Source organism: Copadichromis virginalis, linkage group LG7 (assembly GCF_057382275.1).
Source record: "Copadichromis virginalis isolate Kocher_CV1m ecotype Utaka linkage group LG7, C_Virginalis_male_GT1.1, whole genome shotgun sequence".
Taxonomy (NCBI): Eukaryota; Metazoa; Chordata; class Actinopteri; order Cichliformes; family Cichlidae; genus Copadichromis; species Copadichromis virginalis.
Genome location: NC_140624.1, coordinates 20033406 through 20169036, shown reverse-complemented (window position 1 = coordinate 20169036; position 135631 = coordinate 20033406). Strand labels below are relative to the sequence as shown.

General features: G+C 40.4%; 2 protein-coding genes, 1 long non-coding RNA gene and 1 pseudogene across 3 annotated transcripts; 2 read left to right on the top strand and 2 right to left on the bottom strand.

Annotated features, from left to right (window-relative positions):
- Positions 1-65097: 65097 nt before the first annotated feature.
- LOC146704930 (uncharacterized) lies at positions 65098-72843 on the bottom strand. The gene is made up of 5 exons (XM_085465308.1): positions 72154-72843; positions 71199-71946; positions 66071-70917; positions 65906-65986; positions 65098-65417 (listed from the first exon to the last, which is right to left on the bottom strand). The coding sequence occupies exons 1-3, from the start codon at positions 72841-72843 to the stop codon at positions 66482-66484; spliced, it is 5874 nt and encodes a 1957-aa protein (XP_085321434.1). The 3' UTR covers positions 65098-65417; positions 65906-65986; positions 66071-66481.
- Positions 72844-73035: 192 nt separating this feature from the next.
- Positions 73036-74307, bottom strand: LOC146704929 (uncharacterized). The gene is made up of 2 exons (XR_014921239.1): positions 73844-74307; positions 73036-73355 (listed from the first exon to the last, which is right to left on the bottom strand). It is a non-coding gene; the product is annotated as an uncharacterized LOC146704929 (long non-coding RNA).
- Positions 74308-75171: 864 nt separating this feature from the next.
- On the top strand, positions 75172-80214 carry LOC146704928 (arg8-vasotocin receptor-like; annotated as a pseudogene).
- A 16642-nt stretch (positions 80215-96856) lies between these two features.
- Positions 96857-134244, top strand: ppm1h (protein phosphatase, Mg2+/Mn2+ dependent, 1H). Its single transcript, XM_085462408.1, has 10 exons — positions 96857-97450; positions 107611-107776; positions 109565-109921; positions 118534-118646; positions 119546-119630; positions 119854-119972; positions 126078-126141; positions 127961-128068; positions 133239-133390; positions 133731-134244. The coding sequence occupies exons 1-10, from the start codon at positions 97218-97220 to the stop codon at positions 133876-133878; spliced, it is 1545 nt and encodes a 514-aa protein (XP_085318534.1). The 5' UTR covers positions 96857-97217; the 3' UTR covers positions 133879-134244.
- The last annotated feature ends 1387 nt before the right edge of the window (positions 134245-135631 follow it).

Below are 135631 nucleotides of genomic sequence, written 5' to 3'. Positions count from 1 at the left end.
CTGCCTGCCACTGTACCAAGATTCATCTTAAGCACTTCTCTTTCAACTGTTGCTGTGTCCACAGTGTTACAGCCATCATTTTACCCTCAAATTGTCGCCATTATTGTTCTCTTTCCAACACCGTATCTTTCAAAGCTCAGGCATTTAAACTTTTTAAACTGTGTGGATCAAAGTGGAGGGATCACATTTGAGTCATTCAGTGATTCAAAGAATATGACCTTTTAATATTCATTCAGATGTTTTCTGACTCTAAATGTTCTTTTCTCATTTCTTAGGGTTTTCTAATTTACATTTAAAACATTTTCAGTTTTTTTCCAACTCCTTCTTCTGTGTAACTTTCAGCTTTTAGCAGTTCAGCACCTTTGTTTTCAGGTTTAATTCGGGTTTTTTTTTTTTTTTTTTTTAAATCTCATTCAATATTTTTAACTCAAAATTCAGCAATTAATTCATTTCAGTGCATACATTCAGATTCAAGCATTCACACTGCAGTTTCTTCAGAAAATGCACTTTCTAGTTATATTTTATCTATTCCGTACGTTTTTTGTAATCCTACTCCTTCAAAACCGTTCAACTTAGAAAAACCATTCAAACACCGTTAGATTCCTATTCTTTTGGACAACACTGCTTCTATTTTTCTCATTTTTAACATTTATATTTTTAATTTTATTCAACTTTATTCAACAAAAATTTATAATGTATTTCAATGGGGAGACCCTTCAAATCCTCATTCAACTTACTCATTTTTAAACTCTTACTACTTCCACATACGTTGACATAGAGCCACCATTCAAACTTTAAAACGAAGACAAGACATTCAACTATTCAACTTGTATTTATCTTTTCAATATCTATTATACTTTTTCTTCAGTTCCAGTTTAAGTTTCATGATGTTTTTTCACCCGTTTCAGAGTTTATAATGGGTGTGTATGGGACGGAATGTTGGGGCTAGAGTGAGGCAGCTCAACTGCTAGAGTGAGAGGAGCAAAAAAATTAATCTTAAAATCTTTTTTAAAACTGCTGCTGTGTCCGCAGCGTTTGCTCTACAGGTATGATTTTACCCTCAAAACGTAGCCATCGCTGTCCTCTTTCATCCAATGTGTTTACTATTGTACTAGGTGTTATGGTTCTTTCATAAATGTCACCAATGCACAGCCTCCTCCCTCCAACTCTTCCATAGACTCTAATGTTAAAATCGCTCAGAAGGTTGGTTTGAAAATCAGAAGAGCATGGTGTCTTTCCACTGTCACCACGTCCATATAATAAACTCCACAGGCATGAAAACTGAGAATTCAGTAGACTAGAAGCTGCTGTCGCTCACGGTGAAAGAATTTTGTCAATACGACTTTTACTTTTCATTTGGGAACGATTTGTTTCGGCCTGACTTTTCTGTTCATTTTAAGCAGCAAAAGTGAGGCGCATGTCTGTGTCCGTGTGTATGGAGCCATTGGGTGCGGTCACTATAGCAACCAGGCTCACACCTGCCTGCTTAACGAGCTCTGCCTGCCACTGTACCAAGATTCATCTTAAGCACTTCTCTTTCAACTGTTGCTGTGTCCACAGTGTTACAGCCATCATTTTACCCTCAAATTGTCCCCATTATTGTTCTCTTTCCAACACCGTGTCTTTCAAAGCTCAGGCATTTAAACTTTTTAAACTGTGTGGATCCAAGTGGAGGGATCACATTTTCTTCATTCAGTGATTCAAAGAATATGACCTTTTAATATTCATTCAGATGTTTTCTGACTCTAAATGTTCTTTTCTCATTTCTTAGGGTTTTCTAATTTACATTTAAAGCATTTTCAGCTTTTTTCCAACTTCTTCTTCTGTGTAACCTTCAGCTTTTAGCAGTTCAGCACCTTTGTTTTCAGGTTAAATTTGATTTTTTGATTTTTTTTTATTTCATTCAATATTTTTAACTCAAAATTCAGCAATTAATTCATTTCAGTGCATACATTCAGATTCAAGCATTCACACTGCAGTTTCTTCAGAAAATGCACTTTCTAGTTGTATTCTATCTCTCTTTCTATTCTCTAAACCTTTTCCGGCTCCGCTTTACCTCTTATTTTGCGACACCACCCTCTAGTGGTGCAATATGATATAAACATTACGGAACACAACATCTCCTCTCTCTTTATAAAACGAGTTCACCAAATAGCATAGTACAGAAATAAAGTAATTCACTGTTTAGCAAACCAAACATACACTGGTGAACTTAAATGTCGCAATAGTTATAACATCAGAATACTACAGCTAGAAAAGCTAAATAAGCCTGACATTGTAAAATGAAAAGAAATTATTCCAGTTTTTCCATTACAATATTTTTCTCTAGTGCATTGGTGACAGGAAATCAGTTCTTCTTAAACCCAAAATAGAACAAGTAATGACATTTCTCTAATGTCCTTTTCAAGCAACCTATTATGGTACAATATAGTCTTTGTGCCAACGAGGCTTGTACTTGACGCATGGCAGTCTTCTGGCAGTAGGTGAGCCAGTCTGGGTGTGGTGCAACCTAGCAGCGTCAGTGTTCTTTTCAGTCACTGGGCGACAGCGTGCTAGATGAGTGGCATTCCAAATCTTTCCATTACTCAGCAAGAAGGCATTCGAGCCTTTGGCTTTTGTTACTGTTACAGGAGGGGTAAATCTGGGATGTCCTTTGGGAACATGTTGGGGTTTCCTTATCCTCACACTCTCTCCTGGTAGAAAAGAAGGTTTCCGTGCGTGACGCCTACCATCAGTGTAACGTTGCATTTTCAACTGATATTTCTGAACTGAGTGACGTGCAACGTCATCCAGTGGAGACACAGCAGGAGGCAAAGGGAGGACATCCAGTTTAGTACGCATCTTCCTGCCATACAGGAGTTCATAGGGAGAGAGGGAAGTAGTTGCATGCTGCGTTGCACGGTAAACTTGAAGCCAATCCAGCACAGTCGCCTTCCATGGTTTTGACTGCTGGATTGCTGTCTGGATACAGGTGCGGAGGGCACGATGAAACCGTTCGATTGCTCCGTTTGCAGCTGGGTAGTAGACAGATGTTCTGCTGTGGGAGATGCCTCTATTCTGGAGGAATGAGGTGAACATTGCAGAGGTGAACTGTGTACCATTGTCAGTCACGATGTTCTCTGGGTTGCCATGACGACTAAAGACAGATGAGAGAAACTGAATGACATCATCAGTAGTAGCAGAAGGTGAAAAGGCAAGCTCAGGCCATTTGGAGTAGTAGTCAGTCAATGTTATGACATATCTACAAGCAGGTATAGCAGTATCAAAAGGCCCAACAATGTCAAGACCAAGTTTTTTCCACGGTCCATCAGGCAGTGGGACGGGTTGGAGAGGAGCAGGGTTAGTATGTGCAGTTTTGTCATTGGACTGACAGAGGAGGCATGAGGTTATGGCAGACTGAACTTGTGAGTCCATTTTTGGCCACCAGTAGAGGTCTCGTAGTCTTTGTTTTGTGCGCACAATCCCTTGATGACTTTCATGTGCCAGTGCAATGAGTTTAGGTCTCACTGAAAGTGGTGCAATGAGCCTTGAGCCTCTGAGAACATAATCACTTAGGGTTGAAAGTTCATCACGGATTTTGTAGTAAGGTGCAAGCGTGACATCAAGTGCTTTGATTGAGGCAGGCCAGCCGCTTTGTATTTGTGAACGCAAAGCAACCAGTTCAGGGCAAGTTGAACAGGCAGAGTCAAAGTCCGCAACTGGAAGAGAGGACATGGCAGCAGAAACTTGGGCTACCATTTCATGATCTGCATCCGATGTAGGATGGGAAGAAACAGGCAGGGGCAGGCGAGAGAGACAGTCAGCTGTATAGTTCTGAGAACCTGGGCGGTAAATAACATCATAGTCAAAACACAGGAGGCGGGCAGACCAGCGGGCGATGCGCATTCCAGCCCTATTAATCCCTTTGGTGCTCATCAGTGTTGTCAGAGCTTGGTGGTCTGTCCGCAGAGTAAAACGTCGGCCCCACAAATATGTTCTCCATTTCTCTGCAGCCCACACACAAGCATAAGCTTCTTTTTCAACAGTTGAGTACTTTTGTTCTGTTGCAGACAGTGTGCGGGAAGCAAACGCCACAGGTTTTTCTGTGCCATCAGGTTGCACTTGAGCAAATACAGCACCAAGCCCATAGTCACTTGCATCAGTAGAGATCACGACACGCAAGGCAGGGTCAAACAGTGCCAGTGCAGGACTATTCACCAGGAGTTTTTTTACTTCTTCAAAGCTCGCTTGTGCATATAAAGTCCATGTGAAGGTGTTCTTGTCGTTAGCACAGGCACGCATAGGGGCTACAACAGTTGCAAAGTTTGGCAAGAACTTGGAGTACCATGACACCAAGCCCAGGAAGGATCTCAGAGCAACAGCATCAGATGGGGGAGGGGCTCTCAAAACAGCATCAATATGCTCCTCATCAGGAAGAATGCCATCAGCAGTGACAACATGACCTAGGAAGTGTAGCGATGTCTTCCTAAAATGGCATTTGTTTTCGTTAAGTACAAGTCCAGCATCTTTGAGCTTCTGCAGGTTTTGGTCATGCTCAGCTGCACTTTTACTGTAGACAATAAGGTCATCCAGGTAGTTTTGGACACCTGGGAGGTCTTTAAGGATTTCAGCCATCATTTTCTGAAAAGCTGAGGGGGCAGAGGCCAGTCCATAAGGTACTCTACAGAATCTGAAGAGTCCATCATGTGTAATGAATGCTGTCAAATCTCTGCTATCTTCATGCAGGGGCAGCTGGTAGTATGCATTTGCAAGATCAATTGTAGAAAACACTTTTGCACCCTGTAAGCTGGCAAACAATTCATCCACATGTGGTAAGGGGTAGCAATCAGTGATCACAGCTTTGTTTGGTTCACGGAGGTCTGCACACAGCCTTATTCCACCAGTTTTCCGTCCTGTCACAACAATTGGGGATACCCATGGTGATGCATCAATCCGTTCAATGACACCAGCTTTGAGTAAACGATCCAGTTCTGCTGAAACTGAAGCCCTCACAGCAAACGGGAGACGTCACAGCTTCTGACGCACAGGTTTGACTGTTGGGTCAACTTTCACTTTATGCACAAAGGCATGCACACAGCCAATATCTGGGGCAGCAGGGATGCAAGAAGCAGGTGATGGATTTGTAGACATCACAGAAGCAGTAGGATCAGTACATGGAGGTAGAACAGTATTGCCTGCAATGCTGACATTCAGCGCTTCCATCAGATCTCTTCCAAGAAGAGGAGTTCCTTTCCTTACAACAAAGAACACAGCTGAGGCAGATGCATTTCCTCTGCTCACTGTGACTTGCAGGCAGCCTAACACAGGGATTGTTTTCTTTGTGTATGTAACTAGTTGAAGGTCAGGTGGTTTTAGTGGCGTACCACTGAAGTGCTCTTCATAGATGTGGTTAGGCAGGATAGAAACTGCAGAACCTGTGTCCACAATCAGTTCAATATCCTTAGCTGATGACGTAGGTGTGCTCACATTTATGCTGCATTGCAATCCTTTTGATGCATGAGAAGGATCTGTTAAGTAAAGGACTGTGAGTTTTGGTAAATGGACTTCCCGTACATCTCTTGTCTTGGATGAGCAGCAGACACGAGCAAAATGTCCAATTTTATGACACAGTTTACAAGTAGCTTTGGCAGCAGGATACTGACGAAAGTTGGCTAAATGACTGTTTGAACCACATCTAAAACAGTTCTTAGATGTTTTTGTTGCATGAGATGGCTTTGCAGGGTGAGCATTGTACTTATGTTTCCTCTGCATGGAGTGCGAGTGAGACTGCACAGCTTGGACTGGGGTACTACTGTCTGCAGCTATGGATTTAGCTTGTTGAACTGCAGATTCCATTTGTGTTGCCAGTGTAACAGCTTTATCTAGTGTCAAATCAGGTTCCAGCAAGAGTCTTTCTCTTATGCTGGGGCTAGACACATGTTCAACTAGCTGATCACGGATCATTTCTTCTGTCCTGTCATCAAACTCACATTTAGAAGCAAGGTTACGCAAGCTGGCCACATACTGGATAACAGTCTCATGTGAAGTTTGTGTTCGCTGTCTGAAAGCATGTCTTTCCACAACAACATTTACCTTGGGTGAAAAGTATTGTTCTAGGGCAGTAACAGCAGAGGCGAAAGTGTCACCTGTATTTGGCAGTGAGTAGAAAATCCTTTGTCCCTCAGTTCCTAAGCAGTGAAGTAAAGTACAGTGGGGCAAAAAAGTATTTAGTCAGCCACCGATTGTGCAAGTTCCCCCACCTAAAATGATGACAGAGGTCAGTAATTTGCACCAGAGGTACACTTCAACTGTGAGAGACAGAATGTGAAAAAAAAATCCATGAAGCCACATGGTAGGATTTGTAAAGAATTTATTCGTAAATCAGGGTGGAAAATAAGTATTTGGTCACCTCAAACAAGGAAAATCTCTGGCTCTCACAGACCTGTAACGTCTTCTGTAAGAAGCTTTTCTGTCCCCCACTCGTTACCTGTATGAATGGCACCTGTTTGAACTCATCATCTGTATAAAAGACACCTGTTCACAGCCTCAAACAGTCAGACTCCAAACTCCGCCATGGCCAAGACCAAAGAGCGTTCGAAGGACACCAGGAAAAGTATTGTAGACCTGCACCAGACTGGGAAGAGTGAATCTTCAATAGGCAAGCAGCTTGGTGTGAAAAAATCAACTGTGGGAGCAATCATCAGAAAATGGAAGACATACAAGACCACTGATAATCTCCCACGATCTGGGGCTCCACGCAAGATCTCATCCCGTGGGGTCAAAATGATCATGAGAACGGTGAGCAAAGATCCCAGAACCACACGGGGGGACCTGGTGAATGACCTGCAGAGAGCTGGGACCAAAGTAACAAAGGTCACCATCAGTAACACACTACAACGGCAGGGAATCAAATCCCGCAGTGCCAGACGTGTTCCGCTGCTGAAGCCAGTGCAGGTCCAGGCCCGTCTGAAGTTTGCCAGAGAGCACATGGATGATACAGCAGAGGATTGGGAGAATGTCATGTGGTCAGATGAAACCAAAGTAGAACTTTTTGGTATAAACTCAACTCGTCGTGTTTGGAGGAAGAAGAATACTGAGTTGCATCCCAAGAACACCATACCTACTGTGAAGCATGGGGGTGGAAACATCATGCTATGGGGCTGTTTTTCTGCCAAGAGGACAGGACGACTGATCCGTGTTAAGGACAGAATGAATGGGGCCATGTATCGTGAGATTTTGAGCCAAAACCTCCTTCCATCAGTGAGAACTTTGAAGATGAAACGAGGCTGGGTCTTCCAACATGACAATGATCCAAAACACACCGCCCGGGCAACAAAGGAGTGGCTCCGTAAGAAGCATTTGAAAGTCCTGGAGTGGCCTAGCCAGTCTCCAGACCTCAACCCCATAGAAATTCTGTGGCGGGAGTTGAAAGTCCGTGTTGCTCGGCGACAGCCCCAAAACATCACTGCTAGAGCTGGGCGATATATCGAGTTTTTAAAAAATATCGATATATTTTTATACGAGATATAAGATGTGACAATATCCTTTATATCGATATAGTCTATGTTACGTTATAATTATACTTGTGGAGCCGCAGGTTTGCCTCTCTTTCGTCCACTTTCGTCTTTACGCAATGTTACTCGGCCTCGCCTCTCCTTCACTGAACACAACTCCTCGTCCCCCATCGCTTCACCTGCAGGAAGCGACAAGATGGACACGGCAAATCTCCGTTAACGAGTTACTGCGCATCGCCCCGTGCGTGGGGCTGGACGGCGTCAACGTGTTAGCTAGCTAACCACGCTAACGAGCTAACCACGCTAACGCCATGCAGCCCAGAGGGGCTGCACGGACTAAAATCCTTTCATTTTCTCAAAAGTTGACAGCGCGCCTTATGTATGAATTCTGGTTGTGCTTGATGGCCGCGAACCGATTTTATGTGGAACACGGCGCTCAGCAATCTGTCAAAAAATGTTTTAGTACGACTTTAGTAAGCTACGGAGCTGCACCGCTTGATGGATTGTCGGAGCATTACGGCTGAGCCTCGCGGAGTGATACGTACTGTGCTTCAACGTAATATTACCCAACTGTGTATAAGGACTATAAATGGCACCTGTTAAGAGACGCGGTTGCGAAGCGGATTTCAAACTCCAGGCTGTCAGTCACTCAGTACAAGTTGGGAACAGAGCAGCTGTGAAATCTGTCTTTGTTATTGTGCTCAGCGTCTTTTAGTTTACATTTTGACTGCACAATTGTGAGCTTTTTGTTATGCACAAAAACAACATTGTTTTCTTTTATTTATGGAGCATTATTATTTAATAAATGCTCATAATTTATTTTTGAGTAAATTTTATGTACATCTGCTCTATGTTAATAAAAGTGCCTGTGTGACATCTGGGACACAGCTTTGACTAAGAACTCTCTTTTTGTTCTTACTTTATGGCTTTAAAAAAATATATCGAGATATATATCTTATATCGCCATCCAGCTAAAAAATATCGAGATATGAATTTTGGGTCATATCGCCCAGCCCTAATCACTGCTCTCGAGAAGATCTGCATGGAGGAATGGGCCAAAATACCAGCTACTGTGTGTGCAAACCTGGTAAAGACCTATAGTAAACGTTTGAGCTCTGTTATTGCCAACAAAGGTTATGTTACAAAGTATTGAGTTGTATTTTTGTTATTGACCAAATACTTATTTTCCACCCTGATTTACGAATAAATTCTTTACAAATCCTACCATGTGGATTCATGGATTTTTTTTTCACATTCTGTCTCTCACAGTTGAAGTGTACCTCTGGTGCAAATTACTGACCTCTGTCATCATTTTAAGTGGGGGAACTTGCACAATCGGTGGCTGACTAAATACTTTTTTGCCCCACTGTAGCTCTTCTTCGTGCTTCAGGCCAAGCATTCCCTGTTGCATTGATCACAAGCAAATAATTGTTGAACATACGCATCCACATGTTGAATGGCAAAGGAGGGTCTCCAGGGCAAGGCAAAAACATCGGTGGCGGATGGACATTTGCAGTCATGATGACTCGGCAAAAAACTCAAAGCAGAGAAAAAAAACACGCAGGGTTACTCGTCGCCAAAATGTAATGGTGGGCGGTAATAAACCAATCCTCATGAAGAACAGTGCTCTTTAATGAATTCAGCACAGACTAACATCGAAGAGGTAGCAGTGACACACATCAGTTATCAGCTAGCCATCTATCTGTATTCTATCTCTCTTTCTATTCTCTAAACCTTTTCCGGCTCCGCTTTATCTCTTATTTTGCGACACCACCCTCTAGTGGTGCAATATGATATAAACATTACGGAACACAACACTCTTGACTTGGGTATAAAGTAACCACAATAATAGAGGCAACATGATCTTTTTCTTTATGAGAAAATGTTATGCACACATGCCTGACCGGGGCATGTCAGCCAGAATGAAGAAATGGCTGGAAACAACATGTTTGCTGACACTGATGTCTGGCACTATATGTTCACTACTCACAAAATATAGGGTTTAATTTGGTGTAAAATAGTATAAGAATTCCTATCATACACTGAAAAGTCTCCATCTGAACCAGTGGCCAGAAGTGCACACAGTCGTTGGAGGCGGCATAAATTTAAAAGTCATGCACTGACAAGGTAGTGTTATTTCAATTTATGGGGCATCAACGGGGTCAGTGAGTAAAGCCACAAACATAGCTGTATATTTTCACCACCAGGGACAAGTCCTGCTGCTGCAGAAGGAAAGGAAATCACCCCTGTTTTTTGGACTCCTCGGTCGATTAATGAGGGCTATTGGTTGGAACATCTGGAAAGGATTTAACTGTTTCTCACCATCTGCTTGGCTGGGAAGCTTGGTTTGTATTCAGAAAAGCACGGCAATACCCACATCACATCAGCTGAGAATCAAAGAGGTTTGGGGAGGGGGGCTTTAACAACATGCAATTACTCAATAGAGCTATTAATGTTTAATGAGTCAACACTGACCATGAGAAAACACATTATACATACAATGGGGAGCACAATCTCCCAGTCGTCAACTAGAGACCATTCTTCAACAGAACAAAACAGGCAGCTTTGAATTTTGACCACAACACTCCAAGCTTTGCATTTAGACAGCAGCTTATTGACTAATTCATTTTGATGGCTTTAATTTGTAGTTTTCTGGAACTTTCTTTTGTCAATAAGCAGGAATAGACTGAATAATACAAACACTTTTTCCCCCTGCAATTATATTTCAAAATGATGGTTTCAAAATAAACCATTGTATGGTTTAAATACTTGATTACTAGAAACAAAATAAGAAAAACACAGCAAAGCCCTGGGAATCAAAATGCACTTAAAATTCTCCTAACATAAACACATCTGTCGAAGTCCAGCTGTTTTCACCTGTTGTGAAGAGTGCCCAGGGACACATTCACAACTGGAAACGCTGCTCCGCAGTGAAGCTGTTCACCCTCACATTTCCTCGCTGGGGGCCAGTTGGTTAATTTGCGTGTCTGCTGAAATCTAGGCTAAATCGGAACATATGGAAGGAGACAGTAACAAAAAAAAATAAAAATAAAAATCCCATGGAACTTTACAATGTGCAAACCAAATTACCAACAGGGGAGAGCAGAAGATAAACACTCTCTCATTCTTGGAACATTCTTTCTAATCTTCACTGAAAACATTCACGACTATCTTGAATTAGATCTAAACGAGTTCGTTTCAGCAGATAAGCTTTCATGTCGGTTGCAACATGTTTTCAGGCTACTTCAGACCATACCCAAATACACCTGACTTTGATTAAAGGTTAAAGCTAAGCCTTGCACACTTCCATGCAACAACAGATCAAGTTGTTTGTGACTGGGAAAATCTGTGATGTAATGCTGTTGTAAAATGAAGGTGGTGATAATGTGCCAACAACAAACAGACCTTGCTCCCGACATTTTAGAGAAATCAGGTCCCAGTGAGTCTGCATGCTTCAATTAACCTGAGTAATGTCTCATCCAGCTCACAAAGTCATGACTTTTTTGTATGTTTATTTAGGACCACTTGCATTTATTTTGGTATGCATGCCTCTCTTCTTGTTGCTGATACTCCATTTCCTGCCCTTCTGCTTTTCCTGCCCTTGCATCTGCTCACTCGTCCTGATATGCTTCTCATGTGTCATTACCGTTCCCCTTCTAATGTAAGCAGGTTTGCTCAGACTCCAGTCAGATCAGATTATTAATTTCCCTGAAAACACACCTTTAGGACAGAGTGGTTATTTGCAAGTGATCAGATTGGATTTCTGTGTCCAGACCTCACAAACCTAATTACAGAGACTTCAGTAAATATGTCTGTGGCCTTGACTGTGAAACAAAATCCCAGTTGCCAGATCCTGCTTTGGCTGATGTTAACAAACTAAATTGTAAGTTATTTAGAAGGCTTGCATCTGATTTTCTTAACTTGAGGCAGGTTTGTGACATCATAGTCACTGTTGGTTTGTGTTTATGCTATTGTTTTGGTCTTTATGCTTTTTATAGGACTCATCTAATAAATAGATTTGCCATATTCACTATTGATTCCATCTGCTGTTATCCAAACACAACAAAACCTTACTATTTATTTATTTTTAAAGATTCCTGTGGTTTGTAGCAGACACACATTGTTGTGCTGCTTCCCTTTCTTTCTTCCCTGCATGTGGTGGCTGGGTGTGATAGCTATGTTGATGTTCTAATGTAGCTAGATGATGGCACATGTGTCTGTGCAGGATGGTAACACCCAAGTAAGTCTTCTGTCTTTTATTTTTTTCTAATGGCATGTGTGAAATCAGGATTTTTTTTTTTTCATTCAGTGATTGTATTTGCTTTTATGATGATGTGATGAACAGAGATGGGCAGTAACGCGTTACTTGTAACTTTCCCGTAGGAACGCTGCATTACTGCGTTACTAAAACCGTGATTTTTTGCGAGAATGTCTCACGACAGTGACATAAGCAGTGCGCCGTTAGTGACAACAGCTGTGTGCAGATCAACAATGGATCACATATCGATTGTGGGAGAGAGTATGAGCGTGCAGCGTTTAAAGCGTGGAAGTACTGACCTTACTTTGAGTTTGATTCCATAAAAAGTGACAAAAACATTAGCGTCCATCGTGCGTGGGAAGAAAACTTCTTTTTACACCGAAGAAAAACCCCTAAACTTCCAAGCAAGCACCGAGTGCGCAACGACGTAATGGGAAACTCACAGAGAAAGTCGCGGATTCTTCAACTGACCGCGGCACACCTGCACCAGGGTAAACCTCCGCCTACCGCGGTCCTGCTTTACAGGTGAAAATAGAGCAACAGGACCGCTGAGTCTTTGACTTTATTTATTTTCTGCTGTGTTTTACTTGCATCTATTTGAAAGAGTGAGTGTAAACACAAAAAATATTTTATTTTATGTGCTGGAATGTGTAGAAAATAGCTTTAAATGTTAAACTAATTTATTCAAGTCAGAGAATGTTGCATATAATTAAATTTTTGCTTGATGGATAAAGTTAAAAGATTAAAACTGATAAAACAAGTTAAAAAATAGACTTTTCCATTTGATTACATTTTGTATGATGGATTATGTAGAAAAAGTAGAATTGGGCTGAAAGATCTATCGCTTTATCACCTCTTCAGGTTGTAAATCGTGTTTTTAAAAAGTAACTAAGTAACTAAGTAATTAATTACTTTTGAAAATAAGTAATCAGTAAAGTAACGGGATTACTTTTTGGGGAAGTAATCAGTAATTAGTTACTGATTACTTTTTTCAAGTAAGTTGACCAACACTGGTGATGAATAAATCGACCTAACCTGACTGCTGTCATATATATCTGTGCTATAATACAGCTTCAGGATCAGGATATTTTTATAAAGTCAAAATCCATTTGACTGAGATGTCCTGCCTTGATGTGCACCACTTTCATTACTTCCCCTTGGTTACATAATTGTAAGTTCTGCTATTCCATGGTGACGGCTGCCATTGCCCTTCACCGAGCATGCTGCAGTAAGAACTTCTCAGTTCTCATCAGATAATCAAAAAATAGCCTCAGGGGTTAAAATGGGATTTAGCCTTTGAGGATTCCTAGGATTGCAGCATGGGTAAAAGAATTATGTAAAAGTAAGTCACGTAGTAAATTGTTCTGTGATTAGCTGACCTTTGTTGTTACTCTGATATTCACCTCTCTTTGTGGATTTGTCCAACTGAATTCATCAGATTTGCTTATTATCTGAAGCAGTCAGAATGTTGTTCAGGACTAGTCTTTAACTAGTCTTGGAAAAATGTCTCTGGTAACATTTTTGTTCTGGTGTCTGCATACAATACTATTTCCTGTTGTTTAACTAAATGCTTCCAGTGAACACAGATCGCTGTGCTAATTAAGTGCATATGAATGTTCCTTGAGACAATATGGCAAATATTTGCTGTGGTTTTATTTTCAAAGTAAAACTGCTACATTTCTGTGTTAGATTTATTATATTACAGTTTTTCTCAAATGCTTAAACACAAAAGCCAATCCTCTTAACCAAATGACCAGTTGTCTAAACACATTTACTAAATGTAGCCATCATTTACCAAAATCATAAACACATGTCACATGAAGACACAATTCGCAAAACACAATCCTCCGTTGTCATAAATCTAAAAACATCATATTCTCAAATGAAAGCTCATGTGATGCAACATGCTTGCCACAGTAAGCAATATTTGAACACAATGAACACACCTGGCATCATTCATTACACACAACGACTCAAAATTGAAGACACCTGTTGCTAATGCTGTGACCACATGTATAAAAGCAAGTTCAGAGTGCACAGTATGCTGAAGATTCCAAACAAACACAATGGAGTCAGGGGAAGAGGAATTCGATGCAGAGGAGGGAGAAGAGCTGGCCCTGGAAGAAGAGGAGCAGGCCAACGAGGAAGAGAAGTTCAAATGAGAGGAGGAAGAGGAGCAGGCCAACGAGGAAGAGGAGTTCAAATGAGAGGAGGAAGAGGAGGAGGCCAACATGGGAGAGGAGAAGGTCCAGGAGGGAGAGCAAGACAACCTCGCACCATCATTATGGACGAGATGCGAGCAACAGTCATTGACCATGCATGGCATGACAATGGCTGAAGCAGGACAAAGAGTCCGTCCAAACCTGAGTAGGTTCACCGTGGCCACCATTATCAGGGCATTCAGACAACACAACAGGTATTGTACTCGATTTCTTTCTTTGTCACAATACAGTTAAGTAGTTTATAGGTTTCAGATCAGTTGTGACTGTATTGTAACACATGTCAATTGACAACACGTTTCTTTCTTTAGAGTTGAAAGACTGCCACATAGAGGTGGGAGGGTTGCTATATTTACAGCGGCACAAGAAACCCTCATTGTGGATATGGTTCGTGGGAACAACCTCATCAGACTCCGGGAGATCAGAGACAAAGTCATTGCCAATAATGTCAACTTTGAGAGCATTGATGACGTCAGCTTGGCCACAATAGACCGAGTTCTCCGGTGCAAAAAGACGCGGATGAAACAGGTCTATAGGGTTCCCTTTGAGCGCAACTCTGCACGGCACAAAGACCTACGTTACGAATATGTGCGAGTAAGTATACATCCATGTTCACAGTACAGTTAGTGGACATACTGTGTTGCTCAGTGGCCTACATTACTTCTGGACAATACTGTGCTACCTGATTAATTGTTGTTCTGAACACCTGTGCAATTTCACATTTTTACAGAGGATATTACAGTTAGACGCGATGGCCAGACCTCATGAGTAACTCTTCCTGGATGAGGCTGGTTTCAACCTGCAGAAACGAAGGCAAAGAGGCTGTAACATCATTGGCCAAAGAGCCATCACTGAGATCCCTGGCCAACGGGAGGGAGGGGGGGTAATATTACCCTTTGTGCGGCCATGGGTTCGGAGGGGCTTGTCCACCGGCATGCTGTCCTTGGGTCTTACAACACCCAACGTCTCTTCACCTTCCTAGAGGAGCTAAAAGACATCCTCCTGGGCCGCCAACAACACCATCCTGGGCCCGCACATCGCATTTATGTGATCATTTGGGGCAATGTCCGCTTCCACAGAAAAAACCAAATCAGAGAGTGGTTCACCACGAACAGTGAGCACTTTTTAAACGTCTGTCTGCCACCCTACTCCCCTTTCCTAAACCCTATAGAGGAGTTCTTCTCATCGTGGCAATGGAAGGTTTATGACAGACAACCATACACAAGAGAGAACCTCCTAAGGGCAATGGAGCTGGCCTGTGTTGACATCCCAGCGGAGGCCTTCTAAGGATGGATTCGCCATTCCAGGGAGTTTTTCCCACAGTTTTTTCCAATATAGCCTGCGATGTGGATGAGGTGATGTGGCCCGATGCAGCTCAGCGACATGATGCCGCACAGTGATTGTGGCGTGTGTGTGGTGTGAATAACGTAAATAAAAAAACTTCACACCCTGATCATGTTTCCGAGAGTACTGTTGTGTGCAGTAGATTCTGTTTTTGCATTGAGTTGTGTTACAGTAGTGTACGTACATGCAGGATTTTCTATAGATTTATACTCTTCATATGAAACTCACAAATCTAAATGCCTAATCCTCTGCAGAGATCTACGACGATCCATTACTGTATCTGAAAATATGCACTGGCAGTTATGAAACAAAGAACCTTCTCACAAATTGAGCATTGTGTTTTCAATTGTTTTGCTGTAGTGTGTAATGATGTGTATAGTGTTTACATTTTTTAAAGCTTCGAGCTGCTCTTTTGGTGTGAAAGTTTGAGTTTTGCAGTGGGAAGGTGTGGTTGTGTTTATGTAGCTTTAGAAAAGGGTGTTGTGTTTAGACATTGGGGAACATGGTGGAAACGTTTGTGAAATGTGTTTTAGCATTTGAGAAAAACTGTAAATAGCTTTTGTCTCCCCTGTTTGAATGGAACATTAGCTTTAGACCCCAACAGCAACTGTTTTGAAATTATTAAAGCTCAACTTTTAATTATTTCCCCCACGACTGTTCAGTTTCACTACTTAAAATACCTTCATATATCAAAGCTGCTTACAAGTAATCACTAGTATTTAATGGTGCCCTGCCTTTCCTTGTAAAACATATTAGTTATTAAGATTTGATCAATTTCACTGGACAACAAATGGATCAAAATTGCTTAAGACTCCATACTATTTGCTTACTTGTCTGGTTTTCAGTGTGGATGAAAGAAATCAAAACAGTGGGCTCATATATTTAAGGGCATGTGTTTAGCAAAGATTTCCCGATGTGTATATACATGAGGCTGTTGGCTTGGACTTCTCTTGCAGCCGTTTTTACTCGTGCACTGACAGCTTGGTTAATACCGCCAGGCACAGAAAGCAACAGCGAGGCAAATGCATTCACATACATATCTTAGACTGAAATCGTCAAAAAACTTTAGTACCAAGATGAGGTTTTCGTTCTCATTCCATAGAAATTTTATATGTTGAGTGAATGGGGATAATTGTAAGATATGCAGTTTTCCATACATAAAGTGTCCCCCACTACTTGAAAAAAATGTGGATGATTATAACCATTACAGCCATATGTGCTGACATCTAATGTCAACACAAAAGGTATAATATGCCATTAATGTGGTATAACAACCTCTGCTCTTTTGGGAAAGTCTTTTAGATTTTGGAAACTGGATGGAAGAATTTGCTCCCCAGGTAATGCTCCTTACGGGACAAATGCCAAACTCCACCACTTGTTACAGCTTCATGCAAGGCAGTGATACTAGTAACAGTGGCACCAACTAAAAATAATAAAATGCACCATTCATATCCTCTTTGGCAGTAAAACACAAGCTGTGTGTTACCTTATATTAAATGGTTCAGCAGAGCACTGTTAATAAAAGGAATATGATCTGAGCACAGAGCTGGTAAGGCATGAAAAATGGCATAGGCAGGGGCACAAACTTAAAGTAAAGGTGCTAGTGTGGTAAGCTTTATATAAAAGCTGAAAAACATTCTTTTATCAGCCACTTAATTGGGTATAACCTCTGTTGACATCCCTGAACTCATAGTTCAGCACTAAGCTTCTCCCCTGCTTGTATTCTTTTGCCAAGAAGTCATACAAGAATCAATATTACCTGAGTGAGAATTTGACCTGCTCTCTCAAACTAACCTGGCAGAGAGAGCCACAACATTTAACCCGAAAGAATACAATTGAATAAATCCAAGTAAGGTTGTGACCAGCAATGAATAGCCTTGCTTCTCTCCATTCTTAAAAGGAAAACGCTTGTTGTCAATCCAGCCACAGGGTTTGAATCAGTGCAAACAAATCAATTTGAACTTGATCTGATTAAATTTTATGTTGAGTGGGTTAAGGTCAGGGCTCTACACAAGCCAACTCGGTTCTTTCACATCCAAGCAGGAGGACACAGCAGTAATTTGGAGGGGAAAGTTGGTTTTATTTACCAAAAAATGAAAAAGGCAAAAAAGTTCAGTATTAAATATATAAATTATACTGATGATGATTTAACTCTGCTGTCCTCTACATAAGGTGCCATTATAAACGTATCGGTATTGCCAATACTGGCTCTGTAATTACTTGGTATCAGATCAGTACCAACGTTTGCAGCATTGAACAGCCCTACCTAACACACCAGAAAACAAAACAGTTCAACACACAAGAAGAAACAAATATTAAAAAATTATCAAACAACACAGAAACAAAATCAACAGTTTGTTTAATAGTTATTAAAAGAAAAATGAAAAAAAAAACATCAAATTCAGGATTCCAAAAACAAAATAACATGCTCAAAATAAATGACTCAGACATAAACCCCAATAATGAAGTAATGTTTGGTATGGCCCAATGTGCACACATACTTGTGTGGTGACTATGGTATAAGGCAGGGCTGCCCAATCCCAGTCCTCGAGAGCTACTATCCTGCAGCTTTTAGATGCATCCCTACTCCAACACAGCTGAATCAAATGGTTTGATTACCTCTTCAGCATGCCATCACGTTTGGCAAAGGCCTGATAACAAGCCATTCATTTGATTCGGGTGTGTGAGAACAAGGATGCATCTAAAAGCTGCAGGACGGTAGCTCTCGAGGACCGGGATTGGGCACCCCTGGTATAAGGTATGAAAATTAACTCAAAAACCTTGGTTCATTGGGCATGATGATTAGCACTGGTGCCTCACAGCAAGGTGCCTTCAACAATGTGGCACAAAAACAAACCAATGGAGGTCCAGTAGAGTGCAATCAGATGAAGAGTTTATTAAGAACACACGCGTGGGAAGAAGCACACAGCATCACATCTGCGGACTTCTTCTCCCAAAATACACAGAGTTGTTTTCATAACGTCAGGGTTTGACGCCCCTTCTTGCGTTCTAAGAACATAATTTGTATTTCTAAGAACATCATTTGCATCTTGTACAGACAATGAGCAATTTTTAGAGCTAAAGTCAGACACAGAAGTTCCTCTGTCTAACATCTTTTTCCAAGTATGGCGACGATTTCAGGCCCTGGAGGTCCCCGTGGACTTGTCCTCCTGTTGGCCCATCTTCTGTCATCAGTTACTAAGCAAACTCAAATGCAACAGGTTGCAACAAGAAGCTGAATACATTCAGGCCTTCACTCAAGCCTCTTTCTAGATTGTATGTATTATTGTTTTTTGTAAGCGTGTATGCAGTTTTAACCTTCTATGCTCCAAGTCACCTACACAATAGATCGCCCGGACATCGCGCCGAACGAGGCTTATGACCTTTCCTTAATTGACTGAGCCTTAACTCTTTAATAAGCACAAAATGCAATGAGTGTATACAATTATTATGGCTGCCCCTGTAATAAAAAGGTTAATATAAAGCCAGCAGGTTTTAATAAACATCTTAATGCAGTATTAATACTATAGATTATATTATTAATGATGCAGGATATATTGTAGCCATAAAATAATTTCTTTAATTCCACAAAGGTCCTCAGCTCCACTCCACCATCTGACCACTGATGATTTCAAATTGCCCATAGGTGTGAGTGCTAATGGTTGTCTCTATGTGTTAGCCATGCAATAGACTGGCGACCTGTCAAGACTGTACCCTGCTTCTTCCCTATAACAGCTGGGACAGGCTCCAGAAGAACATGGATGGTTTTCATAGTTATGTGACCACAGGTGCAGGCATCATACTCTATCTTGGTCATCATTTTGCTCATTCAGGCAGTGTCACATTGAATCAGGGAAATCTTTTGCCTCTGGGAATACTACAGTGCAATATAAAAGCATGTGTATGTGTTTGTGCAATAGTCTGGAGTATGGCAGTAAAATTTTCCCAGATGTGAGTGCAAACACTGAGTTTTGTGCCAGCTGCTGCTAAGTTCAAAAAACTATTTTGTCTGTTTGTAATTACAAATAATTAAAGGAAGTCCTTATGCCAGCAAAGCAATGTAGGTTTATGAGGTTTGCTACTTTCACTGAAGGCCAACACAAAGGTGTAGACGTCATTGCAGGCAGATATAAAGCTCCTCAGAGGGCAGTGAATTACAAAAGTTTCCTGTCTGTGTTGTATTAATTTTATTCTTGAGCAGATAAAAGCATATAGGCAAAGAGGAATTTTTAAAAGAACACTACCGGTACCTTATTATACACTAATTACTTACGTATATACTGTAGTGGCTAAAGTATATATAGGCTAACAGGGACAGAGGAGTTCACATATTTTTCACACAGCAACATCTTACAACAGATGCTCTCTGCAGTGTACTGTTGGAATTTTGGAGAAATGCACAGGACCGCTGTTGTGTTTTTTTTTTTTTTTGAAAACCCCTCTCTGTAGGGCAAACATATGGGCAAACATGTGTAAAACAACACAATTCCAGTACCATTAATTAAGCATAATGAAACAGCCAGTGTGTCATCTGTGTAGTTATTGTTGAATTGGTCACAACAGCAGGACAAAAGTCAGAGACATAATGACGACACTTGAGGAGATATGGTAGCAAATAAGTTCAGTGGCAGCAGGCATATGAAATCACTCCAGTGATCCACTTCCTCCCTGCAGAAGCACTGAAGCTGCAGGATACCCAGAGATCACACTGGTGTTTTCTGACCCTGTTAAAGTTTTATTTTTTCCACATTCCTCTTGCCTCCTCAGCTGCTCCAGCAGCCGGTGAAATATAAATTCCAAGCATATTTATATTATCCATTTATGGCAACTATTTACAGATGATACTGTGGAAATTAGGTCACATTCAGGGAATAGTTTGTTTAAACTATATATTTCATGTTGTGTATATTATATCATTACTATTTATATTAACTTAATTTTGAGATATTTCCTGATATTAATTGAAATAATTTGTATATGCAGTGTATTGCATTTTTTTTTATGTTAGATTTCGTTCCAAGTGTATATGAATTTTCCAGTTTTTGTAGCCTATTGTTTTGCAACTTACAAATCTTACTATAAACAATGGTATCATATGTATGCACATATAATACCATGTATGTATACTGTCTCTTCTTTAATAGGTCGGTCCATCTAAATGAAACTATTAATTGTCATACATACAGCATTTATTCACTCTGATTAAAAATAAACCCAAATCCAAAAGACCCCCCAGTTCTTTTTGATTTTCTATATCTTATGTTCGTTTCATCATTACCCTGTGTATGCCATGGTATGTTCTCAATTTGCGTTTCTTTCAGTCACCAGGAAATATGGAATAAAGAACTTTAAAAAGTGTTGCAAGCTTGGCAAACACCATGCATAGGGCAGGTTTTTGCTATTATCACCCAATTAGGTAATTATTATCACTCAGTTTCCACCTAATTGGATAATTACTATCACTACCTTATTTGTCTCTGTGATGATTTACCGGGCATATACAGCTCCATCCTTTCTTTACTTGAGGTTATTTTTTTTTCAGAGTTTTCTCTTTAAGGTTAAACACAGGTTTAAATAAGGTTTAATAGCATGGATATTTTAGGGGGGTTGCTGCTTTGAGTGACACTTTGTGGTGATGCATGCAACTATAACCAACAACCTTCTGACATGCTATAGCTTAGTAAGAACTTTAATCCATGTTTGTAATTTTGTGCCTTTTTGGAGATTTCTTTTTGTGCAGTTGTTTAGAAATGTTAATTTGAAATCATTGATTGTGCATTTGCTATGGTTAGCTGGTTTAATTATTTTTTTATTTCACTATTGTATGCAGTATGTTGGCTTTTGTAAAGCATTTTCTTGCTTTTTGTGTGGTTAATAGCACAGACTGTCCAGGAAGTAAACACCCAAGTTCCTTGGTGAAGGAAATGCCTATTTTACTTTACTTATGTGTTACATCTAATTAGGATATGTTTTTGTCTGAGTGATGCCCCTGGATGTATCTTATTGACGTGAATTAGCTGATAATATCATTGTTCATGATCCTGTCTGGCTCCTTCAAAGTGATTGTTAAGATATCTAGAGCCGAGTCTTGGTTCTGGGTATCAGTGGGGGGCTGCTGCACTAGTCAAACAAAAACAGAATAAATAATAGTAATTTTTTGCAGCCCTAACTGGTACCCTTTCCTTGTGCAAACATTATACATTTATTTAAATTTTTTATTTAGCTTAAATAACCTGGCCAGGACAGTGCACTGTGGGTCAAGTTGTCTGTAGCGTCTCAGGCAGACGTTCCTATTCTCAGATGTCAACAACATGTCACATTTGTCATATTGATACTGTCCTCGTCAAAGCTGTCCAAGTCCTCTGCTGTGGCTTTCAGAAAGCAGAGATAAGGGAGGTGGAAATTATGCTGCTTGGCTTTTTATTTGTACTAGCTAGAGGCTAACTAAGTTGAATAAAGCAAAGCGTCTTAATAATATACATACTGTAGAGACTGTGTCACTATATAATTGTAGGGCAACCTATTTTATATTAGTAATGCATAATTACAAATGGATCATTATTAATTTGAACACATCAAGAAGTAGTCTGGCTCCACCAACATATTTATCTATTCTACATCTGTTCTGGACAGGTACACTGAGAAAACAGTCAGAAGGGCGTTCGCTCACATCTTCACCACTTATTAAAGAATGTAGGTTTATTACATTTAAATGAAAAAAGAAAAACACACTGAACTACACTTGCATAAAGTTAACAATTAAATGTACTTACTAAATTGTTCTATTGACTAATTCATATATAAGAGGTGTTGGTAAAAAGGCTATTTAAAATAGAATTCATTCCATTATATCTCAATAGAGATCATTGTCAAGTGTGATAAAGAGATGAAAACTTGGTATGCAGACAAAAATAACATATAATCGTTCGGTCTCTTGCCTAACATTGACAAATACGGAAGATCGGAGAATGATACCAAAAAACTTGGCAAGAAAGTTATTTATTGCAGCTGTGAATGAGAGAGACTCCCTTTTTTTCTGGTATCGGTTCATAGCTTACCAACTGAAAATTAAAAATGTGAAAATCGGACCATAAATATGAGTTTGAAAGCAGCGAGCACACATATTCTTTGTTCTTAGTGCTCAGTTTAAGAAAAGGCCAGACCCTAAATTCAAAACAGCACATCAGGTAACTCACTTCACATGTCATTGTCTCCCGCTAAACTGCTTTATTATCAGTTCTAACGCTGTATTCAACAATTTTACTTGGCTCACTCATCATGCATTGCCTATGAGGCAATTTAGAGGAAGAAAAGCATACGGACAGCTCAGTGTAAATCCCACTTTAACCATATTAAATATATCATTTGCTCTTTTCTCCAGAGCATTTGGCAAAACGATTGCTCAGCTGTTGTATAAATGAGAGTAAGCTGACACTATGTGGTCTACACGGGAAGTTAAGGGGTATGAAATTTTCCAAATGAAAATACATTAAAAGCTAAACTGCATTTTGCGCCTTGTTGTCACTCTGTTGCATTACAGACAGCTTGCTACTTCCCCCAGAGACCTCCTCAGGAATAGTGCTTGACCTAAGGAGGCTGGGATTAAGAAGGGTTATGGTTGAGGGGCATGACACGCCAGGCTGAGAACATGGAAACATGCTTCATCATCTGAAGCATGTTTTCACTTAGACCAGTCTTTCAAGTGACAGTTAAAGAGCTGCACTGCAGATCATCTGTCCACTTGCAAAAAGTGCATTCAGATGTGTGCAAGTGTAACATCATGTGTTGACAGATCTGCATTAGAGAAATTTGCAAAAAATATCTAACTCCTAAAAATGATCTCCAAATCGAATGCAACACAAAACAGCTTTGAGACCAGGATCAAATAACATTTAGAAAAGTGTATATACATAGTAGGAAGCTTTAAGTAGGTACCTCCAATTTGTGTATCTCTTGAAATGTCTACTTGGCTTTGAAAAATGAAAACCTTTTCAGGCCCCATTAATTGAAATCATTAATGCAGACAGAACTTTGTATCTGACAATTTTAATAAGGCTGTTGAAGGTAAATTAAAAATGTGGTGATATTCAAGCTCACTAACTGCTTCAGGAAACAGTCCAGCTCTTTGATTGCCATTTCTGGCAGGTGTTACTCTCTGCTGAATTACTAATTACTATGATTTTGAAGAACTACGACTGTCCTTACAGTTTGTCATTAAAATCAGATAATTCTAGAAAACAAACTTTTCTAGCTCAGTCTTATCTTTCTTGGTGCTTTTGCTCCTGATTGGTGAGATAACTTTGGTGAAGATTAATGACAAAACAGAAATCTTTGGCATAAATGAAAATCTGTTTTTTGTTAAAGCCTCTCATTTATCAGCAGTTTGGTAGCTGTTATTCTCCAACTCTGCCTGTTGAATGTTCCATGGGTGCATAGTAAATCTGTCAAAGGCAATATGAATTATTGTTATTATTTACAGAAGTTTGCCAAACAATCTGGAGTCATTTTGTGTTCATTTTTGAGGAAAAAAACAGAATGCATGGAATTCAATATCCAACTTACTTTTTAAGGACCTCTGACTGTATAAATAGGCAGCTGCAAAGAATTATCCTTGTAATTGTCCCATAAGAGTAAACCATAATACACCAGTGAAGGTTTAATAGCGTTGTTTGTCATTGATCAGCAACAGTGAATCAGTGGAGGATTTGCCAGATGCTCATAGTTGTCTGGTTCAAGTCACTGCACAGCTTGCATTCATTGTCTGAAAGAAGAAAAATATCAGGTGTTGACTTACTTTAAGTCTTTGTTCATCAGTATTGTGTAATTGTAACTTTACTGTTTAAATCAAATACAGCTTGTGTCAGGCATTTTTTGATTTTATTTCCATTCAGAGGTCAATAAAAATTATGGATTACTTAAATCTTTTCAACCCGCTTTATCTTGGGTTTCTTTAGAAGAATGATTTGAGGGTTTATTGTAGACCAAAAGGTATTTTAGATGGAGACAGTTACATAAGACTGACTGAAGGTAAACAAGATTGGGAACATTTACTGCAATAAAAGTTGAATTCTTTAATAGGGAGGGTTTTTTTTCCTGATTGTTAAAAAAAACATCCAAAAAGTTTACTACAATTTCCAGGTGGCAAATTAGCTACAAATATAAATTTCCCATAGTATCTTTTTAATACTATTCCAAGCTTTTTCCACTGTAAAATAATTTTTTCTCAAAAAATGGCCATCAAAACACAAGATGTATTAGTCTTTTCTACATCCAATATCCAACTCTGAATTAAAATTTCTCATGTGACGTTTTGTTTTTTAATTTTTATTCTTACATTCATCCCTTTGCTCTGTAACATGTGACAATTATGAGACAAACTATCTAGCCAGGGTCAAGTAGCACTTAGCCACAACTTTTAACACACAACAAAATGGCTTTTTTCTTCCTCAGCTCTTAAAATTGGAACCGTAATGAAAACTGACTGGATCAATTACAGCACCAGCAGTGACACAGGGGAAGATGAGTGTCTCCTCTGGGTTGTAGCTGTTATCGCAAGGCCTACATTTTTAATAAAGACAGAAATGTAGCAGGGGACAAATGAATGCTTGCTCTGTAATAACACAGCTGCAATGAGAACAAATGAGACACTATAAAAACCTGATTGTGTGTGTAACCCGTATCATTAGCTAGCAGATGCATTGCATAACAAAGACAAATGAAAATTACAAAAAAAAGAGGACATCTCGAGTCTGAAAAAGGCGACTATCCTCGTGAGATTGTAAAGCACGTTGTTACGTCTTGATGATTAACACTTTCAATAAATATGGGAGAGGACGTGCTGAACAAAAACATTTTACTTCAAAAGGCCGTGTTTTTAAATTTTTTTTGTCAAAGACAGGTAACTTCAAAGACTTCAAAGAAGCTTTTATAGTGTATATTATCTGTCAGATATTATTCCAGCTAAGATGAACAGGCACGTGATTCAATACATGAGCGGTAGTTGGCAGAAACACCAGAGGAGCAAAACACCAGCTACTTGTACACAGTGCAGTTACTACAGATTGTAAGACCAGAATGACCAACTTGTGCACTGCCTGGATTGACTACAGGAAAACTTATGACTTATGGGGGCGATAGTGGTTCAAGAGTTGGGAGTTCGCCTTGTAATCGGAACTTCACCCGTTGCCTACTGGTGGTGGTCAGAGGGCCCGGTGGCGCTAGTGTCCGGCAGCCTCACCTCTGTCAGTGCGCCCCAGGGTGGCTGTGGCTACAATGTAGCTTGCCATGATGACTAACCAACCGGACATAGTAGTGATAGACAAGCAGAGGACGAAGGTCATATGATATATGTAGCTACACCGAGTGATAACAATATCATGAACACAAGAAGCTCAAGAAATACTGAGGGCTAAGAGAGGACTTAGAAAAGATGTGGAAGGTGAAAGTAACGGTCGTCCCTGTGATAATCAGAACACAGGAGGCAGTGACCCCCAAACTGGGTGAGTGGCTCAGTTTGGCTACTTTTGTCTGTTTCAGCCTTTGTAAAGGTTTCTTAAGAGATGTTGTCGCTTCCAGGAACCGCTCTTCTCAATGTTGCTGTTTATCGAGTACCAAAGCCAAAGCTGACCCTTATGCTTACCTACATATAAGCTCACAGTCTATCTACTAGCCAGCCTTAGTGTTATCTTTTGGGGAAATGATAAGGTCAGGCCCTGTACACTACATGCACTGCATATTCTACATTCAAACAATAATATATTCCATGTGAGTTGGCTTGCAGAACTATCATCGTGGTAATCTTTTCATGTAAGCTGGTTACAGATGAGCCAGAGAGGGAAACATTAGCATGTGTGCATTTTTCCACGATTTTGATGCAGAATTTCAAAGAAAATAAGGGAGAATGATGGTACTGGTTCAAATGTACTGAAATATATATATTTGATTAATGCAGAGCTCTACAGAGTATTATATCATAGGTTTGGCTATTGTCTCTCCAGTCTTGGTTAAAAACAAGTTTCCAAGTAACTGATTTAATGCTGGCTTTTATTGTTTTGACCACAAGAGCTCCAGTAAAAGCTCAGAGGCAACAGTGTTTGTGGGTAGAATCACCAGCTCCAATATGATGGAGTAAATTTTTCTATAATAGTATTTTTCTTTGTTTTGGATATATTTAATTATAGACCTTTCTAGCAATTTCTAGATACCCAGAGTGCTGTGAAAAAGTATTTCCCCTTTGCTATTTCCTAAGGTTTTTGTATATTTGTCACACCTGCCATGTTTTAAAGCATTACATTTTTAAACAAAGATAAATTAAGTATAAGTTCTGTTTTAAAATGATAATGTAATTTATTAAAGTAAAAACCTACCTACCTCTGTGTGAAAAAATAATTGTACTCCTCTTATTAAATTATGAATTAACTGTGACTAACCACATTTTTGAGTTTGATTTCCAGACTTAATTACTACCAAACCTAATCTAATAATCAAGAATCAAGAAATCACTTAAATACAATCTATCTGATGAATTGGAGTATGATAAATGATCTCAAAAAGCACCACATCATGCCACAATCTAAAGCAACAGCTGAGAATCAGAGTCAGTAACATCTATCAGTCTGGAAAGGTTTACAGAGCCATTTCTAAGGCTTTGAAACTCCAGTGAAACACAATGGGAGTAATTATCCACAAGCGGAGAAAACTTAGACCACTGGTGAACCTTCCCAGAGGTTGGCCTGCCAAAATTAGTCCAAAAATGCATCAGTGACTCATCAGAAAAGAACCCAAAACAGCATCTAAAGTGTTGCAGGCCATACTTGCTTCAGGGTCAGTGTTCATGATTTAGCTACAAGAAAGGGGCTGGGCAAAAATGGCATCCATGGGAGAGAGTTCCAAGGAGAAAACCACAGCTGACCAAAATTAACCCAAAGGCTCGTCTCACATTTGCCAAAAAAAACAACAACAACATTTTGACAATCCCTGAGAGTTTTGGAAAAATATTCTGTGGACTGATGAGACAAAAGTTAATCATCACCCTATGGTAGAGTGATGATTTGGGGCTGTTTTGTTGCTTTTGGACCTGAAAAAATCAGAAAAATCTAGAACGTGAATGTATGGCCATCAGTTCATACCCTCGAGCACAACTGCACTTGAATTATGTAGCAGGACAATAATTTAAAACACAGCAAATCCACCTGTCAATGGCTCAAAAGAAGAAAAAAAAAATGAGACGGGAAGTTCGTGAACAAAAACCCTCCAATGTGGCTGAATTAAAACATTTCCAAAGAATAGTGGGCCATATATTCTCCACAGCACAGTCAAAGACTCACTGCCAGCTCTCACAAACACTTTCTATCACAAACAAATTCTATTAATTTCTAATTTAGATCAGTCTGTTCCGGCAACCCAAGTCTGGCTTTTAAGAGCTTGAGGTCTGCACAACATCCAAATTTATATAGCTCATAATCACGTCACCTTACCATTCAAGTGACAAAAATAAACTGCAGTCTGTCATATTGAGTTCACCCAGACTGAGTTTACATATCTGAAATTTTACGGGCTGCTGGATTTTACCACATGACAAGCTAAGAGTAAACACTTGTAATCACGGATTAACACTTTAACACAGCAACACTCGAGTTGCATAAAATACTTTCCAGGTACAATGCATTGTTGTTTTTTGGTATCTTTTGTCTTTTTTTTATGTGTGTGTGCTTGAATGCCAGTACAGTCTCTGCACTATATTGAAATAATATTCTCACATTTTGTATGTTTATTTTTTTTAATTAATATTCACCATACTCTTAAACTTTAAGTTATATCATAATCAGAATATATTTTTAGAAAGAAAAAAGAAATACTGTTAAAATTTCTGGTGATGTTGCATGAGTTTGAAGTATAATATTTATTACACACGAAGCTGAGACATGTCAACCAAACAATCAGATTGAGCCACTGAGAGTTACACAGCCATCAAGTTATGAGTACTACTGCTACTACTACTGGTTGTCTTAAAAGTTATACTATTTAATTTGCATGAAACTGCAAGCTACTTTGATACCCACCCACACCTCAGTACTTTCTTGTTAAGGTTTCTCTGACATTGTAATGACCTGATGTTCTGCTTAGATCTGTAGAGAGGATCATGCTTTTGCATGCTTTGTTTCCAGTTGTCTGTGTATGAACAAGGAAGAATGTTATGTCATATTGTTATACAGTCCCGATCAAAAGTTTAAGACCATTTGAAAAGACAGACTTGAATGGTAACGTGGCGTGATTATGAGCTATATAAATTTGGATGCTGTACAGACCTCAAGCTCTTAAAAGCCAGACTCGGGTTGTCAGAACAGACTGAAAGATCTAAATTAGAAAATTAATAGAATTTGTTTGTGATAGAAAGTGTTTATGAGAGCTGGCAATGAGTCTTTGTGCTGTGGAGGAATTTTGGCCCACTCTTCTTTGGCGTGAAAAAGCATCAAAAATAAATTAGAGCACATGTTATCACTAATCATATTTTGATAATGATGGTCCTAACTGATGTATTCTACAGACAGAGCAACAAGAAGTATCCCAAAGTTTAATTTCAGTTATCCAGCTTGAAAGGTGCATTTAAAATGTGATCTATTTAGTTCACGTCATGTCTTGAAGGTACTTAGAAATGCATTTCTTGATTAAATGAGCCATACCAATACAGTTTATTGTAATTCCGATTAAAATACTTTTGGTTACACATCAGTTTGCGATGAGAATTTATCTCAGTTTCACTTATAATGCTAATTGCAACATAGCTTCCAGATTATGCCACAAATCAAGCTTTCTCAGAAGAAATCGGGAAAATCTTCCTAAAAATGTTAGATGTGAAGTAAGTGGTGGAAACATCTGAAGGTTAATAGGTTGACACAGTGGTGTTTAGTGGTTTTCCTGAGATAAAATTTATCCAGAGTTTCTCATATGAAGAGATGCAGTTCACAGAAAATATTCCTCCGTGGACTCATAAACCATGCATGTGCATTTTTTATATTTTTTTTAAAAAAAAAACTAAGAAAAGAAACCCAACACCAACAAAAAGTATGTGTAAAAGTATGTATATTGAAATTGTGCACTTTTTTTACTTTTGTATTTACGTTATTTATATAGTTATTTAAAAAAAAATACAGAGTAGATCCAAAGCAGACAGTATTATATTCGGCTGTAACTGTTGCCACTCGGACAAAATGCCCCTTGTTTAATCCAGCTATCCAATCACTCGGATTGTGAATGCTATATCAACTACAAAAAAACTGCAAAGTAATGCTTTTGAGATTACATCTCAGCTGAGCTGATGCTAAGTGAGTGGATATAAATAAAACATCTGTGATCGTTTCTGACTCTGGAAGACTTATAATTTCTTATTCACATCTTCGGAAGAATTCGAAATTTTCTCCTACCATAAATTTAGCAAAATTTAAAAACTAGGCTTATATTTGGCTTATCTGTGACAGTGAACTTATAGAGATTTCTTTTTTGCGTATGTTTACCTTAAGCCTTTTTGGAAATTTAAGGACTGCTAAAAAAATTTTTTTGTATGATATGTATTTTTCAGACTTCACCCTGGTGAGAAATATGCCTGCAGACATGTAAGAGATCCAGACATGTAAGTAGATAAATATCCAGAGGTCTAACAAAAAGCCTTTCTTCGCTCTTGTGAAATGCCTTTCTGAGGTTACTTTTCCCATTTGCTGTTGCTTTTTGAAAAGTTAAAAATTTCTAAAATTCTTGGAGAATTTCCCCCAGGGATCAATAAAGTATTCTGATTCTGATTAACCTAGCTGGGTCTTCCAACTTATATATGAAATTAATTAAGACAAATCAGCAGCAAGAGGAATTTACTGCTAAGTAATTATGTGTAATCAGACTTCACAGAATTATTCAATTCATCATATATGCATATACAGCATAGTTACTGACCCAATTAGAGTATAAACTCTTTTTTATAAGCTGGAAATTAAAGGCATAAAGCCCCAGCTCGGACAGTCTCGGTCGTTGTGTCCTTGGGCGAGACACTTCACCTACCGCCTACTGGTGATGGCGCGATATGGCAGCCTCACTTCTGTCAGTCTGCCCCAGGGCAGCTGTGGCTACAACTGTAGCTGCCTCCACCAGTGTGTGAATGAATAGTGGAATTGTAAAGTGCTTTGAGGGGTCCCGAAAAGCGCTGTATAAATGCAATCCATTATTATTTCTGTAGGCATTGGTTGCATAAATTTAAATTTTGACCTATATTATGGTGGATTAAAAGGGATCATTTACATTTTTATAATTCATTAAGATGGAAATTGAATACCATCCAACTACTCTAAAAATATAATAATTCAGAAGTTCCAATCAACAGGCTTACTGCAGCCATTTCAGGTGGGTAGCAAAGTCTGCAGAATTTTTACTGCGGCAGCCATGAATGTTTGTCCAAAAATGGTAATATAGCCACTCTACTAGTGGAAAATACCAGCACAATATCTCTATGCAAAGAGCCCATTCAAGGGATATGTATGAAAATCAGTGAGCAGACCGTTGTTGCATTTGTAGAGAGATTTTTTTGTATATACACCAAGCCTATTAATCACGGCAACGTGCAGAGTGACAACAGTGATCCCAAAACATCAGAAAAATATGCCGACAAAATAAGAAGTGAAAAGTTTATATTCAGCTGGTAGACATGGAGAAGAATTTGGGTCAAACCAAATGTTTCATTCTCTCCTCTTTGTAATACATTACTCCTAAAATTAACCTGGAGATGCAGACACAAACAAAAGATGTGCGCACATCCAGCGCCTATAAAGCTCCAGCGCCTCTTTCATTCTCTCATTACCCATCCACCTGTCCTCAAACTGTCACAACTAGTAAATTGTTTTAATGGCTTTGTCACAGCCAGAGTTAAAAGCGCATGAATAATGTTCTGTACACTGTGGGATCTAAGATTTATATGCTTATACAAATGGAAACTATTGCCTAAGAGTACAATATGACACAGGGGAGGCGGCAGGTTGTAGGTTTAGTTCACCGAAAATGTAAACCGAGACTGCATTTACGTAGAAACTTCATATGTGATTACTTCTGGAATATATTAACTATCTTGAGAGAAATCAGTTTTTCAGTTGTGATTTATGGCTCCCTATTTTAAAGTTGGCATGCCATTTTACAGGACGAGACAAAAAACAAAGTGTGAGTTGTGCCTCAGGGATTTTTCAGACTTGGCAATCACAAAGTTTTGTACTTGACTACAAAACTAACCTCTGAAGCCAGATCAGAACTAATAAACTAAATCTCTAAGAGGCAGTTAAGTTGTCTTCATCTTTGATTTTCTCAGAGTTCACAGGCTGGAAACTCAAAGTTTCCACATCACACTGGTTGCACTGTTATTGAAAACTTTTGTGATATTACTGAGTCCTACTGCAACACGGACGTTTAAAAATCCAACTTGAGGGGCTAATGCTTTTTAAAGAAAAGTTGCTATTTGTGAATTTGGATTCTATAATTATCAATGGAAATATTTATAGTAACAGTTACAAAGTAATTCACTACTTAATGTTTCAACAAGAAATAAATCGAATTAACCTCCTAAGACCTGAACTTTTTCATGCCATGCATTTTTAATTTCACTTTGCTATTTGGGCTGATTGGGACTTGATGGATGTAAAAACAGAGAATTAAATGATTTTTTTTTTTTTACCTGATTTTTCTTTCTGAAAAAAATGAGATCCACATATGAGGACATTTATTTTAGATTTTGATAGAACAGTGGCAGTATAGTGTCCTCATGAGTGGATATCAGGCCCCTGTAGAGCTAAATTTTGTATTTTGGTCTAGACAAATGTGATGTCCACATATGTGGATGCCAGGTCCTATGAGATAAAATATTAATCCTTCAACAAATCATGAATTTGGAATTCATAAGTACGCAATGTGTTTCTAAAATCTAGTTTTAAAATGCAGTTTAAAAAGACCAATCGATAACTGGATTCTCACATTTATCAACAATACATTTTTAGTTTGGCATGTAAAAGATCATTCATCTATACATATTGCCTTGCCATTTTAGATATTGCAGCTGTTTTTCCTATTAGCTATTTGCTTTGCTTCGTTGTTAGCTTGCACTTATGGCACTTCGAGCCCAGTTCTAGTAAAACAAAAAGAAAAATGCAAAATTGAGAAACTTTGGATTGCGACACTCACACTGGTTAACTGTGCAGTTTAAGATAATATGCACAGGTTCTCTTCTGTCTTTATACATACAAGTTAACTTAACTGCACTCTGTGCATTCTTTACCTTTAAGGTATAGAAATATGTCCAGTGTGATTGTCTTAATGAGACAAATGATACATATGTCTACATTATCTTCTAAATGAGATATTTGGTTACTCCCGCGTGTGTCCGTATTCGTGCCAAGATAAAACCCTGTGTGCTGACTTTACACAATAAATGAAGTGTCTTTTACTCTGTAACCTTTTATAACCTATTTCCCATCTGAGCTTAGGATGAATGAAGGCTGTTTAAAGCATCAAGGATTCTGTCCACTCAGTGCTCCTCCAGCTTGGCTGCATCAGAAGAGCAGATGTTGCTTTATATTACAAATACATTACATTGTTAGAGCTGCTTTCCTCTTCGCCCTGAGGCACTTGTTCGGTCCTGTCACAAAACGATTAGAAGTGGTCCCCAGTTTGTATGAAAGCAGTTAAGCTGAAGAGGGAAGGGGAGAACATGGTTTTCAACCCTTGAGGTCAAGAACCTTCATATTTTCTGTTTTTGTGCCAGTTTAATGATTCAGACAACCTAATTTCTGAACAACACTCACAGCAAAGATTGCACACTTTGATTTTCTATCCTCTAAATTGCGTTTTAATGTCAGCTGGGACAGGAAAGTGGTTTTGATGAATGAAATTCCCCATGGTTTTCAATATCTCTGATATTAAAATGGCCCTAGGTCAGTAGCAGAGACAAGCCTTGCTTACTGATCTTTACTGGGCCACTTTTCTTAAGAAGGGATGATTCAAGAGCCACTCTTGGGATTTAAGAGTGTGAATCATGTGAAAGTCATGTGAGTCACTGTTGAATCTTATAAGTTAAACTTAAAAAAAAAGAAATGTCCATATTAACATGCAGAATCTGTCAATAGCTTTTGGGTTTTGGAAGCTTTTAGATTTCCATTTGTAGGCTGTTTTTTCTTTTCTTTTCTTTTTGCACTTTGGTTCCAAGCAGAAGGATTTTCTTGGCAGGTTAATACTGATGATGTTTCAGAGAGCACTGGTCTTCTTCACGTTAATTTACGCATGCTAACTTACAAAAGGATATTTTAGTTTCCCCAGCTCAACTCCAGAGGTCACATGGAGAGAGGAATATTTTTTCTGTCCAGAATTTCTCAACCACTGAGAACAAAATGATTACTATAGCAGTTGCATTAAGGATCTTGAACTGAACAGACTGCAATTTACCGGTAAGTCGTCATTCAGTCATGATGAAAGAGATTTTCTATGATCACAGCATTTTTGTTAAGAACATTTTCTATTCACTTGTGGTAAATAATTTGCAAAGCATCCAAGCTTAGTTGCCCTGAATCAAAATGCAGAACATTCCTAAACTCTTTCCCAGTGGGCACGGGACTGTATATTATCACAAATGTGTTGATAAGTTTTATGGACTATTTCTAGGTGCAGCCAAGCAGTGAAGAGTGTCAGAATTGGTTACTTCCAGCGCCACACTTGGAGGATTTCAGCCAAGTGCAAAAAAAAGCTCAGATAAGAATTAGCATCTTGAACTCTGGTTCTAGGATGAAAAAGTGTGAAGTGCTTACTCTGGGTTGGTGATGGTTTGTACCTCTAGGTTTGATTTAGGGATGGGAGAAGAATAGTTCTGGGACAAATTCATTGGTTTCATGTCTGTGAATGCTGTAATAAGCTGCTGACGTGAAAAAAGAGCCAATGACTTCACCACAAGCTGCGGGTAGTGAATGACAGCATAAGATCCCAGTTTTAGAGGGGTGCAGACTATTGATGCTGTTCATCCCCATCAAACTGATGACTCCTAGATGCTGCCTAGGTTGAGCTGTTGCAGGCATGTCCAGCTGGGATGACACCTGAGGGATTAAGCCTTCTAGCATAAAGGCTAATATACCCAGCAAAAAAATAAAAAAGGATGGATGATAGGGTGAATGTATGGTGGAAGAAATCACTATTAAGACTACTAATTAAGTGCAATTTTGAAATGGTGGTATACATGGACATCATGTGATTCATATCAGAAGAACACAGGAGAAGTTTAGAATTACGCCGGTGTCCATGGACATAAAGAAACTACCTTCATGCAAAGATACCAGTTGCATAATATGTGTTTATCAGTGAAACCACACCAGCACCATTAGCCATGAGAACACTGACATGGAACTCCCTCTTTGTCTTCTTTTATGATTAATGTTCATGTCCAGACCTCACTAACGTTAGTTTACACATTTTTTTTTTTTTTTAACCTCAAAGACAACTTCGGCTAAGCTGCATTGTCCTCTTGTGTTTGGGAATACAGCAAACACTGAAAGGAGAAAAGAATAGTTAAAGGAAGCTCTCTTATCTTTGTGAACATGTGCTCCACTTTTGTTTTCTCTTCCAGGACGGGAAAAAAAGGTATATGTTTACATGTACATTTTTTTAATGAAACACAAAATACCAGTTAATTTGTCATTGGGCACTCACTAAATCAGATTAATAAATCAACAATTCATTAATTTATTTTGTATTAAAGAAACCATTTTAAGGTTTGGATTTATTGAGAATGTTTCATTTCCCTGTCTGATAAGGCATGTTTCATGTAACTAATTAATATATTTGAAATCATCAAGTTCAGTTACAAACCGTTCGAACTGAACTCTTGCAGGGGAGTTTATTTTAGAGAATACAGTACAATACAAAAGTCTTGACTTTCTTGTAGTTTTTAAGTTGGTATTGAGCAATAGTTCTCCAGGCTTTTTGGGGTCTTCCAAAGCTTTCTTTGGGCATTGCGTGCTTTTTATTCATTTGAGTGATTGAACGTGACCATTTTCAGATGATCGGTGGGTAAAATAGTGTTTTGTCTGCAATAACAGACAACTTAGCAAAGATTCAGTTTGAGATTGTATCATTAGGCACTTCGTTGCTAACAAAATGCCACAAAACATGGAATTTGTTCCAATTTCTTAATCTGGAATGACAAAAAAATACTAATGATAACTTAGTTTGAAATAGAATCGTAGTTTTGCTCCTACAAATTTACTCCTGAGCTATTAGCTAAAAACTTACCACATCTCAGTGTTTCCTTGGCAGTTTTTAAGGAAACTGGACAAGTGAAGGACAAAAGAAGAAATGGCAGGCCTAAAAAAAACTTTAGCAGATGAACAGTATCTGACATTCATGTCCTTAACAAATAGGGAAAAAAATTCACCCAAGGCCTGAAAAATGCATTTGGCCCTTCAGATGATCTCCTGTTTGCAAAAACCTCATCAGAAAAGGTCTCAATGGATGAGGGGTTGTTAAGAAGCCATTCTTAGAGAAGGGAAACAGGGAGTAAAGGCTAAGGTATGCCAAATTACACATGGAGTGGACTGAAAATCTTTGGCAATAGGTCTTATGAGAGAGTGTCTACAGCTATCTGTAACACACACAGTGGCAGCTCTGTCATGGAACAAAAGGGAGCCAACATCCAAAGAAGAGCTTTGGAATGTCCATCAGGAGGTCTGGAGAATTATTCCTGAAGACCACTTAGAGAAATTATGCAAGAAAGTTTGGGCTGCATTGAAGACTAAAGGTGGTCAAAACAAATATTGAGTTTCAAGGATCTGTTTCTGCCTGATATATTGTTTGTACATTTTAATAAATCGCCTGCATTTCCCATTTCCAAACAAAATTTGCATTCAAGATTATGCAGTCAAGGACTTTTGCACAATATGATTGATGATTTTTGTAAGCATGATTAAGCCCCGAGTCCTCATTAAATTGTTTTGGTTTGGTTTTTTCCAAGCAGCACAAACTGTATAGGGAACCTGAAGCTAACTAATCTGGTTCAAGGCTTAAGATTATGTAAGGTATAAGATTATCTTATCTAAATACTCTTTGGAAGTTTTGCTGATCTTTCTCACTGATGCTGCCTTATCGAAAAACTGAGATAAAAGCTGCTACAAAACACATAAACCACAGAAGAAGAATCAATATTTGATGTTCTTTACAGCGTTCAGTAATGGGATTCAGGATATGAAATGAAGTCATGACACTGTTGCCTGAGGTGTCTGTAGCAACAAATCTTGGCAAACACTAAGAAGACATTGCCGTTAACCAGACCAGGGCTGCATGTCATTGGGTTCATTCCTTGCCTGGATCGCTTTATGTATGAAATTGTCTTTGTGCTCAATGAGAAGTGGAAATGTGCTCTGTAGCTCAATTAGGATGGATTAAGAATAAATGCTCTAGGTAAAAATAAAAACGCACTTTGCTGACATAAAACCACAGCGTGCGCGCAAACGGTCAAAGTGTGAAGGAAAAAGAAAAGACTAATCTTCTTAATCCTCAGCAGTGACTTGCATGCTGATTTAGTTCAAACACCTCTGTTCCTGTTACATCTGTTCATTCTTTATTTTCACCAAATTAGAGCATGTGTATATATGCATATACAGCTGGGCTTGAAATACTCCTAAATGGTTTTCAACAGGCATTCCTTTGTTCACATAATAACACTGAAAGAACACTGAGTATTGAGAATGATAGGAAGTATCAAACAATGCTTTTTTTCCCGTTGCAGACAGTAAATTACTCATCAAAATGACACATGCAAATTTGTTTGGTGTTTTTTTTCCATTTGTTGTTTTTTTTTTTTTTAACTCTAAATGTTATCTGAAAAGGTGGTTAGAAAAAGTTTGCAGTTTCTGCTTTGAATCGTCCTACAATCTACATGTTTGGTTAATTGGTGATTCTAAATTCACCACATAGGTATATAACATTTAAAACAAATACAATATCCCATACCAACATGTGTAAAATATACAATAACAGATCAAATTAAGAGTACATTAAAAACAATCACACTGAGTAAAAGAGCTGTTCTCTCGTTCCTTTAAGACAGACTTAAACTCTCCCAAGGTAACCAATTCTGATCATTTCAAATTCAAATTCAAATTCAAATTTTATTTGTCACGTACACAGTCATACACAGTACGATATGTAGTGAAATGCTTGGACAACTGCTCGTGACCTAAAGAAAACAAAAAAGGAAAGGCTATGAATAAGATAGGAAATAAATATGAAAAATTAAAAAGGGTAAATTTAACTAGGAAGGAATAAAATATAAATTAAGGTTAAAAATGAAATAACTGTACAACACAAATTAGAATGAAGGGTAAATTTAACTGGGAAAGAATAAGATAAAATATATAAATTAAAGTTGAAAATAAAATAACTGTACAACAAAATACACAATACACAATATAGAACTATATAAGAATGTATGAAGAAATCTAAATATAAATAAATATATACACAATAACAGCAGCTGCACAAGTATTAACCGGAAATGAAGAATATAGTGACCAGTGTTGTGCAAAAACAAAGTCCAGAAAGTCCAGTGTGTGTGTAAGAACCATATGTGTGGGTCAGTTCAGTTCCTTCTGCAGATTATTCCAGGAAGCAGGGGCAGCGTATTTAAAAGCCTTTTTCCCCAATTCTGTTCTGATTTTTGGGACAATCAATTGTATGATATTGTGCGAACGAAGGCTGTATTGGTTGTGGTTTTTACACATATAAACACATAATTAAGATGGAACCAGCCCAAGGAGAGATTTATACATAAAGATCAACCAATGGGAGAGTCTGCGAATATGCAAAGATGGACATTTAGCAGCAGCATACAAAGAACAATGATGTACACGATTTCCATAGCCAGTAATAAAACATATGTTCGTCGTAACATGTTCATGAAAATGGATGGGTATTTCAGCTGTAACTAAAAAGTGGCACCTAATTATCAGGTTTATCTTTCACAGTGAGCAGAAGCTGTTTGATGAGCTTGAAATCACTGCTGTTTCCTGCTAGAAGCCTTTTAAATCCCCTTTTCTAGCTGCTTTGGCTTGCTCTTTAGGAGAAGCTTGCCTGTTCCACATACTCACTCACAACTGGTTGCTGCATTATTTTCTATGATATGTAAAAATGCGGAGATTCCAGATTTATTCCCCTAAAAAATGTTAACATCTAAAAACAGCTGTGTTGCCTTTTGCTAAATTAAAACAATGCAGAGAACTGCTGAGAGCTTTCCTAAAGTTATATGGCTCTTTGAGAGCAGGGTGCACGAAGATTTATACTCTGCACGTTATGCAGATAGTCACGCCTGTTGAAAGCAATTTTGCTGAGTAGTAGGCTCAGTCAAATCAATTTTGGTTGTGAGAAAAAGCATGTTAAGTGATACACTTCAAATGTACTCATACTGTTTAAAGAAAGGAAAAACACTTTTATTCATTTCCAGTCTCTAAACCAAACTAAGCTAAGAGTTTTATATTGAACCCTGTAAAGCCAAGTGTATGCTAGAGGGGGGCAGATCCATATATTAATAGTATGGACACCAACATTGGTATTGGATCGATACTAACGTGATAGGACTGATACTTTGTTTCTAGCTTTTAAGTTCAGTATGTTACTCACTGAATTATGTCAAATAAATTGATTTGTTGTGAAATGAAAACAAAATACCTCAAACATTGACTATGAAATGTGCCATGTCCGCTCTGTTTATAGCCTATAGCACATTTAAAATCACAGAAGTTGACCCAAAGTGTTAGAGAAGGGCACATTTATGTTCAAGGTCTTCAAAAAACAAGTTTCAAAATACATGAAAAACTGAAAGGTGTGGGGATTTTCTTTTTTTCTTTTTTCTTTATTAATTTTTTTGCATTAACTGATTATTGCCGAAAGCAACAATTGCAGTGATTTAGTGGTCAATAATATGTATTCAGGATTTGCAATCTGTAAATGCAAATCTCATAAATCTTATAAATCATTAACATTGCTCTGCCCTATGATCTGCCTTTATTCAGTAAAAAATACTGGTACTGGTATCGGAAATACTGGACCTGTATTTCCTTGTTATCCGATCAATAAGAAAATGTGCAGTATTGGACAGAGCTAGTGTATGCCATCTGAAACATGGGCTTTTGTATCATTTTGAGACTTATCACTGTGATTTTTTTCCCCTGAAATCCTAAATAAATGTAACAAAAATAATAGCAAAAATTATGCAAATTAAGACACAAATTGTTATTGCATTTCTTTTTTTTTTTTTTAAATGCCACATGGTTCAATAACTCCAGTTTTGAAAATCTAGAAAAAAAAACTAGAATTTTCTTGCAATTATTTCATAGTTCAGCCCAGATTAATAAGCAAACTTTTTATTTAACTCTTCTAATGTGTCTAACAAAGACTTTAATGCAAACTCCAAATCCTATTTAACACCTAATTCCAAAAGCATCAGGCACATCAGCTTACCGGCTTTCACCAAAGTGGTACACGGCAAGCATATTAAAACATTTTTAACAACAACACAGAATAATTTAAAAGACATATGACAGCAAAGTTATGAACAACATTTAAAAAATAAGGACATGAAATAAATCCAATTAAAAAACTAAAATCCACTCAGATGCACATGCAGACTGTATATAGAATATGCTGCATGACATTGTTATGGCTCTCCCAAGAGTCTTGTTTGTTCTCTGTCCTTCCCTCTCCATATAGGTTTCCTTATAATAGCCTTATATATCCTTGTTCACAACACAGTTTGTGTTGCTACTAACCTACCACGTCCCAGTTTCTGCAGCTGGTATTTCTACAGTTCATCTTTTCATGAGCAACAATATATCAACCTTTGTTTTCACAAAATCTTGCTTCACCTCCAGTGAAAGCTACGCTCTATAGCCACCTAACGATGTGCTAATGATGATCCTCTCTGTGCTTCAGGCCCTGTTTCTCAGTCCCTTGCCAGCTGTTATGCTCCAATCCTGTTTGAGTTTTTAAATAAATCTTGTAACTGACATAGTACTGCAAATTCTATGACAAAGTAAATCAAGTGAACAATAAAAGTCAAAGTCAGGTACAAGTCAAAGTATGTATGTGGAGGAATCGAATTACTTAGCGATCTTGCTTTGATGTCTATAGAAAATTATTCTTTACATTTAGTGCCTCCTGAGGATTAGCAGAATTGAAAACTGCACACAGCACCCAGGGACTGACCCCAGCTCTGAGCCAGCGCCTCAGTCAAAGGCACTTTAAAAGACATTATTAAACACAAATATCAGGAAATTGATCGCACACCTCCGCTTTAAGTTATTTGGCCAAATATGGAAGAATCTCTAGCATTAATTATATCTGTCATTCATATATTTCAAGGGAGAATTCAGTAGCACATTATTTGATATAGTGCTACGGCTACTCCATATCTGCTGGTGTGATTGAAATGAAAATTGTCTTCTTCAGGTAACATGAACAGCCAGAGCCATACAGTGGGGCAAAAAAGTATTTAGTCAGCCACCGATTGTGCAAGTTCCCCCACTTAAAATGATGACAGAGGTCAGTAATTTGCACCAGAGGTACACTTCAACTGTGAGAGACAGAATGTGAAAAAAAAAATCCATGAATCCACATGGTAGGATTTGTAAAGAATTTATTCGTAAATCAGGGTGGAAAATAAGTATTTGGTCAATAACAAAAATACGACTCAATACTTTGAAACATAACCTTTGTTGGCAATAACAGAGGTCAAACGTTTACTATAGGTCTTTACCAGGTTTGCACACACAGTAGCTGGTATTTTGGCCCATTCCTCCATGCAGATCTTCTCGAGAGCAGTGATGTTTTGGGGCTGTCGCCGAGCAACACGGACTTTCAACTCCCGCCACAGATTTTTTATGGGGTTGAGGTCTGGAGACTGGCTAGGCCACTCCAGGACTTTCAAATGCTTCTTACGGAGCCACTCCTTTGTTGCCCGGGCGGTGTGTTTTGGATCATTGTCATGTTGGAAGACCCAGCCTCGTTTCATCTTCAAAGTTCTCACTGATGGAAGGAGGTTTTGGCTCAAAATCTCACGATACATGGCCCCATTCATTCTGTCCTTAACACGGATCAGTCGTCCTGTCCCCTTGGCAGAAAAACAGCCCCATAGCATGATGTTTCCACCCCCATGCTTCACAGTAGGTATGGTGTTCTTGGGATGCAACTCAGTATTCTTCTTCCTCCAAACACGACGAGTTGAGTTTATACCAAAAAGTTCTACTTTGGTTTCATCTGACCACATGACATTCTCCCAATCCTCTGCTGTATCATCCATGTGCTCTCTGGCAAACTTCAGACGGGCCTGGACATGCACTGGCTTCAGCAGCGGAACACGTCTGGCACTGCGGGATTTGATTCCCTGCCGTTGTAGTGTGTTCCTGATGGTGACCTTTGTTACTTTGGTCCCAGCTCTCTGCAGGTCATTCACCAGGTCCCCCCGTGTGGTTCTGGGATCTTTGCTCACCGTTCTCATGATCATTTTGACCCCACGGGATGAGATCTTGCGTGGAGCCCCAGATCGAGGGAGATTATCAGTGGTCTTGTATGTCTTCCATTTTCTGATGATTGCTCCCACAGTTGATTTTTTCACACCAAGCTGCTTGCCTATTGTAGATTCACTCTTCCCAGTCTGGTGCAGGTCTACAATACTTTTCCTGGTGTCCTTCGAACGCTCTTTGGTCTTGGCCATGGCGGAGTTTGGAGTCTGACTGTTTGAGGCTGTGGACAGGTGTCTTTTATACAGATGATGAGTTCAAACAGGTGCCATTCATACAGGTAACGAGTGGGGGACAGAAAAGCTTCTTACAGAAGACGTTACAGGTCTGTGAGAGCCAGAGATTTTCCTTGTTTGAGGTGACCAAATACTTATTTTCCACCCTAATTTACGAATAAATTCTTTACAAATCCTACCATGTGAATTCATGGATTTTTTTTTCACATTCTGTCTCTCACAGTTGAAGTGTACCTCTGGTGCAAATTACTGACCTCTGTCATCATTTTAAGTGGGGGAACTTGCACAATCGGTGGCTGACTAAATACTTTTTTGCCCCACTGTATGTGCTACAACCATGAAGGTGTTTTTTTCCCCTTTTTGCTGGATATCAGTAACTTTTGACTAAACTTTGAATAAGTCAGTTTCATGTTGCTATCCATTAACATACAACCTCAATTCCACAAAGTTTGTGCTCTCTATAAAATATAAATAAAAACAGAATGCAATGATTTGCAAACCTAATAAACACACACTTTATTCACAATAGAACACAGAAAAGCACAACAGTCGTTTGAAGTGATAAAATCGACTATTTTAAGAAACAAAAGTAAGTTTGAAAATGATGGCATCAACACATTTGAAAAAAGTTTGATACAGGGTTATGATTAGGCTGATGTAGGCTGATCATAAGTCGAGGGAACCATAGTTTCTTTGGGAAGCTATGGTTCCCTCAACTTAAGAATTTGAAACTACCAAGTGGTCCTATTAAAACTTTTGTGAACAACATGGCTAAGTGTACATAATAATCCGATTTAACTAGGAAATGCTTACTCTTTCATGAAAATAAATCATCTGCTGCTTTGATTCTGTCATTCTGCTTTTCCTTAATATTTCCTTAAAATTCTTGTGTCTTTAACAATAAGGAAAAGGGCTTAATATGTCTTAACATAAATACTCTGTAAAACAGTCACATGGCTCTGAAACAGGTTTAAAAATCCATATCCTGCCAATAGAAATACAGGTGCAGCTATACAGCCTTAGGACATGCTTTCTTCTGCCTTTTTATTACTTACTGTGGGTCTGGAGTCTCAACACAGACATGATAAGTGGCCTCTTGAGGAAACATGGCTCATCAGCTTAGACAAAAATGAGGGCCTCTCCATTTCAGCTCCATTGTCCTGAGGTGCCTGTGTCAGCATGATAGGCAAAAGAAGAGATTAGCAGCAGCAGTGATGTTTTCTGAATGCATAAATTTTAATTTGGCATGCTTGCACTGAACCACAGAATAAGAATAAGAACAGCAGAATAGATAAACAGCAGTTAACATTAAAAGGAACAATTTGCATGCTGACAACGCTGATATGCCCGATTGTAAAAAGGCCACAGTGGGTTATATATTGACTTTGTATGTGCATCCGTGTGCAGAAGTTCTCAGCTCAGGTTGTGTGCTTCGTAAGCTTTGCTTTAGCGGAGCTTGATTACGTATATCTTTAGTGTAATACACTTTAAGACGCTTGCCTCAGCAATCTGAAGTTAAAGCAACACTGTATATCTAACCTTATTCCATTAAAAATAAATAAATAAAAATACAAATTTCTTTCAGAAGACAGCCTTATGATATCATGTGCACAATCCTGAAAAAAGATTCTCAAAGAAGGAGAAGGACAGCAGCGCTGGCGTCCAGTCCAGAGCTTTCAGTCAACGCTGAGGTTTTGTTCCATGTGGTGACAGATGCGTTCCACACTGGCAGCCACCTCATGCAGCAGTTCACTCTGTAACACTCAGTAAATTATGACTTTAATCTTAAAGAATGGGCATCTTTTAGCACATGCGAGTTATCGACACTGCGCGTGACAGACAAAAAAGAGAATAAAAAAATAAATAAAAAATCAAATCTGGCCAGTTCAGTTGGCATAACAAAACAAATTCCTCACGTCTGATGTGCAAACGTATTGTAGGCGAAACAGAGCTGGTGATAGATTTGCTGGAAGACGACAGCATAAACTGCATATATTTTTATATATGTGAAGAGTTTTTTTAAATACTTCAGAATGACATTGACATAGATTAATTAGCTTTCAGTATATTTGATGTGCAGCTTTGAGCTCCCCATGGATTTACAGTACTGTCCTGTCCTGTCCCTGGCAAAATCCTTAATGCACTGCTAAGATTTATTTTACAGACGTTGATATATGGAGGCCAACATTTTTGTGTCTCTTAAAGCCCTCACAGGTTATGTAACTTTTGCACAGATAAAGACAATCTATCAGAAACAGCCCGAGTTTAATCACGCAGATTTATCCGCGTGCAATTAAAAATTCAGATTTAATAGAATCTCAGATTTCATGTCAGGTTTTACTTCCAGTGGTTACAGGTCTGGTGAATATTCCTTAGAGAAAAGCATTAAGGAGGCTTTGTCACAAATTAGCATCTGGTGCTGAAAACAAAAGCAGGACAAAAAGCAGCCACGATGTCAGAATGAGGTCCAGTAATCATTTGAATATTTCGTAGACACAGTAGTCAAAATTTTACTCGAGGCTTCAGGAACTAACTCACGAGGCCCTGGCGCAACTTCTATGACTTGGCATGACACACAACTCATCGGCTTTTCATTATCATTTTTGGGGGGATCTACAGGCACACAGTGTCAAAGGGCCATTTGTCTGCTGTGACTCACATGCAGCTTTCTGTGGGAATCTTTCTGGCAAAGATCAGAGTCCAGCTCAGTGTAGTGAGAAGAGCAAAAGGGAGCATTTCAAGCCTCCCAGTATTCAGTGAAAATGTCTGCAGATCCAGAAATAAGACAGACTGCTGCAGATGTAAATGGCAGAAGGCAAATGGAACAGCTTGATCAGAGATCCCAAAGATTATATTTGTGACAGAAGACTCCGGTAGCGTGAAGCAAAGCAATAACGGTAAAGCTGCCGGGCTGAGGTAATGTTGTGCTTTCTCGAGATGGCTTAGAGTGCTTTCATGTGGTTACCCTGAAAATCACCTGTCTTTGTCTAGACTCAGAGTGCAAAAATGTGTTTTGTATTTTGCGCCTTCAGTCCCAAGAGCTCTCACACTTTACCGTCTACAGATAATTGTAGAGAGCATAATGCCCAGACTGCGTTGGGAAAACAAAACTGGTTGAGAATGAGCAAAGAGACATTTTTGCTTTTTGTTGTTATCTGAGTTTTTTCTTCACATTGTTTCTGTGTAACGTCTACACTGTGGCATTCTGATCTATGTCCTCATTATTTCATATATTTCATTATTTGAAAGATATCTATCTCCACAAGTAAAAAGAGTAAGTGATCCAAGTCTATTTAAAATGAATAAATAAATAATGACCCCAAAACTGGCTAATTCAGGTATTTTAATCCATAAGAGTCATTAAGATCTCCTAAAAAGGTCTTAGAGTGATTTTGGTTTTCTGGATTATTGTATGTTACCACTTTGCCTTTCTGTCAACATATTTTTGCTCCATCTCAATAGGTTTTACATCCCTAAAACAATAGATGGTCTGTTGATGAGTGCAGCTGTAACACTTTGCACATACTATAGAAGAGAGAGACAACGTGACCCTTTACTTGATCCATTTAGTGTTCATTTTTCATTTTTAAAGGCTAATCGGCAACAGTATCCAGCTGCTGGTTACGAAAACAGCTGCAGCTGCTCTGCCTGGCTGTGATGGTTGAAGCCGTCGCTAGGTATGGTTATTGTTTCGGCTGCTGCTATGGTTCAGTCTGTGTTGCTCCAGATGTTTCCATTTGAGCCTGAGATGTTTCTATGACAGATGTATTACCAATGCTACACAGGAGCTCGGGGAAACCATATCATATTAGCAAACTGTTCGGATATGGTCAACAGCTTATTTACTTGGAAGAAATTGTGTGTGTGTGTGTGTGTGTGTGTGTGTGTGTGTGTGTGTGTGTGTGTGTGTGTGTGTGTGTGTGTGTGTGTGTGTTGTCAATACCCGTCAATTTTACTCTGCTTCACCCTTGACAGTAGGCAGATCAGTCGAGGCACCTCCAGGCATTCTCTCACTAACATATTAATTTCTCACAGATCTCTGCTTTCTGTTTCATACCGGAGATCATTTCTGTGCACAAATCAGTAGAAACAGGTAATGTTATTAATGTCTGTGAACCGGGATGTGATCTAAATATCAGATGATACAGGGCAGTAAATCGAGAAGAGTCTCGTGATATTTAAAATCTAATGATATGAAATTTTAAATGTGGTTGACAGCTGTGCCAGTTAATACAGCCATCAAAGGCCATCAAAACAGCTCACATGCTGCTGAAATATGACTCACGAGTTTCATGTGCTGAACAGATGTATTAAGAAAATATCGCTCTAGTTTTTCCTTTGCCTTAGAAGGATACTGCAAAAAAACATGGTGTCATTCTCAACACCAAAGATGACATTTAGGAACTATTTTGTGTGAATAGTCAGTCATGCTAAAGCTTAGCTATGATAAGCTAAGCTAAGATTTCTCATCTCATTCTTAGAAACTCTACCGAGTACTTTATATGAATTCATTTATTTATTAATTATTGAAGTAGTTATTAAGAGATCTTAAAATGAATGTTTAGTGTGAATCTAGATGGTATTATATAACTAATTAAAAACAAACCATGATGAGCCAGAAATCCGTCTGGGTTTCATTGCAGGGGACTGGAGTGCTGAGACAGAACCTCAAGCAACGCTCACCCTTATATTAATTTCCGATAACATCTCTCCCATGCCTTACTGGAAGCTGCATCCACAAATGGGTAAAAGGCTTTCTCACTTGTTCATATCAACATTCTTGTGTGTATATATATGTTATATATATGTGTGTGTGTGTGTATATATATATATATATATATATATATATATATATAGATAGATAGATAGATAGATAGATAGATATAGATATAGATATGGTCTCCAGCTTTGGACAATACTCTTTGCTAAAACCTGTAAATATAAATTGAATGTAAATTAAATGTTAATTGAAAATGCTGATTTACATGATGGGAGTAGTTTACAGTGCCGTTCAAATACTTATGTACTGTAGGAATAAACACTCAGGAACAAAAAGCCTCAGCTTGCATGGATGACATTCAGTAGAAAACGCGGAGAGTCAATTACACACAATATGAGCATGACCGAAAGAGGAAGAGGACTGTAATTAGGTAAAAAGCCAAGCTGGAGTACTCTTACTCATACTCATTATCAGCATGCTGACTCCAAACTCAGATAAATCTATTTCTGTTTGCCAATCAGATTTCTCTAAAGGGCATCATAGCTAGGACCCAATCTGTCACAAGCAGATTTCAGCTGTCTCTAATGTGCAGTCAAAAATGCTCATTCAGAACAAGAAAAATCTTGTACCTGATTTTTGTGGAATTCCTCTTTTTGGCATCTATAACACACTGAATTTAGTAATAGTGGGAACTTTTTCTGCCTACTGTTTTAGTGCTGTGTTTAATTAAAGCACACGCTCAATGTAGTAAGCCGTGATTTCAGTTACTAGCTCGTGGTTACATTTGCCAAGCAACCTAAATAAAGATACATTCATCACATCATCAGTCCATTAAACCCTGCTCTTTGGAGTTTGCATTGTCCTGCCTGTGACCCCATATTTTCATTGTGTTTCTCTGAGCTGCTGCAGACCGAAGTAAGAGAGCTATTATGTGTCTCCAGAGAGACATGGGACTCAATCCACCCTCTTAACCATTGTGCAAATGCACTTAATGGCAATATCTGCTGAATCTTTTCAAGCAAGCCAAAAAGAAAAGGGATAACTTTTATCTTATTCAATTATCTTATGTAATTTCTATTTTCTAATTTAAAAATAATCATCCAGCAATTAAAGTAAAGTAGAAGTGCACTGGAACTATTACCAGTCATTAGTAACAGCACACAAAAAAGCATTGTCTGTCTGGTACTGACTCATCTATATCCTTAAGTGTGTAAGTCCGAGATTTTAAACAAAGCCAGAATGTTAACTGAAAAACATGTGGGTGTATGTTTTACTCATGCTCTTTCTTAATAAATCTTTTATTCATAACTTAATCCCTTTTCAATCCCTCAGGCATTACACCGGAATTTAAAAACAGCAAATAAATAAGTGGGTGGAAGGAGAAAGAGGAAGAAAAAGGACAAAAATAATTATTCAATGAAACAAAGCAGTTAGGGATGTAGGAAAAAAATGTAGATCTGTTTCATCAGTCCAGTGGTTTGCCTTATTAAGGGAGGCAGTGATTCTCCCCGAGAGGGTTGGTGTTGTTTATGGGTCACTGTGTGTGGATTCAAAGGAACAGCAGTGAGAACATTGCTGTCTGCTCTCCTGATAGATGATAAGTTGTTTCATTGCCTCAGAGTTTCCCATAAGCTCTGGCTGCGGGGCACATATTTGCACACAAAGACCACCAGTTGCATACATGTCACACACGCACCCAAAGCTCACCCGCTTGCCTTTAGCATTTCCACTCGGCTAATCGGTCCTTGTACAAATAACCCCACGGTGCGCTGCTGTTTATGTCGGACGTGACTTTCTCACCAGCCTTTTCAAAAATCTCCCAAACTGAATGCGCTGTTTAACAATTTCTATGATGGTGGGAAAAGTACCTTGATACAGCAGCCAGATACAAGTAAGTACATTCAAACGTACAAGATTGCCACTGTGAAACATAATGGAGTGAAAATACTGTGTCTTGGAATTGTGCTGATTTTCTTTCTGTGTTCATAAAAATGACAGACGAAACGATAAGACCAGGAAGGTGTTATCGAAATGACTTTTTAAATATTACATACAGCTCAAAAGATCAAGGTTCAGGTTCTTCTTCTTTGGGTGATGTAAGAGTTTCTGTGTTTTGTGAAAAGCTTTCAGTCTTCAAACAGCCTTGGCTTTTTGAGTTATACAGAATGTGGCAGCGGTTTCAAAGCATTTTCTGCAGAAATATTGCCGGAGTTTTATTCACGCAGAAAACAACGTGATCATACCTCAGAACAGATGTTTTTGTAGATAAAGGGGCCAATAAGTTGACCGCCCGGCTACAAAGAAAAGAATACTGTTGTCTTATAGTGTGCACCGTATTATTAGCTGTAGAAGGCAGTCAAGTACAATTTAGCAGGCCATTAATCACGCATACTTCAAAGTGCAGTCACTTTAAATTACCGATTCTTTCTTGTACTTGTAAATCAGTTTAAGCGCGTTCCTTGGCATGTGGGTGATAACCTTGTAAACTCCATCTAACATTAAATAAACCTTTCAGAAAGATGGCTACAGATAGCGTATGTAGAATCTGACTTTGACTACCAAAGCTGAAACTGTTGTCTTCTTTTTTTCTTATTAGTAATTTTCATTTTATATTCCAGGTGTGTTTCATCTATTCAGGGGTAATGTCAGTCTCATGACTGGCAGGAGCTTTTTAGCTGTTGACAGTGTTGAGTTTTAGCTCTAAAGATGACACTGTCCTCATCAGCCTTTCTTGGCATCACCGATACACAGCATGCTCATTAGAAACACTGTCAGTATTGAATACCCTGTTTTCTGAATGATATGTTGGACATTGATGAGCTTAGGCTCATTTGCCCCATCACTTCTGTGCCAGCGTCTTAACCATAAAGGTTAAGATATTTTAATTACTTGTGAAGGTTAAAGATGAGATCCACTGATTAAATCCCAGCTATGGGTGGTTTGTCAGTCCTAGTAAACAAGCAGAGGAAAATGAAAACAACACCACACTTTGATATACACAGGAGCTGCTTTTATTCCAACTAAAATGCCTTGAACTTTTAATCCCAGTACTTTTTTTTCTTAAGGATCTAACAGACTGTCAGACCGTGAATGTCTATATTTCTGCTGTGGTCTAAAGAGCCACAAAGTTTAGACAAATTTGTGCGCCGACATAGAGACCGCTCTTATGAGACGTGGAAATTTACAAAACCGTAGCAGGCAGGTTACATCTCAACTGTTTCCTTCTCTCTTCTCGGTTGTCTGTTTTTATCAGAGCTGCAGGTCTGTGTGTCTGCATGATGGGTGGTAGATACACACACGCATGCTGTGCAGCCACAACAGACGGGATAAAGCTCTTCGGTTGCATGAAAAATGAAATTTGCAGAGGTGTGTGGAAATTATTTCTGCTTCAGAGCGTAACTGCCTTGAAAACATTAGAAAATATAGTTTTTTTTCTGTGATTTACTGTGTTTTAACCCCCCCGGCATCCACTTTTGTGTCACGTTAAAATGAGTAAGAGGCCCAACGTCTACATAACAGATTTTTAAAAATTAATGAGCAATTTTCACATGAATTTTTACCAATCTTTGGTAAAAACTGCTAGCCAAAACAGCACAAACAGGCTACTCTTTTGATTCAGGAAGTATCACCTACTGAGCAAAGACTTCTTTTTTTTTCGTGGGAGGGGGTGGGGCAGGGTCAAAAATAAATTCCCAGTATCTTAATTTAGATCATGTTGTGGAAAGAGTCCACCCAGAAGTTTTTAGTCCATGGGAAAAGTTCCTGTGGCTGTTGGTGACAAATGATAAACCAAGATAATTTGCCCCAGTACGCTGTTGGATGATGCCACAATAAGCTTATATGTGCCTATTTGGGATTTTGATGATGATGGTGTTTGTTTAACACAAAATCCACTACAAGTCTTCCACTGGGTATATGTCTGGTGAATGTGACAGCCAAAAAAGGGCCTCTGTTTTGGTCTCTGTACCACGGAGGAGGCTAAGTGATAACTCTTACTGAATGAGTCCGACTCTGTGAAGAAACTGACTTGAATAAAATACAAAATTCTGAAAGTGAACATTGTGTACTGTAAATGATTAAACACTAATTTTGGATTTGAATTGTGATTGCGAATGGACTGTACAACAAAAATGCAATGACATGTGAAGAGGGATCTGAAAAATGCAATGGCCCAAGTATCTTACGTAAGATGGGATCAGACTCCCATGACTGTGTGAGAGCAGAACAGCAGGTCATTACACAGGATGGCTGTAAGCGAAGTTCACATTCAGCTGAGGAAATGATCTTGAACGTCACAGTGACTCGTTGAATGTGTAGAAACATTTAGGTGCAGCTCGGCTGTTGTTTGAGCAATTAACCTACGGTATAAGTGCAGCTCTAATAAAACACGTTTTATTTTTGTTTTGGTCTGTTTTTAATGTCATTTTTTAAAGATACAATTAAGAAAAAACAATATTATAATAATGTGATAAAACCTGCTTAAATCCACACATTACACAGTCATTTCATCACTGTTGTTAGTGTAGTGCAACGATGCTAATGTCGAAAGCAACTAAAGGAGAGATATTTATATCTATGATAACAGAGGAATGTTCTACATACATTTTGATTTATGTATGTTATGTTTTGTTTTACTTCATATGTTTATATGTTTCATATGTTGTTTGTTTAATTTAAGACAAAAAAAATTAAATGAATGAGAGGTAAAACTTGAGGGGGTAGGGACAAATAAGTAAATACTTCAGCCTACTCCTTTTCAAACAAATAATGGAATGATATTTTGTAATGATTGTGAAGGCACATGTTTGAAATGTTTGAAATAAAAATGAACTGAACTGAACTGAACTGAAGGACAGTTATCATAGTAGGATTTTTACACTTGTATGCTTTATTCTGATGACTCTTTTTTTTAAAGTTCATTATGTGTTTAAATGTTTAAAAATGTATATTAATGGTTCCAATACAAAAAGTGAGTGGTTTAAAATGTATTGAAATAAGTTTAAATGAGTTTAAATGAGAACGTGGAAGCCATACAAATGTATGTGATGTGTGCTGCTGGTACTAATGACTCTCTGCCAGACAACAGCTGGTATCAGCACCGCCCCTCCCAAGAAATCCTCAATGTCTACATGCAATTTAAAAATGAGAAGTGGGCACTGGCACCAGAGATGAGGCTGAATAAACATACCCCCTCTGGACATCGTTCAGTGTGCCCACCCCCAAGGCCCTATTTGTATGTGTCAAGAGAATAAAAGTAATGAGATTGTCTAAGTTGTGGAAAAAAATTGAGTCACACGTTACCATGCGGGGACAGAGAAGGAGTACCTCCCCTGCCCCTTAGTGCATCCAAAAGGACATCCAGCTAAGGGTCCAGTAGCACCACCAAGTGTCACCAAGACCGGGGCAGTCCACCCAACCCCACAATAGAGGAAAAACTACACCTGCCCTAACATTCAGTCAACTTCCAAACTACATAAGACAATAGACACCCAGGTTGAGTCTGTCCTCCACCTCTGGTAGATCCTCCACCGCCTGCAGAGTGGTCTTCTCAAAATCAGGCACCACCTGCAAAAAGATGGTAAAAACCTTCCTGCCAGCTAAAGAGGCCCCTAGTTCAAGGCCCCAGTGTCAGGGCCGGGCCCCAGTGCATGCACCAGCCCACAATACCGGCAACACACAAACAGGACTCAAATTCCCCAGGCACAGCCAGAGCTTCAGCCTGGAGGCGGAGAGCCCCCAGAACCCCAAGTCCCCAAGCCTGCCCCGGACCCACTCAGGAGCAGCATGGCTGGTAACCTATGGCCAGGTCAGTAACCAACTGGTCATAATCTACTAGTTATGACCAGCTACTTTATGCGTAGAGCTATAATAATCTACCAAGAAATAATGACAGTCTGTGAGTTTTTTCCAAACTCCCGCAATTTAAAACAGGTTGGCATCACTAACTGTGATTAGCCGATAGCCTATTGGGGGGGGTTTTCGGCTTAGCTCATACTCTACTTTGCATTGATGCATTCAGCTACTGCTAGCTATTGCTGAAACGACATGAAACACCATATGGGTTCATATTCAGCTGGTTAATTTAATCCAGAAAGAAGGGACAGATGTTTTGTCAGCGTGACAGAGGCGAGCCACGCGGTCCCTTCTGCTGGTATGAGCTGTAGATTTTGTGTGACCCGGTGGACTATGTGTGCTGCTGCCGTGCCCTGATGGCAGTCTTGACCCATTACCCCCACCCATTCCCTTCTATTTGGAGCCCTGAGTACTGATATTTGCACGTGCCTTGTGAAGTGAAGTGACCATTTGTTTTTACGCAGCAATGCACGCCAGCCATGACCCAGGTCTGCAACTAAGGTTGTGTTTTTCAGAACTTATGAGACTGTTGCAATTAAAGGGCTGTTTCAGTTTGGTATCAGGAACCTTAGTGAATATGTAACGGAGCCGAAAAGGCTGATTTTATTCCCACAGTGTCGTTTTTAAAGGAAGGAAACCTTCCTAAAAACGGGCAGAGCAGTGGAGCCGCCAAGGGAAACACACAATTTAAACTGTAAGATTAAAAATATAATTTATTATGTTTAAATAGTTAAAAATATAAAATGAATTAAAACAACCTTGGCCAAGGGGTAACACAATAAAAAGCAATAAAACACAACATTAAAAGTCCAGTGGCATCCGCCACGATATAAAAGTCACAAAGAACTAAAAAAGTCCAGCGAAGTGATGTAAAAGGGAAACCCAGCGGAGTCCTCGCCTTCCTCCCCGCATTCCGCGTCCTGGTACGCTGAAGAAAGGGAGGGAGCGGCAGTCACTATTCTTTTCGGCAATTTTCATTCAATAAAAGGGGCTAAGTCGAAGACTTACCCCGGGTGGGCAGAGCTCTCAACTCCGCCCGCCGCTTCTTTAAAACTGCAAATCGGCACCAGCTGTCTCGCCGCCTCTGCTCTCCCGCAGTGCACAAGCTGGGCTCTCGTTACTACTGCCGTCCGCCTGTTCGCTCCGCGTCCCTAGTCGCTGGTGCTGTCCGTTCTCTCTCGAACGCCAAGCTCCAACCCTCTTATGTGTCACTCAGCACTCTGTAAATTACACTGCCTTTCCTCTCAGGTGTGTCCAATTAGTAAAAATGGGGAAAGGCGGAGTCTCTCCAGGACAATTTGCCGACAACTAAAACATGCAAACTAAATAAAACACTGCACAAAAATATAACCAATGCATGCAATATAAAAAATAAATATGTACACTTCACATTAAAATACAGCACAGCAAAACAACATCCGTCCTTCCCTGGATGACATCCCCCCACACTGAAATATTAGCAGTCCCTGCTAATGCTCCATCTCCCTATAACGCTCTGGTGGAATCCCACGCGTGGCCCTAATGGACCGTCTAAGGGACATACCTGAATCACTCTGGTGAGGTGACATACAGTCAGTAAGGGGTAAAAATCCATAAAACACTGGCGCTGGGAAATCCGAAGGGCCTGTGGTTGGCTCCTCCGTAGGAGGGGTGAAGTCTGTTTGAGGAGCAATGCACACTTTTAAGGCATTCCTATGTAAAGTTTGTATATTACCCCCCTTTTCTGGTTTGACCTTATACACTAAGCCCGTATCTCCCACCTGTTCCAACACCACATATGGCTCAGGAGACCACCAGGAGCACAGTTTTCCTTTGCCCTGTCTGTTTCGGTCACGTACCCAGACTCTCTCTCCGGGCAACAATGGGAGGGTACAGCCTCTTTTCTCATACTGGCTTTTGTGTTGGGAGGCCGCACTATACATCCTCTGCCCAGCCAAACGGTAAGCTAGGGAGAGTTTCTGTTGATGAGAATACACCCACTCACTTACATCCTGCCTCGCCTGCTGGGGGGCCACGCCTAACACCACGTCCACAGGAAGTCGCAAGTGTCGACCAAACATCAAATAGGCAGGCGCATAACCTGTGGAACTATGGATAGTATTATTATAAGCATGAACGAGTTCCGGCAGATTTCCTACCCACTGGCTCTGCCTAACTGATTCTAGGGAGCGGAGCATGTTCAATAGGGTCTGATTGAAACGTTCTACACTACCATTCCCTGCAGGGTGGTAAGGTGTCGTACGGCTTTTGGCTATACCATAGGTATCACAAAGCTGTTTCATTAATGCAGATTCGAAATTAGACCCACGGTCGGAGTGGAGTCGGCCTGGGCAACCAAACGGCTGTATCACATACTTCCACAAAGCCTTTACTGTAGTCTCTGCTGTTTGGTTTATTGTAGGGATAGCCCAAGCGAACCGCGTAAACAGATCAGTCACCACAAGTATGTTTTGATAAGTGTCAGTTGGTCGGCCTAAGGACAGAAAATCCATGCCTACAACCTCCAAAGGGTATGAGACTAAAATAGGGTGCAGTGGAGCCCTAGGTTCTACCCTCTCCTTTTGTAGACTACAGGGGACACAACCCAGATGAAACTGACGTACCTGCGCTTCCATGTTAACCCAGTAGAACCGCTGCCGTATCCGAGAGAGGGTTCGATCTACCCCCGCATGGGCAGCAGCCTCATGGATCTTCCGCCACACCTCATGGCACCTAGAACTAGGACACACAACTTGATGACGAGTCTCCTGGGTATATTCGTCCGACACTTTACGGCACAATACTCCGTCTTTAATGAAAAGTCTTTTTTGCTGCTGTAGGAGTCGCCGCACACCATGCGACAATGCCTGACGTTCTGACTTTGTAGGTGCGACCTGAGCTTCCAGAAGTTGTTTTACCACTTGAATATCCGGATCGTGAACTTGTGCTTCTGCCTTATTTACAAAGTGGACGTCTGCAGTTCCTTTACTGCGACCAGACCGATCATAGTGTATAGATGCCTTCTTCAACGCTCCGAACTCAGCAAACAGCTCCCTGATATCAGAATCAGAGACACCAAAGTCCAGATTGGAAATCAGCAGCTTGCTGCCGTTTCCTCCGCCATTTCCACCACTGTTTCCGCCGCCGTTTCCACCACTGTTGCCAGCACGTCCACCAACATGCTCCTCAAACATATCGTGCTGCCATTTATCAGGCAACTCTCTGGGCCTCGTGTACGGCGTGGATCTGTTGTTTCGGTTGAAGTTGCTCTGTCGGCCCCGCGCCGGCCTCGACGGCCCGCCGCCTCGACCTGAGCCTCCAGCCCGGGCGAACGTTCCTCTCCCGCGGCCTCTACCTCCGCCTCCTTTCTTGCTCATCTTGATAATGTCGTCCAGAGACATGTCCATCTTATCACCCATGGCGCTGTTTAAACTTCACCGACAAAGAAGACGGACAAAGACTTATTTACAGACAGGCAGGTTACCTCAGACTGGGGCTGTACATGTTCTGAGTCTAGGAGCAGTGCCTCCTGGCGTATGGCAGCAAAATCTTGGTCTGGATTACGCCGCACATAAACCTTCAGTGCCTGACTTACAGGGCCCTCCCGCAATCCTAGCAACAATTGATCTCGCAGGGCTGCATCAGAGGGGACATTATCTGGATCATGCTTTCGCAACCTACAGTATAATTCTCTTAACCGCAAGATAAATGAAGATACGGTTTCACTTGAGTTCTGAGTGCAACTAAAAAACTGTGACCTAAGAACTGGGGTGGGGACACGATCACCATATAAGGAGTCTAAAAAAGAAAAGATTTTTTGTACTTGGTCTCTTTCACTGGTTTCAAGAACACTGACCTGACGTTTAGCCTCACCTGCTAGCGCTCCCAACACAATAGCAACTTTCCTCACTTCAGGCAAGTCCTGAGATCCCAGCAGCCCCCGCATCTGCTCCTTCCACTCCTGATATTGCACATCCTGATCAGGCCCTTTAAACTTCGGCAGCCACGGGGCTCCGGGATACACAGGCATCATCATATTTGCTATTCCCCTGGCTAACCCAACTGCTCTTGGCTCCGTATCCTATGTCGACAACGCCAATTATGTAACGGAGCCGAAAAGGCTGATTTTATTCCCACAGTGTCGTTTTTAAAGGAAGGAAACCTTCCTAAAAACGGGCAGAGCAGTGGAGCCGCCAAGGGAAACACACAATTTAAACTGTAAGATTAAAAATATAATTTATTATGTTTAAATAGTTAAAAATATAAAATGAATTAAAACAACCTTGGCCAAGGGGTAACACAATAAAAAGCAATAAAACACAACATTAAAAGTCCAGTGGCATCCGCCACGATATAAAAGTCACAAAGAACTAAAAAAGTCCAGCGAAGTGATGTAAAAGGGAAACCCAGCGGAGTCCTCGCCTTCCTCCCCGCATTCCGCGTCCTGGTACGCTGAAGAAAGGGAGGGAGCGGCAGTCACTATTCTTTTCGGCAATTTTCATTCAATAAAAGGGGCTAAGTCGAAGACTTACCCCGGGTGGGCAGAGCTCTCAACTCCGCCCGCCGCTTCTTTAAAACTGCAAATCGGCACCAGCTGTCTCGCCGCCTCTGCTCTCCCGCAGTGCACAAGCTGGGCTCTCGTTACTACTGCCGTCCGCCTGTTCGCTCCGCGTCCCTAGTCGCTGGTGCTGTCCGTTCTCTCTCGAACGCCAAGCTCCAACCCTCTTATGTGTCACTCAGCACTCTGTAAATTACACTGCCTTTCCTCTCAGGTGTGTCCAATTAGTAAAAATGGGGAAAGGCGGAGTCTCTCCAGGACAATTTGCCGACAACTAAAACATGCAAACTAAATAAAACACTGCACAAAAATATAACCAATGCATGCAATATAAAAAATAAATATGTACACTTCACATTAAAATACAGCACAGCAAAACAACATCCGTCCTTCCCTGGATGACAAATAAACACTATTCAACATCACTTTTACCAGTATAACATGTTATTCTCCCCTATACCCAAGAGGCTTTACTTGCTTTCTTTTATTTGTTTGTTCTTTTGAACTGAAATCACTAAATTGAGACTGCTACATTGGAAAATGAAACTCTTGTGTTGTGGCTTATTTCTATAATTCATATTTTAATTCACATTCTGGGTTATAATCATTAACAACAGAGAACCAGGCCCTGCTCATTGGTACATGGGACGGGTGCTACACGATTGTTGTAGAAGGAACACAACAACTCTATCAAGTCTCTGGTCACCATTACCCCACAACCACCAGCCTGAACTGCTGGCACAAGGCAGGATGGATCCATGCTTTTGTGTTGTTAACATCAAATTATGACATTTGAATATTGCTGTAGAAATGGAGACTCATAAGGCAACTGGACTTTTTTCCCGTCATCTGTTGTTCAGTTTTGGTCATCCTGTGCCAGTCTCCTGTTTTAGCTCATAGTAGTGTTCTTCTTATGTTTTAGCCCATCTGCTAAAAGGTTGTTTGTATTGCATGCTCAGATGCAGTTTCTAAAATACTCAGTCACTTAAATCCTCTTTTTTATCTGCAATTTGAGCTTTAGCAGGGCATTTTGGCTCTATTTGTGTACATTAATTCAATGAATTGCTGCCAAGTGATTGTCTCATTAGATGTTTGCATTAACAATCAGTTGAAGTGTCTGATGAGTGTAAAGCAGACAAAGCTAATAAGCCATCCTCAGATTATATAGCCTGTATTTGCCTTGCTCATACCCTGGAGGTCCACCAGTTTGAAGACGATCACTGCATCCATTAATTTCTAGGGCACCAACACAACAGGCAAATAAGGAAATGCCTGAGTTGAATGACCGCGATATGTGCCGAATTAAAACAAAAACTGTTTCATATGTCTGTTGACTCAATCATCTCTCATCATCATCTCTCTAATCATCGTGTGAGCAATTGTTTACTAAATTACACTTTGGTTAAATTTCGATTATGTCATTAATGTAGGTCATGATTAGAAACCTGAATGTCCTGCTTACTAAAGAACTGATTTATCATAACTTATGTAATGAACCTATTATAAGTGACCTTTCTGGAGATGCTGTTCTTTGCCATCAATTCAGTCATAAAGTAAACAGAGTTAATTTAATGTTTTGTTTAATGTGATCTTTGTTTGACTGAGGTCGCCCAGGAGACAATCTGAGTCGTGAGTTTATAAGAGAAGCAGAAGTCTAAATAAGAAGGTACAGGCTCTTGGCTTTTAAAGTTTCTCTTTAGACCCTTTAGTTTCACGTTTGCAGGTGCTCCTTCTTGGCGCCGTGCCGTGTCAGATTCACAGAATATGTCAAATGATGAACTTGGGGTTATTGTATTGTGTGAGGTATTGAAGACTTAAGCCAGACAGAACAAACAGCATCAAAGCAATTTATCAAAGCAATTTATCAAAGCGGAAATTCTTCTACTGCGTGAAACTGCATATGTCTGTCACATAAATAACATATGCAATCTCAAGGTAAGATTTACAGGTGTGAGAAAATCCTTTGAAATCTGTTGGAATTACAAGAATTTCTGCTCCGATTGCTTGCTTAATGTGTTCTGAGCTTCACATAAGTTAGCTCACTGACTTCTCACTTACTGAGCAGGTTGGACGTTGGTGAAAACGATGATTCACTTTCACAGAACCTTAGATAAAGCCTTTTAGAAATGCAAACCAAAAAAGGCTACAAACACATTTCTAGGTCTGGGTGCTCATCAATCAATCAATCCATCCATTTTCTTCTGTTTATCCAGTTCAGGGTTCGGTTTGGAGCCGAGGCAGGAGGCAGAGTACAGCTAATTTAGAATTATCAATGAAGTGACATGTGTTAGGAAGAAGCATAGACAAGTAAACTCCACACATAAAGGCACCACTCTGACTTGTGGATTCAAGCCCACACTGAAAAAAAGGGATTGGCCATCTCTTGGATTTACGTAAGCATCTTGCGTGTATTTAACACAATTGCCTCATTCTTTAAAGTTAATGACTATATAGTGTTGAAATTACATGATATGCAGAGAGGGCAGATTAAACTGTTCATATCGTGTTCGAGTGAAGTGAGTCAATAGTATAGCAATGTTGAATCTCGCGACACCGCATGGGATTTTAGTCTTGCACGCGTTGGATCGTGGTTTGAGGAAGGCATCCATCTCAGTCAAGTCGAGCAGCTGCCTCTACTTTTTTCGGTATACCCAAAAAAGTAAATTGTGTGGTTGTTATATTAAAAAAGTCTACCTTGTAATTTGAACACAAAAATTTCATGTTTCTATCTTGAACGTAATTAAATCATGTAGGATCTGTATGAAATTCTACAACTTAATTTGTTCTTGTTGAGATGACATGATACAGTCTAGTAAGAGTGGTTAGTTGCTGGACTCATTAAATTCACAAGATCACACGAGATTTCAAACTGCAGGAAAATCACTGGAGTTATAAGAGGCAGACAACTGCACACACCACGTGTATGCTATTTATTGTAGTTTAACCTGTCAAGGACAAAAATGTACAGAAAATTCTGCATCAAGCCTTGAAATCATATCAATTTCTACTTTTGTTAAGCCTGGATTGGTGCCATGGTGGTTAGTGCTGTTGCCTCACAGCAAGAAGACCCTGGGTTCAAATCCACAATCTGGCTAGTTTGCACTGGTTTCTCTCTGGGTATTCTGGCTTCCTCTCATAGTTAAAAGTCATGCAGTTGTTAAAGTTGGGTTAATTTGTGATTCTGAATTACCTGTGAATGTGAGCACAAATGCTGTCCAGGGTGTACCCTGCCTCTTACCCTATCATTTCTGGATTATGCCCCAGCCTCCCTGCAACATGGATAAAGAGAGGAGGACGGTCGTTGTAGATCCATTCAATTCTTATGTTAACCAGACTCTAGACTTTGTTGAACATTATGTAATATAAAGACAACATGTAGTATTTAAGTGACCGAGTAGTATTGGGGTAAAAGTTATTGAATAGTGTTGAAATAAAATGACAAAATTGCAAAGGATAAAAATATACCAAGAGCTCACTTTACTTCATCTAAACATGTTTCAATCGTGTTTTATCAACACAAAATGCACAGGTTTATTGAATATGAATAAGTTGTGTTGATTTATCTCAGTTGTTTAAGTGTCTGCCAAAGCAAAATGGTTGTGTGCAACTAATGTCCACTACTGAATTAAGTAAATCCAACATGGCCTTTTTTTCAGTGCAGGATCTTCTTGCTATGAAACAAGAAACAAATGTTTTTTAATGTATTTTTTAATTACTAGTCTTTTTTTTAGCAACTGTAATCAAGATTGCTGACCTGTAATTAAAAACACTCTCAACAGCAAAATCCACCATCCATCCCCCCATTGCCTGATGCTTGTCTGACCCCAAGGCAGCAGTTTAAGCAGAGATGTCCCTCTCCAACTCCTCTGAAGGGAGACACAAGGGGGTTCTTAAAGTAGCTGAGAGATGTAATCTCTCCAGCGTGTCTTCGGTCTGTCCTAAAGGGCTGCCATGGGGCCTATGCCCTATGGCAGCCCTATGGTAGCTGGGATAGGCTCCAGCCCCCGTAAATCTTAATTGGATGAGCATGGATGGCAAAGCTAAACATTTCAGAGAAAGTACAAACAACAGAATGAAAGGGATTTTTAAAATCCACTCTGAGTCCCAAACCACTAATAGTATAAGCTACACACCTCAAGAAGATGGTTTGGACAACGCATTGTAGCATCCATTGTTTGAATTCCTTGACAAATTTCTTTATCCCTCATTAAAACAAACCAAACAAAAGAAAATCCAAAATGCTCAAAGAGTCTGAGCAGCTCTTATTGAAACATACTGATGATGCCATAGCCCTGACACTACACACTGCCCTGTCACACCTGGAAAACAGAGACACATATGTGAGAATGCTGTTTGTAGATTACAGCTCAGCATTCAATACCATCATTCCCTCGAAGCTGGACAGGAAACTGCAGGATCTAGGACTGAGCAGCTCCCTCTGCAGCTGGATCCTTAGCTTCCTGTCTGACAGACGCCAAGTGGTCAGACTGGGCAGCATCACCTCATCCCCCATCACACTAAACACTGGTGCTCCACAGGGGTGTGTACTGAGCCCTCTCCTGTACTCACTCTACACCTACGACTGCACGGCCACTAACAACTCCAACATCATTGTGAAGTTTGCGGACGACACTACAGTGGTGGGTCTTATCACCAACAGTGATGAGACAGCTTACAGGGAGGAGGTCAGCGCCCTGACCCACTGGTGTCAAGACAACCATCTCACCCTCAACGTCGCAAAGACAAAGGAGTTGATAGTGGACTTCCGGAGGTGCAGAGAAGTACACACCCCCATCACCATCAACGGCGCTGCTGTGGAGAGAGTGAGCAGCTTCCGGTTCCTTGGCGTACACCTGGCTGAGGATCTTACGTGGTCAGTACACACAAACAAAACAGTGAAGAAGGCGCAGCAGCGCCTCTTCTTTCTCAGGAGACTGAAAAGATTCGGCATGAGCCCCCGCATCCTCAGGACCTTCTATCACTGTGCCATTGAGAGCATCCTCACTGGATGCATCACCACCTGGTATGGCAACAGCACCGCCTACAACTGCAAAGCTCTCCAGCGAGTAGTGCGGTGCTCTGAACGGATAATTGGAGGTGAGCTTCCCTCCCTCCAAGACATCTACAGGAAGCGCTGCCTGAGGAAAGCGGGGAGGATCATCAAGGACTCCAGTCACCCCAGCCATAAACTGTTCAGACTGCTTCCATCAGGAAGGAGGTTCTGCAGCATCCGGTCCCGTACCAGCAGACTGAGAGACAGCTTTTTCCATCAGGCCATCAGACTGCTGAACACGTCATAGACACCTCACCTCCACTACTGGAACTTCAACATTATGCACTCCATACTGTACAGTAATGCCACTGTTTTGCACATGTCTCACTCTGTATATTTGATTTTATATATTTTATTTATTGTTTACTCTATTTAATTTGTAAAATATGTGTACACACACACACACACACACACACACACACGTAGGAAAATATTTAGTATACACATCCAGAAATGCATACACTATTATATATTGTACATATATTTATTAGTTTCAGATGTAGCCATTCTTGTATTTTGCTTGTTTACATTATTGTATGCTGCACAACTCTGTTGCTTGTGGGGCTCGCACACAAGAATTTCACTCACATGTGCTGTACCAATGTACCTGCACATGTGATGTGACAATAAAAGTGATTTGATTTGATTTGATACTCCTGAGAGGGAAGCATCACAGACGTTGTTAGGTTTTCTATTGTTGATTGTCATTTATGCTTAGAAATATTTAACCATATATGCTTAGAGGTGTATAATCGATTGTGTAGTGATAGGATGTGTGATCTTTAGCAGGCTGCAAAGGCTTGGTGTGTATTCCACACTGGATGGGAGCATGGGAAGAGGTCGTACCTTGTTTTATTGTTTTATGGCAGGATAAACGTAGCTGTATCTGTTTTAGGCTAAGTGCCTTTTGTTTAGATGAACCGCTGGACTTCCAGACCAGCAGGTTTAGGGAAGTCATTTATGGGGTCACACTCTGACCACACACACACACACACACACACACACACACACACACACACACACGGTACTCTTTGTTTGTATGTAGACGTCATATGTTAATGAACCTATGCATATTCATGTAACCTCGATAAAAGAGCAGTGTTACGGGGGAGTGGACGAGAGCAACTGGGGTCAAGCGAAGGAACGGCGTTTGTCCGGTTCTCTCCCGTGCACGAGAAACATGAAGAACTTTGCCTACTTCGTGTCTTGCTTGCTGTGTAATTATATTGTCTTCAACGTTCCAGCGAATAGGTTCAAGCTACAAACCTATCAGACGTGATTCAGACTGACTGCTTTGGTTACTGCAGACACAACGTGCATTCCCATGATTCCTGAGCCCAGACACACAACACGCAGTTTAGGTTGGTGAACGGAGCTGTCATGCTTTGTAACCAACGGGACAAATCAAGCCTGGAGCTGTAATAACAGCACAAAAGGTTTCTGGTGAACATATTTAAAAACAGAAGATGAGAAAAATGTGTCTGTCCAGCATGAAGGGAGGCATCCACTATACTGTCCTTGAACCCCTCAAGATCCGCTAAGGCTGCTGTAGAGCATGTGGATGGATAATAATCAGGGCTCCCAGAGAGGAAGCAGTTTTGCTGGACAACAGAAATTACCCTTGCTTATGATTCTGATGGAAAGATTGTCAAAAAATTGACTTTGGGTCGCTGAGAAAACTTAATTATAACAGTGAACCAGTTTAACCAGTGCACAGGAAATTTTAGGATAAGAGTTCCAGTTTGCAGTGCTCATAATTGGAGCTCAACCGGAAATGAAAGTGCAGAGCTGGATGATAGGTGCAATGTAAACACAATAAAGATAACCATCCTCAGTATCAGCACATGGATCAGATAAGATGAATTGCTGCCAGACATCCGCAACCAGTTTGCAATCATGTGCTTTTTTTAATAGAAATTGGGATACTCAAGTTACATTATGGGTCACCTGGAAACGTCACCAACAACAGAAATAAGAAAGCAACAGTAGAGGTTAAACTGTGGAGGACAAGAGAGCCAGAGGTGATGCAGTGAAAAGGTTGCAGGCAGGGCAGAATACCGCGGTGATGTCAAGCAAAAAAATCAAATCCTTTTGATAAATGTGCTTTTCCTTTGTTATTTAATAATGTTTGATCCCCATCGAGCTGCACTAGGCCGTCTTCACCTCCATCTTTTGTTCCCACTCATGCGCTGAAAGTTTCTTTATAATCATATCCTACAAAGTGTATTTGGAAATATATGCACCTGTTGCTCAAAGCACTGAAAACTTACAATATTTAGGATGTTTTGGCATCTTCAAACAAAACTTTGAACACTTTTGTGTAGCAGCTCGGAAAGCTAAAACAGGATAGCTTCCTGAAAACATTAGCAAACCTCTTCACAAGTTTGAACAGTAAATTCCTTCAAATATTTCTTTCAGAAATGAATTCAGTGCATTTTGATTGTTTAAACTAAAACCACTTTGTGCTAAGAGTATGTCATTTGCTGGAAACCTGACTGAAACTGGAGCTAAAAGTGCAGAGAAGGCAGATTCACAAGAACAATCGACTGCAGCAAATAAGTTAATTTTAATGTTATTAATCATTAGTAAGAGAATTTCTTTCAGCTAGGAATGAATTAATCACAGAATAAACCAAGTCACAGTTCAGTTTAAACAGTTTTTTTTAAGTGTGTGTAACCAACTTTAAGGTATGAAGGTGAATTACAGCGCAATAATTACTTGGGCTCGTAATAAGACCCTGGCCAGAATCAGAAGACACCAAATTCGTATGGAGCCAAAGTATTGAGCAGCAATAATGACCTGGACACAATGTTAACTTTTGAGTAGCCACTCTTGTATTGTTACAAAGTATAACAGGTATTTGTCCAATTTGTACAGATAAAGTATAAAATAAAATAAATAGTGTGCACACTCAACAAAATAAAAGTACTCGTTGGGGCCCTTTAAGAATTTAGAGTTAAGCTGGCGATAGCCAACTTCAAAGGTCCTTGTGAATGTAACTGGGATGTATGAGTGTGTGGTGTGTATCTTCTTTGGGGTAGATCGTCCTCAAAGTGGTTGGCTCGCCATCTATCACAACCAGAATATCGTCCTGGTCCTTGGACTTTTCCGTCCTCTCCAAAAAACCTGACCTATAATCCAGGTCATAAAATGTACATTCTAATCAGTCTGTTTCAGATGCATTGTTTAAGGTTAAAATACAAAATCAAAATATTGCATCACCTCATATTCATTGCATCAACATCTTAAATCTTATCAAATCTCACAGTTCTGTTGTACAACATTCAATTTTCAAGCATATCAAATATGAGAACTAAACATCTAAGTTGCTCAAATATTTCTCTATTCATGTAAATATTAATTAAACAATACTTATGGTAAGTAACCATTGACACTCAAAATACAATACACCATAACAAATTCAGAACTATGTGCAAATAAGCAACAAAATATACATGTGAGTTCAGTTCAGAGGCATTAAAGCAGTGTGCTTAATTTCTCCACACTATAGGCCTATTCGTGAGAGAGAAATGCACTAAAAATTACCCTCTAGATTACTTTAAACTCACAGTGAACTGACAAAATTTAGCTTTAGAGCAGCTAAGAACATGTTGCTCACCGTTGCTCTGTTTCACAAAAGCCCAACACACACTGGCGTTGGAATTGCAGCAGCTCTCCGGATGAAAGGTGAGTGGTTAGCCTGTGAGACACCGAGCTAGCATTAGCATGATCGCGACGGTAAGTCTCTACAAGTTTTTTTCCATCAGAATAACACTCGTCTTACCGACGTTGCCTCTCTCCTTCATCCAGCCACTCGACTCCGGACTTCCAGCAGGTAAGTAGGCTGGCTTTCCTTCCTCTCAATCCTGAGTTTTCCTCTCTTTTGTCTGTGGATTTCTCGGTTTGAGTAGCAGATGCCTCCACTCCTCTTGCTGAGATAAGAAAAACCCGGGACACCATGCACCTCCACCTCACTTCCTGGCTGACAGGGTCAATGCGGCCTGGGTAGGCTCTGATTGGTTGCTGAGCTAGGTGCCCTCACTTGGGGTGAACTGAGAGGTGCATTCAATGGTCATAGGAAATACGACGCTTGTTGATGTGGACAGTTAATATAAAGAGAATAAGTATGATATTTTTCATCTGGGCTACACCCTCCCCTCCTGAACTCATGCACGTCCCTGTGCATGGTAGACAGTTAAATGATGATTATTTGACGGGTCAAGGAAGAGGGCGAAGCAGGCTCTTCACCATCACTGATGACATCGGCCCAAGCTGAAGACAGTCCTTGCAAGAATGATTTTGCTGCAGTGATCAGAGGATTGCCTAGCTCCGTATAGTCAAGCCGTCGTGGCGGACGACGGTTTCTCTCAGATCTCCTTACAGAATCATTTGTATCCATGTTTTCCCTTGTATCCACTGGGACTATCTCCTCCACTCTCTCCTCAGAATTCGCACCTCTGGTGCCAGCCTCCTGAAATGGAAGTTGCCTTTCTTGGACGTCTGGGTCATCAACAGGTGAGTCAGTTTCAGTTAAGGTTATTTCATCCACTTGTTCGGTCGGTGTGACTCCATTGGTAGATAAGTACTCAGTATCAACTGTAGTACTGTTAGGCATATCAGGTATGTTGCCAAAATCAGATTGGCTGTCAAAAACAGGTGGGTTGTCAATATCAGGAACATTTACAGGACTCTCACTCACTGTGTGGACAGGGGAACTCAACCAAACAGGAATGAGCAAATCATCTTCTTCGTCTGAGGAGTTCTCTTCCTCTAGCGCTGGATTTGCACGGGTTCTTGGCCTGCGTGACACTGGCTTCTGTACATGCTCACTGCTTTCCTCCACAGGTAGGTAGCCACATGGTAGCAACAGATCCCGGTGTAGTGTTCTTAGGGGACCATCTTTGTTTTCAGGCTTAACTGTATATACTGGGAGGTTGCCTGCCCTTCTCACCACTACATGCACAGTGTGTTCCCACTTGTCTGAAATCTTATGTTTGCCCCGGATATGGACATTCCTGACCAATACCCGATCTCCAGCTTCCAAGTCTGATGCAGTTACATGTCTGTCAAACCTCATTTTGTTCTTGTGAGCCATCTTTGCAGCCTTGTCCATAGCTAACTTGTAGCTTTCTTTGAGACGTGACTTGAGTTTTTGCACATATTCAGAGTGAGATGAGTGTTGTTCCTCTTGCACTGGCAGGTTGAATGCAAGGTCAACTGGCAACCGAGGTTGGCGTCCGAACATCAGTTCGTACGGGGTGAAACCAGTCACTTCATTCCTGGTGCAGTTATAAGCGTGGACCAGGGGTCTTACATGGTCACGCCAACAGGACTTATCTTGATCACGGAGAGTTCCCAGCATATCAAGCAAGGTACGATTAAATCGTTCCACAGGATTGCCCCTAGGATGGTATGGGGTTGTCCTCACCTTGTGGATACCAGCCACCTGACAGAGCTCCTTGATTGTGCGGGACTCGAAATCTGGACCCTGGCCAATATGCAATTTTTCTGGGATGCCATAGTGTACCATAAAGTTCTCCCACAGACACCTTGCCACTGTGCGGGCCTTTTGATTAGGTGTTGGGATAGCAACTGCAAATTTAGTGAAGTGGTCCGTGATCACCAATATATCTTTGGTTCCACTCCTGTCAGCTTCCAGGGACAAGAAGTCCATGCACAAGAGTTCAAGAGGTCGTGTCGTATTAATGTTGACCAAGGGGGCCGCTCTTTCAGGCCGTGCCTTCCTCCGCACGCACCTGCCACACGTCTTCACTTTCCTTTCCACGTCCAAAGCCATCCTTGGCCAATAAAATCTTGACCTTACAAGGTCCAGTGTACGGTCGACTCCCATGTGACCCATATGGTCATGCAGGCTGGTGAGAACTGTGTTGCGAAGCTCAGCTGGAAGTACAAGCTGGTAGGTTTTCTGGGACCCCTCTTGGCGTCGCCGGTACAAGACATTGTTGCGGAGCTCAAGACGGTTAAGCTCTCGGAGGAGCAGTGGAAGCTCAGGGAACTGTGTGCGCACGGTTGGAGGTGGTGTGTCCCCATATTCGATCTGAGAAATAACATGCTTTATACACTGATCGGCTCTTTGCTCGTCTGGCAGCTCTGCCTCAGTTAGATGGGGAATGGTTGGCAGACCTCCAAACTGTTCCTCTTGCCCATAGCTATCAGGTACAGCACTAGGAGACACAGCAAGCACCTCCACCAAGGCAACACAATCTGCATCTGCCTCTCTTTCATTGTCAGGACTGACGCTGTAGGTGAACTGCCTCTCACAGATTGCTTTCACCACAGACTGATTTACAGCATTGATGTTGTCTGGATCACAAAGGTGATCTTGAGTGAACTGTTGTATGCGTTCAATCTCTTTTTGTGATTTCAGGTCGTCCGCTAGCCCTCCGTGTGGTCTGCGTGATAATCCAGCCGCATCTCCATTCTGCTTCCCTGGACGATAGAGGAGTTTGAAAGAGAATGTGGACAGTGCTGCTAGCCACCTATAGCTAGTTGCGTCAAGTTTTGCTGAAGTCAGAATGTAAGTCAGCGGATTACTATCCGTTACAACAGTGAAGTGGTTGCCGTAGAGATAGTTGCTGAACTTTTCTGTAACTGACCACTTGAGCGCCAGAAACTCCAACTTGTGCGCTGGATAGCGATTTTCGCTCCGTGACAGCCCTCTACTTGCATAGCCTATGACTCTAAGTTGTCCCTCTTGCTCCTGATACAATACAGCACCAAGCCCGGTGGTACTGGCGTCGGTGTGCAGTATATAGGGTTTCTGGGGGTCAGCGAAGGCAAGTACAGGGGCAGTGGTGAGACTTTGGATGACTGACTCGAAGGCTTCCTGGCAAGCTGGCGTCCAGCGACCTCCGAAAGGGTCTTTTGGGTCATGGTACTGATGTGCACTTTGTCTTGCGTTTACTTTTGATTTCTTGTGGCTAGGTGGGTACCCTGAAGTTAAGTTGTGGAGAGGTTTCACAATGCTGGAATACCCCTTAACGAACCTTCTATAATACCCAGCAAAACCAAGGAACGACTTTAACTCTCGCAGGGTCTGTGGGACAGGCCATGTTTTAAGGGCCGAAATCTTCTCAGGGTCAGTCCGAACTCCATTTCTGGAGACCACATGTCCCAGATAACGGACTGAAGTCTGGAAGAAGACACATTTCTCTGGTGACAGCTTTAACCCAAACTCTTTTAGACGAGTGAGCACTTTCATGAGTCTTTCTTCGTGTTCCTCAAGGGTTCGGGAGAATACTATCACGTCATCAAGAAAGACCAATGCATCCTTCAAATGCATATCCCCCATGCACCGCTCCATTAACCGCTGGAACGTGCTGGGGGCGTTCGTTACACCCTGAGGCATTCTGTTGAACTCCCAGAAGCCGAGAGGGCACACAAAGGCCGTCTTCGGTTTGTCTGCTTCTTCGACCTCGATCTGGTAGTACCCTGATTTTAGATCAAGAACAGAGAACCACTGTGAACCATTGAGGGCTGAGAATGTGTCCTCTAGCTTCGGAAGGCTGTACGCATCTTTTATAGTCTGAAGGTTTAGACGCCTATAATCGATGCACAACCGGACTTGGCCATTCTTTTTCCGGACTACCACTATGGGTGACGCAAATGGGGACTCTGACTCTCTAATAACTCCTGCATCAAGGAGTTCCTGAATGTGCTTCCGGACAGCCTCAATGTCCCGTGGGTGGATTGGCCGGGCACGTAGTTTGAAAGGCGTGCCATCCGAAAGTTTTATATGATGTCGCACCTGGTCCGTCCGGCCAAAATCCAGGTCGTGCTGTGCAAACACCTCAGGCATGCCGCTGAGCTGCTGAGTGATGCGCTGTTTCCATTCCAATGGAACTGGGGAGTCACCAAAATTGAAGGTTATGGTGGGCTCTTGGAAAGACGGAGTGTCTGGAGTTCTCTGGGATAGTTCTGACTGTTTGGTCTTGTTGTGTTCCTTTAATAGGATGGTCTGATAAGCACTAACCTCTGCAATAGTACACTTGGCAGGGATGACAATGTCGTGGTCAGACTCGTTGCTTATAACAACTGGCAACTTGTGGGGCCGCCGCTGGGGAAAGTCCACCAGACCGGCTTTAAGTAGCAGGCCACCGGGCAAGGGGGACGATGATGGGTACTCAATTACAACTGATTTTTCATCCTGAAGGCCCTCGCCAAGGGCGACTCCCTCCACCACTACAGTTGAACCAGCTGGAATGACTTGAGGCATCTTGCCAAGTAGCTTCACTACCCCCTGATGGGTGTCACTTGTCTGCTTCCGTCTCAACTCAATGATTTTGAAGACTACTTTGTAGCCATGTGGGAGGGGTTGACGATTGGCTAAGTCAGTCTCTGAGTAGATGTCGAACAGTACATCTAGGGTGTTTGTGCCTATGAGCATGAGGGATTGTGAAGTGTCAGGGACGATTAAAGCAAGTGTGTTTACATCTACTGGAACACCTATAAAGTCCTTTGGAAAAGTTATGGTCATTTCTATATAGCCAAAGTAAGGCACTAGCTGGCCATTAGCACCTTCCACTTCTAAGAGGTCATGTAGTGGCTTGATCTTTTGCTCTGAAAGGTGCTGCTGGTAAAATGACTCAGGAACAGTGGTAACTTGGGAGCCTGAGTCAAGAAGACAGTTGACTTCTTCACCTCTCACAGTCACTTGAGCTGTACTTCTGGTACCAATCAACTGTTTAGGGAGTTGGAAAGATTGGTTCTGCTCTGAATGGTTTAAGCCAGAACATGTTTGTGCTTTGACAGTCTTTGCTGGGGTACTTACTTTGTTAACCTCAGCTGTGATTTTGTCACCATTGTTTACGTCTGAGGGACGTTGTTGACTCTCCTCAGCTCCTGTTTGTCCCACAACAGGAACGGTTAGATGTTTAAAGGTGAATCTGTACAATCTCGCGCTTCCCACTGGCGTTGTTTCTCCTCCAACTGCTTCTTTTTTTCTGCTACTAGGTTGGGGTTAGCGGGGTCAACACAGCATGGAGCGATATGTCCATCTTCACCGCAGTTGAAACAATACCAGGGCTTGGGTCTGCCCCTTTGCCTCTTTGAAGTCTGTCTTTGCATACGTCCATCTACACCATGTGGCTTTGACATCTTACTCTGCGGCTTCCCTGCAGGGTCCTTGCTGTTTGCAAACTTTGTTTTTTTCTGTGACATGAATGTAGTTAGTTGACTTTGCAGACTCGCCACCTGCTTTCGCAGATCCTCAATAGCAGCAATGCTACTCCCATGTTTCTCCTCTGGTTCACAAACATGTGCACCCTGGAACTGTAACTGAGTTCTCTGCTTTGTGGTGCCAATGTGTTTTCTCATACGGTTAGTTTTTGCTTGCTGTCGATCTTCCTCAGAGCGAATCATTAACAACAGGTCTGAGAATTGGGGTGGGCTGCTCTTCTTTTGCTCAAGTTGCAGGGCGCTGAGTAGGTCGTTGTCCCAACATCCCCTGCAGAACTGTTTAAGTAGATGTTTGTCCACTCCTTCACATGCGACTCCCCCCCTCTTCGTGGCTCTGTTTAATGCTAGCTGTAGCCGGTGAAGGTAAGTGGATGACTTCTCACCTGGATCTTGAAGGGTGTTCAGGAATTGAGCGAAAAGTTCCTCACCATCTTCTACAGTGCCAAAGGCTGAATCTAGAAGCTGCAAATAAGTCACAGGTGGTGACTCAGGCCGCAAACTCTTAACTATACTGCTGGTGGGAGCAGGCTCTCATGGATCTTTCTGGATATTTGCAGGGGGGACATGCTGGGATCATTTTGGAGCAGTTCAATTTGTGTGCGCCATGTGTCATAATCAAGTTTCATTGTTAGGTCTGGGAACCTTACCGGAGAAGGAACGGAGTCTCACCTGGGACTGGATGTGTGGGACAATATCTTGCCTTCGTACGATATGCTCTACCACAACCTTCTGAATGTCAGGTGGGTTCAAGTCACTTACTGAGAGGGACGCTGCTCTCCTTCCATTAGTGAGGGGAACATCATCAGTGCCACCAGTATCACTTGGTGTAACATCTGAATGTGAGGTGTGACACTGTCGCTCTTTAGAAGCGGGCGGAGATACAACAGTGGTCTCGACATACGTGGGAGAAGGTTCTTCAGTGGTAGGTCGCATGGCTTCAACATCCTCCCCAATCTGACACATCATCTCCTTCAGCACCTCACCGTAGTCTTTGCCACTCAGCTTGGCTAGTTCCTTGAGTTCCGCCAAGTAGGTTTTTGTAACATTACTCCCAACCGTGGTAGTGTACATGCTACTGAGTGTTTTAATTTCATAGACAACGCTGGGATCAGCTTGTGCTGTGTATGGTAAACGAGGTTCTAAACCTTCTAAGGCTGAACTGCTAGAGTATTCTACGATCAGGTTTTGGTAGAAGTTGGACAGTGAATCATCAACAAAAAGGACTCTTGTGATTTTACCATACGGTTTCAGAAAGTCAATGACCTGTTCATCTTTCTCAGATACCTGTGTTATCCCAGCGACAACAACCGCATTAGGTATTTTGACACCAGACTTTTGTATGAAATCCATGCTGGTCATTGCCTCAATATTGATGCTCAAATCAATTGGCTCCTGGCTGGCTCGCCACTCCTGTAACCAACTTTAAGGTATAAAGGTGAATTACAGCGCAATAATTACTTGGGCTCGTAATAAGACCCTGGCCAGAATCAGAAGACACCAAATTCGTATGGAGCCAAAGTATTGAGCAGCAATAATGACCTGGACACAATGTTAACTTTTGAGTAGCCACTCTTGTATTGTTACAAAGTATAACAGGTATTTGTCCAATTTGTACAGATAAAGTATAAAATAAAATAAATAGTGTGCACACTCAACAAAATAAAAGTACTCGTTGGGGCCCTTTAAGAATTTAGAGTTAAGCTGGCGATAGCCAACTTCAAAGGTCCTTGTGAATGTAACTGGGATGTATGAGTGTGTGGTGTGTATCTTCTTTGGGGTAGATCGTCCTCAAAGTGGTTGGCTCGCCATCTATCACAACCAGAATATCGTCCTGGTCCTTGGACTTTTCCGTCCTCTCCAAAAAACCTGACCTATAATCCAGGTCATAAAATGTACATTCTAATGAGTCTGTTTCAGATGCATTGTTTAAGGTTAAAATACAAAATCAAAATATTGCATCACCTCATATTCATTGCATCAACATCTTAAATCTTATCAAATCTCACAGTTCTGTTGTACAACATTCAATTTTCAAGCATATCAAATATGAGAACTAAACATCTAAGTTGCTCAAATATTTCTCTATTCATGTAAACATTAATTAAACAATACTTATGGTAAGTAACCATTGACACTCAAAATACAATACACCATAACAAGTTCAGAACTATGTGCAAATAAGCAACAAAATATACATGTGAGTTCAGTTCAGAGGCATTAAAGCAGTGTGCTTAATTTCTCCACACTATAGGCCTATTCGTGAGAGAGAAATGCACTAAAAATTACCCTCTAGATTACTTTAAACTCACAGTGAACTGACAAAATTTAGCTTTAGAGCAGCTAAGAACATGTTGCTCACCGTTGCTCTGTTTCACAAAAGCCCAACACACACTGGCGTTGGAATTGCAGCAGCTCTCCGGATGAAAGGTGAGTGGTTAGCCTGTGAGACACCGAGCTAGCATTAGCATGATCGCGACGGTAAGTCTCTACAAGTTTTTTCCATCAGAATAACACTCGTCTTGCCGACGTTGCCTCTCTCCTTCATCCAGCCACTCGACTCCGGACTTCCAGCAGGTAAGTAGGCTGGCTTTCCTTCCTCTCAATCCTGAGTTTTCCTCTCTTTTGTCTGTGGATTTCTCGGTTTGAGTAGCAGATGCCTCCACTCCTCTTGCTGAGATAAGAAAAACCCGGGACACCATGCACCTCCACCTCACTTCCTGGCTGACAGGGTCAATGCGGCCTGGGTAGGCTCTGATTGGTTGCTGAGCTAGGTGCCCTCACGTGGGGTGAACTGAGAGGTGCATTCAATGGTCATAGGAAATACGACGCTTATTGATGTGGACAGTTAATATAAAGAGAATAAGTATGATATTTTTCATCTGGGCTACATGTGGTTTTTATCTGGGCTTTAACAAAAACAACATTCCAGCCTGTTGCCCAACACATTCCTATTAAAGCAACATCACAGCAACACATTTAGAGCCCCGAATGTTTGCAGGTTCAGCTACAGTTACCTTATAACAATTCCTCTGCAAAGCTTATTATGCTGGGGGGAAAAGCATTTAAATGTTATTTGTGAACTGTTGGGTGGGACTGTCTTTTCTTATTGGACCTCAAATATTCATAAAGTGTATGAAAAAAAATTGTAAATAAAAATTGTGTTACTCAGTTCATTGTACTTTAAACACTTTACATTTTCAGCACATTTTGTGACTTTTTAATACCCACAAAAGTTCCTAATAAACAATACCTACGCGGAGTTGTGGTGATGTGGATGTTGTGTAAAGCATCGGGAAGGGCTTAGCTCTGCACTGCAAAAAATGTTTTTTTTTTAGCCATAATGTTGTGGAAGTCACATTTTAAACTTTTTGTCTCCAAAGCAAGACAAGGAATCGGAAACGCAGCACGGATCATTTTTGGCTTGATTATATTTATGCTGATATTCAAACACAGTTTCAAGAAAACGCACGTTTCGCATATTTGAACACTTTAGATTGCGTTGGGTACACCTTCACTGAAAAGTATCCCTCATTGATGTCTATGTTCATTTTGCATTTATTTTTACATTTTATTTGAATTAATGTGTGCTTGCCGCAATATAAATTAATCATTAGGTGCCTCATGTTTTTGCAGTGCATCCTGCTTTGCGCACGCAGTCTGAAATTTGACTCGAGTTTAAAAAGCGCTGACAGGAGACACAATTCACAAAGCAACGAGTTTCTCTCTACGGGCGCCAGGTAGCTCCATATACGGATTGGAGAGGCACTTTGCAGCCCCTCTGGCACTAAGTCTTGCTAGGGCGCACAGAGGGGCAGTGCCATGTACGCTCCTGACAAACGTATGCTCCTGAACGAAGAGAACCAGACTTTGGTGTTCACTGTCACCACTGACCTAATGATGGGAACGTCTGGAAACGGCACCGACCAGCATAACGGATCAGATCCGTTTGCAAGGAACGAGGAGGTGGCACAAATAGAGATAATGGTTCTGAGCATCACCTTCGTGGTTGCTGTCATTGGGAACGTAAGCGTCCTGCTGGCCATGTACAACACAAAGAAGAAGATGTCGCGAATGCACCTTTTCATCAAACACCTGAGCCTGGCCGATCTGGTGGTTGCTTTCTTCCAGGTGCTGCCACAGCTGTGCTGGGAAATCACCTTCCGCTTCTACGGCCCAGACTTTCTCTGCAGGATTGTGAAGCACCTCCAGGTGATGGGAATGTTTGCGTCCACCTATATGATGGTGATGATGACCCTGGATCGTTACATTGCCATCTGCCACCCTCTGAAAACCCTACAGCAGTCCACACGACGCTCGTACATCATGATCATCTCCACGTGGATATGTAGCCTGGTGCTCAGCTGTTCACAGTACTTCATCTTCTCCCTGAGCGAGATCCAGAACGGTTCGGGCGTCTACGACTGCTGGGCGCGCTTTATCGAGCCCTGGGGCGCCAGGGCGTACATCACCTGGATAACCGTGGGCATCTTTCTGGTGCCCGTGGTCCTTCTCATGATGTGCTACGGGTTTATCTGCCACAGTATTTGGAAGAATATTAAATACAAGAAAAGAAAAACGACGGCTGGTGCGGCAAGCAGGAATGGACTGATTGGAAAGAACTCGGTCAGCAGCGTTACAACTATCTCAAGAGCCAAACTGAGAACCGTTAAAATGACTTTTGTGATCGTTTTGGCGTACATTGTTTGCTGGGCACCGTTTTTCATCGTGCAGATGTGGTCTGTGTGGGATGAAAACTTCCAGTGGGATGGTGAGTGCTTATAAATGAACAAAATACTTATTAAATGTCACACTTTTAATCGTTCTAAAAATGTTGAGAATTGCAGGGGGAGAAAATGAACAGAAACTTAAGAATCGCGTTGCGCAAGGGAAAAAAATCCACGAATTGCGCGCCTTTACGCACGAACTTATTTGACAAACAAAAACAAAACGTGTAAACATACTAATCTAAAACGTATACAGTGTCAAACCTTTCACGCACACGCGCTCACATGCACACCCACAACTACATTTCACCAAATAAATGAAATCTTATGTTCCGTACGTGTCCATTTGGAGAATTTTCCAGGGAGATTTAGGAAGGAAAAAACCCTACATCTGCATTTTGAGACGTTAAGTGGTGAAATGTTATGGCGCTTTAAAACCACGCCACTAGTATAAATTATGTGCAAGCAACATATTTTGTCCTGTCCACAAGGTGTTTCCCTTTTATCTCCTCTTGTCTAAAATCAGATTACATCTTTTTTTAACCAAAGTTTTAAGTCACATTAGCCGAACCTGTTTTATACAATTTATATGGTACTAATACAGCAATACTATATTATTGCACTAATTATCAAATGCCCTACTTTGCCTTACTCGAAGTATTTTAACCTGTTTTTTAAAAAGTGAATTCACAGAAAAATATTTCAGACTTTTGTTCAAAGTTTATCAGTCTGACTGTGGATCAGTAGAATTAATTATTGCTGGCTAGCTGATAAGTTCATTCCGTTCTTGGCTGAATTCAATTGTTAACTTTTGGTGACGGTGTTGGGATGGGTAGGTGTGTGTGGGGTGAATGCTAAGAATAAAAATTTACGTGTAAAATTCTTAGGTTAGCTGTATCACTTTTCATTATTATCTCTTTTGTTTTGAAATAAAGTTTTTGAAGTCCTAGTGAGATGGATAATTCCAACAACTCAAACACAAACAATGACAACTGCAATTAGATGATAAAGTCAGATATTGTGGTAGTTAGCTGGAAGGCCAAAGCCCACAAAAATTGGGCCCAAAGCTCTCAGTGAGAGTAAATTTTACAGGAAATCTACAGATGATTCACATTTACACATTTTCAAATTCTGGTTTCTAGTATTTTTCTGCCCTATCATAAAGTGCAACATAAAGTGCAATATAACTCAAATTTGTAGAAATTTGGGGAAGTTCTAAAAAGGCACCATCGTAGGTTTTGTTGTTGTTGCTGTTGTTGTTGTTATATATGTCATCAACCTGCAAATGATTGCAGGTAAAAAAACAACAACAATCATTTATATAGCTCTATAAACTCATGTCATGGCACTAAATAAACTGTATGGGCCTACTATATTGGCAGCTGATGAAACAAACTCCTCCCTGAGTTGGACCACTGTTTATAGCTTTCCTCGTCTTCATTATAGTTTTTTTCCTTATAATTTTAGGCACCAAAATTTCTTGTCTTGGCTTAGAAAATGACCGTGGCTGCAGTGAAAACAGATCCTGTCATTTTTTAAATGCGTTAATTTATCGTCATGTCTGTGAAGGTTCTCAGTTTTCTTTGCAAGCTCCTTTGATTAATTTATCGTCGCTTCCTTTGTTACTGGTGTGAGGAACTCTGTGACAGTGAAGACACCAACAGATCACATTATCCTCCAATCAAAGTGTTTCAGATGTAGGAAGAGAGAAGGAATTTATACTTAAATCTATCTGACTAAGTGTCAGTGTTTGAGGAGGTGGATTACCGCCTTTTGCTTATATTATGAAAATTACATTTTATTCCAAAAGTCTTAAAACTAGTTGGATCTGTAACAGAGATTTCTTCTAACTTTGGCACACCTTTGTAACTTTCAGAGTCTGGCACATTTAGGCAGCATTTAGACACCAGAGGCACTGAGTTAAACAGGCATTTCTACAGCCTGTACCAGATGTTTTGCGAATTAATCATCCTTTCCCTCCTTCCTCTCTCTGTTCTCCAGATTCAGAGAACACAGCAGTGTCTCTGTCTGCACTCCTTGCCAGTCTCAACAGCTGCTGTAACCCGTGGATATACATGATCTTCAGTGGCCACCTCCTCCAGGATTTTGTGCAGTGCTTCTCGTGTTGCCGCAAAATCAACACCGACTTCAAGAAAGAAGACTCAGACAGTAGCCTCCGCAGAACGACTTTGCTGACTAAGATGACCAATCGGAGCCCAACAGGTAGTACCGGCTACTGGAGAGAGCTGGATAATTCCTCCAAGCCCTCTATTCAAGCAGAGTAAACACATGTTTGACAGTGGCACCAAATGGCATGAATGACAGGAACTGCAATGTCTTAAAATTATACAGAAAACCAAGCTTTTTTTTAGTTTGAAAAAAAAAAAAACATGAAACAGGGTGTTGCGAGGTTCACAGAAGCAGAAAATATGGACACATTAGGGAACGTGCATACATCTTCTTTCTTTCTTTAGATAACCTCAGCAGAAACGTTAGATAAATAATGAGAAAAAAGCATGCACAGGCTTTAAATTGTTCTATTGAATGTAATCATAAATCTTCAATATTCAGTGTTTTGCAGATTCCTGCATGAGTTCTTCTGAGTGTTTTTTTTCCTTTTTTTTCTTTAGCGAGAACCTTTTTTTCCAGGAATCAAAGGTTGTTGTGCCTCCCCGCAGTGCTGCCGAACACCCTTCCCTGTTAAAGTGTTTACAAAGATAAAACCCATATAGCAGCCGAGATGTGTGTAGTGATGGTGAAAACAACTCTTCCAGACCACTCGTCTCCAAGTAACCAAGGCAGTCACCTCATCCGTTGTGTTTAGCTTTCCGTTTTTCCTGTTTTTCTTAGAACCACATTTTAGTGGCTTGTAAATCTGATTCGAACCTTTTGCTTTGACCTGAGGGAAAAAAAAGTAAAATAAAATAAAAAAGGGAAGCATGTGGAGTTACATTTATCAGCCAGATTTTTGTGGTTATGTGCACTTTTATGATTTGTTGAAGGAATTGTTTCATGTTGCACAAGATGGCTTTCATTTCTGCTCAGCATTGGTAAATGAGATCTCCTTCAAGTTTTATAGACACACACACACACACACACACACACACACACACACTCACTCACAGATAGAAAGCAGGGGGCTCTGATGAAGTGAGACTGACCACTGCTGGATAAGTCAGCCCACCTTCTCACAAACTGTTCCCATGTCTTTCATAAAATCTTGGGAAGAAGCTCACACATTCCACACACAACACATCAGCACACTTCCTGATTTTCCTCAGACATCCTGCACCACTGGTGGTTCTGAGTTTTGGCTTCATTTGCACTCGAGATAAACAACTTCCTGGAAATCAATATGATATGTGACACCATAATGATTGTCGGATTAAAAATAATCCCCCCCACCCCCACAAAAAAGCTATATTGAATCAAGATTGTACATAGATATTGTGTATATATGTGTGCACTGTGTATCAAAGTATGTACATATCAATTCAAATGTTGCATAGTTGTATATTAAAAACACTTAAATGTCTGTAAATAGGAGTAATATATGTAAATCTATTGGGCATGAGTTGCTGGTCTGTAATGGCTTGTGCAAATCTTTAAGAGGTAACCTACTGTAACACCTTATGTTGAAATATACACGCCAATGTATTAAATATTACGTTGTCTTTGTTCCTGTTTTTACTACATGGAACATTTCATAGTTTGTGCTTCATGAAGCTGGTGCACAGCCACAGAAATTTATGTGTGTTATTTCTGCTGAAAATGAAGTGCTTTGTGAAGTCATGTCTCTTGCCAATCTAAGCAGTTGAAGCTTGCCAAGCTCTGGAATTATGCAACTGCTTGACCTTTCAATTGAAAACGTGTGAATGGGAAATTCTGCTAATGAGCAGCCTTTTGTCAACATGTTGTCCACCCCCATACTGATGGATAATATATGTCCCAATAGAATGAATAGCACCTTGTAATAAAGTGATAAATCATCGTATTAAAAGGTCATTTTACCTATTCAACAGAGTTAAGATTTTTTTACTGTTTATTTTCAGTGTGAGGAGGTTTTGAGATACATCTATCTGTAGGATTTCTTTAGTAGAAAAATGGGCAATGGAAAAATGGAAAATGTCCAGGTAATTTTGTCAGTTTTTTCATAAATGGTAAAATTCAACATGTGGTTAAAAACAGTAGGGGGAAAAAGTCTAACAAGAAAAATCCCTTCATAGTAAAACCATATTTTCACAGATTTTACTGTGTCATGTGCCACAGTTTTCCTGGGTTTTCATGCAAAGTAGTTGTTGCCTTGAGCTTTAACCGGCTGTTGGCAACTCCAGCTGATTAAAAAGAGATTTAATGAGTCATAACTTTTTAATAGATTCTGTTATCATTACGACAAAGACAGACTAGCCCAATGTTTATGAACCAAGCTAACCAGTTGTGAGCAGTAGCATCACATTTATCCTACAGATTATCAGTACAAGAAACCAGATGAGCACACTTCCTCAAACACCAGACCATTGCTTTAATCCATCCAAAAACCATAGCTCCCAACAGGCTTCACAAAACAGAGTGTTAATAGTTTTCAGAGGGCCAGGTTGTTGTTTCAGATTCTAGTAAGATTTGTGTTGTTTTTTATTTTCTTCATCCATTAAATCAAAATTCTACAAATCTCAGAGGCAAATATCTCAAAATCCAGACACGTGAAACCAGCGTTGTGAGAAAACATGTTTCCTATTTAAGCTGACCCTTCAGTCATCCTTTAGATTCCATCAGAAATGCAATTTCATTTAATTTAATAATAGTGATAATACTGTAATATAATAATAATACTGTGTGATTGTGTAACACATCATATTATTGCATTATTCTGTTTCACAATAGCAAAAATGTCTTAGTCCTTTACTTTAGCAGCCACGCCACACTGCTTAGCATTTGGAACAAGAATGATATCTGCTGTTGCTTAGTGCATCTGTCGATAATGACGCTTTTTTGGAGTTCCCCTTTGCAGTATCTAAAACCTTTCCACCCCACTATGTCCTCTAAGGTACAATTTATCACCAATCATGTGATTTTAAGAATGCAGGGGTCTGTTGACTGTGTCATAGATGGATGACAGAGGAACTCGTTACAGGAAATGATGACTCCTTCACATAGCGCTGAGTACATCAAGTTCTGACTGGTTTTGGAGAGACAGTTGTTTTAGATATGGTGAACATAGCTCAAATTCCTCACCTAGCATACACTGTGAATCTCATTACAAAATGCCAACCATGAAGAAGCATTCCTACGAAACGCTGGCCATGAGCCAGGGATAGGGGGACAGGGGGACAGGGGGACAGGGTCTGCAGTCAGAGTCTAGACTGAGAAAATAATAACTGAGCTTCATTAGAGACTTTGAACAACTAGGACCTCAACTTAGAAATTCAGAAAACAGACATCTTACTATAAGGACTGCAAAATTAGGAGCATATCCACAGAATATGTGCACAACCCAAGATTTTCTATATTTTGTATTGGAAACATGAAACAGGGCAATGCAATTTGTACAAAACCAAAACCACAAATGCAGGTGAGATGGCCAGAGATCTCTATTAGGAGAGGTGAACCCTACAGCGTCTAGTCAGGGGTGTCAAACTCCAGTCCTTGAGTGCCAGCATCCTACTTGTTTTTGAGATATCCCTGCCCTACCTGCTACTGATTACCTGGATCAGGTGTGCTTTGCCAATAAGAAGCTACAAGGGCAGGTTAGTTGGGAAACCAGCAGGACAGCAGCCATCAAGGCCTGGAGTTTGACACCTGTGGTCTAGGTAAAGCCAACTGCCAGTCAAAGTGGATACATCTGTAACTTGAAGCCTTAAAAAAATTAAATAGCTAAAAAATATTTATCCCCTAGATTTGTTATGAAGTAGTATATTACCTATAGAGACCAGAGCATTTTGTATCAGGCTGTGATCATGCCTTATTCTGATGGTCTTTTTACATAGAAGTTTGTGAAGAAAGGCTTTTTCTTTCTTATTTTTGCAAATCAGTTTCAGCATACAGTTATTTATTCACCCTGAGCTGCTTGGGAGATGAACAAAAAAAGGATAAATGGATCTCACTGGAGTGCAGGGGTCTGTGAAGAGCGACAACATCAAAGACTTTTATATCTTTTGTGTGCCACATGTATGGATACCTCAGGCAAAGACAGAGTTGGAGGGATGTCAGTAAGGGGTCTGAAACATGCAGAGATCTGAGCTGCAGATGCATATGAAGGTCTTTGTTCGCTGGCACCCTTCTGAAGAGCGACTTCACACCGACTTCGCTCCAAAATCTCAACGCCATGAAACATTATTTTTCAAGCACCACTTTGCTCTTTCTTGGAAATCCCTCAGCTTCTCCTTCAGCATTTAAGCTCATGCCACAGAATTCAGCACAAGAATTCCTAATGATATCCAATCTGTCATATTCTTTAGCTTAAAAAACATTAAGATCCCGCATTGTTCGGGAATCATGCCAAGAAGACTCATACTCCCTTTCTTAATGACTAAACAACTTGTGTTTTTCCAGCAGGAACCAAGTCCTGTTTTCTGTTATGATCTGGACAATTGTGTCCACAGCTGCCTTCCCTCCACCTGACACCCTGGCCTTTCCTCAACCCGGTACAGAGATTCTTGCTTGCATGCTAGTGTAAACGAAACAGGCTTTACAAAATGTTTAGAAAGTCAATAATCTGACAGAAGTGTTCATGTTAACAAATGAGGGATACAGATTTCTTTCTTTTCTTGGCTGAATTAGACTTCAATTGGTTAATGGTAACATAACAAACCAGATGTGTTGCTTCTAAGTGGAGCCGACTTGAAAGAGTCTCAAACACAGGAAGTTCTTTCAGCTCTCTGATGAGAGTTAAATGAGAAGAGGGTCTGTCAGAGTGGCAGCATATTTGCCTCAGTTACATACAAGCCTCTGTCTTCCTGCTCCATTGTTCTCCTTCTGTTGTCCATGAAAGTAACGCATATTTCTATTTACCATTGTGTTCTTTAATCACCCCCCAGAGATCAATCAATCTATTCAAACAGGTTGATCTAAAAAAAAAAAAAATGCTAGTACACAAAATCTGGAAAATAAAGCATTCACATTCTTCCAGACAAGGCTTGCATAACTAACTTTTTTTCTGTTACTCATGTTCTGTGTTACCAAACAAATTTCCTTCACATAGATTGTGGGCAGCATGTCTATTGTCTACTTTTAGTCTCAGCTGTCAGCAAATTTCTTAGGCCAGTTGACCGACTGTAAGTTATTGTTTCCTAGTTGCAACAGAATTTATTTAGTTCAGATCGTTGAATGAGTGGAATTTGATTACTTATAAAATCATTATGTTAAGGTGGGATTTTCTTAAAGAAATATAACATTAAACTAAAGTAAAACTAAACTAAATTAAATAAAGAAGCAGCATTAATTTGATATCAAAATAATAAAACTGGTCTGGACAGCTTAATAGTAGTAATGATCAATTTATTATTTAAAAAAAATTCTCAAATACATAGTACACAACAACACAACAAAAATAGTTTGCCACAGAAAAATTAAAAAGATGAAGAATCTGGATGTGTTTTTGGTAAAAAAAAAAAAAAAAAAAAGTCCAGTTAGACTGGTTGGTTGGGACCGTTCTGACTTGACAAGCTGAGTATGTTTGTAGGTGACAATGAGCTAAACAAACTACAAATAATTAATATGGTGATAATCAAGATGTACTGTGTGATAGAGGGTAGCTCAGCTGGTTTAAGCTCTAAAACCACTCTGGGAACGTGCATTGCTTCATTAACCACAGACTGTATAAAAAGGAGAACACGGGCATATTGGGACTAGAGCCTATCAGCTAATATGAGCATTCTTAGTTAGCAAGATGCATTCAGAGACTGTATACATAAATGAACAGCTGCTAATTAGTATTTGGTAAAATTACAGCACAGACTTCCTCCTTTTGTACAATTACCAAATATCAATTTAAAAAAAAAAAATATATATATATATATATATATATATATATATATATATTGACTGGGGAAAAGAAAAGGGACAAAGAAAGAGGGAAAGAAAAAGAGCGGGGAAGAGGGACAGTGATAAAGGGCAAAAACCAAAAACCAGCAAAACAAACAGACAGAAACTACATACATCGATCACCTGGATCACCTGTTGGGAAAGAAAAAAGAGAAAATAAGCAAAGAAAAAGAGAGCAATATAATAAACAACATCATCACGATGATCTATGTGAATATAACAGTAAATACCAAATATTAAATATTATTGTGCGGCACGTAATATCGACAGCACACAGTGTGCTTTGAGGTAGCAGCCAAAAAGGGTGTAGTTTGTGTGTGTAAGCACCCGTGTGTACACCTGTGAGCATGAACGCGCTTGTATTTAAAAGGTTCCTTCATGTAATGATCTGCTAGAGGGTGTGGGGGGCCACAGCCCCGTCCTCCAGGGCATGAAGCAGGAGATCAAGGTTCCAGACATCCAGAGGCCCCAAGAGCAAAGGAGACCAAGGAAGACCAACAGAGGGGCAGCCGCGCCACTGTCCCGGAAAGAGCTGAGGGGAGCCCCAGATGAGGGGTCACTCAGCAGCCGCGGAGCAGAAGCCAGGGGGGGTTGCAGTGACGTGCCCGTGAGCTCCGCACCCAGACCCAATGTGTTTATTTTTTACTTGGAGAAAGATCCAAAAACTACAGTACAAAATTTTCATTTTTATAAGGGTGGAGGTTTAAGACATTCATTATGAGTCACACGTTTCATACAGAGACCTTTCAGTAATGTGACCTTCTCTCTGTTGCCACTGCTACATGAGTGAAATGCAGTAACTATGACTTCACCAAAAACATCACATGTTTTAAAAAATTAATAAACTTTAATACAGCCAACTGGTTTTTTTTTTCTGGATAGACATTTTGTGCTTTTAACATGCACCTAAGCAACCGCTTCGTCTCATTTCTCAAACAGAAGGAAAGGTCACATGTTTAGATTTTATTAATCAAAACAGGTGCTTTGATGTGTCGTGGGATCACAGCGCAGGGCTGTACATAGTCTGCATTTAGATTACAGACTTGCTGTGTAAAAACAGAACCCAGGTGGAAATCAAAGGCAGAGCACGAGAGGCAAAATGACAGGCTGCTGGACATGTTATTCATTAGTTCACCAGCCCCTGTCTTACAAACAGAATATACAAAACATAATTAAATTCTTTACTGAAGAATTTGGCAACATAATTAAATTATGATGATAAAACATCACAGTATATTGCTCTATATGTGTTTATTACTAGTCTGAGGTATATTTTGCACAAAAATGTCGAGCATGTAATGGCCAGAACATGAGAGGAGAGTGATACCTTCATAGCAGAGTTGTTGCTTAGACACCGGTAGCAGGTCAAACTGTTTTTGTGGACAATGATTAACAAAGTGTCAGCTCAATGGATTTCATTGCTTGTGCACACAGGTCAGAGAATCTTGACCCTCATTAATTATGAAGGCCTTCTCTGTGGTCACTAGAAGGACAGAGATGAGGTATTGCATGGCTGCTTGATCGATGTCTTTTCCAGTAGCTGACAAGCACAATCCGTTACCTTCTTAGAAATGTGTTCCCTGAGAATTCCTGAGAATCTTTAGGCTACGTTGAGGACCGAAACCAGAGGAATCACAATATTTCTTTTATAAATGAAAACAGACTTTATGTAAACTTGTTAATGCGTACTGCTCACTTTTCTGAACATTATAAAAAGGAGGAGGGACAAGAGTCTTTAAAACATGTAGCTTTATAACTTTTTTTTTCTATATTAGCTCCCAAGCTCAAGAAGTTTAACTACACATCTAGTGCAATTTCGACAATATCTATGTCTCTTTGAGCTTAGATTAGAAAAGGTAAATGTGTGTAAAATTACAGAAATCTATATTTAAATTACTTTGGTGTATTGTGCATAGCCATGGGGGAGTTTTCTATCAATAGGAAAAACTTTTTAAAACACAGTTAAAAGTCAGAAATGTATATGTCCACTTTTACTTTCCAAAGTCATCCGGTGGGCCAGATTGGAGTCTTCACCAGGCTGATTCTGGCCCCCAGTCCTTATGTTTGACACCCCTGTGCTAAAGAAAGGCTGTAGGTAGATAGGATAGGTCATACATTAGGAAAAGAAACAGACTTGAACTACAAAAAATATGAGAAATTTCCTGGATATCTACAAAATGCAACAAGGCAACTGGCAAGGTAATTAAACATATACTGGGATGATAATATACTTTGATTATGGACAGGTGAGGCAGAAAATTGGAAAAGCAAACAAAACTAGACAAAATGTAGAGAGTAAAAGTAAAGTGCCCACAAATGTCTGTGATTTCAAAATATGACAGGATATTACTGAATAAAAAAGAAATTCAATAATTATGATTGTGTTTTTGACAGCCTGTTAAGTTATAACCAAAATACCTAAATGTAAGTGTACAATAACAGTTGATTGTTGACTTTATAAATAGCAGTTTGAGATATTTATCCCAAAAAAGCCCCATTATGAGACCATACCAGAACTTGTCATATTGTTAGCATTGTTTTTTGAATGAGACTCTCTCTAAGGTCAAGGATGGGCATTCATGCTTAAACGTAGTAAAGTTTGCATTTTCCTTTTATAATGCACCAATGAATCCCACTTTATCACAGAGTAACATGAGATTTAGCTAGAGGCTACAAATTATCTTTCTGGCACACTAAAGCAAGAGAGTTGTTTTTTTTTAATGTGATGTCATTCTTAATTACTAAACACTGATATGGCACAGTCACTGAATATGTTCCTAACACCTCTCCAAAAACAACAGCAACCCAGACTTTTTCTTCTTTTTCTTTTGACAGTCTCTCCAGTTAACTCTGCATGGGGGAGATGTTGTTCAGGAAAGAGTGAAAAAAGGCAGAAACACACACAGACCCAGCCCGCTCAGTCCAGGCTCACCCTGTGGGGAATCTGACCACCCCGAGCTTATCTTTGTGACTGCAGGGATGGGAAAAGAATTTGGGTCCAATAACTGCTATAAATAACACACATTCATCTCTTCTAGTCTGAGGCTGGTGTGATATTAGTCCCCTCCTTGTATCACATAAAAAAAGTATACGTTCCAGTATTTTAGTAAGGAAAGCACAACAACAGCATGCAGCCAGACACGCCATGTGATATGTGGTTTTCATAAAATAAAAGCCAAAGGAACTCCCTCGCACATTTTTCAGTAAGCTGGTGACATCTACTGGTCAGAGAATAAAACAACAGGGTACACACAGAATTAATTAGCTTCACTAACAGGGTGCATTTTACATTTATGTAGAGACTTCGCAAAGATATGTAAAAAAAAAAAAAAAAGAAAAATATTAAAGGGTTTGGGATGTCGGTTGTTAACATAAAAATTAGTAACACACAAATTTTGAAATCAAGATTTCATCCAATATAGAACAAAACTAAAGTGAAACATGAGAATACAGCTTGGAATGACACACAGCCTGGAAGCTTTTATTCCATTTCTCCAAAGTCTGAGCTTTAGACTCTGTTAGTTTCTGTTTGGGTTGTTATCTTAGTACTTTGAATTCTTTTCTTAATATACTATATCATCTTTGGTTCCTGTCTAGTTTTTCCCGAGTTATGGATACCTGTTTATATGATTCTCTGTTTGGATTCCTCATATGTTTTGTTTTCTCTCTGTTCCATTGTTTTCCTCTCTGTATTAACGTGAGTGTTTGCATTTAGTATCTGCCTTCTGGTTACCTCCAGTTAACACATAAAGACAACCGTGCTGAGTTTCTAATTACCCTATCCCCACTAAGTGCATGTCTTTGGACTGTGGAAGGAAGCTGGAGTACCTGGGAGGATCCCACGCAAACTCAGGACCTTCGTGCTGTGAGGCAACAGTGCTAACCACCGTACCACCGCTTTACCTGTATGTTGTTACTAATTATGGGACGTAACGTCATCAGTCATTCCCTCACCAGCACTCTGTATAAATAGTCCTGTCTTCCTGCTTGTGTTTGTTACAGTTTTTGTTCCCTATCTGCAGGCCTACTATAGTACTTGGTTCATGTTTTTGGATTATTGTTTGTACACTTTCTGTTAAGAGCCCATTGTAATTGCTTATCTGTTGACAGTTCAAGAGTCTCTAGTGGTTGCCATGGCTTAATTGTCAATTGTCTACACCTGTCGTAGTGTGGATAAAGGCATGCCTGAGGCACATTTGAGGGTTTTTCTTTTTGGCTTCATGCTGTGTGGGCTGTTTTTAGTTGGGGTTATTACAGGATTTAAAATAACATTTATGTTCCAACAAACTCTCCTTTATTTTGTAGCTTTCCTGCAGGGTCATAACTCAATCAATAGTCTTTAGAAGAGATTAAATATCAGCAGTTGTCTTGGTGGGGTGAGTGATGGTTTACTTAAGGCGTTCACTGCGACTGAGCAGACTGTCTTTAGAGTTTCAGCTGGGTGTCTGTGCTGCCCTTCCGCTGAAGTACTTGTTTCTTATTTTGTTTTGTTTTAGTTTGTGTTTGGAGCTTGCCTCAGGTGGTGGTTATACTTTGGAGTTTGGCAGTGAATGACATCTGTGATAGGTCTGTTTGAGTTTAGCATTGAAACGTGCCTTAGGGCTGGCACGCTATTGAAAACCAGGTATGCACAGTTTTCTTTGTGTTATGCTGAAAGTTGCTCAAAGTTCAAGATTCAAGATGCTTTGCCATTATGCAAGCACAGCAAAATTAAAGCAATACTCCCTTGTGTGATGCAATAATCTAAAATAACATAAACATACTGAAATATTATAATAATAATAATAATGGATTGGATTTATATAGCACTTTTCAAGGCACCCAAAGCGCTTTACAATACCACTATTCATTCACTCTCACATTCATACACTGGTGGAGGCAGCTACAGTTGTAGCCACAGCTGCCCTGGGGCAGACTGACAGAAGCGAGGCTGCCATATCGCGCCATCGGCCCCTCTGGCCAACACCAGTAGGCAAGTAGGGTAAAGTGTCTTGCCCAAGGACACAACGACCAGGACAGAGAGCCCGGGGATCAAACCAGCGACCTTCCGGTTACAGATGCGATTCCCAACCCCCTGAGCCACGGTCGCCCTTAATATGACATACACTATTTAAATAAAATTTCCTGATGTGAATTAAAATGTTTAAACATTTATACCATGCCTACCCATCTAGTAACACTGGGATGTAAGAATATTGCACACTTAAACTGAACGTGTGTAATCTACATATTATAAGACGTACATTAGGCGCTATGTCCTGATGGGTAGGACGTGGAATTAGGCAGAAGAATATTGCACATGGTGGTTTCTTCATAGTTACTGTCGGACTGAGGTCAGCAGTGTTTGGGGAAGAAGCTGTTTTGGTGTGTTAAACCAGTAACACTGAATTGAACCGTTTGAGATCCCTTACTAGTTATGGCCCACTGGTTGTGTCAGGTAAGCGTGCGCGCGTACATCTGCAGCAGTGTTTATGGATGACTAATGAGAAGGTGAGTGTTTTGTGCAGTGACCTTCAGTGTTGTGGCGATGTCGGCCTACTTGTGGTGGATGACTTGTGAATGTTGCTGGCCACGTGACGGCATTAACTGCGGTGCTGAGCCGACCTTGTGATAATTATGTGGGTATAGTTCTCATTTGTGAACAGCAACTTGTTGTGTTATGGGGTCATTTTGTATGTGACTTTGTTTTGTGGGGACAAAAGATCCCTTCTGGTTGGGATTAGTGGTTATTTTTGGTTGTGTGGTAGTAATTTTGTTTGTTTAATCCTTTCAGTTTGTGGTTCTTGTGCTCATGATGTTACGATTGTCCATTATTGCAACTTGTGGCATACTCATGTTGGAGTATCCATGTATACTTGGCATGGTGCACTTAAAATGGGGTTTTTGCTCTGCATGATGCACTTTAGCAACTGAGTATTCTGTGCAGGGTTGCTTATTGTTTCATTAGAATTTTAACAAATAAGTACCTTTTCCCTGTTGGAAAGCACATGTGATGGCTTGCTTTCCCCAGTGGTTTTCAAATTTGGGCGAGTCCAGAAGTTCTATTTGGGGCTCTTGGAGTGACCCTTTTGACGGGAACTGTTTAAGTCCTCTTCAGCTTGTACTCGTGAAAGAGTCTCTGGGTGTTGCCAAGATTTAATTGCCAACTGTCTACAGAGTGGATAAAGTAAGGCTGGCTAGGGGAGATGTCACCACTTGCCATCATGTTGTATGAAGGCAAGTGTCTTTTCTTTCTTTTTCTTTTCTTTTTTTTTTTTTTTAAACTAAAGGTGTGGAGTAATTTAAAATAAAAAATACGTAAAACCTTACGTGGACTCCAGTGTAAATCTCAACTTAATGTTGTGGTTTTGGAGCCATGTTGAAGTATGTTTAATGTTGTTATCTGGCAGATTAAACTGAGATAATTGACCTACCTTAAGAAAAATATTAACTTGTTTAGAATTTGATGGCAGTAATACCTCTCAGAGTTGGGACAGGGCCATGTTCCCTGTGCCTCTTTGTCTTAGGATTCTAGCTGGTCCTGGGTCTTTCATATTTGTCATTTTTGAAATGGACAGAGTTGAACAGTTTCTTGCTTGGATATGGAAAGTCATTCCCTAAAACAACATTCCATGGATGGGCCTACATGTTGCTCTTAAACCTCTAAAGTATTAATGCTACCTTTCCAGATGTGCAAGCTCCCAATTCAATTTCATTAATGTACCATCAGAGATGCAAGTCACTTTCACATATTGGCTTCTTCTTTACATGACAGAGCTTTAACCTCCTGAGCCCATGCCATGATTTCATGTCAGAATCACGTCTGTCTTTAATGCAGTGTTCTCTGATGGCCCTCAGCTCATAGGGATCCAATAATGACTTTGGCCTTCTCCCTCGCACACAGATTTCAACAGAACCTCAGAACGCTGATGCTGTGTGACGTTGATGACCAGATATTCAAAGTCTTTGCAATTTCACATTGAGGACCATGATTCTGAAATTGGTTTGCAAAATTGCAGACTGAACCTCTGCCCATCTCGAATTCTGAGGAAAGTCTTCCTCTCTGAGATGCTTTTTATACACAGTCATGTTACGGTCCTGTTGCCAGTTAACTTAGTTTAATTGGTTACAAAGTGTTCCTCCAGCTGTTTCTTGTTAGTACCACGTCTCTAGGTTTTTTTTTTTTTTTTTGTTTTTTGTTTTTTGTTCTTATCCCCGTGCTTTTGAGATATGTTGCTGCCATCTCAGCATTCTTAAAATTGGGTTTGTATGTTTGCAATAAAATGGAAAGGAAACGGAGGAAAGAATCTTTATTTTTGGCTTGGTCTTGCATTCTATTGGGAGCAATAACACTAATTACCACTAGTAGTAGTTTATCATTTTTCCATTCAGTTTTATTTACATTGCTCCAAATCACAACAACAGTTGTCCCATGCAGCAAGGTACAGAACGAATGATATTGGTGATAAAATCACAATAAGCAATGGAAAATGCCTTCCTTTCAACAGGAACTGATATGTTTGCATATGTTCTTAATATGATGTAGCCTAAACTGCAAAATCGGTAGTGGAAAAAACAATCCCTTTCAACAGGAAGAAACCTCAAGAAAAAACAGGTTCGGGGAGGGGCAGCCATCTGCTGCGACCAGTTGGGGGTGAGGGGAAACAAAAGGAGAGCAGAGGGAGATGGAGACAAAACACAGGAAGAAAATTGCATACAGCGATGTTACAGAAACACCTGGAGTGAAACGAGGTGCATCGAAGAAATGCTTAGTGCGTCACAGACAGTCCTACAGCAGCCTATGCAGCATAAAAAAAGTGATGCTTCAAGGTCACCTTATCCAGCCCTAACTGATTCTGATCTCAAATATTGCAGTCAGGATCTGAAAATAATTATTTTATCCTGACTTCAAAATTAGATTTTACTCATTGCTGACTTTGCAGATTAACAAAAGCCTTTGCCGTGATCCATGCTTATATGTGAGTTCCCTGTCTCCACATTACCCCATGCTGCAAGTATGCATGTGTGCCATCTCTATCCATCTGTGAGTCAGTCATCAGTTCAAGTAGCAGACTGATTACAGAAATGCAAACAGATTCTTCAAGCTATCCTGACCCTGCCATCACCATCATTATCCTGGGAGGAATAACAAGGAGCTGAAGACAGAGCAAAGAGAAACGCTTAACAGATTATTTGAAAACTGTAGTTTTCAAATAGTCACTGGATAAATATTGCAAATTATGCAATGTAGCAAGGGGAGAGATATACGGTTGATTTTATTGCTTGCATCTCTTCTGGCTTCTTTTTCTGATGACGCTTTATTCTGGGGGATCAGCTGAGGTTTGCACCAATATGATACACATTTCATCTCAAATCTGTGGACTATGCAGCCTTCCCTCTTCTGGATGTGGTTTCCATTATTGCTTTTGGCAGTAGGAATTTTTGCTCCCATAAGGCCACAAGATTATTAGTAAGGTCAGCTACTGATGTTACAAGATAAGGCCTTAAAGATGTCTCTCTGCAGACAAATCAACCCCTTTAACTGGAAAATGAGTGCTGTGCAAAGGTCTTGAACCAGCCTTCCTTTCGTCATATTTTTCTTCCAAGCCAGACTTTTCTTTTGTTTAAGGAGATCTTGAGCAATAGTTCAAGACATGCATAAACAAGCTACATGTCTACACACAACTTGGCAAAGAACCAATTTTCAATTTGTATCTTTAGGCACTTTGTAGCAGCCCGTCACAAAACTGAGTTTGTTCCGATTTCTTTTGTTGAATATAAGAAAACGCCAAAGATAACAGTTTGACAGGCATAAAATAGTCAACAAGGTGATTCCCAAAGAGCAATTTACTGTAAACTCAGCATGTCTTAACATGATGTGCAGTGTGTGGTTAAAATTTTGAAGAAACTGGACAAGTGGAGGACAAAAGAAATCATGACAGGCGTAAAATCTGTGTTGCAGGCAAACATCTGAAAAATCGTACTTAAGACAGATAAATTCCAGCAAAAAAAACCTGCGAGATTCATCTGATCCTTTAGTTGATTCATCTATTGTTCACTGAAGCCTGATAAGAAATGGGCGCAGTGGAAAGCTCACTGTCAAGAGGCAGTTCCTTAAGGAAGGAAGGGGGGGGCAAGGTATGACCGATTACACATTAATGTGACTGAAAATCAGTGGAAACGGATTTCATGGAGTGGTGGATCTAAACATATCAGTTTGCACATCATACATATTTAACATATCATTCAAACACAACTACAGCCATGTGTAAAACACGGTGGAGGCTCTGTCATGATTTGATGCTGCATCTCAACCCGTGGAGGTCTTAATCTGCCAGATAACAACATTCAACATGGTTCAAAAACCACAACATAAAGTTAAGACTTACATTGGAGTCCAGATGAGATTTAATTTATTTATTTTTATTTTAAATTACTCCACACATTCAGTTAAAAAAAAGAAAAGAAAATGACATTGATAGATTTGTGAATGCAGAAAAAACCATCAGATTTTATTTGACCAGTACCGTCTGAAAAACACCTGATTGGCCACAGCTTTATTTTTTTAGCACAACAACAATTTCAAACACACTGCTGATATAGAAATATAAATAGAAAAGCACACAAGGAAAATTATCGGTCATGGATTGGCCTCCCCAGAGCTCAGATGTCAACATAACTGAAGCAGTGTGGGTTAATCTTGATAGAGAACAGAAGCAAAAGAGAGCCAAAACATGTTGAAATATAAAGGACAATCATACCAAATATTGACTTTCAAGCTTCTTAGAAGTGTACAAACTGTTTTTCCTTACATATTGTAATAAATCACTGCAACTATTTCCCATCTTCCTAGAAAATGATAAAGGCTGTACACTCCTCCATGAACCACAATGGTACAATCTGTGAAGATGAAACAGTAACAAGACTTCAGAATTTGACTATAAATGCGTTAGTGAAACACATAATTAGTTTATTTCACGAAAGGCAAGCAAGGTGGGGCCCTGTTTTGATACTACAGTGCATCAAGTTAAAATAACAATGAGATAAACTGCCTTAAGACTGCATAGATGTTTCACAGATGAAGTCTTAATGACTTTGGTGATGCTTCACTTTTCATCTTGTGCAACAACAGATCAAATGAACGAATGTCTGCCTCAGCTGTTGCTAAAAAGTGCGCATGCTGAACACATGGTTTCCATTAAATAATTGTTGTCATTTGGAAGCTTTGAATAGTTTATCACTTCAAAAGAATGTATGTGAGGTCTCCTGGGAAATGAGCTTATCTTTGTGCATGTTGTCAGTTTATGGGGTATAATTAGCACAGAAAAGACAAGAGCCACACTCATTGTTCTGGTTAATTTTTTACCAGCTATCCCTGATTGAAAATCCAGTCGCAGGTAGAGTATATCATCTTCTGCATCCTGCTCACAGGCTGTTGCTTTTCCTGTGTAATTAGGTCAGTAGAACTCTTTGCTGGCAAGCTCATGAATTATTGATTTACTATAGTCTGCCAAATTCCCAACTTCACTTTCATCAGGCTTTACTCATTTTCACTGGAGACATTCTGTATAATAAGCGTGCTCACGATTTTAATTGGCCCGCAAGATTTAAGAGATAATGTGTCTGAGTGTTCCTCAATATAAACCCCAAGAGTTCATGCTGTATTTTACAGGATTCTCAAGAAAAAAAATCACTCCCATCAAAAAAATAAAAAAAATAAAATCATGCACTCCATTTTTAACATGCACTATAAAAAATGTCCGAAAGCTTTTTGTGTCTATTTTATTTCTAGTCTGTAGCACATTTTTGACCCAAAGTGCAGCAGAGACAGGCACATTTGCATTCCAGGTCTCCAAACAACAACAAAAAAGAAGCAGTTTCAAAATAAAGCTGAAAGGTAGGTAACCAATTATTGTGGAAAGTAAAAATCACAACAATCTGAATTGAGAATTGGCAAACTGATGATTTATCTCATAAAGCTCATAAATTGCATAAATCATGACACATTGCTCTGTCCTATATGAGCTGCCCTCATGGGTTAAAAATATCTGTGTTGGTTTCGGCAATACCGATCCTGCTGTATTTGCAGAACTACCAGTTAACCCAACCCTTACTAAATCACATGTCTTTATACTATGAGAGAAAGTCACGCCGACCAGAAGAACATGCAAACTCCACACAGAAACTGTACATCACAAGCACAGTGTTCAAAAAATATCTTTCATAGTGGTTTTCAAAATAAAACAGAAAGCAACTATACAGTTGCCACAGTGAAACCAGTGAAGAGATTGGGGAACTGGAACCTGTTTTAGAAAGCGGCCCTGCGTCCACACCTAGTTTTAGTTTTGTGCTGAAAGAGGACCATTCTGTTTAAAAAAGAAAAAAAATATGCAGGTTAACTGTAAGTTTAATCAAATTTCTTTCCTACAGCACTGGATGACACGCGTGTTTGAGTTTGGATGCTGGTAGGTTGAAGCAAACTTTTGCACTTATGTAACAAAATAAGTTCCTCTGGTGTCTTGACAAGAAACCCAAACCACATTAGTGTTTGTCAAATAAGTGGAATTTTATTATAAAGAGCATGACTTAGATAATAGGTGATGAAGTGATTAAGAGCAGATTTTGCCATTTGCATTTAAAGTGAAGGTAAAGGCTAGAAATAATGCCATATGTCAGTTTGGCTGGGGATTTTGGGACTCCGACGTGAAATGCTCACACTTCTATTTGAAGGCATGTCTGTGCTCAGTAAACCGAAGCTGAAAGAACTGACTGCGTCCACACGGCTTTTTGTTTCCTCAGTGAACTTTTGGGATTGAATATGGATCATGAGCAGATCATTTGAAGTCATTTTGTTGCAACGCCCTCACCTTTCAGCACTGAAGAAACAGCTGAGTACGATTCTGTGGTTTGGTCGCTCTGCAGACTGCGGTTCACTTATGACATATCATTTAGTAGGGTTCACTTCTCCAAAATGGAGCTTTGTTGACAGAGTAAGTCCATAAATTCTAGACAGACATCCTGCTGGGTTGGCTTAATGCCCAGTCAGTAAGATTTGCACTGACTCTTGGAAGAGAAAGAAAAAATGTAATCAGAAGGTGGTAACGCAATATGCCACTAGACACTGAAAGGCTCCCAGTAAGTGCCATATTTAAAACAACAGTTCTGGTTTTTACTGCATATTTGTGTTGACTGGACCCCTTTCTTGTGGACATTAGCTTCAAAGTACAAAACTGCCTTTTTGATAAAAGAATATTACACATGTAGCCTTGATTTGTGTTATAGCCTACAACTTTGATCTGTTGTAAGCTTTGACCTTTGATAACCACACTTTCCCCAATGACTGTATTTCCAATCTTTTGATAAAGAAAATTGTAGAAAGATGGAAACAAAACAGCTGGTTTTAATTTTTTCAACACAGCTGTGGCACCACACCCTGTCAAGAAAAAACAAAGACTAGACGACTGCAGATGTCCATAAAAGAGTCACTGAAACCCTCACGGCTGGTTTATTGTACTGTGTGTTGTTCAGTCAGTGTGGCTCCATTTATATGTATACGTATGTATTTGGGTCACCGCCTTTTTCTCAGGCTACAAAGCCTTGTGTTGCACCTTGTTCGGGAGGTAATCGTCACATCGGGATTACACACCTTTGACCTCCAGCACTGTCAACAGTAAGCGGCTCACTGAGATAGGCTACCAGCGACCAAATCCACCAGCAGCAACCGGTTTGTCACATGACTGCTGTGCAGCTCAGTCTGGCTCTGTGTGTGTGTGTGTGAGAGAGAGCCTGTTCAGCTTTTATTTCCGTGTTCGCAGAGGGATCGCTGTGCCGAATGACTTTCCGCGGATCCTGAGTGTTTTGCTTTCTTCCACGCCGCGAATCTGCGTCGCCGTGCGGGGATCTGCCAGGGAGACTGGAAGAGGGGGGTGCGTGTGGGGTGGGGTGGCATTCACGCAATCGCATTGCCTGGACCCACGCCGCAGCAGGACCATGCTCACGCGGGTGAAGTCGGCGGTAGCCAATTTCATGGGAGGTATGATGGCCGGTGGCTCCAACGGAGACCATCCCAGCGGCTCGGATCTGCCGCTGAAATTCCCGTACACCCGACCGGACTTCCTGGGACTGTCGCCAGACGAGATCGAGTGTTCGGCGGATCACATCGCAAGACCGATCCTCATCCTGAAGGAGACCAAGCGGCTGCCGTGGTCCACCGGCTACGCAGAGTGAGTATAACCTGTATGCGTCCATCTTTTCTTCCACGCAGCATCCTTTGGAAGTGAGCGCGGTCTTCCTGGACCACTGAGAGCACTCACACAGGCGTAAACAGAAAACACAAGCCCCTCTCTTTATTCTTCTACTTATTATGATCTGCTTCACATATGTTTCAGATGATAAACAGGTTCAAGTACAGCTGATGGCTCTATAATGCACCATGCCAAATATTATTATAAACATCAAGGTTTCCTGTATTTCCAAGACATAAAAATACCTCCACCAAGCTGAAGGTCGTTGTGATCTCTCCCCTGTAACCAGATAAGAATGCTTTATTTTTCAAATGGTGTAGAAAAGGGAAAGATACCATAAAGCAGGTTATAACGAGGCCAGTTAAGCTGGATAACACAAGGTCACAGGCCTTTGATATTGTATGAGATAAGCAGTGCACTCACAGATAGGATCTGAATAACTGTCTCCAGGTTCATCTCTGTACTCCGTTCACTCGTTCCCTGTGTGAAAAATCTCATTTCAATAGTTTTTCTCAGTTAATCTGTTTAAAGCTGGGGAATTACCTCGAATGTAGCTTATGTTACACTCCCGTGATCCTCTTACATGATAACTTGAGACCAAAATTGCAACTGGACCTGAGATCATCTGCTGTATTATTGATATCACATCTTCTGTTTAGGCATACATTTGGCTCTCACGAATCTTCCTTCCAAGGCTGCAGTAAAGTGCAATACAAACTGCAATGTATTCTTAATGGACGTACTGTGTTATAAACAGCGCTTAGTGCAGCTGCTGGAGTCATAAAAAGCCAATTTCTGGCTTGGCGTTTGGTCAGCAAGGAACACAGCTGAATTAAAATGGCGGAACATGATAAAATACAGGGTGAATTATTCAACCTGTTTCTAAAGCCTACACACTGGAGAGGAAACAAATGAGTCATTGAGATTTACATGCTTAAAAATAATTACTTCATCACTATGTTCCATTTACATTTGATGTACACAGCTCAAGTAATCTGGGGATGTCTCATTATTATCTGCTTCCTGAGAGTGCAGAGTCACAGTCCCTCCTACTCATGCAGTCCCACAAAAAGTCAGTGAGGTTGTGTCCTGTCCTAAAAATCCTAAACCTACACCTACAGTGCGTGACTGCCCCACGCCCCAGTTCAGTCTTATCTTCATGCCGTTTCTCTATAAAGAAGTTTCTCTTTCCTTATTGATCGATTACATTTAGTAAGAGCACCAGGATGGAAATCTAATATTTCCAGTTTAGCAGTCCTGCTAGGAAGCCAGTTTAGTAGTGCAAGCGAATGTCATCTCAAGTCGAGGCTTTCTTGCTGTAGCACTCTTTTCTTAAGACACAGCTGCTTGAGCAGCATAGAGACAAGGACCTGAAAGAGCACTTTGGCTTATCAGTTGACCTGATCTTTTGTTAATGTTTCCTCTTGCTTTATGCAGTAAAAACCTTAAACTATAGCAGGAAATGATCCAAATCATTTCCAAGAGCTCAGTGTGATCTGTTAATACTGGTTATTTGTAAAAACATTACTTCCTAAATCCTGAATTTTTAGAAGTTGGAAGAAGAGAATTTAAAAAAAACCATTTCTTGCTGTCTTGCTTAAATACAGCAGATTATTATTATTATTACTTTTTGCTGATCAGCTAGTTGATAAATTGACTGTTTCAATACTAGGAGAGCTATCTGCTGTCTCTTCATGTAGATTTAAGAAGTACAGAGAAATTGTGGGAGTCGCCCTTATTTATTTATTTATTTATTTATTTATTTTTACTAATCTACCATAGTGAATTTTTAATCTCAAGACATAAAAGAGCAGATTAGGACTGGCTTGTTTTTAGAAGCCATCGACTATTTTTATGATCAAAGTTTCCATTAAAATGAAAATTCAGATTTTTGTGTAGATACTGTGATCATTGTTATTCATCATCATTGTGTCACAAGGTTTCTGTGGCTATAAAAATCAACATATTCAAATGAGATGCATAATTCTGCAGGATCAGTTCAACAGTTCTGCTTAACACATCCAGCGGATACTCCCGCCAGCAGTGTGTGTGTGTGTGTGTGTGTGTGTGTGTTAGCTTGGCATAGAATCAACCAAAACCGAGACATACGTCATACCAGGGATTTGTCAACAGCTGGCTGACCAGCAGGCTTTGTTGTCATGAAATATCACTGCCAGCTGAGAAAACCTGAGCCCATCTGAGAAGTGGTGATCCGTTGCAGGTCTACTCAGAAGGATTAGTGGAGTCAATGGATCACTTTGATAAACCAAAAAACATGAAGACTTTGAAGGTACTATACCAGCATATAGTACTGACCACATTTATTGCTTTTTTTGTTTTTTTCTTTCTACTCAAATGGCTCATGTTTGTTGCACTTTTTGCTTTTTCAATATTATGAATATTTAATCCCTCTTGTAGGTTTGATTGAAACATTTGACCACTGGCGATGGAAAGTAAAAGTCTGATTGGGCTTAGGCTGGCTCAGCCTCATTTTTCTCCTTCTTGCTCCTGCTCTTCTGAGTAGTCCTTGCTGAGCTTTCCGAGGTTATCCTGGGTTATTTCGTGGCTTCCAGCAGAGAAAGAATGAGCAGTTCGCCTTCACAAGGAGGATTCTGATGCACTGTCTCTGAGTGGGTGCACTGTCTGCTCCAGTGAACGCGAACATTTGAATGGATCACTGAGTATTGCTCACTCCAATTGTGTCACTGTCTCTTTGCAGCACACTCGCATGCCTCACTTTTGCAGAAAGGTAACACTTACAGCAGCTCTTCCCCAGTGTTTTATTTTTTCTTCCCCTAAACACAAAGACCACTAACGTTTCGCTTGTTCATTCTATTGTTTGGGTGTAGCACTGTCATGCTATGTGTTGCTTGACTTTCCCAGACTTGAGAAGCTGAGGGGAGTTTCTCTTGCTCTCACCTTAATCAAGCTTATCTAGCTCTTAAAAGACTCAGTCAGTCTTTTATGTGGTCAAAATATAAAGAACAGTATGGAAGAAAGGAATGAGTCCATGGCTTATTTAACAGAAATGTACTCGCAGAACAACAGGGGAGTTTACTTTTGCAGCTAGTATGCAAGTTAGCAAGCCATACCAGGTTTCTATGTGTGATAGAGAGTGGTCAATCGTGTTAAATTGTAGGGGTGGGGGAAAAAATCAGTATATAGTATCATGATATATTGCATGGCATATGTATTGATCCAGGGACACCAAATATCCATATTTTATTAAATAAGTTAAAATAATCTAGGAAAACTATGGGCACATCTCATGTGCCACTATCCTGAGATAATGTTAGCCAAGCACTTACATTAAATCAAATCAAGTGAAAAACCATCCAACACTGGACACACGACCTCCTAATTCAAAGCAAGCTAATGCTTATTGCAACATTTTGGCAGGTTTTAGTGTCAGTGTTGTTCTGCTTGACAACCTAATTGAGCAGCATAAATAAATAAAGTAAGATAAGGTTATCTTATTGGATAAAAGAGTCAATGAAAAATTGTAACTTCGAGATTTAATTTGCAGCTGGAAAAAAGTGATAAATCACAAGATATGTCATTGCAATCCTCAGCATATCACATAATGTTAAAAATCGCAATAGTTTTGTATGGTAAGTGAAATATTACGATAATATCGTATTATGGGGAATCTGGTGATTCTAACCTTTATTAAACAGATTTCTTAGACTTTGGCTTTTGGTTTTTGTAAAGGCAGTTAATCTTACCTACTAATATTTGCTAAAGTATGACTGAAATTTGTTTTTTGGGGAGGCCAAATGCTTGTGTTGACCTCCACCCACTCATTCAATCACTCACTGACCCAGTGGACACTGCAGCCTCAGCAGTACAATCAATTCTCAATCAATATGCGTGTCTGTAAGGTAAAAACTAGTCCCACCACTGCACACTGCATGTTTTATCTGCAGGTCTGCTGGCATTCATATGTGAGGGCATGCCGGTGAGATGATCAAATCTGTTTTAACAGGTGAGAGAGTGGGCGCTCCGAGGTGTTTGACAGCTAGGGTGTGTTCAGCTAACATTTTCAAGGTAACAAAAGATAACATTTTTTCAAGCAGCACAAACATGTGGCATAGTAAATGTGGATAAGCATTATCAGTGCACTGTCTTTCCGGTAGCCTACATAATTTATCATTCCCATGGGAAAGAAGATGCATAAAGTAAATGTCAGTCCCAACTGTGGAGAGGAGGCGCATGAGCAGCACTTCATACATACACACTTCATACATTTCCCAGTGCTTGCTCTGTCACATGGTGCAGCACATGGTTTTTTGCTTATGTTGCTTATACACATCGCTCAGAGGTAGGAATGACATAATCCTGATGAATCTGTATCTTAAGTATGAGTAACTGTTGAACAAAACACGTGTTGCACTTCCTTAATCAAGTTATCATGACTGATATCATGATAATATTATTCTGCAGAAGAAGTGACAGGAAGCTGTAACAGCATATAACCACAAAAGTAGAAAAAATTACCCAAACATGCATAACATAGGAATATTTGTCCTTTAAGTTAGTTTGAATCTAAGTGTGAATATTTATAACAATCAGCAGAAATAATGTGGGAGTTTCAGTAAAGCACAGGAATGTGCAATTCATTTTCCTCAGGATCAACATCGAGCCAAACTGAGGTGTTCTTGTTCTTCTTCTTGTTCTTCTTCTTCTTCATCAAACAGTGCCAGTTTCTTATGTTGTCTCTTGGGAGAATTCACTGCCCACCCCCACTGTAGCAAATATACAGACATGTGCCATTGCACTAAAAATGCTAAACTTGCATACAGATAAAAACATACATGTACAAGTAACAGACTTATTAAAGTGTCTAGGAGAAATTAGGGAGCAGACATGGATACCCTACAATCATTATAGTAACATTATAAAACTTTGAAAAACACAAAGAATTGAAATAGGTGGGTTGATGTTCAGCATCTATTAGCTAACATGAAAAGCTATAATTATGTGTTCATTGCCTCAAGGTTAGTTTTGTTTTTTTTCTATAACTTGGCATCACTTCTGTGAGTTTTTGTCTGGACTTGTATTTTTTGAAAGGAGGAGATAGACTGATAATGTCTGGTTCCTGAATGTTATTTTTTAGGTTATCATGAGTGTTACAATTGAGCCTCAGACCGTTTATGTTCTTAATACCATTATTTAACCCTAGTTTCTGAGTGTTCTCTCTGTTTCGTTTCTTTGCCTCCCCGGTCCCAGTGTCAAGCCTGTGTGTCTTAGTCTTTGTTTTTGTGCTTATCTTACTTCCGGTGTTACTTTGATAGTCTCCTGCCTTTTGTGTGACATATTCAGTTTTGCTTCCCTTGTCTAATTTTTCTAGATTAGTATCATCTGTTTTCATCTGTGAAAGTTCTTAGTCATCCAGGTCATTGTAGTGTAGGAGCTTGGAAAGAAAAGTCCAGACGCTTGAAGATGTTTGAAGATGAAGATGTTCTTCATCTTGCTTAAAGATGTTTCACCTCTCATCCGAGAAGCTCCTTAGATCATCTGTGTTCCCACCTGTGGCCTGTTCTCTCGTTACCCCTTGTGTGTATTTATGTCCAAAGTCTCTCTCTGTTTGTTGTCTCATTATCACCTTTTTTGTTGTTGTTGTTGTTTTAATTTTCAATTTAGAAATGCAACCAAAACCAATTTTTGTTGTTGATAATTCAAAATAAGAATTTCTAAAATTAAAAATGTTTTTTGAACCTAAATGATAAATAGATTTTAGGAAATCCCCAAACTGCAAAAACAAACTCCAAAGAACATTAAGTCCTCTTTAATAAATGGCACTAAATGATAAATCACATATCAAAATTCTGTGTTAGTTTTCTGGCAGTATATATGGTAGATGAGTCTCAGTGCGTTTATCGGGGTGGCTGTAGTTCAGGAAGTAGAGCAGGTCACCTTCTGATCGGAAGGTTGGTGGTTCGATCCTTGGCTCCTCCCAGTCTACGTGTCAAGTATCTTTGGGCAAGATTCTAACCCCAAGTTGCTCTCCGATGCATCCGTCGGAGTATAAATGTGTGTGAATGTACTTATAGAAAGCACTCAATTCAGAGAAAGTGCTTGTGCGATTGGGTGAATGTGGCATGTTGTATAGAGCACTTTGAGTACTCCGGGGCTATGTAAGAATCGGTCCATTTATCTGAAATTTCAATTTGATAGTGACAACTTAACTGAAACTGACTTACTGCTCATAGCTATTGCTAATTTCCAGTCATTGTCCCTAGTTTGGCTTTTACATCCACAATACACATGTAAAATTTTACAGTATCCAATTATATAGATACAAAACTACAATAAATGTATGTTAACAAGGAAAAAAAAAATGACAAAAAAAAAAAGTTCCTCAAACCAAAGAAGGAATATAGTTATGTAGATCACACATCTGACAGGATAATTAAGGCCATGACACTGTCTCTAATATGAAGAACTGAAATGAAGTAAGTGAATATGACAGCCCTCTTCTCGGACACAGTTCATGCCTCCGGGTGTGGATGGTTTTTCCTGTCATATAAGAGATGAAAGGATTGGAACCTCAACTGTTGTTAATCTTGTGATTATGTGTATTTTACACGGTCAATTGACCGTCGGGCGTCGCAGTGCTTTGGCCTCAGTCATGCATGATGGTGTATGAAGAGTTGGAGTTAGCGGCCTTCGAGTGGTGTGCTTCTGAAATTGTAGGGCAAGCCGGACTGAAGGGGAATAGAGCTGCTGGAGATAACCAAGATAAGCGAGTGAACGCTGAGTGAATGTGATTTTGATTGTAAGGAAAAATTTGATGGCAACAGCGCATTTCAAAAGTTGGGGCGGGGCCATTTTTACCACTGTTTAGCATTCCCTCCTTTTTCTTTGTGTGATAGCTTCAGCCAGCATTTGTGAATGTCACTGGGAACTATTTTTACAGACAGTGACTTCTTAAAGTGTTGCTCGGCCCATGCAGTGATTTTCATGATAGAATCGATCCCGTTTTAATGGAGTGCCACTTTTTGCCCTTGTCCCTTGTGCACAGAGATTTCTCTAAATCTGAGATGTGAGTATGTACTGTAGATTGTACTGTAGTCTTAATTTTCTGTTTAGGAACATTGTTCTGGAACTATTCCACAATTTGACTGGTGAACCTTTTTGGGTAACTTCTGCTCATCTTCATTTCTGAGTAACTGCCTCTCTAAGATGCTCTTCTTATACACAGCCATGTTACTCACCTGTTGCCATTAAAAACTGATCAAATGCTGCTTCAGCTATTTCTTTTTTAACTACAACTTAATTTACCAACCGTTTGTTCAAAGTGCAGAGAAAAATGGTGTGTAGTAGCTGGAAAATGTAAAAAACTAATGGTGAAACTTTTTGAGTCACCTACATTAATAAAAAAATAATAATTCTGTCTCTCTCTCTATCTACACTGTGTGGAAAATAGTTCTGAACCCCCTACGCAATACACCTACAATATACAATACACTTTCTATACAAACTCCTTGGAAATCCATGCCATGAAACTCCTGGCGCACCGTTTGTGTGCTGATGTTAATGCCAGAGGAAGTTTGGAACAGTCCAATCATGGAGTCTTCAGAGCATTGGTGACTTTTACACACCATGTGTCGTGTCCTCTGTAACTTCGTGGCTGATTGCTGTGCTTTCACTTTGTATTAATAACACTTACAGCTCATTGTAGAATATCTTGGAGGGAAGAAATTTAACAGGATGAATTGGAAATTGTAAACGACAAAACGGAAATTGTAGTTTTCACTAGCCATATTCCTAGAACCTAACAGGTTCACTTGGGCTGTTTGCTACCTTTCTTTCTGACTTTCTTACTGTAAGCTACCTGGGCATTCTCTTGGACAGTTCTTGTCAACTTGACAAACAAGTACCACGTAGTTAAATCTAGCTTTTATCAACTACACCAAATTGCCAAGACCAAGCCTTACATACCCTGTAAGGATCTTGAGAAACGTATCTATGCCTTTATCGTCTCCAGATTAGACTACTGTAACTCTCTATATTGGCCTCCAATCTACCCTTCTCTGCAGACTGCAGCTCGTTCAAAATGCGGCAGCACGCCTCTTAACGGGAACTGGCAGGTTTGATCCTATCACCCCCATCCTCGCTGACTTGCATTGGCTTCCCATCAAATACCGCATTGATTTTAAAATTCTGTTGCTTACCTTTAAAATTATAAATAACATGGCTCCTAGCTATCTTACTGAACTTCTCAGCTTGTACACTCCTAGGAGAGCACTGAGGTCAACGGGCCAACTGCTCTTAGTGCAACCTAGGTCACGGCTGAAGACCAGAGGTGATCGTGCTTTTGCTATAGCTGCACCCAACCTCTGGAATAATCTTCCTACTGCTATTCGTCCATCTGAATCGATTCAGTCTTTTAGTGCCTGTTTCCTGCAAATGTTCCCTTATGTACTTTTAATCATTTTACTTTATTGCTGAATAACCTCTTAGTCGAGTTTTTTTGTATTTTCTTTTACTTATTTACACTGTGCTGCAGCTAATTAGTGCTCTCCACCTGCTGGTGTATTTATTGTTACTGTTCCTATCTCTAATTTATTGTATTACTGTGAAGCACTTTGGTGTACCACTGGTTTTTAAATGTGCTATACAAATAAAGTAGTATTGTATTGTATTGTATTGTATTTTTGCCGTGGTGGCATCCTATTATAGTAGGAACTCTTTACGACCTGCATGGCTAGGTTCTTGATTTTACAGACCTGTGGCAATAGGCTTAAAAAACTTGAATTCAGAGATTAAGAGTTCTGGCCCATGACTATGTCATCTAATGGTTGTTGGTATCCTTGACACACATTGCTCTTATTGTGTTTTTTGGGGTGGGGAAGCAGTGAATAGCTCACTGTGTAGGTCAGCAATAATAATATCCTATAAATATCCTGTCAGTTTTATGGCTCAGTGTTTTCTTAGCTGGAGACAGAGGATCACTGCTTTCATTCTCATGGTTTGTTTACAAAGGATTCTCCTTTGGGAAATAATCGTGACTGCCTCTCATATCAACATGTAGCCATATCGCTTGTCATTTATTTGGTCTAATTTCCCTTTGGACACATAAGATCCAAAATAGCTTAATGCTTTTAAGGATAGTAGGAAATATTAAAGGGTCTTTGTTATGGTTCGGGCTAAAGGGAAAAAAAGTGGCATAATTTTTATAAATTTACATTCCAGTTTCATATGTTGGCTCTTTTTCTCTTGTGGTCTGATCTTAAAAATGATACACGTAGTTTGAAAAGCCCCCTGTAGACAACTTCACTTCACTTGACTAGACTTCACTGTGGCTAAAATGAGAATGCCTGGAGTGGTGTTAAGCAGCGTGTGCTTGTCAATGTCTACACAGCAGCTCGCAGCAGCAGCGCACCATCTGCCAGGTGTTGTATAATGCAGTATTTATGTGTCTTGCTGTCCTTTGTCCTGCTTGTGTAAGGCTTAAATTGAAATATGTATTTAAAGTGAACTCGTTGATGTCATTTCTTAATGTTTCGCTGTCAAAATGGGTGTCACGTAAACTGTTTCACAGAAATCGTGTTTTTGGATGGTTTTACAGTCCAAAAACCATCACTGGGTTGACAGACTACACAGCTTCCATCTCATACATCTGCAGCCATGTGCTGACCAAGAAACTTTAAGACTATTAAACATGTAGAACATTCATGTCTATGTGACTGCGCTAAAGGCACAGTCACAGACCACAGCTGTTATTGAAATTTGTTTTTGTCCTGGTAGAAGGACGTACTTGAAGTGATTTGAGCAAAGATGACAACTGATGTCTTATATATAGTTCCCTCAAAAATGTGTTTACTAATCCTATTTTTAATATTATGCAATTAGTGTATTTATTTCTTGGAAGGATGTTTGTTTTGGAGCTGCTGGATATTTGAATTTAATAAAGTACCTATTCTACATGATACTATACCACATAACCATACTGTAACTACAGTATATCGTGTCTGTTAAACATTTTTGTTCTGTACCAGACTATATTTCTGTATTTCTTTTACACAGACATTTAATTTTTTACATTAATTTAAAGATTCTTATGCCATTGCAATGTGTATAGTGTGTAAATGATAGTTTCATATATGGAATTTCTTAAATATCTCTCTGTCCAGGGTCATCAATGCAGGGAAAAGCACATTAAATGAAGATCAGGCTTGCTGTGAGGTCCTGGTTGTTAAAGGGAGACCTGCAGGAAGCCTCGCGCCTAACCGAACCCCCACAACCCGCAGGAGGTCGTCCCTGCCTAATGGTGAGAGTCTGGGCCTCCGGGAGAACCCGGTAAGTCAAAATGGAGGGTTCATGCCCCAACCCCCCCATCCCCCCATCACATCCACCTTCACGGACATTCTGCAGATGCATTTTCACGACAGGAAAGGACAACAGAGAAGGATAGAGTACAAACTGTGCTGTGATCTATTGCATTTCTTCTCCATTTGTTATCTTTAGAAATAGCACGCTGTCTGGATGGATAAACATGTGCGCAGCCAAAATAATTATTTGCACTGAAGTAAAAAGAATGGAAAAAAGGAAAAGTCTTTTGGTGAAATCGGGTGGAAAGTTAATAAAGGATCACTGAGCAAGTGAAACGGTGTTCTACGAGACAGTCTTATATTTGCAGACCAAACATTTTACAGAATTTAGCAGATTATCATGCATGACTTAAGGGTCATAATGCCTCCTTTCTTTCTAGAAAAATGCCATGGCAGACTGAAGCCTTTACATTTTAGCTTTACTGATGAAGGTAATGCAGGTAGAATGAGTTCATCAGTGAATTCCCCTGGGGCCTGTTGGTGAGACCCAGCAGTTTATTGGAGCGGACAGCTTAGCGTCCTTCACACTCCACGGTAGCCTTCAATGACTCTTAAAGTCACCCTTGTTTGCTTTCACAAGAACATTGTGTCATGGAGTACTAAAGAAAACTGTGTATCATTATACCAAAATGCAGTGTCACTGCTCTACTGTCACGACATATTGACACACTTAATTCAATCACTTGCAATTTATCCCATTCCCTACAAGGCAGAGAAAAGATGAAAAGCGCAAAATGTTTACCAGCTCTTTTAAAGTCCTTTGTGATTACAGTATACTAATACTGCTCATAAAATCTCCTCTCAGCTCACCAGTACTTTACTCAGGCCCAGCCGGAGCCTACAGCAAACTCATGCAAGTATCTCATGACTCACTTTCGCAGTGATGTAGCCTTTTTAGTGCTCTTTGCCTGCCTCGTAGACTCACGCTGTAGAATTTGCCTGTGCCATATATAGACAATCAGAGGCTTACTTTGCGCAGCAAAATGTGATGCATGCAACAGCAACTCTGTGGCTATGTGACTTCATTACTGATAGGGGAGCTGTGCTGATATGTAACAGACTTTAAACAGAAATCAGGCCATTGTTTTTTTTTTTTTTGTTTTTTTTTTGTGAAGACCAAAAACTCAAAGGTGAGCAATGAATCAGCCAGATCACAAGACATTTTGAATCTTGTGTGGGAGATGAGACTTTGTAGATCAACACAGAGGACGCGGTGTGCGGTTTCAGAGCACAAACTGCATCATGCCGCACCTACTAATACCTCCAGATTTAAGCGAAAGCAAACATTAACATCAGGTTCATTCACTTATGGGCATCGTGCATATCTGTGGGGAGGTTTGAGCTCAGATCAGATTACGAAGTCTTCACACTGAAGACCGATGGGATGAATTTGAATGCTGTGTAGAAAGGCGCTCTCATCCACCAACTGTGAGCAGCGCAATTTACATAGTACAGCTTCCTGTTTGTGTTTGAGAGCTGTACCTTGAGTTCAACTGGTTCTGATTTGGTATTAAAAAGGTCTCTCTTTTCGCTCTGTGCACCATTACCATGATTGTACATCAGCGGTTCCTAAATGTCACGACTCTTTGCCCATCAGGCTGTACTTCACATACTTCCACCTTTGATATTCAGTGGATTTTCGGCGTGCAGTTCATAGATCAGTATGAATGCAAAGTCAGATGAAGTTCCTCCTCTCGCATTTTGCATACTTAATGTTGACACATTTTTATTTACTTTGATTCTTATCTGTTTCCAGGACAACTCTGAAGACCTAACTTTACACTACTGGGCACTGTTCGATGGCCACGCTGGCTCCGGGGCAGCTGTAATGGCCTCTCGTCTTCTCCACCACCACATTGCCCTGCACCTACAGGAAGTGATGGAGATCCTCTGTACTCCTAACCTTGTGCCGCCCACGTGCCTGGGTGAGGAACCTATCAATCACCACCTCACCCCTTCATCTCAGCGTGTCCTTACAAGGGCTGCATCGCTCCGGGGTGCCGCAGGGGCTCCGGGTTCCCCCAGTACCCCACCGACACGCTTCTTCACAGAGAAGAAGGTGTCGCAGGAGAGCCTGGTGATTGGAGCCATCGAGAACGCCTTCAAAGACATGGTAAGAGGCACGTGCGTGATCTGTAGTTGTCTTTTGACCTGTAAACGTTCCATGTCAAATGCATAGATTGTATATAAAAGATGGATTTAGCCACAGTGGCGTCATAGATTGATTTGCAGGATACCATCTTCAAGGCTCGAGAGGAGCATTTTGATTCTATGGCACTTTTGGGCCTTTCATTAAAGTCAGGTGGTGTGTCTCTAAGCAGAGCACTTTACTGCCCACACCCACACCTGTTTTTATCCGCTAGTTAAAAAAAATGCTGTAACAATGAAAAGAATACAAAGAAAAGCTTCTCCTGCTCTTCATAAAATGACGCTTTTCCAGCTGTTTTGCCTGGAAGCAGGGCGTTGCTGGAAATGAAAAGATTAACTGTATTCTGTTAAGCTAAGCTACAAACCCATAACCATATAATACTTTTTGATCACTGCACACACCTTTAGCTGTCATACACATACAGGGAATTTCCAAACTACTGTTCTTTTGCATCCCACGCTCCACTTCATCACTGCCTGCGCACATACTATAAAATTTATAATCTTCACATCTGTTAGCCTCTAGTTGCTATCAGTAAATGCTGATTTGTCATGATTAGACAGTCAAGCCAATTACACATAAGCCTCCTAACTTCCTGCTGGTGTGTAAAGGTGAGCGCGTACACACATACAGCACACAATATAATCTGTTGTTTACGGTGTAGAAATGACCTGAGCTACCCTTTCTGCTGCTAATTTGCTCAGTATGTTCAGTTATACAGCTGTAAAATAATTATGTGCTACACTATTAAATGACTTTATCCATTAGAGCCTACATTAGTATTTCAAAACTTAAAGGTACAGTAAGTCACTGTTTGAAATTAAACAATAGAAAACAGGCTGCCCCTCTGTTGGTCTTCCTTGGTCTCTTGTGTTCTGGGGGCCTCTGGATGTCTGGAGTTTTGATCTCCTCCATACCTGCTTCATACCCTGGAGGACGGGGCTGTGGCTCCCCACACTCCCTAGCAGATCGTTACATGGAGAAACCTTTGGAATACAAGCATGCTGATCCACACAGGTATGCACACAGGTGTACACACGGGTATTCACAGACGCGGACTACAGCTTTCTTGGCTGCTGCCTCAAAGCACATTGTGCGCTGTCTATCTTGCGTGCTGCACAATATCGTTTCTTATTTTGTATCTACTGATATCTACTGCTAGCTAGTTTATTGTGATGGTGCTGTTTTTTTTATTATGTTGCTCTTTGTTGTTTGCTTTCTCTTCTGTTTTTTTTCTCCATACAGGTGACCCAGGTGTTTTGTTTTTTTGTTTGTTTGTTTTGTTTTTTCTTTCTTCCCCCCCCTTCTCACCGTCTCTTCTCCCCTTTGGTTTTCTTTCTCTCCCTCTCTTTCTTTCATTCTTTCTCCCTGTCCTATCCCCCAGTCATGTCTGTCCCGTTTGTAGCAACTGAAAATAAAATAAATTCATAATCATAATAAAGGTCAATCAAATGGACCAATATGGCAAGGCCATGATGATCCACTTGTTAAAATAAATCCGCTTGGCATCTTTCTTGGCCTCAAGACAACAAACAGAAGAAAACAAGAATATTGTACTCATAAATATACATTGATTAGTGCCCAACTATGTCTTCCCACAAATCGATGCATTTTCATAAACTTGAATTAATCCATTAAAAAAAACACAGGAGCAGGTTTGGCTTGTGGAAACTACCATGTTGCTCCACCATCTTAAATACAGTGGCTGAGATGGTTTTGGTACTCCTCTAATTAACAGTTTCTCACATTGTATGAGAGTTTCTTTACTGAGTGTCTGAGTCCAGCGATGTTAGATCAAAGGAAGTTTCACTAACACTGGCTAACAACAGGTAATCGGTGCAAAAAGAGCCAACTGCTGCCATCCAGTGGTGAGATTTTCCACATTGTACCTTTTAAATTGACTTTTTCTGTATTAACAGTACTGCAGGTTTTAATGGGCTTGTCTTGAGCATCATCCTCCAGCACTTTAGAGAGGAGATTATGTGTCTCTGACAGCTGGTTAAAGGTGATAAGGTACTTATGGCGTGATCACACGCTGTAAATTTTACCAGAGGCCTGATAGCCTGAGTCAGACGGCAAGTAGCACAGCCAGGAGAAGTAATGTACTTTCGCCATAAGCTGCTGCAGGTCACAAGCACTCGGCATCTGGCTGCGCTCTAAGTGGATGCTTGAGATTTAACCCGTGGAGAGGCCATGGGATCAAGAGCAGAGCTAATCAAAACAGTGCTAGCCTGTGTGATTGAGGGGTCAAAGTTCACTTTTTCAGTTTCACCTTCAGGCTCTCTGTTCTTGATTATGTTTGTAATTATCCTATGCACGCCTGTATAGGGAGATTAAATTCTTAAGTCAAAGAGGGTTTCATTTGCAGTCATTCACAGTTTCCCATGTAAACAGTATAATGCCTGTCAGCCAGTTTACATAAGCAAAGGTTTTTAGGTATGTTCAGAATTCCAGTAAAACAGGTGAGAACTAACTGCTGATGCACCTGTACCTCAAACATGGAATTTACTAATGATTAAAGCCGGAATCTTTTTGTCCCTTAGCCCATAATGTGCATTTCCTGGGAACGTTGCTTCCGTCTGCTGTGTTATACACAAGGGATCGCCACATGTTTGATTTGGAAGATTTTTAGGTGATATGTTCTTTATAACACAACACAATTTGTGTCACTACACTTGTGTACACCACACATCCCCATGTTTAGACTAATATCTGTGTGGTGGAGGTAAACCCCCTCCTGTAATAGGCTAGGCCTGACACTGAATTATCCTTTTGATTGCAAAATCATAAATTCTAACTGTAAAATGTAACACGGGTCAGATATTGGTGAATGGCAGTGTGGACCAGTCTCCTCGGAGAAATCAGTGCTTAATGCCGTCTAGTGCTTCCATTTGTTGACCACTAGGTGGTAGTGTGTGGTTAGTAATGTTTAAGAAGCCGCACTGCCAACCAAAGAGAAATTGTGGACTGGTGCTCGTCTGTCTTTGTAGGTACAGCGATGCTTTTTGCAGGATTAGTTAACTAAAAGTTCAACTGTGAATTGTTGATTATTGAACTGCTGATTCGAAGTTGTGAGGGATGTTTTTAGAAACAGTCAGGGTGATTACTGAAACAATGTCAGGCTAACATTTGTTGAACATTGTGGCATTAATTAGTAGAAATCAGGTTTCGGGTTCAATTCAGTGTTTCACCGAAAAGGCAGCACATTCTCTGTGGTGGAGTCCTCCTTACTCTTTTATTTTTCTACTTGCAACCAACATTGGCTTCTTTTCCTCCCGAACTTGCCCCTGAAAGAGCTATTTTTAAATCATATATTTTAAAGCACATACAGTGTATTTTAGGTTCATTGTTCAGTGCTACACTAATTTGTTTCTTCAGGTGGTCACAGTGTGTTTTTTCTTACAACACAATGGGTTCTAATTACAGTACTTACTCTCCTCCCGAGCTGTCACTTATTTTAATTTCAGTAATCATTTTTCCGTAAAATTAGATGCAGTTTGGTTCAAATGGCACACATTTCCTCTTGGAACAAAACACTGTCAGCTCTGCTCCTGCTGAGAAACTACCCAAAAGCTGATTTTGGCAGAGTCTCACCCCTCAAAGGATCTACAGTGGGGCAAAAAAGTATTTAGTCAGCCACCGATTGTGCAAGTTCCCCCACTTAAAATGATGACAGAGGTCAGTAATTTGCACCAGAGGTACACTTCAACTGTGAGAGACAGAATGTGAAAAAAAAATCCATGAATTCACATGGTAGGATTTGTAAAGAATTTATTCGTAAATTAAGGTGGAAAATAAGTATTTGGTCACCTCAAACAAGGAAAATCTCTGGCTCTCACAGACCTGTAACGTCTTCTGTAAGAAGCTTTTCTGTCCCCCACTCGTTACCTGTATGAATGGCACCTGTTTGAACTCATCATCTGTATAAAAGACACCTGTCCACAGCCTCAAACAGTCAGACTCCAAACTCCGCCATGGCCAAGACCAAAGAGCTTTTGAAGGACACCAGGAAAAGTATTGTAGACCTGCACCAGACTGGGAAGAGTGAATCTACAATAGGCAAGCAGCTTGGTGTGAAAAAATCAACTGTGGGAGCAATCATCAGAAAATGGAAGACATACAAGACCACTGATAATCTCCCTCGATCTGGGGCTCCACGCAAGATCTCATCCCGTGGGGTCAAAATGATCATGAGAACGGTGAGCAAAGATCCCAGAACCACACGGGGGGACCTGGTGAATGACCTGCAGAGAGCTGGGACCAAAGTAACAAAGGTCACCATCAGTAACACACTACAACGGCAGGGAATCAAATCCCGCAGTGCCAGACGTGTTCCGCTGCTGAAGCCAGTGCATGTCCAGGCCCGTCTGAAGTTTGCCAGAGAGCACATGGATGATACAGCAGAGGATTGGGAGAATGTCATGTGATCAGATGAAACCAAAGTAGAACTTTTTGGTATAAACTCAACTCGTCGTGTTTGGAGGAAGAAGAATACTGAGTTGCATCCCAAGAACACCATACCTACTGTGAAGCATGGGGGTGGAAACATCATGCTATGGGGCTGTTTTTCTGCCAAGGGGACAGGACGACTGATCCGTGTTAAGGACAGAATGAATGGGGCCATGTATCGTGAGATTTTGAGCCAAAACCTCCTTCCATCAGTGAGAACTTTGAAGATGAAACGAGGCTGGGTCTTCCAACATGACAATGATCCAAAACACACCGCCCGGGCAACAAAGGAGTGGCTCCGTAAGAAGCATTTGAAAGTCCTGGAGTGGCCTAGCCAGTCTCCAGACCTCAACCCCATAGAAAATCTGTGGCGGGAGTTGAAAGTCCGTGTTGCTCGGCGACAGCCCCAAAACATCACTGCTCTCGAGAAGATCTGCATGGAGGAATGGGCCAAAATACCAGCTACTGTGTGTGCAAACCTGGTAAAGACCTATAGTAAACGTTTGACCTCTGTTATTGCCAACAAAGGTTATGTTACAAAGTATTGAGTTGTATTTTTGTTATTGACCAAATACTTATTTTCCACCCTGATTTACGAATAAAGTCTTTACAAATCCTATCATGTGGATTCATGGATTTTTTTTTTCACATTCTGTCTCTCACAGTTGAAGTGTACCTCTGGTGCAAATTACTGACCTCTGTCATCATTTTAGGTGGGGGAACTTGCACAATCGGTGGCTGACTAAATACTTTTTTGCCCCACTGTAGACCTGTTTTTCTTCAAGGAAGCTCGTTTTTACCCCCCCCCCCCCCCCCCCCCCCCCCCCATAAAGAAAGCAAGCAAGAAAGAAAGAAAATGGAAAGTGTCAGGGAGTCTTGGAAAGGTTTGGTCTCACAAAAAAGATCTCACTCAATCTCTGTATCTTATCAGCAGGCTCCACCTTCAGTTCTGGCACACATCCCCATTGGAAATAGAGGGGCTGTTGAGGCCTGATAAACCCTGTGTAAATATCAAAACCAGTGTTAGCTGATAGACGGAGGTGTATCACCTGAGCTGTATCTAAAGCTAGGGCAGGAAATATGTCAGTACTCACTCACCTTTTTTTTTTTTTTTTTTTTTTTTTTTTTTTTTTTGTCCAATTTATTTGTAGATCATATCATATATACACTTCGTACTATGTATACATCGTATAATCGAGTTTAGCCATAATAATTGTCTTTGTACATTTTACCACTATTTTTGAACTGTGGGGCTTGGTCTCTGATTTGTAAGCTTACATTAGAACTACATTTTCAAAAGCTACAACATGCTTATTGACTTTTTAAATTAGCCTATTAGCTTTGCAGCTTTAGGAGAGAGACTCAAACCAAGGTTAGCTTAATTAGCTTAATTGGCTGAAATACCAGCTCATCAGTTAAAAATACGTAAGAGCCAGAACGAGAGAAATATGCGTACGAGTTATAATCACAGGTTATTTGAAAGTGTTGTGGCCCGAGCTTTAAAATAGTTTTGCACATAACCTCTCATGTGACAGTGTAACATTTTGATTTAAAGTTATAGCCTGTACTGAGCTAACAAGCTGCTTACTGTAGCAGTATATTTATCATGCAGACACAAAACTAGTATTTATTTGCACAGTAGTCGACTGTGCAAATGTTTTGACTCATCCCTCATATCCTCATATCATTCACTTGAGTCCCACCACCAGGCCTGCATACAGTCATTTGAAAACATTGTTTTTCATATGGCCATAGTATAGCAGTAGTGAATAGTACCTGTCCTGTCAGATAGGCTTGTGGCTGTGTGAGTGTGTGTTTGATGCTAGGATTGTTTTTCTAATTTGCAAAAAGATTTCACCCAAAGGTCTTTTTCTGCATTCAAAATCAACTGATAGTTACTGCTGTCGCTAATTAGTTCAAAATGATTAATTCCGTTAATTACCTGCCACACTGTCGATCATGAGAGCTCTCTTGCCTGAAATTAATCCTCTTTTCCTGTTGTGACTGTCCTGAGTTATTTCTTTTCATTTCCTGCTTTTGGACCTAATATCTTTGGGCTCTCTCACTGATTCAGTAAACTCACTAAATGATAAGGCTGGTCTGAGCAGTACTGTGGCCTTCCTGACTGGAAGAACAACACACAAAAAACTTTTGGTCTTCGAAAATGCAGTCACACAAAATGTGAGTCTACCTCGTGTCTATTTTTGACTTTTAGAGCAACTTAAAGATTTTTTTTAAAACAGCAACATCCAAATTATTTATGGGCGCACTATACATAAATATCAAATTCAATTAAGTTTTATTTATATAGCACCAAATCACAACAACAGTGACCTCAACCTGCTTTATGTAAAGACCCGACAATAATGCAGATAAAAGCCCAACAGGCAGAGGACCTCCTGTGCAGCCAATTGGTGACACTGGGAAGGAAAAACTTAGGATAGGAAGATATCCTGCAGAACCAGTTAGTCATCTTCCGCAACGAACATGGTTGATGGGCTGATTGGTTGATGGGTTGGTACAGCTAAAAGATTTTTTTTATGAAATGTTTTCCCAGTTGTGTTTGACTGAGTTGAGATTCAGCTGTCTGATGCGATATAGGCGTGAATCGTACGATACCTTTTGTGTATACTTGCTGTACTTTGAAGTGGGAAACAATTGCTTAATTCTGGTTGGACTCTCCTTGTTAGAATGTCCGATTAAATTTGTTTTAATTCACTTAATGTCCCTTTAGTTGTTGGTATGTTGGCTAGTTTGTTGATATGTTGCACGACTGATGTGACACTCAGGGATGTCAGACCTACCAGTATTCCTTGATGGTATTTTTCTTCCTTCCAGGAAACAATAAAGATGCAGGGCTGTGCAAAAAGCGCTTCAGCATTTATAGTAGTATGGTATAAAGAGATGAGCATGTATGAGCGTTGAACTGCTCTACGTCTTTCTTTTTTTGGTCTGCCTTCTGGTTTAAAGCTCAGTTGTTTCTTCCTGGCTCAGGCGCACAGGAGAAAGGTGTAGATGTTTATGCAGACATTTTCATTATTGAAGACTTGCCTGCAGCAAGAGGTATTGGATACAGCAAGGATAAATATGCATAGCTCGCTATGGATTCATAATTCATCCAGGGTGAAGGACACATTTGTTCACCCCTCCTATCCTCCAACCCCTTCCTTCAGCCCCCTACCCCCAGGAGTGTCTGCTGGAGTGCAACCCACACACACGCGCACTCAGATTCACACTTAATGCATCTTACATCTGGACACGAACACATAGTTATGCACACAGAGTGCGCACACGCTGCATTCCACTCCTGTCTCCTGTCAGAGAACCACACTGCTCGCACTGCAATGCTCGCACGCTTACAGAGTTGTATTCAGATGGAGGGCGTCGGCGGCAGAGCAGAGGGCGATACGCTTTAGTAAGGGGTGACATCCCTCATGGGAAAAACGTGCTAGGGTGGACTTGCTGCAAATGTGTTTGCCAACATTATCGGCCCCACTCAGTCTGTTGATAGTGACGCCGGGATGGGAATGAGGTGCCTGATGGGGTCACTCGTTTCCCTGAAATATCTTTCCGCTTCTGTAGTGCGATTTAAAAGAAAGGAAAAAAAAAAAACCAGAGGAGCCGTTACCAGCAGACGGAGAGCACAAAAAAGGGTTAAATGCAGTCTGAGCGGCTTGGTTCAAATTTACGTTAGTGCTTTGATTAATTCAGTGACAGGTTAATTATTCATCTAATGAATGAACTGACGGCATGGTTTTCTTCAAATCATTTTTGGTTTAATTAGCACCAAATTAATCTGGGCTAATTAGCTGGTGTAATAATCAGTGGGCCCCTCCAAACTTTCTCATCTGTCCTTTTTGGTTTCCATTATTTTTTTATTGCTCCTTGACTTGTGGCACTCTTGATAAATGAATTCATTATGGTGCTATAATTAATAACGGCATCATGACAGGATTTGAGTATCAAGGCAATATTTTCTCAGTATCAGTTTTAAGCTGTATGGGGAAAAACAGTTCTTCAAAGCTGTGGTGATTAGAAACATGACGGTGTGCAGAGGATCGGTTGTGGATTATGTGTCCTCGTCATCATAATCTGTCTGTGTCTCTGTGTGTTTTGTCTTTTTTTAGGATTTACAGATAGAAAAGGAGAAGGCGGTCTACAACATCTCAGGTGGCTGCACAGCGCTGGTGGTCGTCTATTTACTCGGCAACCTCTATGTGGGGAATGCTGGGGACAGCAGGTGTGATACACATGCAATGAGTGTATATGTAAGATACAGTGGGGGGGGGGGGATGATTATTTGATCCCCTGCTGAGTTTGTGAGGTTGCTCGCTTGGATGTGAGGAACAGTCTCTGGTGTTTATGCTGGTTTTATTTTAATGGAGAGACAGAATATCAACCAAAAATCCAGAAAAAAACACATTGCATAAAAATACGTATTGATTTGTATGTCACTGACTAAAATAAGTATCCCCTAGCAAAACACGAACAAAGCATAACGCTTCCGCCTCTATGCTTGACTATGGGGATGGTAATCTTTGGGTCATCTTTGGTGACTGCGGTCCAACTCCCTTCAGCTCATTTACAAGCTCCTGCCGTGTAGTTTTGGGCTGTTCCACCACTTTTCTCATGATCATCTTCACCCAATGAGGTGATATCTTACATAAGAGCTCCAGACCGAGAGAGAGAGTTTTTTCTGAATAATCACACCAACAGTGGTCAGCTTCACGTGAAGCTTCTTGTTAATGGTCTAACAGCTCATTGGTCTTGTCCACAGTGGAGGGGAGGTTTTAATGAATTAAACTGATTCTGTGGACAGGTGTCTGTGGACATAATGAGCTATAATCAGGAGTATCTCTAATTGCTTGGTTGATTGTAATCTGTTTTTTTTTTTTTCTGGATTTTTGGTTAATATTCCGTCCCTCTTCATTAAAATGTTGTTTATTTGTATGTGAGAAAACTAACAAATTCGAAAGAGGTTCAAAAATAGTGATTTCCCCTGCTGTAGCAGACTGTAGAATCTTCTTTGTTTTCGTCTCTGTGTTTCTCGCTCACCTTCTCGTGCCCTTTAGCCTACAGGAACAACTGTGTCCCTTCCTGGATGAATAGAGTTTTGCTTTGTCTGCTCCTCTCCCTCAGAGCTATCATTATCCGGTCTGGGGAAGTCATTCCCATGTCAGCAGAGTTCACACCAGAGTCAGAGAGGCAGCGACTGCAGTTCTTGGTAAGAAAGAAACTTTCTCAGCTCCTTTCTAGCAAACACAGCTGTCAGATATTAGCAGAGCTGGCCTCCCCTCCTGTTGAGACACCAGCTATGCTTAGCTCTGTCTCTCTTACACGGCCTGCTCTCTGTGCCAGCTTAATAGACTATGGAATTGTTTTTCCTATCCCTAGGGCGCGTCAATCTTCTTCTCTTTCTGTTTTTTTTTTCTCTTTTCATATCACAGGCCTACATGCAGCCCCACTTATTAGGGAATGAGTTTACACATCTGGAATTCCCAAGGAGAGTCCAGAGGAAGGAGGTGGGGAAGAGGATGCTGTATCGTGACTTCACCATGTCAGGATGGTGGGTTAACTAATACTTTTTTTTTTCTTTTTTTTTTCTTGACTAAATTACTGCTGATTGAATGTATGTCAGTGTCCAGTATCCACCTGGGAGGATAACATTTTGGTTTCTGCACTCAAGTCCTTCACATTTGTTAGAAATGCTGTCGATGTTATATAGCCACATATCTCGTTGAATGCATTTATGTACCCTATAAAGAAATTCATCTGTGTCCCATTCACCGAGTAATTCAGTTCATTAGCACTCCACAATCATCTTGGGAACTTTAGATTGTAAGGTCAGTACTTAACTATTAACACAATGGCCACAATGGGGAGAAGAAACTTTACTTTTAAAAAGTCATTCAAGTCATCAGTTGTCATAAAGAGGTCAGGAACTGTCCTTCGTATTTCTTCTTTTGTGTGTTAGTGGGCAAAGCAAAGACCTTGCCCTGTGTCCTAAAGTAAAGAGAAAAATAAAAAGTGTACAGATGGAGAGAAAAGGAGGGAAATAGAAAAAAATGTATAAAAACTAAGAAGTGACTAACAGAAAAAGCTGAGACCAGGGCACCAGAGAAACGGAGGCAGGAAGGTTATATTATATAAACATTGTGTTTACATTTTCTTTATGTAGAAATGGGTTCAAGGATAGATCATTTAATTTTGTAGGACCACTAAAGCTTTTAGTTATCGTTGCTGAATCTTCACCTTTTGTTTTTACTTTTTCCAGCCATGGCAATCTATTAAACTAGCATTACCGCAATTCAAAAACACTCAGAAATAAAGTAAGGTCTTCATCGCTACCTTTACGATTAAACAGCTAATTTAGCATATTTACCCAGGTAACTTAACACAATATGGATTACAAAACTAAACATATAGAACAGTGCAAAGCTCTATAAATGGGAAAAAAAAGGAAATTGGGTTACAGATTTATTAAAAATACGTGCAATCACAACACTCCTTATATTAATAATATTGAGCTCTCCATTCTGCTTAGGCTAGCCTATGAGATTTGCTATTCATGTATGATTTTACAGCATTGACGGTGTGTTTGGGTTCATTGCCACGCTGATAAATTCAGCCAATCAGATGCTTTCCGAATGGTGTTGCATTGCGAATCAAAATCTAGACAAGTCAAAACCCATGACCGAGCCTCTGCCATGTTTTACAGTTGGCTACAGACACTCACTGTTGTACCTCTCAGCTGACTTCCTCCTTACATCCTGATAACGATTTGACCGCTTTTAAAGGTTGAATAATTCATAAGTCAGTTTAACAAGGGGAAAAAACATTCTTCCAAAAATGCTCAGGTACAAGGATGGGGTTGAAAACGAGTGACAAAGCAGCCAATATCCAAAGGAAATCTTTGAAAGACCTTCAGAGAGCCTTTTATGAAGTTTGTGGATATGATTGTATTCTTATTAACTAATGACTCATGCATGCAAGCACACACAGACACACGTAAAGAGAGAGGGGATGAGAAAAATATAACGCTCAAAACCAGATGCTTGTTTCGAAGTGAAGGTGCAGGTGTATTATTATTATCATTATTATTATTATTATTCACGTATCTGGTTCGTGGTGGTGGACCACAGTCAGTATTGGTGCTCTACTTGAGGTGTGACTAATTCTTAGAAAAGACTCACTGTTTTAGGAAATTGAACTGGTAACCTGTGCTGACACTGAGAGCGTGTAATATAGTTAAATATAGTTTTAAAAACAGTTTTTTATCCATTATTAATAATTACAGATTATTTAAGTTGATATGTAGAATGATCCCTTATTAAAAATCCCCAAACTAGTGGAAAAGGCATTTCAGTTTAGAAAGCCTGCTTTTTAATGTGATTCTAATCAGACTTCTGCATCTCAGTCAGGATGCTCTGGGCTCTTAAATAGGATTTCAGTGCCGTTTGTGTCACTTGCACTGCGACATACGTTGGCAGCAGTCTATCCCGAGCTGGCTGAGATACTAAGCAGAATCCATGCAATGACTGGCAGAGCTAATTATTGTGTGTTTTATGTTTTGTATTGTTTCTAGAAAACTACAAGTATTGCTATGCAGATGCATTTACAGGAGAGACACTTCTATCGAAGGAAAGCGTGAACTGAGGATGAAGTGGGTGACTGACGAGAGTTGAGCAGGATATATTTTTTTGACTCCACCTGCATGCAGTTGTGTTTTATGGCTCTGCTCAGTTCAAGCAGATGTAGGTCAGTCAGTGGCTGCACTTCTTATTGGGCCCAAAACTCTCCTCAGTCTGCCTGCTTACTGTCTGAGCAGCAGAGACAGCCTGTGATGTATTTTTAATCAGGTTCTACCCATAACCCAGTTATGGCTCAATTTCACCCGGACTAAGTCTGGGTCTTAAATTAGTACCCTGTCAGCTGCTGTAGCTAATTGATCTGAAGTGCATGGCTCTGACTTAACTGTGTCATCGTCTATAGGTGCAGATTATATGCTGTATAGGGAGAGAGGATCTTTTTTTTTTTTTTTTTAATCTTTCTTCAGCTTTCTGTCTGTGCATGTATATGTGTATGTGCAGCCTGTGTGCCCACATGCTGTGAGCGCGTAGGCGTACGCTGGCGTCCAATTCCCTCAAAGGCATCCGTGATCAAGGCTGCAGTCTAATGAAGGCATACAGGCCTGCAGCCCACCTCTCTGTCTCCCTCCCTTGCTTTCTTTACCTCCCCTCCCTCGGCCAGTTGGACCAGATTGAGGTTCTGGCGTTGGCATTGTCGGCTGTAATAGTGGTCATTGGCCGGCATGGAAGGCTGTGTTATTTGCCCAGAATGATGGATGTTGAGCAGTCGGCCGTGTTCGCCGTAATGTAGAAGCTGCGGTAACGCAGGCGGGCAGGTGGAGGGAGGGAAGGAGGTTGGGGAAGAGGGGTGGGTGACTGGAGTAAGGAAAAAGAAGTAAGTGGATTGAGGTAAGATGTAAAAATTGATAAACAGATGAAGGAAGGATGATTGGTATGTTGTGTTGGTCACAAAGGAGGGAAGGGATGGATGACAGTGAATGGTTGTGAAGCACAAACAGTCGTATCAGTGGCATTCACTCAAAAGTCTTTAAGGTATACTTTTCTTCTTACAGAGTGTTGTATGTAAGAAGAAAAAGAAAATACCATGGTCAGCCTTGAAAACAATACCAGGTTCTTGTGGGCAAACACTAAATTCAAGGTACTTGGCAAATAGATTTTTCCAGGCATCTCGGGAAAACGCGCCTCGTCTCATCTGCTTCTCTCTCTTCATGTAATCCCACACTGACTCCAAGACGCTGAGATCGGGGCTCTGTGGGGGCCAGACCATCTGTTGCAGGCCTCCTTGTTGCTAGAGATGGTTCTTCATGACTGTGGATGCATGTTTTGGGTTGTTGTCAAGCTGCAGAATGAATGAATTTGGGGGCTGATTAGATATCTCCCTGATTATAGCGTGCGATGCGTCTAAACAGCCATAGTGCTGAAAACTTCACAAAGTGCTGTATTAATTTCGCCCGCCTGGAATCTCTCTGTCTTCCAGCCCTCCATCTGCTCCTTCTTTCTTTTTCCATTATGGCTTTGTATTGGTATGACTGATGCCTACAGCTTGCATTAGAGGAGTCGCTGGGTCACTGCCATTTTCTCTGGCCTTGCTTTGCTCTTGAAAGCACCACTCAATCTATCAAGGTTGACCAAAAAAATTGTTTTTTTTTAAAAACCAACTGTCAATTGCACTAATTTGTGTGACTCATCCAGTGCTGACACGGCCCGTTACAATGTCACCTCAGTATCTGTTGACAGGTGTGTATATATAGCAGTGTGCAAGCGAGTTATGACGCGGTGCATGCACTGCCAATGTTTTTCTGTCACCCCCTCTTTGCAGCGGGCGGAGGTGACACCACCTTCTTCCCTCCTGTCCACCTTTTAGTCACCTGCAGGGAAAACATGATACAACCCCTTCTGCCCTCTTTCCCTGGTGTACCCGCCCCCCTTTTAGTCACATGCTGCAATGTATCAAGCAACCAAACATCCTGCGGTGCTTTACAATACTGCAAAGTTTCATACTGAACCAATGCCAAGTAAATACAGGGTCAATAAAAGGCAGGTCATTTAGGGGAGATTTATGAGATGAATCATCATTAATTTGCCAATTCTGAACCCATTTTCACCAATAAATCCCTGTTTTTATTTTTACTTTACGTTTCATGTATTTTGATTTGGGGTTTTGAAGATCTGGAGTGTAAATGCACCTGCCTCTACAGCACTTTACTGTAGGTTATAAATAAAATAGACGTGCCCAATTGATCTGATACCAATTCCAGCGGTAGTATTGATAATGTCGATATCTGGTTCCATTCGCCCACCTCTAACATCCCCTGAGCTGGGAAGCTCAGGGGATGTGAGGATGTGACCACAGGGATGTGACCGGTGAAACAGCGCGGCCCTTGAGCAACTTTCTTTGCTGTTTTTAGAACTCAGTGTCCCAGAGCAAGGAGCAGGTATCATAACAGGATTAATGTGTATCTTTCTCATCCTGTCACACTCTTGTTATCTCGAGTCAGACAGGCTGGATTCGCTGTAAACACTCGTCTCGAGGGGGAGGCCGTCCCTGACAGCAGGCTCTGGGGATTTTATCCAAGACATTTTTGAAATAATGACAGGAATGCGTGTCTCCGTGTCGTAGTTTTGTTGTTTTTTTCAGGAGATTTAACAAATCTTGAAGGTGAAAGGGTAAAACAAAAGAAGTTTTGAGTGACACAGCAGAAGTAGCACCTCTTCTTCTTTCTTTCTTTTTTTTTCCTAACAAAAACAGTGAATCCTGTCTTGGTAGATGGTTTTAAGTTTCGTATCATCGGTCGTGCTATTTTAGATCTAAGAAACTGATGAGGAAATCCTTCTGAAGGCTCTTATTTGGTAATACAGCTCTCCTCGCTTAGATGAGGCTCTAGACTGTATTCCTGTGTTTGTGGGCTGTGTTCTCTGTGATAGTTCTTGCTTTCACAGTTAAAAAAAAAAAAAAAAAAAGTGCTGAGTGCAGCAGTGTAGCGCTCGCCTAAGGTGGAAACATATGGTCTCTCTGAGTGAAACCAGCAGTAATGTAGAAACCATCCTGGTCCCCGCTAATCTGAAGTACATGGACTGTGGTGTGCTGGGCAGACTTGGGTCACATTCACAAATGAAACATTTGTCTTTTTAGCAGCTTTTCAAACTAAACATTTATTTTCAGGAAATTTCCCTACATGAAAAGCATCCCCCGATCCACGTTAGGCCACTTTTATGACCATTCTGAATATTCTTTTCCTCGCTCCCTGTGATCTGACAGCTAAAATAAAGAGAAACCTGTGTTTCTAATTGTATTTTCAACCAAGTCAGCGCTCGCTCAAGAGCCAGAATTTTATTCACAGCACCTGGTGCGAGTTCTGAATGGAAAACTCTGACCTGGCAGCTCTCGTGGAAATTGGCTGGGTTTTGTTATGTATCTGGTACAGTAAAGTTACACAGCTGCTCCTGTGAAGTACAGCTGCTCGCAGATGAATAGGAGCACACGCACCAGGAGCAAGAGTGCTGGGTTTCTTCACTTCGACTTTCCGAATTGTAAAGGTGAAAAGTGTATCGCTTAGATCTGAGATGAATACAGCGAGCATTGTACAGTCTTCCTCCTCACAGCGCAGCTCTGTCTAGTCCCAGTGTGAAGATGGTAAATTATTCATTAGTTCGCGTGGGGAGTTTAAAGAGTGCTCTGAGAACAGGAGAATGGAAAGTGTGGATTCTCTTGCATCATTTTAGCTGCTTTACTTTCAGACCTTCAGAGGCGTACATGCGCAGGCGCCACAGACAGTTGCAGAAAACCAACAGTGCACCTAGACTGTCTCGTGCAGGCGTCTTCTTTGTCGCTAGGGATACCTTCACAGGATCAGTTAGAAACGGGGGGGAAAAGAAAGTGAGAGAATTAAGCTAAGGATCTCTGTGTGTTTAACTCTGCCTTTTCTCTCTCTGTGCCAGTCCCCTCATGTCAGCAGCAGGGCCTGTGGGAAGGAGAGGGGGTGGGGGTATGGAAGTGAAGTATCTCTAGGGCATGTGTGTGTGCAGCCTGCTATAAACAGGAAGAAAAAAAAACATTAACGTGTTCTGTATTCTTTGCACAGGGCATATAAAACCATAGAGGAAGATGACCTAAAGTTTCCCCTGATCTACGGTGAAGGGAAGAAGGTAAGAAGTGCTTCCACAGCCTCATGTGCCATGCATGTAATCAAAGCTCACCGGGGCATCATTGGTACACCCGACCTCACATCACCCAAATCGCTGTGTAGAGACATTCCTGGCCTTTTTGAATCCTGCACAACCTGTAGCACAAACGAGCTCTCCAAGGACTTATTATTATGTTTTTCAGCCAATTTAAAAAACAAAAACAAAAAAAAAATTGACAGAGGTCTAATGTGATGGTCCTATCTGAGTCGTGTGTTAGATGGATCTGATGAAAGGTAACATATGCTAACTGAATATATCAATACTGAAACACTGACTTGTACTAACAAAATCTTGTCAACGCTGAAAAAAGGGAAATGACACAAAACAAAAGGTCAAGAGTTTCCCCCTCGTTCAGTTACACTGTACATGCAGTGGTGTGTAGGAGCCTTTCTCTCTTTTGACTTGAAAAGGTCAAAGGAGCAGTGTGATAGACCCGAATATGCTCTCGCCGTGCTCTTCAGTTTTCACTTCCATACGTACAGAAAATAGATTTGAGTTTGACTGACAGCAGGGGAAAGATGTCACCCCTACAGTATTCTATGTGCCCACAACCGCATTCAGACTCACCCCGGCGCAGCTGCCGGTGCCCACGTCGTGTCCTCTCCCTTTGAAGTGAGGAGCGGAGATGGATGGCTAGATAGAGTGAGAGAGAGGAACGCCAGAACACTTCAAAGCCCCTGGTGCGCCGCCCTCTGGGCACCGGCACTCTACAATTAATCCCAGGATGTTTTACCCCTTTCTCTGCTGGAGGAACCTTTCCACCACTTTAAAACACTCTCCCTGCGTCGTTCTGCATACTGATCCAAGCTCAGTCCTACTCGGCTCCTCTTGTGCTCGTGCCTAAAAGTTCTTTCTCTGTACAGTAGAGATTTCCAGACAATATGAATCAGCTTCAGGGAGGATCAAACAATCAGTATGTGATTGAAGTGCAGACTTTCAGCTTTAATTGCAGGATTTAAAGACCCCCTCTTTAAAAAAAAAAGCGTAGCACGGTGGTACAGTGGTTAGCACTGATACCTCACAGCAACAAGGTCCTGGGTTTGAACCCACCATCTGTTGCTGTGAGGCATGTTCTCTCTGACATGTAGTTAGTTTAACTAGTTTTTCTGAATTGGCTCTAGATGCCTAATGGCTGTCTGTCTCTCAGTGGATTGATCCAAAGTGCTACATTTACTCTTTTTATACAGAATCCCACATTTTCAGAGGCTCAAAAGTAATTTAGCAAACTAACATAATTTAAAATCTAAGGGCTGTTTTTAATACTTTGCAGTCAGTGCCTGAAGTCTAAAACCCACAGACATAATTAAACAAACCCAAATGTTAACCACATGTTCCAAATACTTGGAAAAATTATAATGAATGGTAGAATTATTACCACAGGCTGATGTTGTTGACATCTATCTTCCTGGTTTATGTGCGACCTGCTCTACACATGGTGGTTTATGCAAGATTTTAGATGTAAGATTTTCCTAAAAGCAAAGCGATTCAAATAATCAAAACCTCTGGCTCGTTTCTAAACTGTTCACCAGTCATGGTGTCGTCAGGTTCTCCGATCTCTGCAGTCTGTGACGAAGAGCAGAAATGATGACCAAGCTTCAAAATGGAGACCCGAGTTTAAAAAGGCTTCCACGGTGGCCTTCTAGATAACATCTACATAAGCTCTCACTCATTATAAGACGATCAGTCATGGGCAGAAATGAAAATGCCTTTCGTAGAGTTTGTTGCTGCTTTGTTTGACTCATACGGAGGCTGTGCTTTAAATGCCTCTGATCTTTTCCAGGCTCGCGTGCTGGCGACCATCGGGGTGACGAGAGGCCTCGGAGACCACAGTCTCAAAGTGCACGACTCCAACATTTACATTAAGCCCTTCCTGTCCTGCTGCCCAGAGGTACGCTCCAGTTTTACATTTTTGTGTCCTTCTCTATGTCTGCCTTGGTCATGTTGTTAGAATTTTTGCCTTACAGCAAAGAAGGAAAAAGGATTCAGAGTCTTTTCTGTTCGACCTGTCCAGTGGGTTTGGGCCTCTCGCCAAGTATTGACAAGAACAGGCTCTACCACCCTCTAGGCTCTCAAGGACATGCAGTCATGTGAAAAAATAAGTACATCCCATGGGAGGTTGTTGGCTTTTATGGCTTGTCTGAGCAACCAGACATTTGACAATCGTTGAAATACTGACTATAGATAACGATGATATTAACAAACACAACCACAGCAAATATGCAAAAATAGCCGAGACGGTGAGCGCACTACTTTTGTTTCCATCGTTTTTAGTTTCAAAATAAGAAAGTAAGAGCAAAGACTGGCCACACACTGCACGGCCTCCTTTGGCAAACTATTACAGATTACAAAAGCATTTTGTAAACAGCAGTCTTTCAGTTCTTTCTGTGGATTTTCTCCTGCAGTTCTTATCTATAGGATACTAATTCTCTGAAACTCTTGGGCCGTTTTGTATGTACGACATATATAAAGGTTTCCGATAATGTGCGTTTTGGAGGACTATGGGGCCACAGTGAAACCTTCAAACTTGAATGCCTTAAGCTTTTGTGGCATTTGAGGTTTGTTTTGCATCATCATATCCTCTTTCATCTTCAGTTTCTCTCTTTTTTTCACAGGTGGTTTTCTTTTTGAAACAGCTGCTATTCAGTTGAATCTATTCTTCCCTAAACTAAAACGCTTCCCCCGGCCACTGGCCTCAGCACAAGTTGAAGGCTTTATCAATCCTCACTCCTTGTGCTCAACAGTTAGAGAGGTGCTCTTTTAATGAAATTGCAAACCTTGCTCTTCAGATGGCCTTGTGTTATCTCCTAACACTCTTAGATATGGTGCGGAATACATATTTGAATCAATGACTGCAATGTGCCCAGTATCTGAGGCAGCGAAGCAACTTCCAAAATACAACATTTCTGTCAGTGTCCTTTATAGCTTGTATGAGGTTTTTCTCCCACAGAGCTGCCCATGTCTCACCAATCAGGTCTAATGTTACTGTGGCCAGACAGTATCTTGGATTCATCTACCACACTTTAGGATGTTTGAATCTATGGCAACAAATCTGAAAATGTACCTACTTATTTTTAAAGCCACTTAAAAAATCTAAATCGTCTACAAAATATGAATTTTGTGTGCTATTCACTTGAGTTTATAACCTGCCTTAATAGGAACAATTTCTGTGGGTTACACTTTTTCACATGACTGCATCAAATGCAATGATTACATCGTCTGTCACAAAGCAGAAGAAGAAAAACCTGGATGTTAGCAGTTGTAATGTAATTGTTTTTTACCTTCTCACTCTTCTCAAAGAGTCACCTTCATCGGTCACTTCACAGCATCTATCCTCCGTCAGGTTACATAAAGTTGTTGCTATAAAACAGTGGGTGTGTGGGTACACAAATACAGAATGATGAAAGCAGAGCACTCTTGTGGCACATACATCGCTTGGACTGTTAGTGAGGAAATCTGTGCCTACTCCTTTTTGGCCTTGTTGCTGCGTAGCTGCTGAATGACTAAAATCTGAGAGATATGTTAAGTTATTCTGGGGAAGGGAGCCAAAGTCTGGGTTAGGGTTTAAAATCCTTTGCATTTGAGCATGTGTCAGGAGGGGAGGAGAGAAAACGGAATAAAAGGAAAAGTCAGAACAAGAGTGGCAGTATGTTAACATTAGTGTTTTAGAGGGGCTCTTTAGTTTTATATTACCCTCGTTGTGTCAGCCGCCTGATATAACGAGAGCGCAGAGGTAACCGCTGATAGCCAGTAACAGGAGGGACTGTGAACTGTGTGGTCAACGTGTGCGTTGATGGTCCCTGCAGTGCAGTGGATTGCAAGAAGGAATCCACTGCAAATGATTGCAGTAGTCATGAAAACCTGCACATTCTCTTGATCTTTAACACTAGGAGTCCCAGGCTTCTACCTTTCTACCTTTAAAACCCACCACCAGCCAAATGGCTGGTAGGCTTTTAGCTAGGCTTTAGCTTCAGCCAAGTGGAAGCTAAATTGGCTAGTCATTCATATGTAAATTAGGTTGTTAGCTGGGAATTCTGGAGGGAGGGGAGTGGGGGTGTGTGGATGAGGGGGTGGGGGAGCTGCTAAAAGCTGTGAACTTCCTTTTGTGTTTCATCTTGATGCATTCTCAATCATCCAGGGAAATAAATCTCCAAAAGTCACCAACTTGGAGCGTTTCAGTTTGCCATCTTAGGGAGAAATCAACACACATGGGTGTAGGTCCTTTGTTGCTGAGATTTATTGATAAAAACAGTACAAAAAACCAACCATTTGTACACATATTTACAAATAATAATAAAAAGTGAGTGAGTACCCCAAAATACACACAAACTGAAGGTCACTGTCAAAGTAACTTAGGCTTTAATAAACCCATTCGCCGTCTTCAGGTTTTTCAGCTAATTCAGGGTAGCCTATCCCAGTCATAGGGTGAGAGGCAGGGTACATCTTGGATAGACCACTGGCCTCTCACAGGAGATATACAAGCATTCAAAAAGAAGAATTTTTTCCTGATATTGACTTATTTTGACATCCACTAGTTTATATGTTCAAAGAAATGTGTGGGAGAGTGCCCTGCAGGGAATGTGAAAACGTCCTGCGGGGACATGTTTTCCCTGCACACTGTCAAGTTAGAATTACAGACTTCTCTCAGGTTGTGAATAAAAAATAAATAAAACAGGCTGACCTTGGCAGTTTGAGTCATTTTGACATAGAATTTGGGTATTTGAGTAAAAATCAGAGGATCAGGTCCTTCCCTTTTCTTGACATACTATAGGAATGCTGCCTCATAGATTGATAGTCTCGCTGTGTTTCTCTCTTTCAAAGCCTGACTTACTGTTCATCTCAAGGTTCCCCACAACATGGAGCCTTGTGATCCACACACAACTCATTTTGATAATCTTACAGTGACTCTCCCTGCTTGCGTGTGGTGTTCTGTTTTTAAAGTAGCCTAAGTTGGTGTGCCTGCTGTGAATAGGCAACGCCTCCACAGTAGCAAAAGAATTACTTGAAGCAACCAAACAAAAGCCATCCAAGGCCACTGGGTATTATTTTTGCCTGCTGTTTCAGAGTATGCTTCTGTTCGCCCATAGTAATTTAAAAGACTGTGCCTCACCAGAGTTGCCACAGTAACACGAGTTTCCCTGCTTCAGAATATCTTTGAAGGATTGAGACCATCAACATTGTTTAGACAAGTATATGGAGGCGGATGTGTTAAGAAAGTAGAGATTAAATGGAAAGATCATCCTAGTAATTTTTCTTCTGATATTTTGAGAGATTCATGTAGAGATATCCACACTAAGAGACTTGTTACAGTACAGGTAATCCACAAAACAGTTTACATTGTGTTCTGTGGCTGCCATTGATTTTTTTTTTTTCTTCTTCTTATAATCTCAGTAGCTTATGTCAATAAAAATGTTGGGTGGTCCAGCACTCTGGTCCAGAATTGCTTGAAGCACAACAATGAAATTGGAAATCCCTTGACTTGGCATGTAGCGCTAATGATAGATGAAAATTTTGGTTTCTAAGCTGTCAAATCTTTGAACAGTACCAGTGACTGTGTAAAAGATGGCCAGCGTGGCTCCACTCGGGAGCAGTTCAGTAATCCATTTTTTCTTAAGTCACTGGTTAGTGACCCATTAGCAAACATTATAGTATACTCAGGAGATGGAGCAGGTCATCTTCTAATCAGAAGGTTAGTGGTTTGATCCCTGACTCCTCCACTCTGCATGGAAAAAGTACCCTTGGGCAAGGTAGTAAATCCTGAGTTACCCTCTGAGTGTTAATGTTAGACATAGAAAGCACTTAGGCATAGAAAAATTGCTTGTATGAATGCGGGTGGATGAGGCTTGAAGCAAGAAGCACTTTGAGTGCTCAAGTAAAGTAGAAAAGTGCTATAGATAAACCAGTCCATTTACCACTAAGATGGTGTACTTTAATCGGATGTTTCATTATTACGCCATTTCCAGCTTCTCCTCTGCTTGCCTTCTGTATTGCATTGTGGGAAAGCATTGTAACACTGAAAGCCAGGAGCAGGGAGAGTAGCAGCACAGAAAAGGAGAGGCGTCAGTGACAACAGATACAACCCAGATTAAATCAGATACAGGAAGAAAGAAAAACAGCTGGGATTGAGGCGGGTTGCAGAGCAGCCTGCAGAGGTGCCGAAGCTACATGTCCTGTATGAAACAGCCAAGACGGGTGGCAGAAGTACATACATTTGTCAGTTAAGCAGGAGTATACATACTTAGGTGCTGTATTCTGCAATCACAACTTATTAACATATTATAACATATTAACCCCTGAGTATAATGTAATGAATCATGTGCACAGTAAGATTTGCAGTGAATCCTATGCAATAAGCACCAATGACAAATACAAAACAATGACTCCCCGAAAATGCATGAACCAAAAAATAACATGCCTGTACATGAATATGCAAGGAGTAAAAAACAGAGGTAATTGTGTTAAAATGTGGGGAGTAAAAGTAAAAAGTTGTCAGAAAAATAAACACTGAAATACAGTTACCTGACAATTTTGCTCGAGTACAGTAATAAAGTGTCTGTGCTTCATTGCTTCCCACCTCTGACAGGCAGTATGTTGTGTGATAGAGTATCAGCTGAGCCATCAGTTACAGAGATGAACTTCCAGGATTCACTCTGAGCCTCGTGTACAGAGCAAATCCTCTGCTCTGTTAGTTTTGAAGTATTAAACTTGCATCCCGTCTTGAAATTATTAAATGCTCTTATTGCTGTAATTCAGATTCACCACCCTGGTATTAGAATATAATCTGGATCAGTTTACCCTTTCAAGATTAAAGATAACCACTAGGAGGCCATGGCTAAGGCTTAAGACTGCTGTCCATTAATTACAGAATGAGCATGTTGAACAGATGAATGTGCAGCACATTATAAAGTGCGTTGCAGCAGCTTTTTCAGGTTAAACACGGCTAAAATGCACAATCCATCTATACAATATTTTCTGTCTATAAATATGTAACGGGTATACAAGGTTTGTACAAACAGCAAAGTTTTACAATTCTTGCTTCTCTTTTTTTTTTCTAACTTCAGGTCAGAGTTTATCCTTTAGCACAGTGTGAGCATGGAGCCGATGACATTCTGGTGCTGGGAACTGACGGACTGTGGGACGTCCTCTCCAACCAGGAAGTGGCTGAATCGGTCGGCTGTTTCCTGGCAAACTGCGACCCTGACGATCAGCACAGGCATGTTCACCCATCCCACACAGCTGCAGTCGCAGACAGGCCTGAACTTCCTCTCACCTCTGTCTTGTTTGGAGAGGGTGAACGTGGTTATCTTCTCACGATTACGCAAATTTCCAAACATTCAGATAATGATGTCAAAGAGCAGCTCATTAACAGGATTCCCTGATTATTTCCTCAATGGTTTTACTTTTTAAATTTTTGTTTGTTTTCTTCTGACTGTGGGCAGAGGCATTTATTCAATGGCTGCACGTTGCCATTATTCCCTGTTCTGATCATTATCTAATTGAATATCGCCGTGTGATGCTGACACCGTAACTACTTCTCACTTTCGTTCCCTCAGGTACACGATGGCAGCTCAAGACCTCATAATGAGAGCGAGGGGGGTGCTGAAGGATCGAGGCTGGAGGATAGCCAACGACAGATTAGGCTCCGGAGATGACATCTCTGTCTACATCATTCCCCTCATGTATGGAAACAAGCAGAACTAGCCAAGCTACGAAACCGCAGCCATCGCTGAAACACAACCCTGCCTTGACCTTTTAAAACTTCACATGTGCAGTTTTACCTCATTCCTTGTTCTCCTTTTAAAAGTGCTTTTGTTTCTGCTCAGATCAAAACCTGATCTGTCTCAGTTTCACCCTGATTATCCTCAATCAGGGTGATCTCTCTCTCTCCCTTTTTTTAAATATTGAAAAGGAAACAATCATAAGAGTAGCTGTTAATGATTACTGTTATTATTGTTTTTTTTAATTCTTAGCTGTGTTTCGGGGGGCAAACCCTGTAAACCTGGACTCTCGAATGAGATGACGACATCTCAGGACTGCTGTTACTAACTAATGCACAATATTTAATAATGTGAAAATGTAAATAATCTGAAACACAAGACATTGGTTAAGTGTGTTTGGCTGAACACCTGTACAGTGTTTACCCCCCCCCCCCCAAAACCTAAAGGCTGCTGTAAATATGAATCATTCCAGCTCTGTTCCACGCACGCTTTTAACTTAGCCAGACTCAGCCATTCACTTTTCCACACCTCCCAGTGAAATGGGTGGGAAAAATGGGTTTCCTTCTGCTGACTTTCGGCTGTAACTTCTAATACTGCAGTTGCCATTTTTTTGCTCATTTGTACCATTGCGATACTGCGTTTGCTATTAAGGAGAGATTTTTTTTTAAATGAAGACTACACTACCAGGTGGAGTGACACTTAAAAGATTTTGGCCCAATACATTTCACACTCCTTATTTCTTTACTATTGTATTTATTTGAACATCAGTTGAGATCTACAAAGAAAAACAAACATGTTTCAGACATGTTCCTCCTTAAGCTGTCGTTCACCTGCTGCATGTGCCATCATTAAGCTACGTAGTCATCCTTTACAGCAGGGGCATCAAATATAAGGCTCTGGGGCCAGAATTGGCCTGGCAAAGACTCAATCTGGCCCACTGGATGGCTTTGGGATATGTGAAAGAGGACATAGCATTTCCCCTTATGAAGATCTCCCTTATTGCCAATTATAAGACACTGGTAATAATGTAACAGATAAACAAAGATCAAAACAAAAAGGTTCCTGTTTTCTCACTCAACTTTTTTTTTTTTTAAATGAGTAAAAATAAAAATAAAACAAGGCATTTTCTATGAATTAACAAAAACCTTCAGTTTTGTAATTACAAGGGCGCGGGGGGTAAATGAGCCACCAGAAGCTTTTTCTGTAATTTTTACACATTTATTTATTTGCACTGACCGATTTCTCTCATTTCCAACAGCTACAGTTCTTTATCACGTAGAAAAATTAAAAATTGCACTTCTTTTTCTTATAGTAATTGGGATTAAATGTGTAGTCAAATGTCTTTACACTGACAGAAGGAGTGGAGTATCGCTGGTTCGGACCAACTTAACATCAAAGTGGGCCGCATGTGGCCCATGATGTAAAAGGAGTTTGACATCCCTGCTTTACCTCATAGAACCTTTTCTCAGATTTATTGTTCTCATTTTAAAAAAAAATACATCAAAATGTATAAATAACAGGTACCTGTAACGACGCTGATGTTACAGATGTCCCTCAGAGCATAAATCTGGCCCGTCATTGCTAAACTTGTGTCTGAGCAGTCAACACAGTTCTTACGTTACGGAGTGGGTTTCCATATTTTATTTCAAATTGTACTTTTTTTTTTTTTATTTTGAAGGTGAAAATGGTGAAACGGAGTAAATTTATTTAAATGTAAAAATGTAAATAACCTTTTC

Excerpts from the sequence above, each read along its gene's own strand:
- LOC146704930 (XM_085465308.1), bottom strand. The coding sequence starts at position 72,843 with ATGACCAGCATGGATTTCATACAAAAGTCTGGTGTCAAAATACCTAAT. Across the intron at positions 71,947-72,153 it reads TCCCACACATCCAGTCCCAG|CTTCTAGATTCAGCCTTTGG; the intron begins GTGAGACTCCGT and ends ACTTATTTGCAG. Across the intron at positions 70,918-71,198 it reads CCAGTGGGAAGCGCGAGATT|GCTCCCAAGTTACCACTGTT; the intron begins GTACAGATTCAC and ends TTCTTGACTCAG.
- ppm1h (XM_085462408.1), top strand. The coding sequence starts at position 97,218 with ATGCTCACGCGGGTGAAGTCGGCGGTAGCCAATTTCATGGGAGGTATG. Across the intron at positions 97,451-107,610 it reads TGGTCCACCGGCTACGCAGA|GGTCATCAATGCAGGGAAAA; the intron begins GTGAGTATAACC and ends CTCTCTGTCCAG. Across the intron at positions 109,922-118,533 it reads AGAACGCCTTCAAAGACATG|GATTTACAGATAGAAAAGGA; the intron begins GTAAGAGGCACG and ends GTCTTTTTTTAG.